A 137,763-nucleotide genomic window follows, 5' to 3' on the forward strand; every position below is an offset into this window, starting at 1 on the left:
CCTGTCCCTTTCCCTCCAGCAGGCTCGTCCTGGCTTATTCACATGGCAGAGGCAAATTCCAAGACAGATAGAGAGAGAGAGAGGAAGCCTGCAAGGCTTCTTGAGGCCTGATGGCAGAACAGACATAGCCTCACTCGTGCTGCGTTTTCTTAGTCAATGCCAATCACAAGGCCTTCACAGCAGAGTGGGAAAAGCTGAGAAGTCACATTGCAAAGGGCCTGGATATGATGAAGGGAAAACTGTGGTTGTTTGTGCCATCTACCACAAGGATGGACCGGTTGTCCCTTCAATGTTCCTATAGGTTTGAAAGTTTTCAACATAAAAAGTTGGAGAGAGGGACGGAACATAGCACAAGAAGCCAGACACCAAGAGAATATCCTGTAAAACTAAATTTATATTAATTGTCTAAGTCAATTCAAATGTATGGTGATGGAAGTCAGAATACTGGTAACATGTGGGCTTCTGGGGTGCTGGTGTTATACTGTTTCTTGATCTGAACAGTAAAAATTCCAGGGAGCTACATACACTTAGGATATGCACCCTTTTCTGTATGTATGTCATACTTTCATTTTTTAAACTTTATTTTGGAAAATAGAAAGAGCAATGGCCTTGGAGCTGGGAAACCTGATGCTGCCACCAAGTCCCTCTGCAATACTGAAAGTGTCGATTTAATTCCCTGGGCCTCAGTTTCCCCATCTGTAAAAGGAAGCTGGATGAACTCTCGTTGGCCCCTTCCATCCTCTAGACTCTGAGACTCAACTCTGACTGAATAGTTTGCTCTCTTTTTGCCTGGAAATTATTTGTCAGGATATATAACATCATAATTATACAAATTATATATTTTCTCCTCCAGCTATAACATGTCCCTGAGATTTTATTTTGCTTTCCAGAATTTGCGCAGAAATAATTATAGCAAAGCAGAAGTATTAAAGGGGTCTCTTTTAAGTACAAATGAGAGCTACAAGGGCTAGCTATTTGCAGAAGAAGTCAGTGGACAGGCAGGACATCACATTATAATATCACGCTGGAAATGCAGTAAAGGACCCTGCCACATAAGGAAGAACCATCATGAACCCTTTCAAAAAGCAACCCTGTTTTGCCACCACTCCTGCCCGTGCCTGGGAAGGACAGCCCTCACCCGGGAATGCAGCTTCTCCACCTCCTAGGTCATACACTCAGGGGAGTCATGGGTCCTTTGTAAATAGGGGCTCTTATGATGAAGTGAAGAGAGACACAAGCATCCCCTTGGTTCTCACATGTTGTGTGTGTGTGTGCGTGTGTGTGTGTTAGAGCCTTAGAAATTGGAACGATGCTGGAGGTCCAGGTGTCCCACCAGCCTAGCTGTTGCTTTAGCGGGTAGAGTCCCCAGGAGCACCTCTGAGCCTCTGAGGGTGGTGATTTTCTCACTTGTGAGCACTGTGACCCCTGCACAGTTCAAAGGACTCTAATGGAACATTTTGGAGTTTTTGTTTGTGTTTCCTCTGGGGCTTAGAGTTTACCTCTTGGGCTCCTTACAGCTACATTTTTCAGCAGTTTTCTAAAAGTTGCCTCCATGGAACAAATATTTATGAAGTGATGTGACTTCAGAAGTGAATGAGACAGACCAGCTCCCTGCCCTCATGTCCTTCATCTATTGGACAGAGAGACCTGGAACCACTCATCTTGTCCTCTGTGGGAGTGGTAGTGGAAGTTCACAACAGCCCTAGAGGAGGCATTCTTAGCTCCAATTTACAGATGAGGAAACTGAGACTCAGAGAGCTAAAATAACTTTCCTGAGACATTACACGGCTAGTAAGCAGAATCCATTCAACCCCATTTTGCTACAATTCCTCCATGTATGGCCCCTGAGACGAGGTGGTAAAGCACGCCCATCTCTTAGAACAGGCACTGGCGAACTAAGTCATGTGGTCCAGCTGTCTGTTTGTGTACACAGAGTCTTATTAAAACGCAGCCACACACACTCGTTCACACATTTTCTTTGACTGCTTTCCCACTGCAGCAGCAGAGCTGAGTAGCGGCAACAGAGACCTGACCGCCCACAAAGACAAAAGTATTTGCTATCTGGCCCTCCAAAGGAAAGATTTGTCACCCCTCCTTCACAGAACGTATTAGTCAGGGCAATGTAAGCACCTGGAGCAAACCCTCCAATTTTAGTGGCTTAACATATTTTTCTAAAAGTTTATTTCTCCTTAAAAAACTAAAAATAGAGTTGCCATATTATCCCGCAGTCCCATTCCTAGGCATATATCTGGAGAAAACTCTAATTCGAAAGGATACATGCACCCCAATGTTCATAGCAGCACTATTCATAATAGCCAAGACATGGAAGCAACCTAAATGTCCATCAACAGTTGAATGGAAAAAGAAGATGTGGTACATATATACAATGGAATACTTCTCAGCCATAAAAAAGAAAGAAAGAATGCCATTTGCAGCAACATGGTTGGACCTAGAGATTATCAAATTTAGCAAAGTAAGTCAGAAAGAGAAAGACAAATACTATATTATACCACTTACATGTAGAATCTAAACTGTGATACAAATGAACTTATTTACAAAACAGAAACAGACTCACAGACATAGAAAACAAACTTATGATTACCAAAGGGGAAAGGGGGTAGGGGAGAGGAGTTTGGGATTAGCAGATACAAACTACTATATATAAAATAGATAACCAACAAGGTCCTACCGTATAGAAAAGGGAACTATATCCAATATCCTGTAATAAACCATAATGGAAAAGAATATGAAAAAGAATATGTATATATGTATAACTGAATCCTTTGCTGTACACCAGAAACTAACACAACATTGTAAATCAACTATACTTCAGTTTTTTTAAAAAAAAAAAAAAGCGTATTTCTAATCACAAAATAGCCTAGATAGGGTGTTCTGGGCAGAGTTGGAATGGGATGCCTGTTCCAACTAATCATTCCTCTCAGGTCATCCCGGACAGAAACATCCAGCCGGCAGACAAGGGAAAAAAGAGAGGCTCACACACAGGAGATTTTTATGGGCTAGATATGAAAGTGGCATCCATCACTTCCACCCACATCCTATTGGCCTGAACCCAGTCACATGGCTGTATCTAACTGCAGAGGATATTGGGCAATGTAGTCTACTGTTAGGGCGAGGAAGAAGAGGAAACAGGTTTTGGTGAACACCTAGCAGCCTCCACAACAATCCCTAAATGCTAATTGTTCTTACACCCAGAAAAAGTCTCTTGTTTTGACTTTGTAAATCTGTTTTACACCTCACATAGAGTATGCATGTGTTTAACGTTTTTTTGATTCAGTCCTTATCTTTTTGGGATACATACTGAAATATGTACCAGTGAAATGATATGATGTCATGGATGTGCTTCAAAATAATCTGAGAATAGAGGGTGAGAATACAAATGAGACAAGAATGGTCATGAGTTCTGTTGAAGCTGGGTTATTTATTATATTCTCTTTAGTTTTGTATATATTTTTTAAATTTTCCATAATAAAAAGGTTTTTTTTAAAAGAGTACACTAAAACTACTCTTTGCTGTCTTCCAACAGTTTTTAGAAAAAAATACATAGTAAAAACAATAAAATCCTGACCATAATAGACTACAAGATTGTCTTCAATGACATTTACTATAGGTACACTGGCTTATTAATTTCTCTTGCTTTACCCAACTATTCCAGTAAAATAAGCTTGTCTGCAAAAGAAATGGACCGATAATAAAAGATAACGTCTGTGAGATAATAGTATAATCAAGACAGAAGAGTTAATATTCCTAGGTCAGCTACTTATAGTAGGAACAGTTTAAGAAGAGTTAATTTACTGGGTAGGGTCTGTATAAAAACCACATTTGTTACATTCATTAAATAAACATGAATTTAGCATCTACTCCATGCAAGGCACTGTGCTCAGCACTAGAAATATAATGATGAGGAGGCAGCCGTCCCTGTCTTGAGGATTGTACTTGTCAGGACGGGTTGAACTAGCTGCATAGCAAACATCCCCAAATCACAGTGGCCTTGAACAACAAAGCGTATTTCTCACTGTGCAAGGTTAAATGCAGGTATTCCTGGTAGCTCTCGTTTGAGCAGTAACACAGAGATTTGGGCTCCCTCCGCCTCAGAGTCCTCTGCCGTGTAGAAAGCAAAGAGAGAGTGTGATAGATGATCACTCGGGTTGTTTTATGGCCAGACCTGAAAGTGACAGAGCTCTCCACAGTCCCATCTAGACCCAGTGTTGCTGGAAAATGTCCTCTAGCTGTGAACACAGGAAGAAGAAAACTGGATACTGGGGTAAGGGGGATGCACTCTGGAATGTTCTACCATAAAGATGACACAGGTTTAGTGAAAACGCAAACATGCAAACAGACCCATTCTACTAGGGCATAGTAAGATCAATAATAAAGATATGAATAAGGTGCTGTGGGAACTCTGTAGAAGGAGGTAGGATTTTAAAAACTTGTATCAGCTATTGGTATATGATTTCCTAAATGTGCTTGAAACTTAATTTGCTTGGGCTACTAAATTTGTAATTCTTTTTTCCCAAAAATTACAATCCAGTTTTCCCTAACTCCTCAAGAGTAGAGCACTGCTGGTAGCCTGTTTGGCAACGGTAGTCACAGAGCATGGAGGTTTATCAATACTAGTTATGTGTACTTACTAGAACATAAACTCACCTGGAATCTGGATCTCACAGCATGTAAGAATTTTAATAGCATTCATTCATACATTTGTTCAACATTTTATAAAGACTTCTGTCCCCAAAATTCAATTTACAATTTTTACAACGTTTTACAAAGACTTTGATCTCCAACCCTCCTTTTATAAATTTACAAGAATTTACACTCACTGCAAAGATTTCTCTCCAAGGTTTTTTTAAAAGTTATTTTTCCTTGGGATAGAAAAATGTTAATTTTAGATGAGAGTAGAGGTCGTTGAGGCTCACATGTGGGGACTGTGTGTGATGGAAATGCAGGATAACAGCAGTAGCACCTGGATTCTAGTTTAGACCAGCCTGCCTCAGGCAACAGGAAAGTCATTTGTCCCTGTGTGCCCACATCACAGTCTGGCACAACTGGGGGTGAGAGCCAGCATTAAACTCTCTCTGCATACAGGATTCTAGTTTGCCATCTTAATTTATATATTCCATCCATGTGCTGATTATCCTGCACTCCCCCACCCTTTTCTAAGTGATTCTAATTAGAAAACACGCAGGAGGAACCTTGTGGGATCGCAAAACCGCTGCGATCTCCTCTTTGATCTGCCATCTGAACCAGGGACCGCGTATTGTTTCCAATTCTTCCCCAGCGCTGCAGTTGACAATTATTGGCATCTTAGAGCCTGGGGATTGCAGTAAGATGCCTGACAGGACCGGCTGCCTAAACATTTAAAGCACTCACTCCCTCCAAACATCTCCCCCTTCCCAACGTCCCCCACAAAAAAAAAAAAAAAATTACTGAAAAGGAAAGAAATCGAATGCTTTAAAAAGCTGTCCATTTCTTAATAAGATGCTAGGGTTGGTTGGGGTTTTAAAGATGCTCACAACGCATCTCTAGAGTAGCAACTAGCCCTTCTTGACCCTGACACAAATAAAACCAACCAGCATACCATACCTTAACCACTGCCACGGTGGCCCGAGGAACTTTCGGAATGATGAAAGTGTATTTTTGTCTTAATTTGGGTAAGACTTGGGTGAGGTGCCTTGCGTAAAGACGTGAACTCGGAAGGTAGTTGACTTAAGAACCTTACTTCAGTTTGTAGGGATGGGGGCGGGGGGAGGGGGCGTGCCGGGGAGAAAGGTTTGTTTATTTATTTAATTTCAGTCCCCAAGGGAGAATGGAGAGGATCCATTCCGGGGACACTGGATTCCAGAATGCGAATTGGGCTTGGAAATTTGCGAAATTTGTGAATGCCTAGGCTGAAGGCTCCGCTCACGGGGAGGAAAGGACTGGGCGGGCACAGGGGAGGAGGGAAGGAGGAGGGGGAGGCGGAGGAACAGCAGTATAAAAGGCCCCAGCCAGAGCGAGCGCCAGCCACTCCGAGCCTCCTGGAGAAGGCGGGAGCCCGAGCAGGACGCGCCGGTGCCGCTGCGGTGATCTGAGCCCGGCACTGGACCCGGTTCTCTCTTGCATCCGAGGAGAGGACCCCTTGCCCTCTGCTCGACCCTCGAGCCCTTCCACTCGCCGGCTGCCCCCTGCAAGGCATGAGCTGCGCTCGGGAGCCCGAGGCTTCAGCGCGGTCATGAGGCGCTGGCCCGGGAGCGGCGGCTGTGCGACGGCAGCCCCCAGGTCCCCTCCGGGCGCGGCGCCTCCGGGATGAGACCCCCGACACGCGACTGCCTGAGCTGAGATTTACCCCCAGTGCCCCACCTCCGTTCTGCGCGCCTGAGCCCGCGGGCACTCGGCCCCTGCAGCTTCCCGCCGAGACACCTGCGCCCTGGACCAGACGGACGCCCAGCGAATCGGACTCGCCTGCCTTCCCAGGCTCTACCCCGCGCCGCGGGCGCCTGAGCAGAGGTGCTCAGAGAGCGGGCGGCCCACCGTGCGGGAGCGAGTGTCAAGACCTTTCTGGAACGAAACTCTATCTTCTCCCTCATACATACGCACGCCAGCTTGAGGGAGGGGCGCACAGTCGCAGACAGACACCTGGCTGGTCCGGCACCCTCTCCGTCTCCAACACCACAACTCCCAACTCCACCTTGTCAATAAAGGTTTCTAAACTCGCCCAGGCACCCCCCCTCCGCCCCGCTACCCACAGCCCCGAGGCGCAGTGCGCACAGGGCTCGGCCCTCGCCGCCCACAGCGACCTCGGCAGCGGTGGCGCACAGCCCAGCAGGCGGACGCGGACTCTGGAGGGGCGCGCAGGTCACCTCCAGACAGTGACAGCCCCCGGGTGCCGGAGCCCCCATCCAGAGCCGGCTCACCCTAAGACTCGGCGGCGGGGCGGCGCGGCCCGCGGCCCGAAGGAGCGCAGGGAGGAGGGGAGGTGGTTCGTCGGGTGAGTGGCTCCGGGCGGCAAGGGCGGGGGAGCCCAGCGTGGAGGTAACTCTGGGCCGCCACTGAAGCCCTCCTCCTCCTCCTTCTCCTCCTCCTCCTTCTCCTCCTCCTCCTCCTCCCCGCGCTCCTCTGGCGGCCGCTCCCGCTCCAGCTGCGGCGCCGCGGCCACATCTGGGGCGCCCATGTGCGCTCGGGGGCTCGGCTGCGCCCGCCCCGCCGTCGCCCCCGCTGCCCCCTGCCCGCAGGGTGGTCCCCGGCCCGGCCCGGGCCCCTGGCGGCCCGTCGTCCCCACCGCCGCCGCCGCCGCCGCCGCCGCCGCCGGGGAGCGCCGGGGTTTGCTCCGCAGCCAGCTTGGACGCCCCCGGCCCCGCCGTGGCTCCGCCGTGGTGCGGCGGCGGCGGCGGCTCCTGCTCCCCCGGCCCGGCGCGCCCCGGCGCGCCCAGGGCCAGCCCCTCGGGCTCGGGGAGCGGGGCCCCGGCGGGGGCCGAGGCGGGAGCCGCGCCGCCGGGCTCCCGGGCTCCGACTCCTCCTCCCCCGCCGCCGCCGCCCGCCGCGCCGGGTCCTAAAGCCGCGCGCCTCAGGAGGATGGTACGCCTGGCGGCTGAGCTGCTGCTGCTGCTGGGGCTGCTGCTGCTCACGCTGCACATCACGGTGCTGCGCGGTTCGGGAGCCGCCGACGGGCCGACCGCGGCCAACGCCAGCCGGACGCAGCTGCAGGTGAGTGCGCTGCTGGAGAGGGGCGCGCGTGGCAGCGGGGAGCCGGGTGGCGGGGAGCTGACCTAGCTAGCACCTGATGGTAGCGAGGAGGCGGGTCCCCGCCCCACCGAAGAGCATCTGTTTTGGCAGCAGTTTTGCCGGGGCCACAGATCTCCGGCTGAGGCGGAGCGGGGTACGTGCCTGGAGGCTGGACCGCTTTGGAGGTCTGGCAGGCACGCTCCTCCAGGTCGTCTGTCACCAGGTACCTGAGGGTGCTAGCTTGAGATGGGCGGAGGAAGTGTGGAGTATGTCTGTGTTTGCTTTGGGGTGCTGCCACTCTTTGGTTACCCTTTAGAGACTGAGTAACGTTACTCTGGGAGGAGGGGGAAGCGGAAGGAGACTTTAGGATAAATCCCCAAACTGGGTTTGGGAGGAAGAACCCCCAGTGAATCTGCCCCCTCACAAAGCTACGCAAAGGTCAGCAAATAATTTCCCCGAAGAGAATGGCCAGACATCCCCTGTTCGCCCACGTGGTCCCCATGCCTCCCTTATACCTCCCCAGCCAGGCGGAGGGCGTGGAGTCAAGCCACCGGTTGTACTTTGGCCCGGCGTTACCTGGGGCTTTTAAACTTACAGCAAAGACTTCTTCCAGCGTTCTGCCCCTGTTGAAGGTCTCCTTAGGAATGGAATTCTGATGGTCTGTGCAGCTCCAAGGCAGGGGAGGGGGTCGCAACTGGGGAGCGGGTAGTGGGCGTCAGACACAAGAGGAATTCTCTGGTTTCCAAATAAAGGATTGTCCAGGTAGGGATTTCCTGCCGTTGTCTTGGGAAGAAGCGCCTTTCCTTGGCTCTGTCAGACGTGTGACAACTGTCAACTTGGGGCATGGGTAGAAGTCAGCAGGGATTTTCCCAGGAAGCAGCGGGAATTCTCTCCTAAAATCTCCTCCTCAAACAACCCCTCTAAAACTCTTTATGTCTAGATAAGCATTATTCATTGTTCCCAAAGGGCTTTAAGACCATTGCCCCTATTAGTTCATTTCTCACATCTTTATGTAATTTGTTGCCTGAAAACCCTACTGTTGTAGAGAGAAGGAATTCACTTAAACACTTCCACAGTGCTTACCATGTGCTAGTTTTAAGTGCTTTACAGAACTTAACCGATTTAATGATGTACTATGCTGTTAATATCCTCCCCTGATAGATGCAAAAACTGAGGTACAGAGGTTAAGAAACTTGCAAGGTTTACACATTCCAAACTCTTGATTAGTTACACCATGTTTTCTCTCTGCCAGGATGTTATATAGACTAAAGCAAGGTGATCCTTACACACAAATGCAAAACCAGGAATGAAAAAGTATGCACCCCAGAGCCTAAAGTTCTTTTAAATTGGGAACATTTCCGAAAATATCCTAACTTTATGAGGCCCTCTTCTCTTCTCCTGTGGGCAAACAGGTACAGTGACAGCCTGACGGGATTCCTTTGGGGAAATTGAAGACACCCCATTCTGTAGATGGTGGTACACCGACACACTCTAACACTGTAAGAACAATTCCTAATATCTTCGAGATTTCTGGAAGTCACATTTTATACATGATGCTTTCTTTTCTCGTGGACTCATGAAAAGCTGTAAAAATGATGTTCTATGGAAAAGTAAATTCGGCAGATTCCTTTATGAGGTGTTTGCTATCATTAGAATAACCTAGGCTTGGCCTTTTCTGTTTGACTGGTAAGGTGATGAGAGAAGCAGCTGGTGGATGTGGCAACTGCAAAGGGGAAGTGGATTAAATTCTCAAAAGAGCGTGTGGCTGAAGAACTGTCCCAAGAGGGCAGAAGAAATGGGGGATTTAGAAAGAGTAACGCTCCTAGGAGTATCTTGGGTCCCAAGTAGCTGCTAATCCATCAGCTTTCAGCTTCTTTTGTAATTGTGTTTGGTTATTCTGTCCACTCAATGAACTTATTCAGGCAGAATGATGAGTTTAACAGTTTAGTTCATAATTTTACTCTCTTTTGTAATTTGTTATTATAAAAGTTTTATATTCTTCCTGACTGAAGTTATTTCTTTGGCCCTCTGACGCTCCAAAGGTATTATGATTCAAATGGAGAGAATATATTCCTTCAAGTGAGGAGGTCTGCAAAAGACATTTATTAGTTTATCGTTTTCAGGGCCCAGGATGTTAATTAGCTAGTAGCAGGTGTATTTGAAAACAAAACTGTGGATGCCATATTCTTTCTGTTTACCGGTCATGTTTAACCTATCTTTTTTTTTTTTTTTCCGCTTCATTGGGTCTTTGTTGCGGTGCGCAGGCTGCTCATTGTGGTGGCTTCTCTTGTGGAGCATGGGCTCTAGGCACATGGGCTTCAGTAGTTGTGGTGCTCAGGCTCAGTAGTTGTGGCCCACGGGCTCGAGAGCACAGGCTCAGTAGTTGTGGCACCCGGGCTTAGTTGCTCCGTGACATGTGGGATTTTCCCGGACCAGGGATTGAACCCGTGTCCCCTGCATTGGCAGGTGGATTCTTAACCACTGCGCCACCAGGGAAGTCATAACTTATCTTAACTAACTACATTTAAACTTAAGTTTGCTGCCTCTGGGTTATCTTAAGCTGCTAAAATCATTCTTTGTAACCGGAAAGTTCATCAATTCTTACATTACATTATTTGTGTTGTTATCTCTGTTTAAAATATTCTAAAATATGAGGTTGGAGTCAGAAATACACAATGGTAGCTTTCTTTTCCCAAATTGTAGTATATTTGGGAACATTTAAAAGAGAATGCACCTTTATTAGAGATCTGGCATATCAAGGGCACCCAACAGTAAGAATAACAATAGTAGCTAAGATTTGTCAAGTGCCTTTTATGTGTCAGACACTGTTCTTAGCACTTTTCATATATTTTCTTTTTAAATCCTCACAAAAATCTCGTGAATTAGGCATTATCGTTATCCCTGTTTCAAATGAAAAAACTGAGGTTGGGTAACTTGCCCACAGCTGCAGAGCCAGAAGCTGCTTAATTTGTTGTTGTTATTTTATAAGTTTAAAAATCTTTGAAGAATATTTGTATTCCAAGTTCTTGAGAAAGTCATCCTGCTGGCTACAAAAGAGAAAAAGTCTTTTAAGAATTTACATTTTCTTTCTTTCTTTTTTTTTTTCAGGGCTTAGGTTTTGGGGGTTTATTTATTTATTTATTTATTTATTTTTATTTTTGGCTGTATTCGGTCTTTGTTGCTGTACTCGGGCTTTCTCTAGTTGCGGCGAGCGGGGGCTTCTCATTCGTGGCGGCTTCTCTTGTTGTGGTGCACGAGCTCTAGGTGAGCGGACTTTAGTAGTTGTGGCTCGCAGGCTCGAGAACGCAGCCTCAGTAGTTGTGGCGCCCGGGCTTAGTTTCTGGGTGGCATGTGGGATCTTCCCGGACAGGCCTCAAACTCGTGTCCCCTGTGTTGGCAGGCGGATTCTAACCACTGCACCACCAGGGAAGTCCCTAACAATTTACATTTTCAAACACATCTTGACAGTCTTATTGTGTCAAATATGAGCATATCTATCTATCTAAATTATATATACATACATAAACACACATATATAAACATGATCTAACATGATTTTTTTGGTAGTTTCAACATAGTAGGAGATATGTTTTTTGACTCTGTAAGTGACTGTCTCTGTACTCTTAGGTATACTGTTATGAGGTGGTAGTAAAATGCTTTGAACACACTATTTCTAGTGGTTATGTGGCTCATAAAAATAATAAATAATGATGTTAGTCTTTGTACTGTTTTCAGTATTTTAAAACATCTAATAAGAAATTTTACAGTGGTCAGCAACAGCTGTATACAAATGCACAGAAAAATCAACTTTTTTCACTTTTGAATGAAATCTTACCTCCTCTGGTGTCATGTTGATCAGATACTCAGCTTAGTTCTTTCATATGTCTTTAATTGATAATAGTAAGAAAACAAATATATATATATTAAAAAAGCAGTCTGGAAGACAGAATATCCCAAAATATAGAACCACAGGCAATGATAAGAATAATGATAATAATAGTATCCCTTTTACTTGAAATTCAAATGAGTGTCTCTCTACTAAATCTCAGATTCAGAAGCATGAATTTCTACAGATTTTACATAGTAAAGCTAGAACTCATTAAAACAATGAGATTTAAGGAAGTGTTAGAAATCATCACATTGATCATTTTTACAATAACATTAAAGCAAACCAAACTCTGAAATGTAACTAAATGTCTTTGTTCTCTAATTCCTAACTACCATCTTTATCAGTACATTCCTCCGTCATCCCTCTACTTGCCTTCAACAAAACTGCTCAGCATCTTGTACTCACTGCTTCAGACTCACAAGTTGATCTGAGCTATGTTAATAACAGTAAAAGCAAAAGCAACATTTATTTGTACTTAATGCTACTGAGTTTCCTTACAATGACCCTATGAGATAGATAGTATTTATATACCCATTTCACAGATGATGAAATTGAGACCTGGAGAGATTTGAGTAACTTGCCCAAGGCCACACAACCAAGGTTGGCAGGGCCAGGATTCAGACCCAGCGAGGCAGGAATTCTTGTTCCAGTTCATCAACAAGATGCCTCCAGCTCTGATACAAGTCAACAGCCATTGTGTTTCTCGTTTCATGACTTGCCTTGCCCATTTTCCAGGCAGGCTGTCTGCTTTTATCTCAGGTATTCTTTATAAATTATGAATAACTGTCCCACTTAGCTATTGCTATATAACAAACCATCCCAAAGCACAGTGTCTTAAAACAATCACATTTTATTTGCTCATGACTTTGTGTGTTAGCAGTTTACCCTGAGCTCAGCTGGGTGGTTCTTCTGCTGACCTTGCTTAGGATTATTCATGTGGCTATAGCTTTCTGTTGGCTTGACGTAGGCTAGATGGTCTAAAAGGGCCTCACTCCAGACACTATAAAACTCTTAGAGGAAAACATAGGCAGAACACTCTATGACATAAGTCACAGCAAGATCCTTTTTGAACCACCTCCTAGAGAAATGGAAATAAAAACAAAAATACACAAATGGGACCTAATGAAACTTAAAAGCTTTTGCACAGCAAAGGAAACTGTAAACAAGATGAAAAGACAATCCTCAGAATGGGAGAAAGTATTTGCAAATGAAGCAACTGACAAAGGATTAATTTCCAAAATTTACAAGCAGCTCATGCAGCTCAATATCAAAAAAAAAACAAACAACCCAATCCAAAAATGGGCAGAAGACCTAAATAGACATTTCTCCAAAGAAGACATACAGATTGCCAACAAACACATGAAAGGATGCTCAACACCACTAATCATTAGAGAAATGTAAATCAAAACTACAATGAGGTATCACCTCACACCAGTCAGAATGGCCATCATCAAAAAATCTACAAACAATAAATGCTAGAGAGAGTGTGGAGAAAACGGAATCCTCATGCACTGTTGGTGGGAATGTAAATTGACACAGCCACTATGGAGAACAGGATGGAGGTTCCTTAAAAAACTAAAAATAGAACTAACATATGACCCAGCAAACCCACTACTGGGCATATACTCTGAGAAAACCATAACTCAAAAAGAGATATGTACCACAATGTTCATTGCAGCACTATTTACAATAGCCAGGACATGGAAGCAACCTAAGTGTCCATCGACAGATGAATGGATAAAGAAGATGTGGCACATATATACAATGGAATATTACTCAGCCATAAAAAGGAATGAACTTGAGTTATTTGTAGTAAAGTGGATGGACCTAGAGTCTGTCCTACAGAGTGAAGTAAGTCAGAAAGAGAAAAACAAATACCTTATGCTAACACATATATATGGATCTAAAAAAAAATGGTTCTGACAAACCTAGGGGCAGGACAGGAATAAAGACACAGACATAGAGAATGCACTTGAGGACAAGGGGAGGGGGAAGGGTAAGCTGGGACGAAGTGAGAGTGGCATGGACATATATACACTACCAAATGTAAAATAGATAGCTAGTGGGAAGCAGCCACATAACACAGGGAGATCAGCTCAGTGCTTTGTGACCACCTAGAAGGGTGGGATAGGGAGGGGAGTGGGAGATGCAAGAGGAAGGAGATATGGGGATATATGTATATGTATAGCTGATTCACTTTGTTATAAAGCAGAAACTAACACACCATTGTAAAGCAATTATACTCCAATAAAGATGTTAAAAAAATAAAATAAAAGGGCCTCACTCATATGTTTGATGGTTGGTGCTGGCTGTCACCTATGCTCTCTCTTCATCCTCAAGGAAGTTATTCCACATGTCTTTACATGGTGGACTCAGAGCAGCAAGAGAGTAAATCAGAAATTGCAAGGTCTCTTGATGAACTTGGACAACTTCAGCCACATTCTACTGGCCAAACATACCACTTGGTCATCTCACGTTCTAGGGGACCAGAAATAGACTCCTCTTGATGGGAGGACCAGCAAAATAACATTGCAAAAGAGTGTGTATTCAGTGATGGGAGGAGTCATTGTGGCTGTCTTTGCGAAATAGCTACCATATTGACCTTTTATCTCATATACTTTGCAAATGTTGAACCAATCTTTCACTCATTTTTTAACATTGTTTATGCTACTTTTGGCCATGCACAAACTTTCCACTCTAAATATAATCAAATCTGAATCATTTCCATTACGACTTTTTGTTTTCTTGCCTTACTTGAGAAAGGGTTACTCAAATAAGGATTGTCAAAATCTTTAAATATATTTTGTTCTAACAGTTTTATAGTGTTTTTGTTGTTGTTGTTGTTTAGAACTACAATCTACTTTGAAGTTATTAGTGGGTTTTAGGTTTAAGATAAAGATATAACTTTGTTTTTTGTCCAAGTGAGTAGCCACTTCTATCATATTTGGTAAATACTCCATTCTATATTTGTTGGTACAAAATATCAGTTTTATCACATGTTAAACAAATTTTCACATATATGTTAGTCTATTTCTTTACCTTCATTTTTCTATTCATGTACAAACACCACACTTTTATTTCATGTAGCTTCACAGTATTTTTTAATAGGACAAATGCCCTGTCATTAACATTCTTTTTCTTTTTTTTTTTTAAGTATTAAAAAACATGTATTCTTGAACAGAAACTTTTTTATTTTTTTTTTTAGGATAACAAAGCTATTTTAGTATTATTTAAAATAAGAACAACCTTTAAACCGTATGAAGTGGGCAATAGGGGAGAAGCACGCCTTCCTGAGAAGGGTTCTCCGAAAAGGGTCTTCTCAGGGGCAAAGGCAGCAAGGGTGGGTGGGCAGGAGGGAGTGCAGGCCTGGACATCAGCAGTGCTTCCTCGGGGTGGGCTCTGCAGCTAAGAGAGGTGGCTCTGGGGCTTGGCAGCTCCTGGCTGGAGTGGAGGGAGCTGGCCTGGCGGTCTGTGCCAATGACTCAGGCAGGGGTAGGGCAGGAGTCAGCTGGGTAAAAGAAATGTGGGTTTGAGTGTCAGGAGGAGGTGGCCTTGGCTCTCAGGACTCAAGGGGGACGTCAGGCTGCAGGAGGCCTAGGCCCAGGAGTGCTGATCCGCCCCCATCTCTCCAGCGAGGCTATGTGACTGTGCCCTGGGCGGGTGGGGGGTGGGGGGCCTCACAGCAGGGTGGGCGGCAGACAGGCAAGGCTCAGGCCAGGGCTCAGTGTCCTCTTCTCGGAGGCGCTTGCACCCGGGGCAGATGCTTCTTCTCAGAGGCCCCGGCCTGGGCACAAAGACAGGGACCACTCCATTCCTCATCACGGGCCGGAAGGCCGACAGCCTGGGCTCGGGGCTCTCAGACCTGAGAGGCCCGTCGAGCCGCCTTTGTCCTTCCTCGCATCGGCTGAGGGCCCTCAGGGCGGTCTCCTTGGCACAGGGGTCCGGGGACTCCTGGCTGGGCGGACACGTGGACAAGCTGCTTAGGCTTTCAACGGGGGCGGTATGGATGTCCACCAGGCTCTGCGTGTGGCAGAAGAGGCGGGCGTTCCACTGGGACCTCATCGTGAAACCGTTGCTACATGGCCGGAAAACCCCAGCCCCGAGGAGGTGCGGAGGGGCGGCCCGCTGGGAAGGCGCCTCCAGCCTTGGGGCACCGAGGACCCGCGGACCTGGTAGTACTTCCAGCTGCGCAGGGCGGCGGGGAGCGGCCGCCTGCTGCGGAACCAGAGCCCGTGATCCTGGTGGCGGCGGCGGTAGCACAGGATTTGGCACCCGTCCCGGCCCATCGGGAGGCAGGTGCTGCGGGCGGGCCCGATCCATGGGAACCATGCGGACCAGCGCTTCCGGGCGTGGGCTGGCTACATGGCCTTGGCCGTGCCCAGGTACATGCTCAAGTAGCTGCCCATGCTCGCGGGTGAGCGGGGTCGGACCTTCGACGGGCTTTGGCTTCTGGGCGGCCCCGAAGTCTGTAGACGCGAAGCTTACGGCGCTGAGGCGACCGTTGGCATCGGGGTGTGGGACGGTTCGTGGGGCGTCGGAACCTCTGGGCACGAGGTCCTGCGCGCGCTAGGCCGGGGCCTCACGGACTCATTTGGGGCCTCGCGGACCCACCCGGGGCCTCGCGGACCCGGGGCCTCCCGGACCCGGGGCCTCGCGGGGCGCCCCTGTGTTCTGAGCACAGGGGATCCTTCAGCTCCCACTGCTGGCCCAGGCGCTTGGCTCTGGGTGGCGGGGGAGCCCTCCACATTTTGCCCTTGACATTTAAAGGGAGAAAATATAATAATTTGTACCAGGTTCCGAAAATTGACTGAAGGGCACTCTCTTTCATTACTGTAAAAATAAACAAAATGCACTTGAATGCTCCTTTAAGGAAAAAGAGCGAATTTACTTGTATTTCTACAAAGGCTGTGTGCTTCTTCTAGAATGGTTGCTAATGTCACTTTTTGTAATTTTATTCTTTTTTTTTTAACATCTTTATTGGGGTATAATTGCTTTACAATGGTGTGTTAGTTTCTGCTTTATAACAAAGTGAATCAGTTATACATATACATATGTTCCCATATCTCTTCCCTCTTGCGTCTCCCTCCCCCCCACCCTCCCTATCCCACCCCTCCAGGCGGTCACAAAGCACCGAGCCGATATCCCTGTGCCATGCGGCTGCTTCCCACTAGCTATCTACTTTATGTTTGTTAGTGTATATATGTCCATGCCTCTCTCTCGCCCTGTCACAGCTCACCCTTCCCCCTCCCCATATCCTCAAGTCCATCCTCTAGCAGGTCTGTGTCTTTATTCCTGTCTTACTCCTAGGTTCTTCATGACATTTTTTTTTCTTAAATTCCATACATATGTGTTAGCATACGGTATTTGTCTTTCTCTTTCTGACTTACTTCACTCTGTATGACAGACTCTAGGTCTATCCAGCTCATTACAAATAGCTCAATTTCGTTTCTTTTTATGGCTGAGTAATATTCCATTGTATATATGTGCCACATCTTCTTTATCCATTCATCCGATGATGGGCACTTAGGTTGTTTCCATCTCCGGGCTATTGTAAATAGAGCTGCAATGAATATTTTGGTACATGACTCTTTTTGAATTTTGATTTACTCAGGGTATATGCCCAGTAGTGGGATTGCTGGCTCATATGGTAGTTCTATTTGTAGTTTTTTAAGGAACCTGCATACTGTTCTCCATAGTGGCTGAACCAATTCACATTCCCACCAGCAGTGCAAGAGTGTTCCCTTTTCTCCACACCCTCTCCAGCATTTATTGTTTCTAGATTTTTTTTTTATTTTATTTGTTTGTTTTTTTTGTTTGTTTGTTTTGCGGTATGTGGGCCTCTCACTGTTATGGCCTCTCCCGTTGCGGAGCACAGGCTCCGGACAAGCAGGCTCAGTGGCCATGGCTCACGGGACCAGCCACTCCGCGGCATGTGGGATCCTCCCGGACCGGGACACGAACCAGTGTCCCCTGCATCGGCAGGCGGACTCTCAACCACTGCGCCACCAGGGAAGCCCTGTTTCTAGATTTTTTGATGATGGCCATTCTGACTGGTGTGATGATATCTCATTGTAGTTTTGATTTGCATTTCTCTAATGATTAATGATGTTGAGCATTCTTTCATGTGTTTGTTGGCAGTCTGTATATCTTCTTTGGAGAATTGTCCATTTAGGTCTTCTTCCCATTTTTGGATTGGGTTGTTTGTTTCTTTGTTATTGAGCTGCATGAGCTGCTTGTAAATTTTGGAAATTAATCCTTTGTCAGTTGCTTCATTTGCAAATACTTTCTCCCATTCTGAGGGTTGTCTTTTCGTCTTGTTTACGGTTTCCTTTGCTGTGCAAAAGCTTTGAAGTTTCATTAGGTCCCATTTGTTTATTTTTGTTTTTATTTCCATTTGTCTAGGAGGTGGGTCAAAAAGGACCTTGATGTGATTTATGTCATAGAGTGTTCTGCCTATGTTTTCCTCTAAGAGTTTGATAGTTTCTGGCCTTACATTTAGGTCTTTAATCCATTTTGAGCTTATTTTTGTGTATGGTGTTAGGGAGTGATCTAATCTCATACTTTTATGTGTACCTGTCCAGTTTTCCCAGCACCACTTATTGAAGAGGCTGTCCTTTCTCCACTGTACATTCCTGCCACCTTTATCAAAGATAAGGTGTCCATATGTGCGTGGGTTTATCTCTGGGCTTTGTATCCTGTTCCATTGTTCTGTCTTTCTGTTTTTGTGCCAGTACCATACTGTCTTGTTACTGTAGCTTTGTAGTATAGTCTGAAGTCAGGGAGCCTGATTCCTCCAGCTCCGTTTTTCATTCTCAAGATTGCTTTGGCTATTCAGGGTCTTTTGTGTTTCCATACAAATTGTGAAAATTTTTTGTTCTAGTTCTGTGAAAAATGCCAATGGTAGTTTCATAGGGATTGCATTGAATCTATAGGTTGCTTTGGGTAGTAGAGTCATTTTCACAATGTTGATTCTTCCAATCCAAGAACATGGTATATCTCTCCATCTATTTGTATCATCTTTAATTTCTTTCATCAGTGTCTTATAATTTTCTGCACACAGGTCTTTTGTCTCCTTAGGTAGGTTTATTCCTAGATATTTTATTCTTTTTGTTGCAATGGTAAATGGGAGTGTTTTCTTGACTTCACTTTCAAATTTTTCATCATTAGTATACAGGAATGCCAGAGATTTCTGTGCATTAATTTTGTATCCTGCTACTTTACCAAATTCATTGATTAGCTCTAGTAGTTTTCTGGTAGCATCTTTAGGATTCTCTACGTATAGTATCATGTCATCTGCAAACAGTGACAGCTTTACTTCTTCTTTTCCGATTTGGATTCCTTTTATTTCCTTTTCTTCTCTGATTGCTGTGGCTAAAACTTCCAAAACTATGTGGAATAAGAGTGGGGAGAGTGGGCAGCCTTGTCTTGTTCCTGATCTTAGTGGAAATGCTTTCAGTTTTTCACCATTGAGGATGATGTTGGCTGTGGGCTTGTCATATATGGCCTTTATTATGTTGAGGAAAGTTCCCTCTATGCCTACTTTCTGCAGGGTTTTTATCATAAATGGGTGTTGAATTTTGTCAAAAGCTTTCTCTGCATCTGTTGAGATGATCATATGGTTTTTCTCCTTCAAGTTGTTAATATGGTTTATCACATTGATAGATTTGCGTATATTGAAGAATCCTTGCACTCCTGGAATAAATCCCACTTGATCATGGTGTATGATCCTTTTAATGTGCTATTGGATTCTGTTTGCTAGTATTTTGTTGAGGACTTTTGCATCTATGTTCATCAGTGATATTGGCCTGTAGTTTTTCTTTGTGACATCCTTGTCTGGTTTTGGTATCAAGGTGATGCTGGCCTTGTAGAAGGAATTTGGGAGTGTTCCTCCCTCTGCTATATTTTGGAAGAGTTTGAGAAGGATAGGTGTTAGCTCTTCTCTAAATGTTTGATAGAATTCACCTGTGAAGCCAGCTGGTCCTGGGCTTTTGTTTGTTGGAGGATTTTTAGTCACAGTTTCAATTTCAGTGCTTGTGATTGGTCTGTTCATATTTTCTATTTCTTCCTGATTCAGTCTTGGCAGGTTGTGCATTTCTAAGAATTTGTCCATTTCTTCCAGATTGTCCATTTTATTGGCATAGAATTGCTTGTAGTATTCTCTCATGATCTTTTTTATTTCTGCAGTGTCAGTTGTTACTTCTCCTTTTTCGTTTCTAATTCTATTGATTTGAGTCTTCTCCCTTTTTTTCTTGATGAGTCTGGCTAATGGTTTATCTATTTTGTTTATCTTCTCAAAGAACCATCTTTTAGTTTTATTGATCTTTGCTATTGTTTCCTTCATTTCTTTTTCATTTATTTCTGATCTGATTTTTATGATTTCTTTCCTTCTGCTAACTTTGGGGTTTTTTTGTTCTTCTTTCTCTAATTGCTTGAGGTGCAAGGTTAGGTTGTTTATTCGAGATGTTTCCTGCTTCTTAAGGTGAGCTTGTATTGCTATAAACTTCCCTCTTAGAACTGCTTTTGCTGCATCCATAGGTTTTGGGTCGTTGTGTCTCCATTGTCATTTGTTTCTAGGTATTTTTTAATTTCCTCTTTGATTTCTTCAGTGATCACTTCGTTATTAAGTAGTGTATTGTTTAGCCTCCATGTGTTTGTATTTTTTACAGATCTTTTCCTGTAATTGATATCTAGACTCATGGCGTTGTGGTCGGAAAAGATACTTGATACAATTTCAATTTTCTTAAATTTACCAAGGCTTGATTTGTGATCCAAGTTATGATCTATCCTGGAGAATGTTCCATGAACACTAGAGAAAAATGTGTCGTCTGTTGTTTTTGGATGGAGTGTCCTATAAATATCAATTAAGTCCATCTTGTTTAATGTATCATTTAAAGCTTGTGTTTCCTTATTTACTTTCATTTTGGATGATCTGTCCATTGGTGAAAGTGGGGTGTTAAAGTCCCCTACTATGAATGTGTTACTGTCGATTTCCCCTTTTATGGCTGTTCATTTTTGCCTTATGTATTGAGGTGCTCCTATGTTGAGTGCATAAATATTTACAATTGTTATATCTTCTTCTTGGATCGATCCCTTGATCATTATGCAGTGTCCTTCTTTGTCTCTTCTAATAGTCTTTATTTTAAAGTCTATTTTGTCTGATATGAGAATTGCTACTCCAGCTTTCTTTTGGTTTCCATTTGCATGGAATATCTTTTTCCATCCCCTCACTTTCAGTCTGTATGTGTCTCTAGGTCTGAAGTGGGTCTCTTGTAGACAGCATATATATGGGTCTTGTTTTTGTATCCATTCAGCCAATCTGTGTCTTTTGGTGGGAGCATTTAATCCATTTACATTTAAGGTAATTATCGATATGTATGTTCCTATTCCCATTTTCTAAATTGTTTTGGGTTCGTTATTATAGGTCTTTTCCTTCTCTTGTGTTTCTTGTCTAGAGAAGTTCCTTTAGCATTTGTTGTAAAGCTGGTTTGGTGGTGCTGAACTCTCTCAGCTTTTGCTTGTCTGTAAAGCTTTAAATTTCTCCATCAAATCTGAATGAGATCCTTGCTGGGTAGAGTAATCTTGGTTGCAGGTTTTTCTCCTTCATCACTTTCAGTATGTCCTGCCATTCCCTTCTGGCTTGCAGAGTTTCTGCTGAAAGATCAGCTGTTAACCTTATGGGGATTCCCTTGTGTATTATTTGTTGTTTTTCCCTTGCTGCTTTTAATATGCTTTCTTTGTATTTAATTTTTGACAGTTTGATTAATATGTGTCTTGGCTTATTTCTCCTTGTATTTATCCTGTATGGGACTCTCTGTGCTTCCTGGCCTTGATTAACTATTACCTTTCCCATATTAGGGAAGTTTTCAACTGTAATCTCTTCAAATATTTTCTCAGTCCCTTTCTTTTTCTCTTCTTCTTCTGGAACCCCTATAATTCGAATGGTGGTGCGTTTAATGTTGTCCCAGAGGTCTCTGAGACTGTCCTCAGTTCTTTTCATTCTTTTTTCTTTAGTCTGCTCTGCAGTAGTTATTTCCACTATTTTATCTTCCAGGTCACTTATCCGTTCTCTGCCTCAGTTATTCTGCTATTGATCCCATCTAGAGTATTTTTAATTTCATTTATTGTGTTGTTCATCATTGCTTGTTTCATCTTTATTTCTTCTAGGTCCTTGTTAAATGTTTCTTGCATTTTGTCCATTCTATTTCCCAGATTTTGGATCATCTTTACTATCATTATTCTGAATTCTTTTTCAGGTAGACTGCCTATTTCCTCTTCATTTGTTTGGTCTGGTGCATTTTTATCTTGCTCCTTCATCTGCTGTGTTTTTTTCTGTCTTCTCATTTTGCTTATCTTACTGTGTTTGGGGTCTCCTTTTTGCAGGCTTCAGGTTCCTAGTTCCTGTTGTTTTTGGTGTCTGTCTCCAGTGGCTAAGGTTGGTTCAGTGGGTTGTGTAGGCTTCCTGGTGGAGGGGACTAGTGCCTGTGTTGTGGTGGATGAGGCTGGATCTTGTCTTTCTAGTGGGCAGGTCCATGTCTGGTGGTGTGTTTTGGGGTGTCTGTGGACTTATTATGATTTTAGGCAGCCTCTCTGCTAATGGGTGGGGTTGTGTTCCTGTTTTGCTAGTTGTTTGGCATAGGCTGTCCAGCACTGTAGCTTGCTGGTCGTTGAGTGAAGCTGGGTGCTGGTGTTAAGATGGAGGTCTCTAGGAGATTTTCCCCGTTTGATATTATGTGGAGCTGGGAGGTCTCTTGTTGACCAGTGTCCTGAAGTTGGCTCTCCCACCTCAGAGGCAGAGCCCTGACTCCTGGCTGGAGCACCAAGAGCCTTTCATTCACACGGCTCAGAATAAAAGGGAGAAAAAGTAGAGAGAATTAGTAGAAGTAGGAAGAAAGAAAGAAAGGAGGGAAGGAAGGAAGGAAGAAAGAAAGAAAGAAAGAAAGAAAGAAAGAAAGAAAGAAAGAAAGAAAGAAAGAAAGAAAGAAAGAAGAAAAGAAGGAAAGAAAGGAGGGAGGGAGGAAGGAAGGAAGGAAGGAGGGAAGGAAGGAAAAAAGACAGAAAGAAAGAAGATACGGTAAAATAAAATAAAGTTATTGAATTAAAAAATAATTATTTAGAAAAAAAAAAGGGACGGATAGAACCTTAGGACAAATGGTGGAAGCAAAGCTATACAGACAAAATCTTACACAGAAGCATACACATACACCCTCACAAAAAGAGGTAAAGGGGAAAAAACTATAAATCTTGCTCTCAAAGTCCACCTCCTCAATTTGGGATGATTCGTTGTTTAAAGGAGGGAAGGGAGGAAGGAAGGAAGGAAGGAAGGAAGGAAGGAAGGAAGGAAGGAAGGAAGGAAGGAAGGAAGGAGAAAGAACGTAAAGTATAATAAAGTTATTAAAATTAATTATTAAGAAAAAAATTTAAAAAAAAAACAACAATGGACGGATAGAACCCCAGGACAAATGGTGGAAGCAAAGCTATACAGACAAGATCTCACACAGAAGTATACACATACACATTCACAAAAAGAGGAAAAGGGGAAAAAATCATAGATCTCGCTCTCGAAGTCCACCTCCTCAATTTGGGATGATTGGTTGTCTATTCATGTATTCCACAGATGCAGGGTACATCAAGTTGATTGTGGAGCTTTAATCCGCTGCTTCTGAGGCTGCTGGGAGAGATTTCCCTTTCTCTTCTTTGTTCTCACAGTTCCCAGGGGCTCAGCTTTGGATTTGGCCCTGCCTGTGCGTGTAGGTCGCTGGAGGGCGTCTGTTTTTTGCTCAGACAGGACGGGGTTAAAGGAGCCACTGATTCGGGGGCTCTGGCGCACTCAGGCCGGGGGGAGGGAGGGGTACGGTGTGCGGGGCGAGCCTGCGGTGGCAGAGGCCGGCGTGACGTTGCACCAGCCTGAGGCCCGACGTGCGTTCTCCCGGGAAGTTGTCCCTGGATCCCGGGAACCTGGCAGTGGCGGGCTGCACAGGCTCCCCAGCAGGGAGGTATGGAGAGTGACCTGTGCTCGCACACAGGCCCCTTGGTGGCAGCAGCAGCCTTAGCGTCTCCCGCCCGTCTCTGGGGTTCGCGCTTTTAGCCGCGGCTCGCGCCCGTCTCTGGAGTTCCTTTAAGCAGCGCTCTTAAACCCCTCTCCTCGCGCACCAGGAAACAAAGAGGGCAGAAAAAGTCTCTTGCCTCTTCGGCGGGTGCAGACTTTTCCCTGGACTCCCTCCCGGCTAGCCGTGGTGCACTAACCCCTTCAGGCTGTGTTTAAGCCGCCAACCCCAGTCCTCTCCCTGAGCTCCGACTGAAGCCCAAGGCTCAGCTTGCAGCCCCGCCCGCACCGGCGGGTGAGCAGACAAGCCTCTCGGGCTGGTGAGTGCTGGTCAGCACCGATCCTCTGTGCGGGAATCTCCCCGCTTTGCCCTCCGCACCCCTGTTGCTGTGCTCTCCTCCGCGGCCTCGAAGCTCCCCCCTCCGCCTCCCGCAGTCTCCGCCCGCGAAGGGGCTTCCTAGTGTGTGGAAACCTTTCCTCCTTCACTGCTCCCTCCCGCTGGTGCAGGTACCGCCCCTATCCTTTTGTCTCTGTTTATTCTTTTTTCTTTTGCCCTACCCAGGTACGTGGGGAGTTTCTTGCCTTTTGGGAGGTCTGAGGTCTTCTGCCAGCATTCAGTAGGTGTTCTGTAGGAGTTGTTCCACGTGTAGATGTATTTCTGGTGTATCTGTGGGGAGGAAGATGATCTCCGCGTCTTATTCTTCCACCATCTTCCCAGCACCCCTCAACATTCTTTTTCTTGGAAATTTTTATAAAATGTTTTCTTTCAAACAGACTTTAGAATTATTTTGTTTAAAAATTCATTGAGCTTTTATTAGGAATTGCTATATATATTGGGGGGGTAAGTTTAGAAGAATTGAGAATTTTATAATATTTAATCCTCTCATTAAGGACATGGTTAAGGTATCTATTTCTTGAGTAAAGTTTTAGATTTTCTTCATCTTTTCACATTTCTTTTGACAAGCTCTTTTCTAGGTTTGATTGCTATTGTGAATTTTCTGTTTTATTTTCTGTTATATTCCCCAATTTGTTAGTTCCAGAATCTAGGAAAGCTATACTTAGCAGTATATGCTTACATTTTTCTTGGTGTGTACATGAGAACTAACAATATCCATTTCAGTAGTGATATCATTATAGTTCCACGGCATTAATTGAAAACCCTTCTTTTTCCACTTTTGCACTTTAAATAATAAGAATTATCTGTTTCTTATAAAATTGTTAGAATTCACTCATTTTAGCTGTCTTGGGCTTGGTACCTCTTTGGTTGAGACCTCTGATTAATGTTCCATGTTATTCCATGGTCAGTAGCCTATTCAGATACTATAACTTTTCTCTAGTCATTTTTGATAATTTATATCTTCTCAGAAAATCATACATTCTACTGGAGTTTTACTTTATCAGTATAAAGTTTGTATGTAATACAAGCATATTTTAAAACTATTTCATGACTGCATATTGTTTATGATGTACTGTCTTAAATCTCTTTATAATACCTGTCAGATCAAGATGGTTAATTATATTATGAAAACCCTTCAAATCTTGATTTATTTATTGTTTACTTAATCTGCTGATTCCTCAAAAACCTTAATTGCATTCTGACACTACCATTGTGGGTTTGTTTGTTTCTCCTTATTATCCCCTTAATTTTCACTTTACTTGTTTAGAATCCATGGTGTTAGGACATAAAATGTCTTTTTTTTTGATGGTTATATTTTTATCAAGGTGAAATTCCTTTATATATATCTTTTTATTGACATTTGTCTTGAACACATTTTTTTGTTTGATAGTAATTTTGCATCTCCTGCTTATTTTTTTTCTCTTGCCATTAATTATGTGTCTTTTTCCAACCTTTATTTTCAACTTTTCTCTGCCTTTTTTGTTTGAATATCTCTCTTATTAATAACCAATAGCCAAATTTTCTTTTGCCATGAATATAACCCATTTATATTTATTGATTACTAATAGATTTGAAGGTGTATTTTCAATTTTATTTGGTGTTTTCAAATTTCCAATTTTCTTCATTTTACCTCCCACCTTCCAATTTATTATCTCGTACTTTGACAAGAGAGTTAGCCTATGTCTAAACTTCCTCATCTGTAAAATAGGTATACAAAGACTATTTCCCAGTGTTATTGTAAGGATTAAAACACTGAATGCATGTAAGTGCTCTGTTAGAACTTGGCACTTAAACATTTAATAAGTATTTAAATATTATTTACTTTGCTCATAACCCCTCAAGTTTGGAAATTGTTCTATTTCTCTAACTCTTAACATTTTAACAAACAGATTTAAACTTACACTTTTCTATCAATGCTGAGAGCCAGTCAGTATTTATAACGTAAACCTCCCCAAAACAAAATTCCAACATGCTTTTTCTTTCTCTTATCTCTATCTCTCAAATTTTAATCACATTATCTGAACATTTAGTGCTAGATCATTCCTTCTTCTTTGTTTCTTTTTTTCTTCCTTTTTTCTTTCATTCTTTTTCATTATATCTATCTTAGGAACAATTTCTTAGCAGTAGTATATTCTCCCAATAATTACTTAGACTTAACTATAAGATTTATTTATTTATTTATTTATTTATTTATCTGCTGCTGCTTCTGGAATCTCATATTCTCATTTTTATTTTGCTGGAATACATTCTCAATAAGTTCTCTCAGAAAGGTTTTATCACAGGATAAGCTCTCTGAGATCCTAAATTTTTAAGCACATCTTTATTTACTTCTCACATTTAAATGCTAATTTGGCAGTTGGCTATGTTCTATCTTGTTTCCCCTTAGAATTTTGAAGATATAATGCATTTTTTTTTACACCGTCTCATGTTTCAGTGAAAAGTCTGATGATGTTTCTTTGCAGGTGATTTTTTTTTAAGTGGAAGACTTTAGGATTTTTCTCTTTATTCACAATGTTCGGAAATTTTATCTGTTTGTGTTTAGATTTAAGGCTTTAGTTGTTAGTTCTGTTCAGCACTTGGTGGACCCTTTCAATCTGAATCCTCAAGGTTGTCTTCAGCTTATGAATATTTCTTCAGTAATTTCTTTGCTTATTTCCAATATCCTTGTCCTCTCCTTCTGGAACTCCTGTTAGACTTTGAAACTAATATTGGGATTTCAAGATCTATCAGTCTTCCATGTCTCAATTTTTTTCTCTTGTAGTTTTATCTCTTTGCATTTTTCTAGTGTGTTTTATGTCTTACCTTAATCTTCCAGCTTTTGCCACCCTAGTGCTAGCTTTTTCACTCTTTATCAGTTTCCTGTCCTCATCCTTTTCACCCAGCTTCTATAGCTTCTTCTCTTTTCTTCCCTTCTTTTCTCTTCCTTCACCCCTCCCCCTCCTCTCCTCCTCTTCTTTTTTCTCTCTTTACATTTTTTAAAGTTTTTTAATTATGAATAATTTACATACAATAAAATGAATGCATCTTAAAGATTCAGTTCCAGTTTTTCACAATTATATATACCTATGTAGCACCATCAAAATTAGAATATAGAACATCTCTATCATCCCAGAAAGTCTTCTAGTGCACCTTTGTATGCAATTTACTCCTCCCACAGGCAACCAGTCTCTGACTCCTATCACCATGGATTAGTTTGCCTCTTCTAAATCTTCATGTAGATGGAATCATACTGTGTGCATTTGTGTGTGTGTGTGTGTGTGTGTGTGCGTGTGTGTGTCTGGGCTTCTTTTTCTTAATGTAGTATTTTTGACATTCATTCACATTGCTGTGTACATCAGCAGATTTCTCTTCTTTATTGTTGAGTGGTATTCCATGGTATGAGTATGCCACAATTTATTTATCCATTTCCCCATTGATGGACATTTGGATTGTTTCTAATGGTTTGGATATTATAAATAAGATCATGTTAACTTTCTTGTACAAGCCTTTCTGTGGACATAGGTTTTTATTTCTTGTGAGTAAATACCTGCTAGTGAAACTGACACAGGCTCAGTTCTTTATATTATTATGGGAATTCCTCTAAAGAAACTCATGTTTTTGGTGATCTTTCTCTCACTTTCTCAGCTCTGTAATGTTTCACTTTCAATTGGTTACCGTTGGTTTCATATCTACCAGAAATCATTCCTTCTTCTGTAGATGTTCCCCTCTCAGCTTTCCACTTCTGTTGGGGATTTATTTTCATATTTCATCTCCTTTTTCAGCAGAATTTGGAGAAAGAAAAGAAGTAAACAAAAATGCTTAGTCTGCCACCTTGAACAGAAACACTATAATTTTATTCCTTCCTTTTATTTTCCTGTATACAAACCAGAAGAAATTTCTATTATTTGTGCAGCTGCTTCATTCATTCTTTTCCAGCCATGTTCTAAAAGGCATTGCTTTTTGAGGCCTGGGGACACCCTCAGAAGTCATGAGAACTGTCCATTCAGTAAAGAAGAATCTATTGTGGTTTTAAACCCTCCAAAGGAAGAATCCCACTTGTATTGATTTGGCCAAAAAATTCATTCGGGATTTCGGAAAAACCCGAGCAAACTTTTTGGCCAAGCCAGTACCTGTACAAGTACTTTTTAACAACCTTCAATGACAGAACATTTTTTTCTCTGATGTGTCCTTTAAATCTTTTATGATACATCTTAATGTCATGTTTGCTTTTTTTCTTCCCACTATTCATTCACTTTTCAAGAAACATCTCATGCAGGACTTGAAGATTATTATTTAATAGTTCCTCTGTCTTCTCCAGATTTAATTATCTCAGTTTTTTAATTTGTCTTCACTGATCTTATTTTACAACGTTTTAATGGTTTCTGTGGTCCTCTTATTTCTCTCTCATCTGAGAACATCTTTCTTCTGCAATCCTTGGCTCAAGATTTTATGATTTATAAAGAAAAGGATGGTGATGAAGCCCCTTTCTTCAGTGACAGCTAAGGGTGTCCCTTTGTCTATACTCATCCCCCCAAAGACAGAAGATTATTTAGGGAGTGGGAATGAGGTTGTCCATTTAATTCCTGGGATAGTATGCAACGATGTTAAAGAAATAGCAAGGGAGTGTGTTACTGAAAAAGTCTCATTCTGCATTTTACTTAAACTTTGTCTGTACTCCTCTTCCATAAGAACTTCATAAGAAGCCCTGAACATAAAAGATATAAAGCCTAATTTCTTTCTTTCTGTGGTGTATCAGTGCAAAGGTTGGATGGGGCACAATGCTAATAAAATGAAGTCAACATGCTAGTGCCCGGTGTTCCCCTTGGGATTAAGCACTCACGGCCCACTCTAGTCACAGACTTGATAACATAAACTTATGGCTCTTTACCTTCCCTACCCTCTTTCCCTTTCTCCTACCAGAGCTTCCTGGGGGCATCTCCCAAGTATACCACTTCCTCTTTGTCCCAGGGTTTGATTCTGGGGGAACCCAAACGAAAAAAAGCACTACTCAAACATTTGCCGTGGGAACATGGCCATTTCTCTAGGTAGTGATGACATAGGAAAGGTACAGGGTGGAGTTTCCATGAGACACCTGCTGCTTCTTGTCGCTGTTAACAAAGCTGAAGTCTGTTAGCCTCAGAAACGGATGTGCTGCAGCAGCAACAGAATCAGGTTATGCCATCTTCTCCCAGAGCAGCTGGGAAGAGAGGAATTCCAAAATTTTAGGAATGGGAAAGTTCAGGCCTAGGGAAAGCCTACGAATCGCTGGTGTTTAGAGAGATGACTGTTGTTTGTCTCCTGAGAGCCTCGTCCGTCCCGTGCTTGTTTGCTATTTTAAGTGGGAGGATGAGCGACGATGGGAAGTCATCAGCGGTGTGTGGGACTGTCTTCTAATGCCTAGAAAAGGCAGAGGCTAGGGTGCTTTGATAAATGTAGCTTTGCATCAACTCCCCAGGCACAGACCAGCATGTGTCACTGGAAAGTTGTTTCTGTAAACTGAGTAGAAGTAAAAACAGTAGGTTAACTATCCCTTCTTCCTGTTGACCTGACCCATGCACATTTTAGTAAACCAAGTCATCTCACAGAGAGCATTGTCTATAGCTGACATACCTCCTTAGAGAGCAACACCCCTGGGCCCCCTGAAAGGAACAGTGCTGCAGGGCCAATGGAATAGGAGAATTCCAGCTTCGAGTATGGGGCTCTGGGCTGCCAGACTCACAGTTTGGGACACCCTGATCCCCAGATGTGCACCAGAAGTGACCTGGAAAAAGGAAGGTCAACTGTGAATTCAAGAGGCTACTTCCTACTGGATACCTCATCTCTATTTTTAAAAATAACAAGGTGTGGCTAGAATCCATATGAAGGAAACAGGGAGGCTAGAAATGATGTCATAGGCCACCCAGATGTTACCTTACTCCCACCATCATCCAGAGAGAGTATTCGTGCCAAAGCCAATGAAACAAATAAAACACATGCCTTGGCTCCCAGCCACCTCTTAGAGATAGCGATGGGGAGACAATGAGGGGAAAATGGCAGTTGTGTTATTATTTTTTAAAATACAGCTTTACTGAGGTGTAATTGATATACAATGAACTGTGCATATTTAAAGTGAATAGTCTGAGGAGTTGACACCTGTGAAACCATCACCACCATCAAGATGATGAATAAATCTACCATCTCCAAAAGCTTCCCTGTGCTCCTTGGGGATTTCTCCTTCATTTCCCATAAATCTCTACCACTGATCTGCCTTCTGTCATTATAGATCGGTTTTTGCATTTCCTAGAGTTTTATATAAGTAGACTCACACAGAATGTACAGTACAGTGAGCTCCTTTGCTCACCATAATGGCTTTGGGATTCATCCATGTTGTTCGGTGCGTAAGAGTTTGATCCTTTTATTGCCAGTTATTGTTGCATTGTATGCACATACAATATACTTTTCCATTCACCCAATGAGGCACATTTAGGTTGTTTCCAACTTGGGCCTATTAAAACAAAGATGCTACCAACGTTCGGGTATAAGTCCATGCATGAATATATGCTTTCATTTCTTTTGTGTGAATACTTAGGAGGAGAATGGCTGGTTGTATGTTTACCTTATTAAAAATTGTGGCAATCTTTTAAAGGTACTCACGTAGCATGTTTAGGATCTACGACAACCAACGACACTGTTAGAAAACTTAAGAGAATTTGGAAGTTGAGCCTCAGGATGATATCTTCCTACAGCTAATACATAGGTGTATAATCTATAATATATTATGAAACGCTGAAGGAAGCGGGGAGAAGATACTGTTTCCTTGGGAAGAATTCTCCTATCTTTTCAGGATTCTCCAAGTACAAAACTCTCATGGGGCTCAATTCTCCAGGTGATCGTGGTGCTGGTGGTGGTGATGGTGATGGTGGAAAGAAACATAGTTGCTGGACTATGTTTGGAACCAGCTGGAAAAGTCTCCCAGCAGAAGACTTGGCTTCCTCCGTAAGCTGCTGTCTGATGTCCCAAGCCCTGCCTGACTGGAAATTAAGAAAACCAGAAATAGATTTTGTATCTCTCCTGCCTAGAGACTCAATTACATTGTGACCTGGAAATCTGGTATTGGTTATGAGCCCAAAATTAATTGGAAGCCAGGTTTATTGCTGGGAACCTTCAAATTCCAGGAGGGGCAAAAATTACAAAGGGGAGACCTCATTAGGTGTTCCTAATCCTTAGTCCATGAAACAGGCTGCAGAAATGTTAACATGAGCTGACCCCCTGACCACACTAGATATGAGGAGAGTGATGATTATTAGAAACCCACAGAGGATTCTCACTGGAGGGCAAGAACTGTCCTTCCCTTACACTTAAGGTGGCTCATCCACTGCCCCGAGTTCACCAGGTGCAGTCGTGACCCACAGGTACAGATGAGAAGCTCGGGGTGACTTCTCCGCACTTGCACCCACGGTGTGGTCCATAGAGTAGCAGCGGCAGCATCTCCTGGGAACTTGTTAGAAAATAAGAATCTCAGGCCCCACCCAGAATGACTGAATCAGGATCTGCAATTTAATCAGGGTCCCAGATGAAACATATACACAGGTTAAGAAGCACTGGTTGAGATGCATGCTTTTCTTGCAAGTTACAAGTCCCAGAAAGCACTCAGTACAGATCAGGTATTATTTAGCTATTATCCAATTATGCTTCACAACAAACTATCCCAAAACTCAGTGGCCTGTAACAATAAACACATATTCTCATGCTGGTGGGTCTATGGGTGGCTGGGGTTCAGTAGATCTAGGCGGGCTGGGTTCCAGGCTGAGGTTTGGGTCTGGGTTTCTTCCGTGCATCTCCCAGATTACTGCAGCCAGCAGGCTACCTGTCCTGCATTTCTCTCACGGTGATGAAAAATCACAGAAAGGCAGAGTCAAGCCCGATGGACAAGCACACCCCAGCCTTTGCTTGGGTCACACCTATTAGCATCCCATCAGCCCAAACTAGTCACAAGGCCCAATAAAGTGGCCAAAGGCATGGGCTTTGGATTTGTTTCAACTCAACGTCTGCTTCTTACGTGTGTGCCCTTAGGCAAAAGTCTCACACTTCTCTGGGCTTCTGTGTCCTATTCAGAAAAATGAGATAATGAAAGTTATGTCCCTGAGAGTTTATAATGTTGTAAGGACCATTCTTGGTGCATAGGAATGGTTTAACTCATGGATGCTGGTATTACAGAGCAGTAAAACCTTGGACAAGTCACTTCAACTCTTTGCATTTCATTTTCCTTATCTGAAAATAGACATCCTAAAAAAATAAAATTAAAAGAGACATCCTAATGGGATAATTCTACTGATTTTTGAACTTCACCTTCAAACCTGGTGATAATGATGGTGATGGTGATACAAAAGCTAACGTTGAGCATTTGTTCTGTGCCAAGCACTGCTGTAAGAACTTTAAATGTATTTGCACCTTTAATTCTCATTATAGCCCAATGAAGATTCTCTTCATTTTGCAGTTGAAGAAACTGAGGCAGAGCAATGTCAGGAAATCAAGGTTTAATGTCTGATTGTTCTGAGCACCTCCTATGCGGGGAAACATATCACAGAAGGGATGCAGTCCAGGCTGGCTCCATGTGCTGACACACATTGTGCCTCATGCCAATCAGCAATGCTTCTAAAAAGGTTATTCCTGGCTTCTTCTCTCATGTGGGAGAAGGAAAGGAAAGAGCAGGGACAGCTAAGGAGAAGAGACTGGGAAAGAGCTGGCCTCCTGGTTAAACAGCCCCTCTTCCCACCCCACCCACCATGTGGCCACGTCCAAGTCCACGTCCCGGGAAGCGGATGCCGGATGGACATGTGAACATCTCCAGTGGGAGCCAACCATTGCCCAAGGCTGTGTTGTGGAGCTGCTTAGCCTGACTCTGGGCTGGAGTCGAGCTGAGGGGAAGGGTGGGGCCCAAAGGACCCTGCCTCTGAGAAATCAGACCCAGAAAGGCCATGGGTTGCTCTGTCAGCACTGGATTCCACCAAAGGTTGTTTCTGAGTCAAGATACACACGTCGGGCTTCCCTGGTGGGGCAGTGGTTGAGAGTCCGCCTGCCGATGCAGGGTACAGGGGTTCGTGCCCCGGTCTGGGAAGATCCCACATGCCGCAGAGCGGCTGGGCCCGTGAGTCATGGCCGCTGAGCCTGTGCGTCCGGAGCCTGTGCTCTGGCAACGGGAGAGGCCACAACAGTGAGAGGCCCACGTACCGCAAAAACAAACAAAACAAACAAAAAAGATACACACGTCCCTCTCTTTCCATCTTCCTTCTGAATGGTTTCTCTTGTGCAGTGTTACTGCTTAAAAATCGTGTGTTCCATGGTAGGGATGGAACCGTGGCCACAAATATGTTATTCATCACCCACTGAGCTTTAACAGTCGAAGCCTGCAACCACTTTCCCTGACGAAGGGGCACCCTTTCCTACCTTCCTTTCCCAGACATAACAAGAGAAACAGGACATGCCTGGGGACAGGAGTTTCACAAGCTCTCTGAGCTGTATATTCTGCTTTCTAATTATGGTTGCTGGCCAGGAGAATCTCTTCCTTGTGACTAATCAGATTATCCCTTTCCTCAGTGTGTCACAAAGTCTATTTCCTCAAGGTCTTCTGAGGAACAAGTGGTCAGGGTTTTTTAAATGTTTCCCATAGTGGAGAGGAGTATCATATTTCCTTTTTTGGTTATGGCATTACATTGCTAATATCTGATCAGCTTGTAGGTGACTCTGGTTCTAGATCTTTCTCTGTCATTCTTCCCAAGTCTCTGACTGCCCTGTACCCCCAGTGAATTTTATCCTTTCTTTTGCTTTGGTTCTGACAGAACTTGTCTCATACTTTGGATATGTTCTATAACACCCTCTCTCTTCTCCCTTTGCTCCCCACATGTTGAGTTGGGACCAGTCTCATTTCAATGATCTTAATAGCTTATTAATTTTGTGATTGTCGCAGGGGTTTGAGCACTGACTGGGTAGGTCGCTAAAATAGAAAAAATAACTTTTAATACCATATGACTGATAGAAATGTGAAATCACTATATTATCCCACCAGAATGGCAAATTGAAAACAAAAACAAAAACTGAAGACACCAGATGTTGGCAAGAATGTGGAGCACCCACAGTGAATATAAACTGATATGAACACTTTAGAAAATTGTCTTTCCAGAGTAACTACTAAGACAGAATATATACATACCCTCTGACCCAGCAATCCAATCCTGGGTATATACCCAATAGAAATGTATTCATCTGTGGACTTAAAAACTGGAAAAAGAATGCTCATAACAGTGCTAGTTAAAATAGCCCCAAACTACAGACATCCAAAATGCCAATCAACAGTAGAATGGATAGTAAGGCAGTAAGTGTAAACACTGGGAAGGAGCAAACAACTGCACACAGCATGTACAACTTCACAAATGTAGCGTCGAGTGGAAGAAGCCAGCCACAAAAGAGTACATGCAGGATAATTCTGTTTATGTTGAATAACCAGGAAAAGTTAATCTACGCTATTGGAAGAGAGGACGCCGGCTTCCTTGCCAAGGAAGTAACTAGAAGGGAGTACAAGGGGGCCATCTGGGTGCTGGTAATGTTCTGTTTCTTGATCTGAGTGTTGGTTACACAGGTGTGTTCAGTTTGTGAAATCTCATTGAGCTCTATGGTTATATACGTGCATTTTTCCGTATGTATATCATACTTCAATTAAAAATACAACAAAGAATGCAGCAGGCAGGGTAGATAGTTGAGAAGAGATGGCCATTTTTCACTGAGAAAGGCACCCGGTAGCCTGGAGTTCACTCCCTGTGCTCCCTCATGTGTGCTACCCCGCAGACTGGTCTCCAAATTTTAATGAGTGTGGACTAGTTTCAGTGTTAGGGGGCATCCTCCTCTGCCTCCATAGCCCAGGGCTATTGTTATGACATCAAAGACCAACTGCTGGCTAAGATACAGTCCGTATGAAAAGAGTGACCAGCAAATTTACTGCTTGACTTCACTCCCTTTAAATGGAACTGGCCCCACGGTCCTCTTTCAAAGCTCAGTTGTGAACATATATCTTCTTTATAGGACACCGTGTACAATAAAGCGAGGCAGTAACTTAAAATTTTTTTTTAAAAGAATACCTTTGAGAGCACTGCAAGATGGGCATTCCATCACTGTGGTTACATGTGCCCAAACACTCCCGAAAGTCTAACCATTGGTCTGAGAGCCTTCTATTCAATATGGTGACTTTTTTGACTAATTGAGTTATATTTTTATGTTCCAACCCTTTCCCTAGGGTCTGCAAGGTCTTGGGAAAGTCATTCAAGAGAGGGGATCTGCCTCAAATCAGAGGGCCACCTCGCCCAACTTGGGCAAAATGGCAAAGTTCATATACCGTTACTCATTAACTTATTTGAAGTTATCCTTCATGGAGTAAACATTTTTTAAGGACTGAGGCCAGACTAAGTTCCTGGATCAGTTCTATGCAGTCCCCCAATATCTACACGGACAGCATTTCTTTATATCACCCTGGTGCGGAAATCTCAGGGAGTTGTTACCATTCACACATACTAGAACTGGGCGAGGAAGGAATGGAGCTGTTTGTATGACTCTCAGAAAATGAAGCACCTTATTCCCTAAGAGGGAAATATAGAGGGAAAATAACTCCAAGCATACAAGTAAAATGACTTATAATTTAAAGGATGTCTTTGGCTTGACTTGGAGTCTTTCTCCAGGTGGTGGAGACTGAGGCACCTGCAATCAACATTACCAGCCCAAGTGGAACCATCCAGAACGGACCTTCCAATATGCGATCACTTATTACAGCAGCGAATCCGTCCTCGGAGGTTACAGCATTTTAAAGAATGGCCAAGTCAACCTGGCTCGGAGCTTCCCCTTCTGTTTAATCCATTACTCTTGAAAAGTTCAGCACGCCACACTTGGCTGGAAAAAGGCTAATGACTGGGCAGAACCTTTGCTTTCTGCTCCCCTGGCTGGCACGTTCCGGAAGACACACCAACCATATGAATGGCTGCAATCTTCCTGCTGAGATTTTGATGGAGGCCAAATACTCAATTCCAAAGACACCTAGGAAATGAGATCAGTCTCACCTTTAAATAAGAATGAGCATCAACTGGAAGACATTGGAAGTATTTGGAGAGGCCGTGGAATCCCAAGAAAGTGACTGTGATATTGAACTTCAGGTGGGAGTGATGAGAGCCAGGCTCCCTGGAAGGCACCTGCGCAGGCAGCTTTCCTGTTCCAGGTTCTCCCCGCTGGCCTCGCCACCCCGAAGCGCCATCCAGTGTGGTCCCCAGGCCCCACAGGGCTTCTGTCACTGCGTATTCTCTGCCCCGTGCTAGGCTCTGCAATAACCCCAAAATGAACGTCAATATCCTTGGCTTTAAACTTGCTCAGAAATGGGGAAGGAGGGGAATAAGAGAAGGGAAGTGGGCCTGCTCAGACCCAGTAAACTCAATTACAGAATGATGTGGCCCCCGAGTCAGGGGAGACATGTGTGCCGCGGGGCCAGGAAGAGCATGGTTCACATCATCCTCATGTGAATGAAGGACAGGGATGTGAACACAGGGGAAACAAAGAGACAGAATCACAGCTTCAAGGAGCTACCCTCTAATTAAGGAGACGCATCTTTTCCCTGGGCCTCTGAATGGTTGCTCCAAGATTGCTCAAACCACTAACTCAATTTACTTTGCTCGGAGGGCTCCCGGGTGTGTCCATTGTTCCTTTGGGTTGGGGTTCTTCATGCCACTTAGGATGGGGTATACAAGCGCCGTGGAAACCTGCCAGTGCAGTGGGGGCTGCCTGGGTGCCGGGAGCTGCCAGAACACTACACAGACTCCCTTTAAAAGAAAAATTCGGCGCCCACAAAACCCCACGTGTTCAGCCTGGAGTGACCTCTGGGGGCCATCTGTGGGCTCCCCCTGGAGATCCAAGGAAAGCTGGATGCTGGCAGGGAATGGCTATGGCTGTGCCCCTGGAAGTTTCTGTCTTGGTCCTACAATATGACTAGGATGGCTTTTGTGTCGACAGGATATGTGGGCACATGGCAGGTGCTCGTGTATACAAGGGTCACTACACACGGCTGCGCACATGCTCAGTGCCTTGCTCCCTGGGCTGAACGGGCTCCTCTAAGTTCAACGCCAGCCCCACAACCACGGTGAGGCGCTCTGCTTAGGAGGCAGGTTGCAGACACTCACCAAATCCTAGAATTTCGTTGTTGGCAAGAAACCTGGAAAACTGAGTCCTGACATCTCTTATATACGAGGAATCAAAAACCCAGAGAAATGAAAGGACTTGCCCAAGACCATAATACTGATTCCAGGGTGACTGACCCCGTTCCTCCTTCACAAAGCTGCAAAACTCCATTTCTGAACATCTGTAAGAGTTTTCATGGTCTTTTTTTGCCAAAGGGAATTGGAGCAAATGTCCATCTCAGATGCCCAGACTCTGCCATGTTACAGCTGCTGTTTGATTGTTAAGGGTGTTGAAAGGAAATTAAATGAACATGAATTGTGTCTCTTATTTCAGAGACAACCAGGTGGCAGTCAAGTAAATGAAATAATGTACATATAAGTATAGAACACGACCCAACCATATAGTAAGCATTCCACGATTCCGTTCATTCATTCAGGACTCACATACTGAGTGCCTACTGTATGCAGGTGTTGCACCAGACACTGGAGATTAATAGAGAGCAAGCTTATGTTCCAGATGGGGAGATTGAAAAAAATTAATTCATAAATAAAGTAATTATTATAGATTGTGATAGGTGCTTATCAGGACATAAATGGGAGCAAAGATAGAAAATGCCCGGGGGTACCTACTAAAAGAGGGTGGCCAAGGAAGGACTTGGTTGAAAAGTGACACCTAAGTCCTGAGCTGGGGAAGAAGAAAGAGCCAGATCTTCAAAGAACAAGGGGGAGAGCAGGTCAGCAGGTGAAATCACAGGTACTGAAGCCTTAAGGTGGAAGGGACTTCAGCTTGACTAATGGACAGAAAAGAGACTGAAGAACACTGTGTTAGGAACTTGCAGAAGAGTGTGGGGCCTTGTAGGCCACGGTGAGGAATCTGCCTGTTCTTTTGAGATCAGCAAGAAAGGAGCCATTCAAGAGATTTTGAGTGACGGCTCTGTCTGCTTTGTGGAGAAGGGAAGGAAGGATGCAGACATGTCAGTAGGCAAGAGAGGAAGGGACATGGACCAGGGTGGAGAGGAGTCGATGGCTAACAGATGCAAGATACAGTTCTGACGCAGAGCCAGCAGGATGTGATGATGAATCGGGACTTCAGAGTCCCAGACAACTTCCAGTTTTGGGGGGGCGGGGCGTACATGTCCATGGATCTATATTGGACATATGGCATTTGAGATATTTGTGGATGTCTAAGTGAAGATGATGGTCAAATGGACCAAGGAATTGAGACTGGGACGTCATGACCAAAGTGGTAGGAGGAAAACCAAGGGTTGTGTCACAGAAACCAAGGGAGGAGACTGCCTTCAGGAAAGAGCCTTCCCTTTGAATGCTGTTGTCAGAGCAAAGAAGCTGAGGATAGAGAGGTGTCCGTGGGCAGCATGGCCATGGCTGGTGTCCTTGATGAGTGCGGTTTCAGAGGCATTATGGGACGAGATGTCAGCCTCTCCTGGGTAAAGGAGCACATGGGAAGTGAGGAAGTAAAAATAGAATCTAAAGGAAAATCTTAGGAAAGTTCTGCTATGAAGGGGAAACATATGGACATGGGATTGAAGGAGGGGGTTTTGGTTCATTTGTTTTAAGATCAGAGATACAAGGGCATCATTGATGCTGATGAAACTGAGCCAGTAGAAAGGGAGAAATTAATGATGCCAGATAGAGAGAGGAGAACTGGGGAGTAAATTCCTCAAGAAGGCAAGATCATGAGTGTGGGAATTGGCCTTTGATAGAAGCAGGGATGATCATTCCATGTAACAGCTGGGATGAGGGAGAAGGTGAGCGATGCCGCTGGGAGTGCAGACCTAGTGGCGGGAACGTGAGCATTACCATCCAATGGGTGACTCCTGTTCCTTCAATGAATATGCAGTGAGGAAGAGTAGGAAATTTGGAGACAGAAGGTACTAAGCAGCCATCTTGGATACTGGAGAAGGCGAGGTTCTGAGGAAAGGGCAGTGGACTTTGGAACAGTCCTGAGTGCTCCCTTGAGGTCTGAGAACATGAATCCAAAATGGACCGAGGTTTTCAAGTTGGGCTCTTTTATTTTTCCCATCACCCATCTACTTGCCCACTAACCTAGAGGAGTTGAATAATTGGGTTCAACCAGAACTGAAGTTTTGCTGGTGAATAGATCAGAGGGAGAGAAGGGGGCAAGGAGAGTTGAGGGCAGTTGCAAAAGAATGGTTACAATGAAAGAACATGTGTTGTATAAGCACAAGTAAGAGAAAGCTGAAGGATGGTGAGAAAATGGTAGTGGAATGAGAATCTCATTGAGTTTGAAAACCGGGGAAATGAGCTGATAGAGCCTCTGATGTCTTCTTAACCATATCAGCTCAGAAGGGACACACATCGCTTCCGCCCGCATCAATCATACTTGAGGCAAGGTGGCTGGGAAATTCATTCCCTGGGGGTTGGGGCAGGGGGCTGCCTCTACTTTGGAGCAGGAGTGCCTATGTTTGGTGGACAATTGGCCCTCTCTGCCTTATTGCTCACGGTGGCTCGTGCTTTCAGGACTTTGTATGTATACTTCTGGGTACCATACCTGGGCCTGGACTGTCATCTGTTTGCCTTCTTCCTGCCTCACCTCTCGGTTCTCTCATCACATGACCAATAACTGACCATTACCTGCCATGCAGCCCATCACTTCTCAGAAAACAAGGCCTGAGTCAAGAAAAAACCTAGTCCTTCCCCAGTGCCAAAACCCAGGGAAGAAATTAAGCATGCCCAGAATTTGAAGCCATATTCATCACCTGTAAGCATCTATTTGCACCATGAATATTAATCCAGATACTAATCAGCAAAACACAGTTTGGGTAGAACTTGTTATAACCCATTTGATAGGGAGTACAAGACTTAGAAATTCACAGTATTTCTGCAGTTAGAGTAGCAGGTGCAGTTTCCCTGAATTAGTCAGGTGTTTGAAGGAAAGATGGACTTATTTCCTCAATTATCCAGATAATAGGTTTGCTTTAGTGGAATGGAGCTCAAGGTGTTTGCAGAAGGGAATGTTTATCTGTTACCACAGCTGCAGTGGAGGCAGGGCTCATCCCACACAGGTCAGGAAGAGAGATACCCCCTTAGCCAGTTTAAAAAGGTAACACTTATGAACAAGCGCAAACAGGGTGCTTTTCTCTTTTCCTTCACTCACGGACAGGGGAGGTAAACTCAGGCAGAGAGAAAATTGACCTCAGTCTTGGACTAAATGCAAAGATCTGCTCGCCCTTTCAAAGGCTGAAAAGTCTACGTGAGCAGATGATTCAGAACAGCTCACCTCTGACTGGTTTGCAAGTGACAGTCCCTCAGCACATCTCACTGAGGTGTCAAGCTCAAGTACGGAGGCTCTGTTTTCCACTACCATGCAAAACCAGCCTTAGCTGATGAAAAGAGTGTGGTTAATTATTTGGACGTTACATATCTTTAAGTTCTACAAATTATGTGGCAAGACAGTTCTTCAATTTCTTTTACTCACAGCAAAAAATGGGTGAAAAGAATTTAACTACAACTAATTATGCTTCATATAAAAAACATAATAGAAAGGTTAGCATGGAGGTTTATCTCACAGTTCACAGGCACGATATTTTCTAAATACGTCTATAATTCAAACATAAATGAAGAGACAATGAGATTTCTTAAAAATCCCTTGGCCAAGTTTTTTTTAACTATCATTCAACTATTTTGGTGCCACTCATGCATTTCTGGAATGAGTCATTTTATATTGAAAGGATGTGTCCCCCTTTCCCAGGCCCCCCAAAACAAATACCAGTGTAAAATCAAAAGAGTGTAAGATGTGTACAAAGGAAAGGTGTGCTTCACCTACGTGTCAGCTTCAGAAGCATCTGCCTTGCCTGGTGTGTATGGCATTAATTTCCTGATGCTTTTCTATTGAATGCCCCTCTGAGTCGCTTGAAATTGAAAATCAAGTCATGTTTCTTTAATCAGCCCTAGGAAACAGTGAAAGAAAGGGGTGGTGGAGAGGTTTCTTTTTATGAAAAGTTTCTAAAATCAACAAAGTCTAGAAGAAAGAGTAGGTACAACTTTGGCCCATGAGTCTGGGATTTTAATCTCAGAGAGCATCTGTTCCTCAACATCCAGGTCAGTTAAGTATCTTCCTCCCTGTATTGGTTGTCCCTTGTTCCAATATTTAGCAGCTTAAAAAACAGACACTTAGAATTTCTGTGGATTGGGGCACAACTTAGCTGGTCACCCCCAGTCCAGGGCCTCTCCCAGGCTGACCCAGTGTATCAGATGGGGCTGCAGTCATGTCCAGGTGTGGCTGGTGGAAGACTGGCTTCCGAGCTCACTCGTTGGGTGAGGACTCCGTTTTCTCCATTTTCTTGAGGGCTGTTAGCCAGAGGGTACCCTCAGCTCCTTGCCATGTGGGCCTCTCCATGGGGCAGCCCAACTATGGCAGCTGGCTTCATCAGAGCCAGAGAGTACTAGCAAGATGAAATCCATGGATTTCTGCTGCCTAATCTCAGTGACCTCCAATCACTTTTGCCTCGTTCTGTTTGTTAGAAGCAAGTCACTTGCTCCATCCCACACTCAAAGGGAGTGAACTGCACAAAGGTGTGAATTCCAGGAGATGGAATCATACTCGCCTCCAAACAGACATCGGTCCCTACCCATTTCTGTTGTCCCGATAGTGACAATTCCCCTTCGCTTTCTGGCGTGGCGACCTGTGTCTTTACTTTCTCTGATCTCCTTTTCAATTCCAGTGTCTCTCTTCTCATACTCATCAAAATATAATAAATACTCAGCTTCATCTTCTTAAAAGTTGTTGTCCTTCCTGCTTAAGAAGTCCAGTGTTTCCCCCCACCCCATTTCTTGCCTGAAAACATGTACTGAGGAGCTGCGTATCTGGAATTAATCAACTTTTCTTGCCCTTTGCTTTATAGGCCGTATTTGCAGCCAAATTAGACTCTTACTAGACTTTGTGCCCTCCCCATGCTCTGTTGCCTCTCTGCTCAAGCTACAACTAACTTCTCCCTCTTTCCAGCTGCAAAAATTCTGGACAAGCCACAGAAACTTTCCTGTGGACTGTCGATGTAGAAATGGCTCATTTCTGAACACTTACAGCATTGTACATCCATTAAGCAAGGGTTCCATTCCTCCTTATATACAGTTATCTATCTATCTATCTAAATCTATACAATGCAATCATAGATATATGTGTATATATAGTTGTATATATACATACATATATACATATGTATATATACATATATATGTGTATATAAAAAAGATACAAAACATCCCTACTCCCCACTCTGCCTTCCAAAATGGAGTAAGGCAACAGGATGGTAACTTACTTCTCTCTTTCATACCCCACGGCATATACTGTAGCCCCTGGCATATAGCACCTCTTTGGTAAAATCAGATATGTCACTTAGTGTTGTGCTTTCCAAAATGCCTTCCCCACATTTGGGGAGTGGATATTGGTATTTTCATTTTATACATGAAGAAACTGAGACCTGGAAGGTTTACCTATTTGCTAACAGCAGACAGCGGCAAAGCCCTGATTAAATTCCCGAGTTCCAAGGTATCGCCCAATCTCCCAGTGGCCTGGCCTATAAGCAGGAAGTGACTGGTTTGGGCTTCTCTGTTCATATTTGTTTTTTTCTTCTAAATGTAAAACCATCTAACTTGACCTGATTTTTTAATGGAACAATTCAGTCACTCAGCAACCCCTGCACTGTAATGAATATGCTACTCTTTGATTTTTTCACCATTCCAGGGCAAAGGTGGAGTAGAACAGAGATCTTTTTTCAATAAATAAATAAAAGACCATCAGGGCAGGAGGAGGGCCTGGATCTGCGATTCTTGTTCCTCTGTGAATTAACCATTTCAACTTACCCAGAAAAGCAATGTCAGGAAACATCATGTTTTAAAATGTCATTTTGTATGTCTCTTGCTGTCCCCTGATTCACTTCTGACCATGAGATGAAGTAAGGTGTCATGCAGCTCGTAGCCTGCACAGGTCAGGAACGTTCTAGTGACTTAGGATCCCTTTGCCAGATGCCTTGGCAGGAACCACAGGCATTTTTGTCAGGAACGTGGTGTGTGTGTGTGTCTGTCTGTCTGTCTGTTGGTGTGTGTGTGTCTGTATGTGTCTGTTGATGTGTGTGTGTGTGTGTGTGTGTGTGTGTGTGTGCACGCATGTGCATGCATGTTCACAGGAGGAAGAATAATTTAAAAGGGGGACTAATGCATGAGGGATAATTATTTCTTTTTTTTTTTTTTTTTTTTGCGGTACACGGGCCTCTCACTGTTGTGGCCTCTCCCGTTGCGGAGCACAGGCTCCGGATGCTCAGGCTCAGCGGCCATGGCTCACAGGCCCAGCCGCTCCGCGGCATGTGGGATCTTCCCGGACCGGGGCATGAACCCATGTCCCCTGCATCGGCAGGCGGACTCCCAACCACTGCGCCACCAGGGAAGCCCAGGGATAACTATTTCTTAAACCCCACTGTCCAGACTCTGTGGGCAACATTCTGAATTCAAAATGACTTTCAGTCAAGTCATCTTTGCACCTGGGAACTGTGAAAAGGATTGAAAGCTTCTAGAGGAAATGAAACTTGACCACGACAGGAAGTGACTTACAGCCCCAGAGGCTCAGATGTATTGACATAAGGTAGTGAAGTAGGAAAGAATTATGGTTTTCAAAAAGAAGTCGCTCTTGGCCTTTCTTTTATTGCAGTATGATGTGTGTGTCCTAGAATAAAACCCTGTAACCACAGTGCAAAGTTGACATTCATGCAGCAGGCGTGGTTTGAATTCCTTGCTTTTGTGCATCTGACACTGAGGAAAGTCAGAATTTCCTCTACGACTTTTTCATCCTGTGTCAGTATTGTGGTTTCCAAACACTGTGTGAATCTGATTTTCCAAGTTGCAGGTGGGCGATGTGTTGCTTATGGCAGTGGCTGAAAGTGCTGAAGGAATTATCTCGAGTCGCTGGGTTACTCGGAGACTGAGGCTGTGGCTGCCCAGTCCATATTAGAATCTTTTTTTGTACATGAATCGTCAGAAACCTTTATTCCCTAACATTTCTTCACTCCATTCTCCTTCAAGAACATTTCTTATTGCTCCACTTGAATTAGGGGCCTGATGTCCAGTAGCAGGTGATTATCCAAAAAGCTGAGCATGAACTGTGTAGCTGGTATATGAACTGACTCAGAGTGGCCATGGCCAATTGGCAAATTAGATATAATTTTGACAAGTGGGTGTATCATTCATCTTAGCAGTGAGACATCTACACGCCATAGGAAGCTATTTTTATGTTACCTCTTGCCTGACATACTGCTGAGGTCTGTTTCAGGAGGATCTCAGGTTTAGCGAAAGTATGCTCCATCATTTCCTGGCAGGTGACTTCATGATACACGACACCGTTGAACTTCACCTCTTGAGCCATGTCCCGTAACCCTAATAATTTCTACCACTGTTCTTCTCATGCTCCCTGGGTGAACTGCACTGATTCTGTTTCCCCTTTCAGCCCACTTCTTTCCCCCTCCTTCACCCAATCCCAGTGCTAGAGGAAAAACTTCTGATATCCTAAAGGGATGTCACATGATGACTTTTGATGCCATCCCTTAGATCCCACAAGATGTTTTCCTGTTCTGCATTACCAGCTGTTTGGAAGGAAAAGAAAAAAAAAAACTGTGGAATAAATATATTTTCATCTACAAAGCATAGCACTGGCTTTGAATTTGACATGAAGATGCAAATGGAAGGCAGGTTAAAAGTAGATGATGTAAGGGAGAGGGTTGATAAACATGAAAATGGTAGCAAACCTTGTTATTTCTTAATCTGCTTGTATATGAGAGAAAGCTATTTATATTTGGATGAGATTGGCTTAACACCATGGGCCAAACTCTGGTCCCAAGTACGTGTGGCAAGCCCATGAGCGCTGGAAAAAAGCTGGCTTTGCCTTTATCCAAATATTAGTCATTTCTGGGTGGATGTTTTTAGGATGATCTTTTTGGAAAAGAGCAATAAAATAAGGATGCAAAGACCTGGAAGAAAAGCCAAGTCTCACGGGGAACAGGGCTCCTAAGACTCTTCCACTCTCCCCACCACTGAGAGGGATGGGAACAGGCCTGAGTGGGAGCCAGTGGTGAACCAGCCCATTTCACAGATGGACCAGAACTTGGGAGTGGGTGCAGCCGGTCGAGGCGCAGCACCTCCTGCTTCCCCGTCCCAGGTTCTGTCCCCTAGACTGCTGCCACCAGACCAGACGTGAAGCAAGAGCGGGCCTGCTTGAACCCCTCCATGCCCCGAGTGGGTGGACATGGAGGGACCACACAGAGTCCATTCTTCCCCAGCAAAGCAGTGATGTGTTCCAGGCAAAAACCCAATCTGGGATGTTTTGGCCCAAAGGAAACATTTACAACCAAATCATACACCTCAGAAAATAAATGAGCTTTCATTTTGGAAGGAAATCCGGCCAGGCTCTTTATTATTTGCACCACAATCATAAAGTTGGTTTTAATCTCTATAGCGGAATGCTGCTGAGTTAGCCAACTGGCAGCTCTGGTGGCTTGAGTGGAGACCACTTCACCCTTAAGAAGGCGCGATGGGAAGCAGGGGGACGTCCTTCTCCTAAAACATTTTTCTCAAGATCCATATTTGTTTTGTTTTGTTTTATTTTGTTTTCTCGTGTGGTCATTGCAACTTCAAAGCAGACTCCTCTTTTCTTTCTTTTTTCCTTTATTCTCATTTTTGAAAATTCCTGGGGACTTCCAGAAAAAAAAAAAAAAGACTTATTGTAACATTTCCTTTCTAAATTGATGAAAATCCAGGAGTAGGTCCAAGAAAGTCTATAATGGATTTCCATTGGTCACTTGAAGGATATCAAAGCTCAGAGAGAACGGAAGGCAGAGGCTTAAGAAGCAAGTTCTCTTTTTCAAACTTAACAAAGAAATCATGTGATTTAAGCCTGCTGGGAGTCTGCTCCCAGGATTCATACCATGAAACGACCTTGTCAATACAGCAACCAGGGGACTTAGGGCTTCTGGGATGGCCTGGGTTTCAAATATTTTATACCATGATCAGATCAGCTGCAGGGTAATGTGTCCTGATTTGGGGTTTGGATTAAGGAAGTTTCCCTACCAGCGTGTAAGGATGTGGCTAGTCCTTTTAGTTAGGAAACTCCCTAGGAAGAGCTCAGAGAGGATCGAGCTTACAGAGAATTTTGCCCTTGCACTAAAGATGTTAGGATGCAGTCTTTGCGGCACATGTCATTTCACAGAGATGAGGAGGAGCTGCCGTGGGCCAGGCTTCCTTGCTCACCGATCAGGCCAATCATGTCGACACAGTTAAAACTCCTATGTTGTACCCAAACTTTGCTGCACATTGGAATCCCCTAGGGATCTTTTAAAAGTGCTAGTACCTGGATCCTTTCCAGACACCTTAATTTAAATAGCGTGGGGTGTGACCTGGACATCAGGAGGTGAGCAAAGTTTAAGAACTGCCACTGGAGACTATAAACCCCATGAGGGCAAGGACTGTCCCTGTCTCCCCTCTGTTGTATTCCCAGCACTTGGAACAGAGCAATTGGCTCTCAGTAATTATATGTTGCATGAATAAGTGAGTAAGTGAATAAGGTTTCTGATGCTCATCTGCCCACACACCATCAAAATAAATCCCAGCTAATTAGATGATTTCAGCACGTAAATATTTGACGTGGTTGAGGGTGGAGTGTGGCAGAAGTTCAAGGTCTTCCTTGCCTCCATCTATTTCACCCTCTGCTTCTTCCTACTTATAGCATCCTGAGAATGATTGTATAACCTCTTCATGGACCACTTTTAATTTTTGCGATCTCATAACTTAGGACCATTGATGGCTTTGTGTTTTTCATAGGTCAGGAATTTATACCTGAGCTACCCGGCTCCTTGAATTTCCCTGTCTCTCCCTGTAATCCTTTAACTCTCAGGGATGGATCCACGCAGGTCTTTGGCAGCCACACCATGGGGGCATCCTTCACCCAGCAGCTGGACGTTCAGCACTTGTTCTCTTGTTCTGATGCTCAGGTCCCCCTCCCACAGACACCGAATGCTGGCAGTGGATAAGTCGGCTTTTACTGTAACAATGTTTATGGAGACTGTCAGTTCTTAACCTTAAAACTGAACCATGCTGTTTTTATTTTTCCAAGTGATGGAGAGTGTGAAGGACTAATGAGAACGGAGCGTGAAGAGATCAAACGTGTGCCGGGGAATCTTTCTTCAAGACCCGGAATGAGCGAAATTCTGCTTGGGGCAGGGGGTGAGGATTCCGAGGACAGGAATCTTCTATTCCTGGGGCTTCAGGCCTGAGATCATGATCCGGCAGAGAGAGAACAAGGTGTGAGGGAGGGAGAGAACCAGGACCGGGCAAAAGATGCTTCCTTTCTCTTTGGAAAAGCTAGAAACTATTTCCTTTGGTCAGAGAGGGAACAGATCCACTTGTAACAAACTGTCTCCTGACCTTCTGGAGGCTGCTTTCAAAATCAGGATTTTGAAAGAAGCCATTCATAAGTTCATGAAATGGGCCACGGTGGAGAACTTTCTGCCGACAGCGTGCCTTTTCTGTAGGCCCTGGGGAGGGTGTTTGGAGCTTTTAGTGACTGAATACCCAGGGCTCTGGTTAAAAATGGGTTTGGCTCTATCTAAAACCAGTGCTTCTGTGTGCAGACGTGGAGAGTGAATAGGAAAGATTTGGAGTTCAAGCAGACACATGGCGTTGTCAATGAACGAGGGATAAATTTGCTAGCGGAGAGCAAAGCTCTGGTCGCTACATGAGCCTTTCCAGTTGGGGCCTGTGTGGCTTGTTTGAAGAGACCATTTTGTAGGGGTGGATTCCTGGCAGGAGTGGACACTTCCCACGGGGACTTCAGACCCCCAGGGTGAAGGCGTCCATCAGGCTTCTGTTTGCCGGAAGATCACCCTGAAGGACCAGGAACAGGTGTGCAAGTTGGTGAATGAACACTCTCCCTTCAAGAAGGAACCTTTGGCTTAGACGGTGACTGATGTGGATGTGTTGGGGACAGATAGATTTTGCTTCTTCAACTTCACACGAGTCTTTGCTTAAATCTCCCAGAAAACTGCAAGTTAGGAGTTGGATGGACTCTGATTGATCCTTGCCAATGGGTTTGCGGGTGGAAGGGCTTGATGGGCACCACGGAGCTCTCAGGTGAAAAAGGAGTCATCTGCAAACCATGGGAACAGGCACGTGGCATCGGGGCACCTGGAGAAGCTCTTTGTCCGACTCTCTATCTCCCACCATCTCTCTTCCACATGTCTCATAAACTGATGGATAACTTCTCTCTCTTAGGCCTGCCTGAAGGCCCACTTCCAGGCCTTGTTTAATCCTCTGCCAGCCCCCTGAGCTAGAAAAGTTTATCCAGTTGCCGATCAGGACACAAGCCTGTCCTTCCCCACGGACCCATGCGGCTTGTTCGGAGACAGACACACAGTGAGGGAGAAATCAGCCAGAAACTCTCTGCTGCCCCATGGGGGGCGCTTGCTACCCAAGCGAGCGTGATGAGACAGGAAGGCACGGATGCCGGGGAAGGCGGGAAGCCAGTCGAGTTGTGTGGTTCACCCTCCATCTTCGGGGCTTGGTCTCTTCACCTTGTGTGTTGGTGTCGAATGTCACTTGACTCAGGGACCCTGGAGGGCGAGGGGCTCTGCCCTTCCCCTCACAGTGTCCTCTTCGTGGGGGGATCCCTGACTGCTCAGAGGGTCTCCCCAGGCTAGACTTGGTGCTTGGGGCTCATTTGCTGTTTCCCTGCTTACATTTCCCCTAAAAAAAAGTACACCAACCCTTTGAAAGCCTTCGTTTTCTGGAAATCTTTCCCTTTGCCAAAGTGACCCTCAGAAGAATAGCTCTTAACTACTGCTCCGCTGCCCGTTCCTCGTCTTCCCCTGGTTTGAGCTGAGGGTCTCAGACGTTGGCCTGCGTCAGAATCACTGGGAGAACTTGTTAAAACACAGGCTACTGGGCCCTACCCCAGAGACTCTGATTCTGCAGGGTGACGGTGGGTCCTGAGAATCAGCATTTTTAACAAGTGTCCAGATGCTGCTGTTCAGAGGATGGCACTCTGAGAACCACTACGTTAAAGTGATAATTCTGCATTATTACCATAGTTTCTCTGAGCTGGGTTAGGAGAGAATGGGCTACTTGGGATATCTTTAACTTAAAAATTAAAATTAAAGCACACCTATCCATATGTGTATGTATAAATATGTGTGTATATTTATACACATATACGTACTTATATACATGGTTATATACACAAATAGATATTTATGTACACATAAGAATGTGCATTTATAAATAAATACATATATAGATATACATCTGTATAAAGTCTTTGAATTATTTGATATTGAAGAGAAGCAAGTAGATTCAGAGAATGTTCAGGGTCAGAAATGAGTTCCAAAGAGCAAAATACCTGGGTCCCTGTGCTTTGTCTCCTTCAGAGTCTCCTTTTGTCCCCTGCTTCCCAATCTCACTGTCCCCTGACCTCCACCAGGGCTGCTCCTTGCTGCACTGGCTGGGTGTTGAGCGGTGAATTGGTCCCACCCAGGCATCTGTCACCATTGGTACCCCCAGCGCAGTCTCCACATTCTCTCTCTGGGCAAAGGGAGGCACCAGGCATTGCTCATGACATGACTTGGGGGGGAGTGACTGTGCCAGGACTTGCAGTCACCATGCAAGTGCAGACCAAGCCAGGAACCAAGCCAGGGAGACCTTCTTCATTCCCACACCCCAGGACCCAGATGTGGTTCCAGACATGTAGGGTGAATAAAGTGTGCCTAGCCTATCAGACTTTGAAATCCTGTTTGTCCATTTATTCATCCATCCATCCATTCATTCAGAGGGCAGCAGTGAGGTCCTACTCTGTGCCGGGCTCTGGGCTAAGTGCCAAGACATGGAAGTGACAGAACAGACACAATCCCTGCTTCAAGGAGGTGACACTCTGAAGGGAGCCGACAACAAAGTAGAAAGCCTATAAATGGAAACGTTTTGGCTTGTGATAAATACTAGAAAGGAAATAAGCAGAATGATGGAAGGGAACTGTCTGGGGGGAGAGACACTACTTAGATGATTAGGGAAGCCCTCCCTCTCTGGAGGTGATATTTAAGCTGAGATTTGAAAGACAGAGGAGAAAGTGATGATGGTAGCCTGGACTAGGGCGATGGCAGAAGACTTTCAGAAATAGACAAAACACTCTTTGTGCTGTCAGCAGGGATGAATGGACTTGAAGAAGCTAACATGGCTAATATAATTTACCCCTTGTGCAGCTGAGTTTGCAGTTCAGTCACTTTTTGTATGCCTTTATTAGCCAGAAACTGGACAAAAATGAAAAAATTCTAATAACGTATAAAAATACAATTTAAAAAAAGTATGTATAAGGTATGGGAAGTAATGCAGAGCAAGGAGAGACTAATTCTGCTGAAGCTCAGAGAAGCTTCACAAAGAAGGCAATATCTAAACAGGGTTTTTAAGGATGCGTAGGAGTTTTCTATGTAGCCAAGGGAAAGAAAGTCTTTGCAGCTAGAGGAGACAGAGAGGTTTGACCCAAAGGCATCTATGAGCACCTCTTAGCCTCTATATGAGTTACACAGCAAAGCACTCTGTCTGGGCAGACAGCACCCCTTCCACCAGTCTCAATTTCAACCCCTACTTGCCCCCAACCAGACTCTTTTCTTCCATGCACAGATTACACCACTTGCATGGTGGCCCTGAATGAAACCACAGGGAGTCAGCTGTGCCCACACCCATTAGGCTTTGAAATTCTGTTTTTTCATCCAACCATGGATGGATATCCATCCATCCATTCACTCAGAGAGCATTTAGTGAGGTCCAGATTTTTTGGTGTGACTGCAATTCTAAAGGGAAAGGCTAACGTTTTGTAATTCAATCTTGGGAAAGCGTGGAGGGCAATGGGACAGCCGGAGCAGCCAGTTCAATAGGAAGAGCACCAGGCTGGGAGGCAGGAACCCTGTATCCCGGGGCCAGGCCAGATACCCTCTCATGTGCCGCCCCTGCCCAACGAACCCCTGCACCATGTTCTGTAAAGATGGGGCATTGAATCCTGGGACCCACCTTGTGTCCTGCTCCTGCCTGGCAGGTCTGGTGTAACTATTCTCAGGACTAGCTATATTTTAATATGGATTGTAGAGATGAAAATGGCTTTAAAATTCAAAAGACTAATGCACCAGCCTCCCCATCCTTCCTGAAGTCGGGCCTCTTTGGAGAGAGGCCAGCGTCTAGGTCCTCCCTCTGTATCCTGGCCACTCTTGACACTGGGGTGGTTGAAAGAGGTATCGACATTCTTTCCCGTGGCTTCAGCCAACACAGGCTGCTTTCCCTTTTCTCCACTGGTCCAGCATGAACCCCATCAGCACCTGCCTGTTGGCCAGATTTCACAGTCATGGTCAGTCCCCACTGGACCCTTTAGGAGCTGGTGACTTTGGTAACATACTCAGCTTTGGTTTTCTCATCTGTACAATGGGGGTGAGGATAATTGTACCCATCTGGTGGGGAGCTTCGGGAGACATTGATTGAGATGATCCATAAAGAGTGTTTGGACAAGACTATGGGACAACACTGGGAAAGATGGTGGAGGTGGAGGTGCAGGTGGAGGTTTGGACTAGGGAAGGTGGGAGCTGGGCCTGAGAAGAAAACATTCAAGAGAAAAGATAACAAGGTAAGAGTGAGTCCTAGGAAAGACCAATGGGAGAGGGGATAATAAAGGGGAGAAAAGAAGTGTTTTTATTACAGAGATGCTCCTCATTTTAGAGGTGAGAACACTAGGTCATAGGGAAACAATGGGCGGAGTGGAGGCCCTCGTGTTTCAAATACCATACTTTCCTGCATCGTTTAATTGTTCAGAAGATAGCAGTAACAGAAGCTTGGTGTCTTTAAGAAATCTCTGTGACCTCGCCAACTGCCATTTCTCTATGATTCCCTTTCTATTTTATTTTCCCTTGTGTTTTTGGTAGTTATATAAGTTCCGTAGATAAGTCGTCTTCGTACAGAAAGGAGCACAAATCATATGTGTACAGCTCAACAAATTCCCCTAAGCGAACACCTCATGTAACCACCTGCCAGATCAAGAAACAGAATATGGCTACTCCTCCCAGACATCCCCCTCCCCGGGCTCCCCTCTGGTCACCAGCACCCCCAGGGTCACCACTGTCCTGACTCCTAACAACATCGGTTAGTTTTACCTGCTTCTGAACTTTATATAAATAGAATCATATCTTTTATCTGGATTGTTCAACATTTCATTTGAGAACTTCATTGATAACATTTCATTCTATAACTATTGTATGCATACACCTTCCTTATACCTTCTACTGTGGATAGCCATTTGGGTCCCTGTCACTTTCAAAGTTCACCCCAAATGCTTAGCAAATCTCAGGAGGAATGTGATGACCCCAAAAGCTAATATCCAAAGCGATAGTTTGGAGCCTGGCTCTTTGTGACCTACTTTCTCCATTCTCTGGCCCACCGAAGTAACTCCCATAATGTTTGCATGAAGTGCTATGTGCCATTTCATTCCTGTCTTCTTCCATCACGAGTTTGCTGCCATTATTGTAATTCAGCCTCGTCATACCAACCGTTTTTGTTGACCAGCACTAACTGGACCTGCGAAGTCATCAGCCTGCACAAGCCAACAGCTTTGGGCTGGACTGGTATCTAGGTAGGAGTTTTCCTAAGAAAATGTGGCCAGGACCCCCCTACCAAACAAAGTAGGGGAGCGGAGTTGAGGATTAAATCAACAGTGCACTGCAGGCCAGTGTGCCTGAACCAGGCCTCTTGGACCTGTTACCTGGGCGAGGGCTGCAGCTGGGGGAAGATGGGAACTCCAAGGGGGCTGCAGATCCTTTTACTCTAAATAACACCCCCAGGAGAGAAATTAGGGCAGCACCGTGCAGTGGAAGGAACGGGGCTGTGGTGCCTACTTGCCATCCAGGGGCCTCTGGGATTCAAGTTCCTTCTCCCTGGAACACGGGTGCTCATGTCTCCTCCAAAGGGATGTTGTGAAGATTAAACTTGCAGTGCCTGGCCTGGGTGATAGTGTGGTTCCTCGCAGACATGTCCTGTGTGCTCAGTATCTTCCATCCACCTCTCTAGATCCACCTTTCACCCTTCTCCATCCTAACTTGTGCCTCAGATGTGTGATTGGAATGTGTCCCATCAATGGGCTCCCTTGCTCTTGAGCTTCTGTTTGGACTTGGCCAATGGTAAAGGTGGCAAGAGAGGAGAGGAAGAGGAGAGGGAGGTTGCAGTATTTGGTAAGGCCTCAATGTGCGTGTGCGTGCACACACACACACAGCCACACCTCTCTCTCCCTTTGGGGAACAGTAACCTCTCCCTTTCCTTGCCTCTTCAGGCCTGGGAGTGTAAGATCTCACTGGCTTTCCTGGCCATACTGTAGCATCTTTGGTGGTTCCCAGCCTCTTTGTCCAGACATCTGTCAATTGTTCCTTCATTAAGCTCCCTTGGTCACCCATACATACCTCAGTGCCATCCATTTGCTGCCCAGATTCAGATGGATACACCCTAGTACTGTGATGTTTATCCTGGGGAGAGTAGTAACATGTAAGTACGTGCTGTATCACACCACCCCTTTCATGACCATCCCCAAAAGAAAGCCCCTGAGAAACTTGCTCTTCTCTTTCCTTGAAGCTCAGCTGAGTTCTAGTGGAAGAATGATCTTTGTTGACAAAAAAACTAGTAGGTGCTTTGTTTCTCTAAGGTCAGAGTAGGAAATTGTATGGGGGAAGGGAGGTAATAAAATGGTTGAAAGCGGGGAGGGGGGGTGTGCCCTCTGCCATCTGACACTTGGCCTTCTGCCCTCCCCAGTAAAAGGAGAACCCCACAAAAAGTCCTGCTCACAAACCGTTCTTCTCCTTACTTACTTCAGCTTGTTAGTGCATTGGACCGGTATCTATTGATAGATACGGGTCTTTTAGAGAAAATGAAAGAAGAATATGTGGTGATTGTTAAAGATTCAGTAGATGGTGAGTTGTGGAATCATAATTAGAAGTATGGATAATTTCACTTCCTGACGCTGAACTCTTTCACTCCTAGAGAATTTCCCACTTTCTACCTGGCATTTTATATGTAAGCATTTCTTAACTTCCCCACTGGAGTCTGAAGTCCTTCAAGACAAAACCTTCTCCAAATATGATTTTCATAATGTTAAAAATGTCTCATATAAAATGAATACATGTCAAAGCCTTATTTAACTAATTAGTGAGGGAACTAGGGACATGCTAATTCTAGTTCAGAGCATGTGAGGAACAGATATTTATAAAATTAGTGGGGAAAATCATGACAAAGTAAATTTGCAAGTTAGAAGCAAAACTGGTTAATGTCCTATAGGGCAATAAAACAGTAAGCTTTGAGTTATTGTTTCTTTTTCTCCCAGTTTTATTGAAATATAATTGATATATAACATTGCATAAGTTCCAGGTGTACAACATAATGATTTGATATATGATATATTTTGAATGATTAGCACAGTACGTTTAGTTAACATCCATCACCTCACATACTTTCAATTTTTTTCCCTTGTGATGAGAACTTTTAATGAGTTATTTTTTCTACCAGACCAAAAAAAAATTTTATATTTCTACAGGGTGAAAATCACCAAGTTAGCATGTAACTTTTACCCTAGGCCCTAAGCAATAGTAAATAATAAGTGAAACAAAGGTCCATTCTCCTAGAAAAGTAGGACAGTCCTGTCATACTATGTCCTGCTATGAACTAATCAACTTGCAATCATCCTTTTGCTTTATTTCCAAGTTTTGGATCATTTCTCTTAACAAGGTATATGCTGTTGACTGTCTCATCCCAGCAAGGCACCTGGCACAAAGTGTTGTGTTGGTCAAAACATCCGTTTGGTTTTTTCTATAAGATGGCTCTGGTACCGTTTAGTTGTCTTTAACTTCATTCGAAACAATTTTGTTAGACTGTATTGTGACAGCTGTCATATTAGCGTGCATTTAAAAAAAAACTTATCAAAAGTGGTGAATTTTTGTGTAGCCATTTTAATATTGAAGATGAAAAAAAAGCAACATTTTCGGCATATTATGCTTTATTCTTTCAAGAAAGGTAAAAACGCAACTGAAACACAAAAAAAGATTTGTGCAGTGTATGGAGAAGGTGCTGTGACTGATCAAACATGTCAAAAGTGGTTTGCGAAGTTTCGTGCTAGAGATTTCTCTCTGGACGAGGCTCCATGGTCGGAAGTTGGTAGAGATCAAATCGAGACATTAATTGAGAACAATCAACGTTACACCACGCGGGAGATAGCCGACATACTCCAAATATCCAATTCAAGCATTAAAAATCATTTGCACCAGCTTGGTTATGTTCATCGCTTTGATGTTTGGGTTCCACATAAGTTAAGCGAAAAAACCTTCTTGACCGTATTTCCGCATGCAATTCTCTACTGAAACATAACGAAAACGTTCCATTTTTAAAACAAATTGTGACAGGCGATGAAAAGTGGATGCTGTACAATAATGTGGAATGGAAGAGATCGTGGGGCAAGCGAAATGAACTGCCACCAACCACACCAAAGACTGGTCTTCATCCAAAGAAGATGATGTTGTGTATATGGTGGGATTGGAAGGAAGTCCTCTATTATGAGCTCCTTCCAGAAAACCAAACGATTAATTCCAACAAGTACTGCTTCCAATTAGACCAACTGAAAGCAGCACTTGATGAAAAGCGTCCGGAATTAGTCAACAGAAAACACATAATCTTCCATCAGGATAACGCAAGACCGCATGTTTCTTTGATGACCAGGCAAAAACTGTTACAGCTTGGCTGGGAAGTTCTGATTCATCCGCCATATTCACCAGACATTGCACCTTCAGTTTACATTTATTTAGGTCTTTACAAAATTCTTTTAATGGAAAAAATTTCAATTCCCTGGAAGACTGTAAAAGGCAACTGGAACAGTTCTTTGCTCAAAAAGATAAAAAGTTTTGGGAAGATGGAATTATGAAGTTGCCTGAAAAATGGCAGAAGGTAGTGGAACAAAACAGTGAATACGTTGTTCAATAATGTCCTTGGTGAAAATGAAGAACGTGTCTTTTATTTTTACTTTAAAACCGAAGGAACTTTTTGGCCAAGCCGTAGATGCCCGCAAAGTGTTTGTTGAGTGACTCTATAAACAGAGCAAAACTCCATCCATTTATAGAGAAAGATTAGCCAAGCTAAGTCCAGGGCCCACAATCACATCAGCTGCCAGCTTTCCAAGCAGGGATCAAACAGTTTCCCTGGAGGAGAACAGACAGGAGTCCAAATAAGAACAATCTGTGCGGACAGGTGGGAAAGGGAACCGGGCCTGGTGGTGTACAGCTTTCTCTTCACCCCAGGCTATAGCTGCTCTATGATGGCTCTATAATTGTTTTATAGTGTCAGTAGGGTTTCCCTAATAAATGAGCATTACTAGTTTCTGAGAGCCAACAAAGCCATACAGGTGCATCATGAAAGTGTGAGGGAGAATTGTTAAGTCTCAGCTCCGAATCTTTGAAACACTGACCTTGGAGCTGTTAACAGAGCAGCACATGTAAATGATGGAAGCAGCAGGCAGAGGGATGTTTTCCAACAGATTTGACCCAGCTTTGAGTCAGCAGGTAGAAGGATGGGAGAAAGAAGGAAACGTGCTCGACATTGAAGATAGTATTTGCACTTCATGCATTTAGAACCATCACATTTTTGTTTAATTTCCCCACTCTCATTTTGATGTTTTTAGCATTTGGTATCAGGTTTTTTCTTTAATTGTTAGAAAACACTTTCTCCAGGACAAGTGTCTCTTGAGGCTTCCAGTCCTAGGAGGTCAGAACTAGATGGATTGAGAGGTTTTCTCTAGTTCCCATCCTATGTCGCCACACCCATTTTACAGAAGAAATAACTGAGGTCCCGTTATCAGTTAGCTTTTGCTAACTGATATCAGTTAGCTTTTGCCATGTAACAAACCACTCTGAATTCATTAGCTTTTTAAAACCACCACTGTTTATCATTTCTCACGATTCCATGGGTCAGCTGGGTGGCTTTCCTAGTCTGGACCGGCTCAGCTGGGTCCAGATGGTCTAGGATGGTCTCCATTTGAGCGATTGGTCATTGGCAGGCTGTTCAGTCTGGGGTAGATCGTCTCTGTTCCACATGTCTGTCCTCATCCCACAGGCTAGCCCAGGCCTTGAGATTGCAAAGAGCAATTAAAAAAAAAAAAAGGTAAGCTCTAAGACACACTTATCTCTGCTTATCCAACAGCCAAAGTTAAGTCACATGACCAGATGCAAAGGCAGTGTAGGAGACAACTACCCAAAGCATAGATATTTACAGAAAGAGGATGTTTTTGCAAACCCTACCAATCTAGGTGCAAAGGTACAGGAACTTGCCTAAGCTTGTAAAACTAGGTAGGGGCAATGCTGAGACATAGACTGGGCCTCATACCTCCTATCCTAGGACCCTTCCTCAACAACTTGAACTCTTCTCTAGGATTCCAAGGTTAAGGTCCAGTTCCCTTTAAAATCTAGTTTAGAGGTACTTGGAGCAGAAAGATCTGTGGTAGGTTTCAGTGATGGGTCTTAACTTTGCGTGTTGAGAGAAATCCATCTTCTTAATTAAAACAATAAGCTGGGCAAGGGTCCCCAAGGCCACCAACCCCCACCCAGGCCAGTCTGAACTCTGCCAGTCTTTGCCCTTTGACTTGTCTTCCAGGTTCTGCCTCGCGACAGCGGACACCAGCCTTGCCTTGGCCTTGGGTGCCCCCCAGGCCATGTGGGGAGGCGCAGAATCACTGCAGGGGGCATTCACCGCCAGGGTCTCCTTGTCCTGTTTGACACTCTCCCTCTGGTCAAGGGAGGACTTAGATAGTTAGGCCATTTAGGCACGCTAATAATTTGGTACCTCTTCAAACTGGGCTCCAGAAAAGGATCTGGATAGCTACCACTCTGTTTACTTCCCAAATATGGAGAAAGCACAGTTTGAAAAATCCACAGTAATCCACACTCATTCAATATTTGCTCAAAGTTGGACTTAGAGGGGAGGCTGAGCTCCACGTGGCTGAAGCCCCCTGGTGGCCACCCTTCACTTGTTCTCTATAGCCCTGAGCAAGTTAGTGCCGCCCTCAAATTCAAGTAGCCCTCTCAGCAGACAAAATCTTCCCTCAGCTTACTGGGGAGCAGGTTTGTCTCACACCCCAAGAGAACTTATACACGCGTCCCTTCTAGGCAGTTCCACCATTTGCCCGGAGAAGGAGTCCGGAAAATACCATTTCTCCATCCCCCTCCGTTGGCAGAAATGGTTTAGATGATGGCTGAAGGTTTCTTTAGCCAAATTGGCTTTCCAGCCTTGGACTCTACTTCTCACATGTTTTCTTAGACTTAAAAGAATAATTTGCGTCTCGTTTCTGTTCATTCTTTAGCCTAACAGGACATAAAGGAAATGGGGCCCGCGTGGTTCTCACTCTGTTTTCTTTGCCAGCAGTGGAGAAAGTACAACTTGAAAAATCACCAATAATCCGCACATTTTCAAGATCAAAGCTGTTTACAGAAGTATCGGAGACGACGAGCTAGAGGGGCGTTGACTTCCATTTTGTCAGCCGGCCCCAAGAGACTTCGATCAAGAAGGAAACACAGGGGTGGGAGACACACACCAGCGGCCCCTTCCCCTGTGGAGCCAGCTCCCTGCCCAAGTGCAAGGAGTCGGCCATTCTTCATTCCTTCCAAAGCATCGCCTGAGATCATAAGCAAGGTCACTCCCAAGCCCTAGAGTAAACAGCCTTCTGATACATTCTGCCCCCATAACAGAAGATTCCTCAGCTATTAGTCAGACTTTCAACAGAGGGCTCCATTCCCAACCAAGATGAAACGCTCCTGCATTCTTGAAACACGACGTGCCTATGTCACTAGCTGCCAGGATTGTCTTCAGGATCCGACAGCAAAGATTGAAGCACAGTTCTGGCCACTTCCCTCTGCCAGGAATTTGTACTTTCCTGCAAAGGGGCATTGCATGTTCATGCTTGCCATAAAATAGAGCCATGGATATTTGCTCTGTTCCTGCTGCCTGAAGGGGTGTGATTACCATCACACACCCTAGAGAGAAAAGAAGGTGGCTGACCTCACCATCGGTGTGTTCAACAGTGCGAGGACCTCCCCATGGATCCTGGTTCCTGCTCTCCAGCACTGCACTGAACAAGCCTCCGCCACCTCTGCTTCCGTTCCTGTGATCACCGTCTCTCTGCCATCTTCCCAAGTCCTAAGAACGAGCGCACCCCCTGAGAAAGCAGGCTTTCCCGTCTGAAATTCACATTGTTCACTCTCCTGGTTTTCTCTTCCTGGGAGCGCTTGCTCCCTAGTCATGTGTAAAGATAATCAGAGGACCCTTTTATTCTTTCTTTCTCTCCAAACAGGGAAATTTTTGCTCTTCCCTTTGAAATACCACCCATGGCATTCTTGAACTTATTTTTAGACGTGTGGAAATATTCCAGACAAAAATCGATGCCCAACACAGATAAAGCCCCAAGTGTGTTTATCGTGGGGAGAAGAATATGGAGTGTTTTAATGTGGAAGGAGTGTGGCCATATGCCTGGGTGCAGCATGGCTGCCTTTAATCTGGAAAAAGGAAACAAGCATTGTCGATAATAATATGCAGATGTCCAGCCCCAAATGAGGACATATTGCTAATTAGCTATATTGTTAATATATTTTAAGGAGAGAGGCTGCAGTGACGTTAATTATAATCTTTGTTGTTTGTTGTTCAAAGTCTATGAGACCAAAAGCATTGCTAATAATATCTTCTTTAATATCTTCAATATAAGAGTCTTGGATTTTTTTTTTTCTTTAGAATCCCACATAAAAGCCACATTAGGGGTAATGAGGTCTGTAGCCTGAGCCTAATTAAAACAAAATCTAACTAGGCCCATGGCCATCATTATCATCAACTAGTACTTATTGGGTGCCCCCCGAGCTTGTGGAATTGGAGGGTGTGGGGTTTGAGATTGTAGATATGGCCTGTTCTTTGCCCTCCAGAAATTTGCCATCCCATCTGCCTCCAAGAAGTCTGCCTGGTTGTGTTAATCTGGGAATAGTTACCACAGCCTTAAAAAAAAAAAAAGCACTAAAACTGTCCAAGCCAGCCACAATTTGGTACTCGCTTGTGCCTCTCCTGGAGGTTCTGGAAGTGGTCACATCAGCCCGGTTTTTCATACTCCAGCCTTTGGTTGATGTTTGTGGAACAGGGTAGGTGGCTGGCTGCAGACTTGGGACAATGATGCTTAGCACGCTTCTTCCAAAGGTGGACCCATCGCCCATTTTCACACCTTGATTGTCCCCCTCGAGCTGATTGCCCTAATTTCCCCTGTGACTTGGTTCTCCAAAGAACCCCTCCCTCTCTCGCTCGCTCCTATGTCAAATGACCAGCTGGCAACTCTGTCCACTGTGGCCATGCTGACCTTGATGTGGCCGTGGTGATCCACCTTGGTCACAAGGACAGCCAAAATGAGCAAGTCCTCACCGCAGGGGCTAAGGGCGTTTGCTGGGCATCCTTGGTCTTGGGCCAGGGATGTCCTGGGGAGAAAGGACATGAATGACAAAGTGCCTGGGCTTGTTGTCTTAGAAACCGTACCTGGTCTGCCGATGAGAGGTTTTCTCTTCTCAGCACATCTTCACAGAGCTTTCCCAGGGGCATCCAGGGCCAGCCGATGAGAGCCAGGGAGGCGATCCCCACACATAAAGCTTAGCAAGACTCCAGACGACCCAGAGAATGCCAGTGGGGAAGTGGGGACCTAATGGAAAAGTCACAGTACAGTAGGATAGAAAGCTTTCAGACCGAAGGCTGGTGGGTCCAGACGTCTGGGTTTGGGCCTAGCATTTGTATTATTTACTCAGTGATCGCTTACTAAGACAGCAGACTGGCACTGAGCCTAACACCCACTCCATTCCAGCTCTGATAGCCTTTGGGCCTCTGCGCCAGGCCCTGGGAGGCCTCAGGGAGTCTGCACCCACCGTATCCTTTGCCAGGATTGCAGTGCTCCCTGGCCCATCTCCCCCTCTGCTCCGTCCTCTTCACCTGCTTCACGGGCTTCATTTTACCTGTGTTTTTCAATCTCAGTTCAAACTTTATTTCCTTAGACAAAACTCTACTTCTTTTTAATACAAATGTTCAAAGTAAGGAGTTTTATGATCCCTACCTCGAACGGGGATGATGGTTTTTCTGGCTTCCTCTCTTTTATGAGTATCATCATAGGCTCATGGAATGTCACAGATGCAATGTATGGCAGTCAACGACAACCTTTTTTGTTTTAACGCCCAAATTGTCTAATCCTGGTGCAGCGTGGGCCCTTCAGTCTGGCTCCTGTGTTCTTTCAAGAGGACACCATTAATCACTGAAGTCTTCCTGGCTTTCTGACACAGCAAAATATCCCAAACTCACCTTGACTTCCCTGCCCAAGTTCTGGGATCAGCCATTTGTCCAAGGATCTCTGGATCCTTTGAGGGCAAAGTCCTTGCACTTTAATGATAGTATTTTTGGATAAATTAAAGGAAATATTACATTACCCAGTGAGTAATAGATTTGAGAAATGTAAGGTATAGATGCTGAAATAATAGAAGATTCTATACGTATACAGAGAAGGGGGTAGAGGGCAGATTTGGAAAAGGATATTATGAAAATCAGCAGCAGAGCTGAGTACCCATAACCTGGCTGCCATTGTGAAGGTCACGGTGATGATTCACTATATGCCCTGTCGGTACTTCCTACAGCTGGGGATAGTACACAGTCTTGAGTCACTTTGCTAAACAGGGCTTTTCCCTTTTTATTGGCAGTCACGGCTCTCAAATTAGAATCGTACAGGGAACATTGCTACTAGGGCTGCAGTATTGTCAATACTACTGTCTGTATCAAGGGTACAAGAAGTTCAGAGGACATCATTCCAGGACTAGTATGAAGGCTCTGCCATGCTATCGGGGACCCCGGTTCCTCTATCTTTCCATTCAGCCACCTTTGGCGTGTATCTTCAACCTCTTGCCAGTGGCATCATTTCACTTCCACCACTACTATCCACAGTTCAGCCAGGAGAAAATGGAAGATGGAAAAGAGGCAAAAGGCAAACTGACTCTGCCTTCTGTCCAATAGTACCATCAGGCACCTTCCACTTACATCTCATTGGGTAGAACCATGTCACATGGTCATCCCTAGCTGCAGTGGATGCTAGGACATGTAGTTTTAGCCAGGCACGTTGCCACCTGAAATAAGCACTGAGTAAAAAAAAAAAAAGTGGGGAATGGATATTGGGGAGGAAACTACAATGTCTGCCACAATAATACTGCCATCTAAGGCAAAACTCCAGGCTGCTTGAGCATGGAGCCTAGTTTATAATTTTATTATTATTGTTAACACTTTACAATATTAGTACTTTATTCCTATTTTAAACAAGAGTAAGTTGTAAAACAATGGAGGGACAGGAGCTATGCCCAAAGATGGGGAGCGTTCAGCAGGAGCTGGACAATTTGGCCACCACAGGTCACCTTCCTTGGCAGTGGAACACTGCATGCGTATAAACCGCTAACTAGCTTTAGTTCTTCTCTCTCTCTTTATTAGTAGCCACAGCTCGCAGATTAGAGAGAACGTGGCTCCTGGAGCTGCAGCATTGTCACAGATTGAAAGTCAACTCAAAGACACATTGTGGGTAAAGACATATTTTCCCAAACTGAGCAGATGCCCTCATGTCACTTGAATTTCAACAAAATGAATCCTGCAGCACCTTGGAAAGAATGGTGATATTTCTTTCCTTCAATCCCTGGACTGTCCAAAGCTCACGTCTTCGGAGACTACTGTCTGCTTTTCTGAATAACATACCAACTGTTTAAATCTTCATTCTGAGATCCACCCTTCCTGAGAACCTTTACTCTGCTAGAATAATTAAGTGGATCTCTTGGTGAGTGAGCTCGGTGCATCAACCATGACCTCCAGTGGGGCCTCTACAAGGAAGCCGTACAGTGGGTCTTTGAGAAAGAATGAAGAAGAGGTGTTTTCCTGCCTTGTTAGCAGACCCTGTCTACTGTCTCCCGCCCCAGATTTAAATTCTTGATTACCAAAATAATGGTGACTCCCTGAATCTTGTCATTGATTGAATAAAGTGGAGCTTCATTTTATATGATTCACTGTAAGGCACCCTCCCCCTACCGTAGAGCTTCCAGTTTCTGAACAGTCTGGGGGCATGCCACGGTTTCGAGGGAGCCAAGATTTCCAGATAAATATGTTTTTGTAAAAATGCAAGAATAATTCAGATATTCAGAGATCGTGATTAGCATTTTTTATTATTCCCATTCTCATCTTCCAAATGTTGTTGGAGGGGTGGGAGGATGAGGATTGGGGAAAGATGGAGAAATGCCACAACTGTGTCCATAATTCAAGCCAACATGTACTTTAGCCCCCGTCTTCGCGGCAGAGGCACTTGAGGCCTGAATCGTCCAGCCCGGTTGCCCTAACTCTACATTTCTCTTTTCAAGTATAGTCACAACCCACCCTGAGTTCTCTTGACCATCCTGCTGGGACAGCATGGGATTCTCCTTATCGTCTGCTTTGTTTTACATAGAGGATTATTGAGCCACAGAGAGTTTAAGGGGTTTTCTTGGTCCCTGTCTAAGCCAGGATCACTCTGGGGTAGTGTATCTCCTCTCAGTAAAAAGTCCAGAGTCAGATCAAGAAACCCATCATAGTCAGTCCTTGTTTTTTCAGCCGTCTAAGTGAAATGCCAAATAAGCAGCACAGATACCTTTCCTATCTCTTCTTCTAAAATACAAGTTTTTCTGGAATTCCCTGGCAGTCCAGTGGTTGGGACTCTTCACTTCCACTGCAGGGGGCATGGGTTCAATCCCTGGTTGGGGAACTAAGATCCCACATGCCATGCAGTGTGGCCAAAAAACAAAAGTACCAAATATAAAATAAAATATAAGTTTTCATAGTAGAAAGAGTGCTTCATCACAGGGAAAAGTAAAAAGAGCTCCATCTTTAACACAGTTAAACAGTATGTCCCAGTTGCTATAATGAAGTGAGGGCTGGATTTGCCAGGGATCCCTCAAGCCATGGACAAGCAAATCCTGGGTCCCTTCTGAGACTTAGATTCCCAAACCCTGTGCAATAAATTCTCCATGAGAAGTCAACTGTCCTTACTAACACTGTTGAGGATCCAGGGAGAAAAACAAGGGAACAGTTGCATTCAGTTATCTTCCCCTGGGCTATGATAGAAAGGTCTTACGTTGAGGAAAGAATTAGCATGTCTCTGTCTCTGTCTCTGTCTCTCTCTATGTGCTGGATAATATAATCTCAGCATAATACATTTGGCCTCTGTTGCATTGAGCAATGCCTGGGGATGGCAGGGCAACTCCCCCTAGGAGGAAGTGTCAGGAGATGAAAACATGGCAGAAAGGTGACAGGAGAGGTGAACAAAGACACTGCCCCTGGCCACATCTCCTGAGCAGAGGAGAAGGGCAAGCAAAGACATGATGAAGAGCAGCCCACTTCCCCTGCCGTAACTGCACATGTTAAGGAAGAGACAGCAGACATGCTTCTTTCTAGCTCAGCCTCTTCTTGGCCTCTGGGAACATTCACATGGTCTCTGCACAAGTGAGTTTATTCCTCACAGCCCCATGTCTGTTCAAAGAGAGAAAAATCCATCCCCTCAGGTCAGCTCTCTAATAAGATCATTACCCACTGCATGTGTTTCATCCTCAGGCCATTCTTGGCCTTGGGTACTCAGAGTCGGGAGTGTTTTGATACCAGGTGTAACCCCTTGACTGGGTCAAAGACGCTGCTGTGAGAGGGGGCAGGGAGTGTGTGTGGAGGCAATGTGCTGGAATATTCACTCCAAAACCCCCAAACATGCCCAAGAATAACAAGAACATTAACCACTGACCCAAACACTGGTGAAATTCTATCTCCACATCTCCCTCCACCAGTAAACATGAAAATGCTATGCCTGAAGGGATGGAGGAAACATCCAACAAGAGGTCCAGGAAGAATGAGAGCAGAAGAAGGACTGCTTTGAGAAAGAAGTCCAGCAACTACTACACTCTTCAGTCACTGGAAAAAATTTCCCCTAGTGACAACTAAACACGGACATTTTTTGCTAGTTTGGAAAAACAACAGACTTGGACTTTTCTTTCTGGGATAAAGACATTCAATTTCAGAATGCCTTTTTGTCACTTTTTCTTGGCCTGTCTCCACCTCTTCATCCCCATCTTGGGTCGTTCTCCCTTCCTTCACTCCATCCCAGCCTCACTGGCCTTCTCTGTGTTTCTCAAATGAGACAAGCCATCCCTACCTCAGGACTGTCTTACTTGCTGTTCCCTCTGCTAGAATGTTCTTCCCCCAGATAATTACAGGTGTTCAGGTTTCACTTCAGATGTGACCTTCTTAGGAAGGTCTTCCCCAGCTACCTATCTAAAGTTGCCCTGACCACTCTATCTCATTTTCTTCTTCCTTTTCTTCTTAGCAATCACCATTCTCTGACCTGATCTTATTTATGTGTGTATTTATTGTTTATTCCCCCCAACTAGACATACTCTCTAAGAGAATAGGACCCGTGTCTGTCTTGTTCATGGCTTTCCTGTGCCTAGCATGTGGTTGACACTTGTTGACTGTGTGGATGGATGGACAGATAAATGGATGGAAGGATGGATGAGTAGATGAATGTAAGAACTGAAGGAAGGAGGAATAAAAGTTAAATAGGTTAGTGAGTGGATGGATGAAAAAAATGGTTGGATGGATGGATGGATGGATGGTTAGAAATAATCAATGATTTGGCTGAAGTATTTTACCCAGTTTGGTCAGATCTTCTGCTGACCCACACCAAAGAAACAAACACTGGATACTGGGGCTATAACTCAAGCCAGAGTGGTTAATCAATTGAAGCTGTGATAAGGAAACCATAATTTGATTCCAGTTCTAAATGAGCACCTAGTCTCCTTCAGATTAGCACTTTCTGTTGATATGCTTTGATGTTTGATTAATATCCAATCACACATTAGCCCTCAGAAAATTCCCAAGTAGCAGGCTAGGAAAATTTCCGGATGATTTAGCTTTTTGAAGATAGAAAAACTAAGCCATGGAAGGAAAACAAGTTGGGAATACCATCCTGGCTTAATTCCAGCCCCTGAAATTGTCCTTGTCCTGAATTTTTAAGGGTGGCATTTCTAAATCATGCTTCTCCTATTTATTTGTTCATTTGCTTGTTTGTTTGTTTTAGAATAACCTCAACATGGAAAGTGCCTCGACATCGGAAACCAGCTCTCCTCTCTCCAAAGAAACACCAGGGGAGCATTCGGACCACCAGTCTGCACACGAACCATTCCCCAGACAGCAATTCCAGCAAGAGGCTGGGCCCCCTTCATTGCAAAGAGATGGCCCCAGATCCTTTCTCCTTGATCTACCAAACTTTCCAGATCTTTCCAAAGCTGATATCAATGGGCAGAATCCAAATATCCAGGTAATGCTTAGCAACTGAAAGGTGAAAGAAAATGAAACAGCCCATGTCTTTGTTTCCTGATCTGATTCCACAGCAACTGCTGCCTTACCTCACTTTTCTCCTTGACCCCTTAATGAATCCTCCTGACAAGCATGTTATCTCTATAAGAGCAGCGTTGTATTGCATCTGTGTAACACCCTGGATTATGAGACGCATCATTATTTTATCAACCACTGAAAAAAGAAAGCAGTGCTACTTAGAGTATGACACATCAATGATTATAAGATACATCCTGATTTCAGAGCTGTTGAAATGTAAAAACAGGGACTTCCCTGCAGGTCCAGTGGTTAAGACTTCACCTTCCAAGGCAGGGGGTGTGGGTTCAATCCCTGGTCGGGGAGCTAAGATCCTACATGCCTCACAGCCAAAAAAACAAAACATAAAACAGAAGCAGTACTGTAACAAATTCAATAAAGACTTTAAAAATGGTCCACATCAAAAAAAAAAAAAAAAGAAATGTGAAAACAAAACAAAATAATATGCCCTGAAATTGATGAAATATGTTAGCTATAGGGAAAGGCCAATCAGACACATGAGTAGATGAGGCAGATCATTGTGTGATTTCTAAGAGTCTCAGGAAGACACTGTCTCTCAAATGCCTCTCTAGCTTGCCTTAGACACCAGAAATTCCTTTAGGCGCTGACAACACTTCAGTTGCTCCAAAGTGTAAATGACTGATACAAAATTTTTGATAAGAGGAAAGGAGGTGATAACAGAAGTTTCTAGGGGAGAGAGGAATACGTATCACTAAGATGAGCTGGGGTGACGCTGAAGGAAATGGGAGATTAGGAAAGAGGTACCTGGAACTGAAAATAAGAACTCTCATCTGCACTGAAATAGCACAATTTACTTTACAGAGTAAAGGTGGATCCGATTTGACTCTCCCAATGCTCTTATGGAGCCCACGTCATTCCTCCAATATTATCAATAATGCAACTGACTCTCAGGAAGTTCCCATTTGGTTTGCCCAAGGCCACATGGCTAGTAAACAGTAGTTGGGGCTCAAATCCAGTCTCTCAGGCTCCCAAGAATACTCACCCTTCCATTTCATGTTTCAAAAACAAACTCCTCATTTTGAATTTTGCTTGTGCCTCCCACTGTTTCTTCCCAGAGACGGTACCCATGGCATCCGAGGGCAGCTCATCCCCCTGGGCAGCCTGGCCCTGTGCAGCCCGAGTCCTCAGGTGCCTGCCTCCATACTTTTAAGTTTATCCTCAACTCTTTTCATTGGAGGAAGGGCAGTTTGTCCTTATTCTTTCTCTGCATCAAATTCCAATTAGCTTCCATGGCAGAAAGTTCCTGAACCTGACCTTGGAACAATTGATTCATAATTAGGTTAGTGGTCTCTCTCGCAAGACTAACGCTGTCTGTGTGACACGCTTTTAGATCAGATTTCCTTGGCCAGAGTTGTTTTGCTCCTGAACACCAGTGTTGTTATGACTACTGAATGTCCCTGAGAATGCACCTCAATGCCGTGTTAGCTTCTGGGAAGTTAAGAAATGCAAGGTGTTCTCCCTCCAGGAAATGACGTAGGTGTAACGATCCCGGCTACCACCCGAGACAGTGCCAGAAGGATTGTGGAGACAGAGGCAGAAAAAGCGCTGAGTTCCATGGAGGACAGACCTGAATAGATGGGTTATTTGGGAAGATTAGGGCAGGGCAGCGTTGAGGGTACATAAGTGAAAGATGTTTCGGAGGTCACTCTTTGACAACCCATGTGCCGAAATCACTGCATGGACCAATTAATATTTCCAATAGGTCTTGGACTGTTCTAATTGATTAATGGGGAAAACAGGCCTTTTGATCCACTGCCCTCTCTCTGGGAACTGGCCACATGGCTCTCTGATAAAGAACAAAGGATCCACTTGGGGGAGGTGCAGACTGGCAAAAAAAGGTACAGACATCTCCTTACTGTTGCTCAAAGAGGCTCCCCATCACGCCTTCATTGACAGGAAGTGATTTTTCCTTGTTGATAGATTTTACGGTTCTAGGACTAAACTACCCTTATCCCAAGGATGCTTAGATCATGCCCACAACAATTTTAGGTTTGCTGTAGCTTGCATTTTTTTTTCAGAGATGGGAAATGTCGCTGTGGGGCTTAATGCTGAGGACTGAGCTATTAATATAATCGATTTAAGAGTTACTAATATAAACTTACAAGAAAAGACCTGGATGCAGGGGACTGGAAGGCTGCAGTCCCCTCATTAGAAATTTACTAAGCGGATGGAGCTCCACCTAGAACCGAATTTCTAACAAAATTTCTCAGGATCCCCTTTCTCTCTACCAGATAAATCCATCCATCAGGAAGTCCTCAGACCCCACTTGGGCCTTTTTAAAACATTAACCTGACTGTCAGGGAAGAACAGTGGGGCAAAAGTGGTTGGGATCCTCAGATCTGGGGAACCCAAATGACTTTTCCATAAAAAGAAAAGGGCAGCCATGAAGCGATGGATTTGTGCCTGAGCTCAGTAAAACCCCCGAGCCCGCAATACATTTTTCATCAGAATAAGCTGTGTTGTCTAGCCAGACGCGAAGTGAAGAGTGCTTTGGAACAGTTCCGCTGGGCTTCCTGAGGGATGAGAGGGTGGTTGGAGTTTATGGGTGTGGAGAGAACTATAAAGTGAGACAAGGGAACAGAGGATAAGTGGAGGATGAGTTATGAGATCACCACCCTTGAGACTCTCCAACAAAGCCTCTTGGACTTTTATAAAACGCAGCTTCCCCTTGTGCCGTCACAAGGATGGCAGCGGAGATGGGACAAAAGGAAATCGTTCGTCTTTGTCCCCTCTGAGCCCACAGTCACCTGTTTGTATAGACTTCTAACAGGTGCAAAGGAATCCCCACTTTGTCTTCACTCTGTCTCAGCACCGCCCCAGCACATACAAGAAGTTTGCCTCCAGGAGCTGCTTCAGAAAGGGATGCTTCGGAGCACAAGGCGGGAAGGGGACCAGGCGACTCCTATGAGGTCCCTATATGTTTCTTGAGTTACCCTTTGGACAGAAGAAATCACTATACCTCTCAAGAGTGTAGGTTTCCCCATAGCTCCAAATATCAGGGTTTCTGGCAAAATGGACCCAAAACGAATGAGGCTTCAACCCAGATGCCATCAGAATCAAAGACCAGGCCAGTGCTGTCCTGTTGCCCGCCGGCCAGTTGGTTCATCCAATTTCTGCCTTGCACAAGCCCTGTGTCTGTTAACCTTCCGCAGGCAGTCGGCGGGGTGGGGTAGGGCAGCCTATGTTTTATTGATCTGATGATGGAACACTGAACTGCATTCCTGTCCTTTCTCTTTCTGGAAGATTATGAAAGGGGAGTGTTAGTGACTCAGAAAGATCCTCAAAGAAAGACTGACTCAGCTGCTACCCCTGGGAGCCCCAGCCCTAGGTCTGAATGTGAGTGTGTGTGAGGGCACGTACATACACACAAACTCACACACACACACACACACACACACACGCAGCACTGGCCGCTGTAGCCTCATGCCCCACTGCACTTGAGTAAACCAGCTCCCCGGTGGTCCTTTAAAAGATGAGGTGCTTTCTAAAAGGGGTGATGGTTTTCACGTTGTCAGCCCTCGCCCCTTCCTCAGAGCTCTGGTCTTTTGTTGAAATCCACTGGTTTGACACAGGGCCGATTCAGCCAAGCAGACAGTCCCACCGGTCACCCCGGGCCGTCCAAGCATTGTCTCTCCCTGGGGAGCGGACTGAAAACAGGTGAAGGCATATCAGTGGGTCGGCTTCCGCTGCCGGGGCCCCTGGCCTGGTCTCCCCCCATCCCCTGGCAACCTGCCCCTCACCCCCACATAGGCAGCCCTCACTGGAGCCGGGAGCTACCCAGGAATCTGATACCCATCTCTCTGAACCTCCCCCCAGCCCCCCTGTGTCTGCAAGCATTTCCCACGCTCCAAGGCTGGGGTCTGCTGTACCCCCCTGCCAAACCACCCACACCTTTCCAAAGTGACAATGCTGAGCTCTTGGGCCTCTTGACTTTTAGGAAGGGAAATCCTTTAAAAAGCCCAGCTTTTTAGAGCTTTTTTTTTTTTTTAAACCCCTGAAGCCAGGTGGCCTCTGTCCCAAGTGGATTGGGCTCTCCATTTTAAGACTGGCTTCAGGCTGTGGAAGTGAGTGAGGGGAAAGAAAAAAAAAAAAACAACAATGCACAAAAGAGAAAGAAATAGCCTCAAACTCCTGAACCCAATCTCCATATTAAATTTAAAACAAAACTAGAAGTTGGGGTTTTGGCAACGAATAAATAAATAAATAAATCACTCAGGAAAGAAAGTCAATCTCCCAGGAGAAGTTCAACTTGAACTTCGGTATCCTTGGCTAAGTTTCTGGCCTGCAGCTGATGGTCAGATAGCAAAGACAAAAATCTCTAAAATAAACTCATTATTAGGCGCACTGCATCAATTCATGGCCGCAGTGGCTATTCACCACCGAATAGTTCTCTTTTCTGGGTCAATCTGAGATCTGTATTCATTTCAACCAATGTATTTATTTCTTTTCTTCCATTGAGGGAGACACAAAAATAGTCATCTAAAGGCCTTTTTTTTCCCCTCGCACAGACTTATTTACACGGCCGTAGACCTCTTGATACAATCAGATGAGTTGGCCGGAGCTGCAGGTGTTGTACGTGCTTCTACTTCTGATTTCCCCTCCTCCGTTTTTCCTAAGATCCTTTTGGAATGGCAGGCCTGGCCAAGTAAGAACCAAGAAATCTCTGTGCCCAAGAGATGGGCCCACACACTCCAGGGGACAAGCCGGTATTGTTCAGATTCTTATGGGGGCCCTGCAGTCCCTGTCATGAGCGAGAGTCCACCAACCTGCCCTTGGGCTCTGGTACCACAGTTTTGTTGACCAGGCTTGGCCTCTATGGCTGCGTGCAGGTTACTCGACCTCTCTATGCCTCAGTTTCCTTGTCTGTACAATGGGAATGATAACACAACCTGTGAGTAGTACCTCTGCGGTACAATACTCTGTAGTAGTAGGGTTGTTGTGAGGATTAAATGAAATCCACGCGAAGCCCTCAGCACAGAGACAGGAATATGGGAAGATTCCCCAGACTGGTGGATGCTGGTTGGTGATGTCAGTGAGCATGAAGATGACGGAGAAAACGTATAAAATAATTAAGAATCAGGAGTTTTGAGTCCAGCTCTCCACCTTCCTTGCTGTTCACCTCAGGAACGTGAATTCTCTAGGCCAGTTTCTATGCCTGAAATGTGGGTTTAACTTGTGTAGAACAAGCAACGATATTTGAACGAGCACGCTGCAAATCTCAAAGCATTAACCACACTTACTGGAGCTGCCAGAGTTGTTTTTAGAGCATCAGTGGGTCTGAGAGGGAGGGATTATATATCTACTTAGTCCTTTGTGTTCTTTCTTTGGCAATTGTCAAGGAAGAAGGGGTGCATAATCGGGGGTCTAACCCTTGCTGGAGACTGTCGTCCTGTCCCCGGATGCTCTGTGCTTTTGAGGAATCATTTCACCTCCCAGGCCTCATTTTCCTCTCTGGGAAATAAATACGAACCCAAATCTGCCTAGTCACCATAGCTCTCAAGGCTTAGAGGACCAAGTTAGAAGCTTCTAGAAGATTCTCCTGAGTTCAGAACGTCAAGGCTTCTGTATTCCCAGTGTCATTAGTTTATTATCAGTTAAACTAAGAAATGTGTTAGTTTCCCAGTGGAAAGTGCTTTTCAGAGCAAGAGTAAAGAGTTTGTTTCTAATAGATGTTTAAACTCTCAAGAGAAAGAAAGAAACAGGTAATATTACAAAGGATTTTATCCTCCTTTACTAATTTTGGATGGAATTCTCCGAATTGGCACCTATTCTAGACTCTCTTTCTTAGAGCTGACAAGATTCTGCCAGAAGTTGGAGTTGGGTCTTTTGGAAAAGTTCTCTTTCTTTTACTATCTTGATTCATGGTACAGAAAAGTCCAGAAGAAACCGATGTACTAGAGATGCTTCAATTCTGTGTATTAAGGATGCAAAAAGATGGTAAGATCTATCAGCTTGGAAATCTGCTGTGCTCACTACCACACCTTCAGCTCATCACACTTATTATTGTTCAAGACATTTCTAGGAACAGATTCTTTGATGCTAAAGAACATGTAAATATAATAAGAGCAACAGGAAACATAAAACTAATCCGCACCATTCGAGAAGTCATGATCGTGCTCATTAAGTCTTTTTAATTGGATGCCTATGAAATTTCAGGCTCAAGATTACATTTCTTCATTTGATGTCTGTATGAGGTTTCCATGTTCTTAACTGCAGGGAAGGGTGGATCCTAAGGTTTGTGTGTTTTTTATTTTGCGTGTGTGTGTGTGTGTGTTTTATTTTTTAATTCAGTTGGAGCAGTGGCTAAAAATGAAAGGGGAAAAAGAAACCTCTAAACTGATGAGATTTAGTCATCAATATAGTTTTTGGAGTAAATTCATATTTTGCTACTCATTACCTGGCCAAGGCAACAAATCTATTTTGTTTGGATCTGAGCAGTAGTTTGCGGGGGGAAAAAAATCATATTGACGGTAATAGCTTAAAACATGAAATTGTTTTGATTCCCAGCTTGGAGAAATTGCAGGGCACGTTTTGTTTAGGCAATCCCTTTGACTCCAGTCTGGATACAAATGGAATACCAAAACTGTCCAGCCCATTCCCCCTTATCTCCTACCCAGAGTCTGATTTCATTACCATAATTGCAGGCTTGCCTGACTCTTGGCGGCTTCTGCCCTCCAAAACCCTTAATAGCCTCGCAGACGATTGTTGCGGCTCAGTTGTTCTGTCTGCAGGCACAGGGGGCCTGGACTGCAGAGGAGAAAGGTTGTCGTCAAAGGCTCGGCATCACCGTGTCACTGCCCAGCTCAGGTCTGCACAGCCCAGCTGTGTATTTCTTCCGCGTTGCCCTTACAGCGTTGCGTGTGGGTCCAGGTCCCTGTCCCTTTCCAACAACCATCCCTTCAGCAAACAGCAGTGATACAAGGCAAATGCTGTAATTCTTTCTTTTCTTTTTTCCTTTTCGGGGATTACTAAACGTCCCATAATTATTTACAAATACGCAAGGAATGCTTATGAGACTGGGGTGATGGTGGTGGCATGGAAGCAAGCCAGTGGTGCCCTTCTAGGCATCCCACACCAGAGGAAGAGATGCACTCGGCCTGCCACAGCCCAAGTGTAATCTGGGATGGAAGGCCACACCCTTAACTTTGTGTCTGGACCACACAAGGCCACAGCCCAGGCCCACCATGAGCTGGGCAACTTCTTTAAAATGTCAAAGCAAGTAGAATTCAAACCTTCCAATTCCTAAGACAAAAGGAAGGGTCTGTTTGTCTCAGGGATTGGCACGACCTGGTGCAATGTGGCAGAGTATGTCAGCAAATCTCTCAGATGTCCAGTTAGGGCAAAACTGGAAAAGCATCTGCCCAGTACATCTTGCGCTGATTACTTGGAGCGCATGTTTCTGATTCATTTGCACATAACTCATCCAGGGGGTGTTGCAAGAGCTATGCGATGGCCAAAGGAACCCAAGGAGTCTTTTATTATGTTTTTTAAACAAGTTTCTCTATGTTGATTGTCTCTCGAAGCCAAGAAGCTGCATTCCTTCAGCCCTGTGACTTCCAAACTAGGCTCCATAAATCCAAGAGCAAGTTCTGACCTTGACTCTGGAACTATCTGCTCTGACCCTGAGGGTCGGTTAAGGAGTGTGTGCTGGGTCTGGACTAGGGATGAGTGAAACTCAAGCTGTGACATCCTGGACCTTGAGGACCTTGTGCTCACATCTCTACATGACTTGTGGCATCCAGCCCCCACCAGCATCAGTGGCCTCTTTGCTCACTTGGTCACAGGAGGGGACACTACCTCGGTGACTGACTTTTTGAGAGGCAGTACGGCAAAGTCGGTAGGAGCGTGGGCTCTGGAGCTAGACTACCCATGGCTGCCAGTTACTAGCTCTGTGACCTTAGACAAGTTGTTAACTTCTCTGTGTGCCAGTTTCCCTGTCTATAAAAAGCTGTTTAGCAACCATCCCAAAACTTAATAGCTTAAAGCAACCACCACTGGATTGCTCACGGTCCCGTGGGTCAGGAGTTTGGGCAGGGCTCAGCCAGGAGAGCTCATCTCTTTTCCACGTGGTATCAGCTAGCGTGACCCAACTGGGCCTGGAGGATCCAAAATGACCCCACACACAAGACCGGGGCCTCAGAGCTGGCCAGTGACCGAGAGGACTCTTCGTCCTCCTCTATGTGCCCTGCCTCTTCACAGGGTGGCTCTGTGAGCAGCGGTCTAGGCTGGGCTTCTGTACATAATGGTAGGAACATGCCAAGAGAATGAAAATGAAAATTGCAAGACCTCGTAAGGCTTGTCACATTGTCACACCTAACACATTCTACTGGATACAGTGAGTCACAAGGCCAGCCCAGACTGAAAGGGAGGGGAAACAAACTCCACCTCTTGATGAGAGGTGTGGCACACACATACCAGAATGGGAGGAATTGCCGGGGACATCTTTGGAGATCAGCAGCCACAAGGGCCAATCAATAGAACCAACCTTATAAGGCTGTTCTGAGGATTAAATAAACTAATATATGTAGAGCCTTTAAAGCAGTCCCTGGTGCAGAGTTAATACTCAGTAAGTGTTCAGTTTTATTATAATTATTCTTGTGCCACTTCAAGAACATACACGGTACATGTTTACTCCTTGAATTAAAGGCTTCCCAGCAACACAGTCGTCCGTAAATCAGGGACCCTAGGGATGCATTGCTTCCTCCCGACCCGAGGCCCGTGTGCATCCGTTCCTTTGGGCATCCCTGGAGGTCTTCCATTCTGTGTCACCGTGCGGCCTCAGCTTTCCTTTGTGAGGGACGCACATTTCCCTCCGTTCTCTCAGACTGTCTTCCAAGGGTCACCCGGCTTAGAGGCTGTTGACTCCTCATTGACCCTGGCCTGTTCTGAATTCTTCAGGTCACCATAGAGGTGGTGGACGGTCCTGACTCTGAAGCAGATAAAGATCAGCATCCGGAGAATAAGCCCAGCTGGTCAGTCCCATCCCCCGACTGGCGGGCCTGGTGGCAGAGGTCCTTGTCCTTGGCAAGGGCCAACGGCGGGGACCAGGACTACAAGTACGACAGTACCTCAGACGACAGCAACTTCCTCAACCCCCCTGGGGGGTGGGACCGTCCGGCCCCAGGCCACCGGACTTTTGAATCCAAAGAACAGCCAGAATATGGTGAGTCTACCACCCAGTAATATAAAATTGGTGCGGAGAATAAATGAGACGATGAGGCCCAGCGGACGTGGAGCCAAACAAAACCCCGCTTACAGTGTGTGGCTTTGGGTCTTCAATGAGGCAGACCTCATACAGACTCTGTCCGCTCTGTCCACAGAAGCCCCAAGAGGCCCCCAAAGCCACATTTTTCTGGAAAGACTATAATTTTAAAATAATACCAATTATCCTAGGAGAGAATTTTTTTTTTCAGTTAGGGGTCTTAGAGGTTCTGCCTCCTTTTTCCCAAAAATTTTCTTTTCTTTTTTTCCAAAATGACAGAATCACCAAGTTCACTTCCTCATATGTTTGACTGTAAAAATTCATACTAAAAATCAACTTAGTAAAAGAGATGTACCCCGCTGTCTCCTTTGACCAGGCAACTGTGTTATGTTTACCGTAGGCAGTGGAGTGGCCCTTGGAAACCCTCATGGACATGTATGTCACGAGTTGTCAAAGCGAGGCCTCCCCACCAATAAATCTCAAGACCCCAAATTGGGACTTATAGTTTCCCCTGCTTTTAGAGTAGGATAGTTGAGATAACAAGCAATTTCTAAGTTCAATGACTTAAAATCATGAAAGTTCTTTTCTCACTTAAGCTGGGATGGGAGACAGGGTCGGGGGAATTCTGCTCCACTCAGTCATTCAGGGACCCAGGCTCCTTCCATCTTGAAGCTCCACCAACTGTGAGGGCTTGCAAATTATCCACTGGATGCGCTGCATCTGGCTGGAAGACAGTAGAGAGATAGAGCCTAGAAAAGGCACACACGCTCTTAACCCCCTCAGCCTGGAGATGACACACATCACATCTGCTCAAATTCTATCAGCAAGACCTCATCATATGGCCCCACGTAGATGCAAGGGAGGCTGGGAAATGGTTTTTGTGTGTCCTAGATGAAGAGGAAACAGATTCAGAAAGCATATGGCCAGGCTTCAGGAGGAATCAGGCAGTGTACCTTGTGTTATAATGAGAGTGTTTGCTATCTTACAAATGCATCCACCATCGTGATGTTCTTGTGGTTCAGCCTCAGCAGACTTAAGCGAACACTCTATGAGGATGACTTGTGTAGCACCATTTGCATTCTCACCCTTACCCCCATTTTTCAGCAGAAAGACCAGTTGTATATTGGAGAGTCGTTTCTACCTGCTAATAGATGATCCTAGGCAACTTCCAAAAGAGTAAGACCATTTTTTTCCCAGCCACATCATTTAGTTGTTCAACTGACATTGAACACGTCTTATGCCCATCGCTGTGCTAGGTTCTGGGAATCCAAAAATGATTAAGACACAGTCCTTCCCTAAAGAACATCTCATCTATCTATGGACAAAAGGAGAAAAGTTAACTGGTAGAGCAAAGGGTGCCACAGCAGAGATATACATCAAATGCTAGGGGAGCAGAAAGAGAGCTCCCAGACCCCACCCAATCAGGAGGCTCATTAAAACCTTCTCCTTTCCCAGAAGTCCAATTTATTTTCCAAGACAAAGGATTGGGAACAGTAGCCAACCTTTCTACAGCACCTGCCTTTCACAGTTCCTCTTCATAGCAGCTCTCACAGATTAGCTCATTTAATCAGCTCACTGAGGCAGGGACCCATTTTACAGATGGGGAAACTGAAGCCTGGAGAAGTTAAACAACTTTGACCTCAAGGGTCAAGACCTAGGATCCATCTCAGACAGTCTGGGTCCAGAGTCTGTCCTCTTAACTACTATGTTATTCTGCCTCTCTGGAAAAATAAATAAATAGCACATCTTTTAGGACAGTAAAGTGTATTTAGAAATGGGACAGTTAGATTGGAAGATAGGAATGGGAGGAAAAGGTCAGGGTGGAACTGAACCTGGGCTCAGGACTAAAGCTGAACCTGTCTGCCCAAACCACATGGAACAAGGTCTCTCTAACTGGGGCTCAGACCCTGGACCTCAGAATCCCTCCTTTGCCTGTTAAAATTTAACACCCATCCTGGGCCCCAGCCCAGGACCCAATGGTTTTCCAGGTGTGGCTCCCAAGCCAGTTGATCAGCATCACCCAAGACCATGATAGAAATGCAAATTTTCAGACCCCACTCCAGGCCTGCTGAATCAGACTCTCTGGGGTGGGTCTCCAAAATCTGTTTGAACAAGCCCTCCAGCAGGCTCTGATCTGGAACAGTGGGGTCCAAAGCACCAGTGTTTCTTAGTATGGTTGCTCATACGCACCTAAGCAATTTTTTAAAAATCCCGATGGCTGGACTTCTCTCTAGATCAATTGACTTGGGATCTCTGGGGGTGGGGCCCAAGCATCAGTGTTTTTTAAAGCTCTGTGGGTGACTCCAATGTGCAGTCCAGGTCAAGGGTCACTGCTGTCCTTCTACTGAACCAGAATATGCAGGAGTGAGACCTGGGGTCTTTCTTGGCTTCTTTGTTTATTTCTTTTTTCAACCAAGGTCACCAGGTGACTCTCATACTTACTAAAGTTTGGAGACCACTACTTAGAAACAACTTTTTCATCTAAAGCTTTTACAGATTATATTCTGCCAAATGTATGAACATTAAGAATACTCCCTCCATTTCAGTCTTGAGGGTAGAATTTGCTTCTGCTGGGGCAGTTACTGTGGCTACCAGAGCCACCTTCACCCCAGCTTTCTAGATCTACAATACCTGGGCAGTGAGTGCCCTGCATCTGGATCTTACAGCATCCCTGGGTCATGGGGAAACTCCCATCTTTGATGATTTTAGAGTCTCTTTTAGTAACGTCACCGTCATTAGACTAGACATCAGGATGGCTACTTTATAAAGAAAATCTTGTCCCTTATCATACCTCTAAAGCAGTGCTTCTCAGACGTTTATGTGCACACAACTCAGCTGGGGCTCTTGGTAAAGGCAGCTTCTGAAGCCGTAGATGCCAGAAAGGGCCGGGAGCCCTGGTGAAGCTGACACTGCTGGCCCTCGGACCACACTTTTAGAAGCGAGACCATAGGTGTGTAGCTTACACGCTACAGTAACTCAGTAGCATTTGCAACATGGATGAATAATTACTGCTTGTCAGTCTGACTCACAGGGAACATGGGATTTCCAGAATTCTTTACAGCATCAGATGAGCTAAGTCCTCTTTTATTTCAATCAACAAGAAAGTATAGAGCAATTTCTAAGTATTTATCCCTGTGTCGGGTGCTGTGGAGGTTACAAGGAGAGAATATACAGCCCAGGAAGGTGAGGTCCATGCAGTGGCAAAGCAGGGCGCGTCACTGAACCTGAGGACTTGCTGCCTCGTCTGAGACCACGTACAATTGCCACAGGAACTGGGCTTAGTGGAAGATGTCTATCTCAAATATTTGAAGGTAGGATTTTTAATAAGAATGTAAATGTCTGTGGCCAAAGAGTATTTCCAAAAATCCTAGATGAATAAGTAGAACATAACAGCATCTGTAGAATAAATTATAAAATACACAACACAAGATAGTTAGACCGAATTTGTGATTGAGTCTGCTCAACTTTGGACCGTATGTGTTTGAGATACTTAAGGTATCATCCAGGGCAAAGAAAGAGTCCAAATAAATATTTTTCTTTCAAATAGTAGTATACCATTCCCCAGATTGCTCTGAATAACCTGCATCATGAAATCAGATGGACACGGCTTAGTGTGGGCTGGGACTCAGTCCTTTGCAATTCTCTGATGGGTCATGGTCTTATTTTAAAAGATCCCACAGTGATTTTTTGCAAGGGTTTTTCTTTGTAACGTTAAATTATGGCCACATAAGTGAGTATCTTAAGGAAGGGCTGCTGGGGCCGGAATCAAAGTTGCTGGAATATCAGGATATAGAACAGGATATGACCAGAGTGGGCAGATCTCAGATCTACTCCCAGCTCTGCCAAGTTTGAGCTGTGTGACCTTAATCAAGTACCTTAACCTCTCTGAGCCTCAGTTTCCTTATCCATAAAAGGAGAGTGTTTCTACCTACCTTGCAGGATTGTTATAGGAGTTCAATCAGGGTGTGTTGACAGAGGAGCTGGTTAAGGACAGGCCCTCAATAACTGGCAGCCACTATCATCTAGGATTAGGGTAGAGGCTTTCCAGTGGCCGAGCCAAGACCCAAGTCACTTCAGTTGCCCAAACACTATAACTGGCCCACAGAACTGTAGTGCCCTGAAAGTATATAATGACCACTTTAAAATTTCAAACATCCCTGTAACCCGGCCCTCAGCCCACTGCCCTGTGGGTTGTTCTCTGCCCTCACAAAGCTCTTTGATGTCACAGATAGGGTCTGTCTAAGCACCACGGAAATGTTCACAGGGACTGTTTTCTGCTGTCTTTGTTGTCATCTTTGTAAGTACTGCTGCTCAAGTTCATCTTCTGCTCTGAGTGATGCCCTGGTAGGTGAGCCAATGAGAACAGGCTTATTTTATTATAGCAGAAAGGAATATTGCCCTCAAAGCTTTGTCCCCCAGTCAGAAATTCCCTTTCTCTCCCGCAAACACATTAAACAAATAGAAATTCCCACGAGGAGGGGCTTGGATGGGGTGTTTGTCGGGGGCTGTATGCCACAGACACTTCCAGAGAAAGGGCTGACGTGCCCACTTTTCCCCAAGAGGTTGTTTCACTTCGTTGCTAGCCCAATAGAAATGATCAGCCGTGTGGCTGTATACATGTTCTGTGCCTAACTTTGGGGGACCAGTATTTTAAAATGTTTGGAAAATAAATGACTTTGTGAGCATTTAAAATAAAGACATGGCCTTGGTGTGGTCTTTTCCATGTTTCTTGTGCTAGGGGTTTGTTGCATTTCTTGGATCTGTAGGTCTACAGTTTCCATTATATTGGGGAAATTTGGGGCCATTATTTCTTCAAATATTTTTTCTATTACCCCCACTTCCACCCCTGCCCTCCCACTTTGGGGACTATAATTACATGTGTATTCGATGTTTTAGGTTCTTCCACAATTCAGCAATGCTCTGTTCATTTTAATCCTTCTCCCCATTTCATTTTGGATAGTTTCTATCGTTATGTCTTAAAGTTTACCAATCTTTTTTTTTTTTTTGGCCGTGTTGAATCTGCCATTAATCCTATCCATTAAAAAAAATAATAAACCTCAGGTTTAGTCGTTTTTAATCTCATTAAATGCGATTTGGATCTTTAAAAAGAAAAAAAAAATTAATAAATAAATAAAGACATGGAGACAGCCACTTAGTGAAGTAATAAATCTGTCATGGTTCCAGGGTCTGCTAGCCATCCAGAGAGCATAGCATAGGGAGGGTGGTTATAGTGTATTTGTGACAGTTAGCTTTTGCCGCTTTAGAAACCGCCCCTAAAATTTAGTGGCTTGAAAGAACAAATGTCTTCTCTCTCAAGAGTCTGCAGATTTTCTGGACCTGCTGTTCTGCCCAGGGCTGGCTTCGCTGGGGCTGTGCGGTTTAGCATGGCTTCGTTCACAATGATGGGGTCCCAGCTGGACAGCAGCGGGTGCTGGGATGATATCTGGGCCTCTCTCCTTCTGGTCCCTCACCCTCCAGGACACGAGTCCAGGCTAGCGTGGAAGACTGAGGTTTTGGTCTCACTTCTCTACAGTGAGAAGGCAAGCCCTAATGCACAAGCACTTTTCTAGCCTCTGTTTGCATTATATTTGCTATTTTCTCATTGGCCAGAGCAAGTCACATGGCCTAGACTGGGGTTGGTGTGAAAAGGTAGTAACCAAGGGGGTGGATACAGGGAGAAGAATTACGCAAGTCATTTTTCACATCATCAGACACAGTATTAGCATTCAGTAATTCAGATCCAAGAAACCAAAACAAGACATTACCTCCGGCAGAGATTCCAAAATGGTGTGTTTAATGCTAAAATCTCAAAGTTCAGGGACGATATTTCCCAAAATTATTGCACCGGGGGGAAAGGTCGCCAGAAATTTCTAGATAATTGAGGCCCCGTTGCTTCTACTGAGCCAAGCAGGACACCTCTTGGCATCATTGGATCATGTCTTAGGCCGGTACCCACCCCACAGGTGACAGGGACTCTACCTGTGTGATTTAATCAGCTTTTTCCGACTGACCCACTGCCCCCTTCTTATGAGTCTAAGAACAGTACCATCTTTATGGTGACTTTTTGGTGTGGTGGTTGTTCCCTTTAACAAAATCTGGTACGGGTGATTCACACAGGAGGCTCTGAGTGTGTTCACGTGTGCGTATAACCCGCTACACATGGCTACACTGGCTGACAGGAGTGCTATCCTGTGACTGTTCCAGGCACATCCCTCGTGTTCTCGGAGAGTTTACCAAGAGGTCTGGGAGGGAGTAGCCACGGCCCCCTCCTCAGCGGTCTGTCCAGTTCCACTGCGTTGATGCCCAGGAGGAGATGGGAGAGACGGAGGCAGCTGATGGGGAGAAGCAGGCCCACTTCCCTCACACGAGGCAGTAGTTTCAAACATCTGCTTGTCCCTGTGGTTGGAAAACCATGTCTTAGAAAGAAATCAAAGTTTGGAAAACTCCCTTTTGGGAAGTGGGGAGAAACGGATGGGGCCCCTGGGAGCAGGTGAGGTGTGAGCAGACTCTTGGCTCTGGGTTAGGAAAGAGGACCAGGAATCCCCCCACCAACTTTGCATGATGGGCTGAGACTTGGTGGCCCTGGGTTTGCCTGAGCCGCGTTCAGAGTGATCACCCTGTAAACGACGGGCTGGGAGCCTGGCACGGGGCCCAAGTTTCAGGTAGAAGCATGTGTGGACTACATTCTTGCCAGACCTAAGTAATAACGATCACCACGACCTGTTCTGAGCAGAGCGGACCCCTTCCCTGCGATGCACATGTCTGGGGCTCTGTGCTTGGCCCTGGCAGAGGCCCCAAGTCTGAAGATTTGGAAAAAGCAGGAAAAAGTAGTTCAGAGGGGAGTTGCTGCAGAAAAGGTCAAGCTTTAGAGATGAAGGATTTAGCACCAGGGCCCAAGCTTTCCTTCCTCTTACCCTTATGGCCTTGAATGGGTCACCCAAGCACTCCAGGACTTAGTTTCCTTACTTTTAAAAAGAGGAAGTTAGTCTAGATAACATACCAACCTCTCTCACGGCTCTCACATTCCCAGGCCCCCCTAGTCTGGTCCACTTCTCCTTTTTCCATACCACTCATCGATTTCTGATATATTGTATAATTTACTCATTTTTTTGTGTTTATTGATTATTGTCTGAATCTTCTCACAAAAATATTAGTACCACAGGGCAGAGATCTTTGAAAGCTTTATTTAATGATATATTTCACATACCCTGATTTGTGTCTGGCACATAATAGGGGCTCAGTATTTGTTGAATGGATGTTGAGTGATGATCTCAAGGACCATTTCTAGCTTTACCATTATGTATCAGTTATCTACTGCTGCATAACAAACCATTCCAAAATTTGGTGACTAAAACATCAGCAGTGTATTATTTCTCATGATTCTGTGGCTTAGGAGTTCAGGTGGGACCCCACTGGGCATCTCTTCTACTGCCAATGGCATCAGCTGTCCACTGAGAAGTGCCTGGAAGGTCCAGGAAGGCTTCATTCCCATGTGTAGTGTTTTGGGGGCCCTTTGTGTGACTCCTCACTTTGTGTGTGAAGGAACTGATGGTGGTCATTTTGGAAAATCCCTACCATATTATTCCATGGCTCCATACTCTGTGAATGTACACATTCTCAACAAGCACTTACTGGGCACCTTCTAGGGGGCAGGCCCTGGCCATGTGCCCAAAACCTCAGACAGAGTCCCTGCCATTACTAAGCTAATCCCTAAAATGAACCCTGGAGCCATAGGCTTTTGACTCCAGCTGGCATCTGGCCCCCTCTAACAGTGGGAACGTCAGAAATGGACAGTTGGCTGGCAGTTCAATGGGGGAGATTTGGGGACTCTTTGGCGAAGGCTGGTGACCACCTCCCTGCTTCCGTTCCAGATTCCACAGACGGTGAGGGAGACTGGAGTCTCTGGTCTGTTTGCAGCGTCACCTGTGGGAACGGCAACCAGAAACGGACCAGGTCTTGTGGCTATGCGTGCACTGCAACCGAATCTAGGACGTGTGACCGTCCAAACTGCCCAGGTGGGTTTATGCAGGGGTGTGGCTCCACATTAAAGGGCAGCTTTTTTTTATTTTATTGTTTTATCTTTTAATACAATTTTTAAGGGTTACACTCCATTTACAGTTATTATAAAATATTAGCTATATTCCGCATGTTGTATACAATATATCCCTGTAGCTTAGCTTATACCCAATAGTTTGTACCTACCACCCCTCAACCCCTATATTGCCCCCCCCACTGGTAACCACTAATTTGTTCTCTATATCTGTGAGTCTGGGGAAGCTTTTAGTTTATATTTTAAAACTTATAGAAATTGACTTCCTACAGGGCAACTATTTTCCTAAGAATTCTGACTGGACTGGGACAAGAGACGAGTAATGAGCTTAGTGGATGAAAAGATGGATTTTCTGAGCCTTATACACAATTGCAGTAACTGTGACTTAGAAGACAATGCCACCATGTACTTAATTTAAAGGAGGGATTCTGGTTAATTTGAGCCTTTGATGTGGGGTGGGTTGTACCTTGAAGAGACACATGAAGACAGGTGTTCATGGTCTAATAAGGAAGCCAGGACCAGAGGCTTAATGGCCGTCTACAGAAAAACCATGTGTTAGCCTGAGAGTTGCTGAAGGCTCCAGAGGGAGCAAATTGGGGCAACTTGGCAGTTAAGTATCACTTTAAACTGCATTGTCAGTGTTTTGAAAACTTAACTAATTACAAACTTGGTGAGAGGCCATATTGGGGTGAAAAATAATTGTGTCTATAGCAGTAGTTATCAAACCACGGCCCATGTCAGTATGGCCCACACATTTTTAAAGGGTTATGAAGAAGGAAGAAGAGGAAGAAGAGAGAGAAGAGGAGGAAGAATATGCAACCAAGACCGTATGTGAAATGAACTTATTTACAAAACAAAAATAGACTCGGAGACATAGAAAGCAAACTTACAGTTACCAACAGGGAGGGATAAATTAGGAATTTGGCATTAACAGATACAAACTACTATATATAAATAGATAAACAACAAGGACCTACTGTATAGCACAGGGAATTATATTCAATATCTTGTAATAACCTATAATGGAAAATTATATGTATATATATACCTGTATATATATATCTGAATCACTTTGCTATGCATCTGAAATTAACACAACATTGTGAATCAACTATACTTCAATAACAAAAGACCATATGTGAACCACAAAGCCTAAAATAATTACTTTCTGACCCTTTACGTAAAAGTTTACCAACTCCTTGGTCTACAGTTTTCCATCTACCATGTGTTCCCCATGGTCAGGTAGAAAACCAGCCTAAAATACTATCTCGGGCTCATCCAAGAAATCACACGCTCCAAATGGCTTCCTCCAAAAGAAATTTCAGAGGCAGAACATTTGAACCCCACACCCCAGACTTCCTTTTTCTACCCCTAGAAACTCTGCTCTAAATCTCTCAGGCTGAGATTTAGAACAAAAAAGTGAAAGAGCAAAGGGATTTCTGCGGAGAGAGAAGATCAGATTGGCGATGTGTGTGATAGCAAAGGGGTGTGTGCAGAAAACAGGGCTGATGGTATGAAAAGAGGCATTTCTAGCCCCCGTCAGCCATGCAGGTGGATTTCCAAAAGTGGAACAACCATCAAGATGTTTGTCCTGATCTTTCCCGTGTTCATCATAATGAAGCTGAGTTAGAAGTCTGGTGGAATGGGATTTGGATGGGTAGAAATCAATAAATAATAATAATATGAGAAGGGAGAAGAGGAGGAAGGCAGGAAGAAATGAAGAAGAGAAGGAGGAGGAGAAGAAGAAGATGATGATGAAGATAAGATGAAACCAAAGAAAGTGAAGATAAAGATGAAGATTGGGAAGATGAAGACGGGAAAAAGATGATAACGAGGTTCATGAAGAGGAGGACCTTTTGAGTATTTAAGTATCAAGCAAATTTCTAAGGTCTTTGCATGTGTTACTTCATCTAATCCTCACAATAACCTCATGAACTAGCTATTGATGATGGTACTCATTTGGCAGCTGTGGAAACTGGGACACACAGGCTAACTTGCCTAGTCACACAGGCAGCAAGTGGTCCAGCTGGGATTCGAATCCAGGCAGTCTGATTCCAGAATCCATGTTCTTAACCATTAGACTCTTACACCTCTGTCAAGGGGAAGGGTATCGGGCTCAGCCACACGTGAATACAGACAGCATTTAATGTCAGGGCTTGAGCGGGCTTGTTGCTGCTTTCTCTCCCAGAGCTGGCACCCAGACCTAAAGCAGTAGACCTAGATATCTTGATAGCGGGTATCTTCCCTGCTGCCATTTTGAATGTTTCCTTCTCGTTTTCTCTCACTACTGAGAGCAGCGTGGCCAGCAGCCCTGTTCATACATTTTCTTCTCATCTGAAATTGCCCTCCTTCCATCCTTTCTGCCTTTCTGCTCTTGACTCTTCCGGCTTTTCAGGGCTCCCTTGAACATGAAGGATCTCCTTTTGCAGGATCTCTTTCCTTTTTTGGTGTCTTGATTCTCAGCTCTACTGGAAAAACTCATGGGACAGGCCATCTCCCTGGCCTGGCAGTGATTACACTGTAAAAGTTTGTCCCTTAGGCTGACCACACAAGTTCTAAGGGCCTCACATAAAACCAAAGAGAGCCCCTTATAGGAAATCAACCCATGCTTAGCAAGACAGTCAAGGTTCTTCAACAAATAGCACGTTCCACTGCTCCTCTCTCTCCTGACTGGCCCCATCTGCAGGAGATTCCTGTTTGCAAAGGAAGCCTGGGTGGGGGTGGTCATTTGAGGAAGGGAGAGAGCCAGGAAGTTTGAGGCAAGCTAGGTTCAGTTGCTCAGAGCAAGTAATAACAAGCCCAGGTTATTCTTTTTCTTTTCAACGTTGAATTTGGGTTTTTTTAAAAAATTTATTTCATTCAAGTATAGTTGATTTACAATGTTGTGTTAACTTCTGCTGTACAGCAAAGTGACTCAGTTATACATATATATACATTCTTTTTCATATTCTTTTCCATTATGGTTTATCACAGGATATTGAATATAGCTCCCTGTGCTACACAGTAAGACCTTGCTGTTTATCCATTCTATATATAATAGTTTGCATTTGCTAATCCCAATTCATCGCTCCCCCAGCTTATTCTTTTTGAAACATCATCAGCAATGCTAAAAGTCCCAGCATATGAGAGATCTGGTCTTTAGCTATGGACTGCTGTATCCTCAAAATGAACTAGACAAATGTTCAAGGGGAAAATGTCAGCCAACACTTACCACTTGGTACTCTATGTGCTTTCTTCACACATAACTCATTTAATTCATTCAGCACTATGAGGTGGGTCATTGGTCCTCCCCATTTACGGATGTGAAAACTGAGTCACACAGATGTTCCAGGGCTTGCCCAAGGTCACACAGCTAGTAATGATTTGGACCCAGTGAATCAGTCCTTAAGACTGGTGTTGACCACGAGACAAGTTGTTAACCACTACGCTCTACAGTCTCTAGTTTAGTTTGTCATCCTGACACCTCTAGATAGACAGCCATCCTGACGCGTATCCCGCACCGCCCAAAATCCCATTCCTAGGCCCAAGGAATGAGTTCCTTAGGCACATTCAGGCACTTTTGGATTGGATTTCATGCTGCAAATGGTATCTGGAGTTTTAATATATTTTACGCTCTATACCTACTTTTTACTGTTTCCTCTGTTGGCAAGTTTCTGCCCATGAGTAGTAATGGATACAAAAAAGGCTTTATTCAAGTGTATTTGTTTTTTTTATTTGCCAGTGGGGCGGGGGTGGGGTGGGGTGGAGGGCTGACTTTTTCCATATAACTAGGGAAAATGAGCTCCTGTCTGTGTTTAGGTATCGAAGACACCTTCAGGACAGCTGCCACTGAAGTGAGTCTGCTTGCGGGAAGTGAAGAGTTTAATGCCACCAAACTGTTCGAAGTTGGTAAGGAAAGGTGTTTTTGTTTTTTTTTTTTTTTGCTTTTCTATCCAAATATTGATCTAGCATTTTGGAGATTCCTTCTGCCTTTGCCGTGTCATCCTTGGATTCATTTAAATGTTTCGTTTTCCTCTTATGGGGTCCAATTTTCTCAGCATACTTCTTGCTCGCTGAGTATACACCAAGCAAGAGAGAGCAGCCGCCCCATTCCTCCTGCACCAGATGGAGCCCAGCAGCCCTGCTGTAGCTGCCACGCCAGCCACACAGCCTCCATAGCACGTGGGTGGGGCGTCCTGCCCCTAGCTCGGGATCCATCCACACTCGGGCCTCGAGCCTCAGGGCATCTCTTCTCCCAACTCTCACCCAGTGTCCCCAGTAAAATCAAGAAATGGTGATGTCAGTTTTCCAGCAGAAGGATGGGGGGAGGAAGGAAGAGAACGGGAACTTTCTCGACATTATGCCTCCCCCATCTCACTCCCCGCCATGGGAATCTTTCGTAACCCTTTGGTACACCCTGCTACTCATCTGCTCGAAAATGCTAGCTCAAGTACACTGAACGTGGACCCAACAAAATTGAAAGTGTCTGTTCAGCAAGGGGGAAGCTTGATGAATAAAAATAGCTCCACGTGCTTCTGGATGTAATTCTATATTACAGAACAATAAGACTCCTTCTGCCCCATTTCTTTTTGCCACCCCCACAAAGCCCTTTCCTCACCTCTTCACTCTGCCCTCCTCGGCCACACTGGAGTCAGTTTGGAAATTCTGTTGCCCGGGGTTTCCATCACAGTCCTTCACATGCAACCAAAACGTTAGTAGAAGCCTTCTGCACACACAATGCGTTTGACCAAAAAAAAAAAAAAAAAATTAAAGACTACATGTGGGAATTTTGCATAAAATGATAAAACAACAAGATGGGCTTTTGGGGAAGAGAGTGTCTCAGACCTCCCCATATCTCACCCCACAGGCAGGCAGCTATTTGCCCTTTCACAGGGAATGGGACCAGCTGCACCCAATGGGCAGCTGAGAACACACAGGGATGAGGGGGGATGGTGGATCAGGCAGGTTCTGGGCAGGAACAGACAAGGCTCACACGCAGATCAGGTAATAGAGGAGCATTTGATGAGGGCCTTTTGGCAAAGGTGTGAGCAGGTAGATGGAAACCAAGAAGGGCTTGTACAGAACCCTGGGGCTGGCAAGCGTGGGGAGCCCTTACCTCCCACTGGCCTGAAGGGACCAGGGGAAGGATTGGTTCCCAGAGCCACTGTGTAGAGAGGGCTGCCTGACAGCACTTCCAGCTCCCAGAAGGAAGTAGCTAACTTGTAACAGTGAGGGAGGAGCCTTGGGAACAATACCTTGACTTCGCTCCTCCCTCCCTCTGGTCCCTCACCCGGTCCTCCCATTGGCTCACCCCAATTAGAAACCAGGGCTCAGGGAGCCCACAGATCTGGTGCATACAGGGCAGCCTTCCATGGCAAGGAAAAATGTGGAATAAGGATGTAGAAGGACAAACGGAAGATGCCCAGCAGAGATGAGAAAAGCTTGACTAGCACAAGGTCAAGTTTCTTAACCTACTTCTGCCTCAGTTTTCTGATCTGTAAAATGGTCTAAGGTAATGGTGCCTACCTCCTAGACCTATTTTAGAGTGAAATGAGTTAATACTTGTAAAACACTGAGAACATTCACACTGAATACTCCATGTAAATTTGATAAAATATAAGTCGAAGGACCTATGTCCTGTACATGAATTATGATGACCTTCTACTCTGGAGGAAAAATACAAAGCTATTTTCTGGGACCTCGCTGAATTTTGTTTCTGAAAACCCTGCCCTCTGAGGGAGACCCCCACTGGCTTTGCAGACACATACTTCCCAGGATGGACCCTCCAATCTCTATGCAACTGCTCAGTCAGGGACTCTCAGGGGTGGAATCACAGCACTCAGCCCACCCCCGCAGGCAGCATCCTCAACCCCGTTCTGTGTACTCCCTGCTTTCCCTCTGGTTTAATCCTCATTGCACTTTTTGAGATCGGTGTAATTTTTATACCCAGTTTAGAGATGAGAAAACTGAAGCACAGTGAGGTAGAATACCTTGCTCAGGGTCACAGAGCCACTAAATACTTGAGTTGGGATTCGATCCCAGGCAGTCTGGCACAAGAGCCCAGGTGTTTCATCTTAGACCAGGCCTTTCCAAGCTCCTGGGAGGTGCCCCAGCTCTCCCTTTCTCATATCCCTCAAGAGAAACCTGAGCACCCCTGCAAGCTGCCCCGCGAGCCCGATCGTTTGATTTTCACTCATGACACCACCAGCCTCCCAGGCACCTGGGTCAGAGCTGGAGAGTCACTTCTGATCCCTTCGTCCCTTCCCCCCAAGCCCACCAAGGCCTGGCAGCCCTACCTCCCCGACTACTCTTGATCTCACCAGCTGTTCTCTCCCAGAGTGTCTCACCTGGACTCTTAAAACTGGCATCAGCACTGAATCTTTCTTCCTACTGCATAGCTCAGTGAAGAGCTCACTGTCACTCAGAAAGCTTCAGTGGTTCCCTAGTGCCCTCTGAAACGAGCCTGAGCCACGCTGAAGACCCCATGACCTGACACTAACAACCGTCCTTCCCTATATCCTCTGCTCCAGGGAAACTGAACATGCACCCTGCCCCCAGACTTCTTCTGCTTAACTGTGGTTTGCACAGTTAATACCAACCTGGATGGCCTTCCCCTCGCCCGGCCCCATCTCTGCTCTTGTATGTAGTCTGAGTCAGGTCCAGCCTTCTGAGATGGGATTGGACATTCAAGAGATTCACTGGGGAAGCGCCCGGGAAGGATAGAGGGGAAGCAGCAGAAGTAGGCAGGAAAGGCTTTCAGACCAAGATGCAGGCCTGACCCCTGCAAAGGGAGGGAGGGAAGGAAGGAGGACTGGGAAGCAAGGGCCTCAAAGCAGCTTGAGAAAGTCTCGACCATGCCAATGGGCACCCCCCAGCAAAGGCTGCCTGACAAAGGGGTCCCCCGTCGGGCAGCACCCACACCAGGCTCAGTCATCGACTGAGAGCAGCCCCGGGGGAGCACAGCCTGGATGTGGAAACCACAGCAGTTCCACAGCCGCTACAGCTGGAGGCCACCAGGCAGCAAAGTGCCCCCAGCAGGCTTCCTTGCAGGAGCTCTGAGCAGGACACTTGTGGCCACCATGCAGACCTGAAGAGCCACAGGGCCAGCCCAGTGTCACACACTCCTTGAAGAACCCCCTGACTTGCACTGATAGAAATGACACTTTTTAGCACTGGTGGGACTTTTTGCTTTGGCCCCCTTAACGCACCCCACATTCCACCATGGTGGGCAGCCTTAGGTATTGGCTCATCTTACCCGCTGCAGCTTCCTGAGCCACAAGCGATGGGAAACCTGCCACTGCCCACACCACGTCCCTACACCCCAGCAGCCCCTGTGGTTCTTTGCCTGACGGCGTGCTCTGGCCCCCAGAGCCACCAGCCCATGAATCCACGGTCATCCAGAAGTCCAGGAGCAGCCCCCTACCAGTGATTGATGGGAACTGGTGGATAATACCCAGATCCCGCCAAATAAAAAAACAACATCTCTCTTCAAAGACTGTATTCAAAGGATCATTGCAAAAGGGAAAGGGCCGATTTGCAATAGAGAAAACACTGTGTCTATAGGCCTGCAAGCCTCTCAAGGGTTAGGCAAAAGGGTTTTCTTTTACAGAGGAGTAAATAAGGCTAGAAGAACGCCACGTGAGGCAGTGGGATTGAAGGCTGATGAGATCAGATAGGGCATCAGAGAATGTTCTGCCCTGAGACCAGCCTATTTTCGGTAGGGACCCCTAAGGATAGCCTATATGCTGGCCCAGGCAGAGGGTAGGTCAAAGTTCAGGGGCTTGAGAAATATAATATGATATCGCTTATATGTGGAATCTAAAAAGAAATGATACAAATGAACGTATTTACAAAACAGAAACGGACTCACAGACTTATAGAATGAACTTATGGTTACAGGGACGGAAGGGTGGAGGAAAGGGATAGTTAGGGAGCTTGGGGTTGACATGTACACACTGCTATATCTAAAAAGGGCAACGAACAAGGACCTTCTGTATAGCACAGGGAACTCTGTTCAATGTTATGTGGCAGCCTGGATGGGAGGGGAGTCTGGGGGAGAATGGATACATGTATATGTATGGCTGAGTCACTTTGCTGTGCACCTGAAACTGTCACAACATTGTTAATTGGCTATACTTCAATACAAAATAAAAAGTTAAAAAAAAAGTTCAGAGGCTTGAAAGAAGGGGAGAATATTAACTAAAGTTTAGTTGGGATGCATTTTGTTCTGATTGGGGATGAGCAGTTTAGCTAATCGTTTATGAGACCAAGAAAGGGAATCTGGAGGGTCTGTGTCTGGTTTTGTCATAGGTAAACAAGGCAGCAGCTGTGAGTCTTATCAAGTCCTGTGGGGAAGAGGGTTCTTACAGTAAGTGGTTTTCCAGAATGCACAAGGGCGGGGGAAAGTCTTAACCTTGGCTGTTTCCCAGAATCACGGGGCTTGGGTAAAGTTCCACCCTGTCACTGGGTGGGTTTCCGAGGTCCAAGGGGAAGATGCTGCAGTTTCTACAGTGGTTGCTTGTTTGATCCACATCCCATATTGCCACCCTCCCTTCCCTGTCCCACCTCCATGCTCCCTGCTGGTGTTTCCCAGAATCACTTCCCAAAGAACCATTTTCACTGGCATCTTTGTCTCAGGGTCTGGGAAAATACAAACTGAGACATTCACTAAACCAGAGGTTCTGAACTCTCATGACTAAGGGACCAAGAGCAAACACCCATGAGTGACGGGATCAGGTAGAGACTGTGGGGAACTAGGGACCTCCTGTCTTGACCAAGGCGTGGTCACTGGTTACCTGTTCACAAGGCAATGCAGGACTGACGTCAACCTATCTTTGGGATTTTCAAATGAAACCAGGAATCTACATTAACAAGTGGAATCACATAATTCTTAAACGTTGGCAATTAATTCCATATTTTTTAATACTGTTAAGGCCAAACACTACACACTTCTTGGAGCAGGTTCTGGCTCAAAGTCTATAGGTCAGTGCCCTCTGGCCTAAATATTAAATTCCCTAAAAGCAGGGACCACCAGCCTCTTCCTCTTTGAGACCTCTTATCACAGGGATTTGCAAGTATCGGTTGTTAACTCTTTCCTGCCTAAGGTTAAGAAGTTAGGCCACTAGCCTAGTTTAAACCAGTCAGTGAGTGGCAGAAATAAAACTTAGTCCTACAAATAACCCTTTGAGGCATTCTCCGCCACTCATCGCTTATTTGGAGAGGAGATTCAAAATGGCCCTCTGAATTATTGTTCGTTTTGTTATGGGTGATAGTGGGGTTACGGTTATCTAGGAAAACATAGAAAATATGGTTTAATTATCCTCCTATTTTTGTAGATGCCTACTAAAACTTAGGGGTAATAATATCATATCTTTCCAAAAAAATTTTAATGAAGGAAATACAATGATTAAGTCTAGGTGATGGCATCTGGGTAGTCATTGTATACGTATATTCTCTCCACTTTTCTATGTATGTGAAAAGTTTTCATAATATAAAGTAAGGAGTTGGTGGGGCCGAGAACAAAGTTCCCAAGTTCAAGGGCCATGATCGTGTTCACCCATGGCCTGGGGGTTCCAGGGGCTGCCCGTCAGGGAAGGGAGAGGTGGACTTTAAAGTCATCAGGCAGCCGGTTTTGCATGCGATCAGAGGGTTTCTCTGGCCCGTTTCAGACACGGACAGCTGTGAGCGCTGGATGAGCTGCAAGAGCGAGTTCCTAAAGAAGTACATGCACAAGGTGATCAACGACCTGCCCAGCTGCCCCTGCTCCTACCCCACCGAGGTGGCCTACAGCACGGCCGACATCTTCGACCGCATCAAGCGCAAGGACTTCCGCTGGAAGGATGCAAGCGGGCCCAAGGAGAAGCTGGAGATCTACAAGCCCACGGCCCGGTACTGCATTCGCTCCATGCTGTCCCTGGAGAGCACCACACTGGCCGCCCAGCACTGTTGCTATGGCGACAACATGCAGCTCATCACCAGGGGCAAAGGGGCGGGGACGCCCAATCTCATCAGCACTGAGTTCTCAGCGGAGCTCCACTACAAAGTGGACATCCTGCCCTGGATTATCTGCAAGGGCGACTGGAGCAGGTATAACGAGGCCCGACCTCCCAACAACGGACAGAAGTGCACAGAGAGCCCCTCGGACGAAGATTATATCAAGCAGTTTCAAGAGGCCAGAGAGTATTAAAGAGACACCACCTCTGTTGTTCGTGACACAAACACACTGCACTGATCCGCCACCTGGCACAGAGTCCCTCTTACCCGCATACATGTATATGTACATATACCACGTGAGTATTTGTCATAAGTTACACTAGGGGTGTGCGCCAGGCCCTTGTGACTGCCATCTGAAGCCACCATTGCCTCTTCAATGTCAACGGCTTCCTTGGAACTCTTCCTAGGGGGCATGTCCTCAGGAGGATGGGGAGAAAGGAGCTGGAAGAAGAACCTGGAGGTCATAGCAGGTGGGATTCAACTCACACCCCGGATCCAGCGTTTCCGAGAGAAGCAAAGGGGCAAAGAGAAGGAAGTTGTAAATGTGATAAGCAGTTTTTATATATAACTTATTTAATATGAATGTGACTTATACGTCACCTTTTCTCTGGAGTTGTCATTGTGAAACTATTTAATCACTTCCATGAGAGTTCAGAAAGGGGCTAAGGGAGATGGAAGAGAGGGAATTTTGTAGTAATGACTTCTTTAAAAATAAAGAATTCAACAGAAAGATATCAAAACAAGAAAACACCCACCTGAAACCAAGTGTTAGTTAGCCAATGAGGTACCTTGATGAAGTCTCAGCTTCCAAATGCCCTTGCCTCAGCCTGGGTAGGGAGTGGGGGGCAAATGGGTATTTTAGGAGAAAATCTGAGGCCTGGTTTTAAGTGGACTTTAAAACAAAGGCCAGTATTAACACAATGCTATGATTCTATTAAAAGACCCCAGAATAGAATTTCTGCTCATGCCTTAATAGGTTCAGAAGGCCACAGGAAGGTCAGACATAAAAACAAGGAGTAGCACTTTTCCAAAGAAAAAATGCAAAACAAATGGGGGGAGAACATGAACTTCATCTATTTTATTTTAATACCATCGTAACAATTCTTTTCTCCACAATATATTCTCAGTAAATAAATATAAAAACAAGGAGAGGAACTCAAGTCTAAAACCCTAATTTTTTTATGTTTTAAGAAAGAAAAAAAAATACATTATTTTTGTAAAGTATTTATTGAGTCACTGAGTCTTGTGCATCAAGCAGTTGTAACATGGCCTGGTTCTGTAGGGTGGAACTTAGGACAAATAAAGAGTCGGTTCTTATGCAATCTTTACTTGCAAAACTCCAGGAAAAGAGATTACATAATAAAATCATAATAAAATGTGTTACCTACAGTAAATGTGTTCCCTGCAAATGTTTATGATACAAATTCCATAAATAGCCCTCGTAAAGCAGGACTTCAAGGCAGGGGAGAGGAAGGTTCAAACCAGGTAGAATAAAAGGCTCATTGATTGATGTGATGGTGGGTGATATAAGTCATAGCATCTTTGGCACCAAGAATATCAACCCTGCCCCGAGGAGGCTAGAGCTCACTGAAACACGTGCAACTTTTTGCCCACCCAGAGCTAAGAAAGAGCTAAGAAATCCAAGCCAGGGCAAAGGCTTAAGACAGCCCAGGTGAGTGGGACTGCTTCCAGACAAAATTCTGCAATGACAGTAATAAGTAGAACTCCTCATTGTGCAAATAATTCCATTTCGAGTTGAGGAAACCAAAGCTCAGAAAAAAATAGATCACGTTGGATCTGTCATTCATTTCCTAGTCCAGTGCTCTATCCACTATATCAGCCTACCCTTAGGTTCTCATAATAAAATCTTGTTTTAATGGAAAAGCTCTTATCAGTCATTTACACTTTAGAATGAGTTATCCATGTATTGCCCGCTCTCAGGATATTTATATTTAAGACCTATTTCTAATTATGGAATGAGAATCCTTATTCACACCTGAAGGAAGTTTAGGCAAGTGAACTGGGAAGGAGAAAATCAGTAGGTCCGTGTATCAGGGAAGCAGATTTGGTTCCTAATAATAGGAAAGCCATTTTTGCCAAGAGAATTGGTTGCAGTGGAATGCATTGCCTTTGGGATGGTGAGTACCCTGTCAGGACAGGTATTCAAGCAGAGCTGGAGATGAATCACATGAGAAGCTCATTTTAGTGAGCAGGAGAGACAAAAGTGTACAGCAATAACCCCGTCCGATAAGTGTTCTATAAAGGGTAAGTGGAAAGTACTCTGGGAAAATAGAGGCAGGAATCAGGGAAGTACCTGCTAGACCTAATGGAGGAGTGGTATTTCACAAAGCGGAGAAGTGGGGGGGGGGGCAAGTAGATGCATTTGGAGTAAGAAAACAATATGGGCAAAGGCAAGGAACTACGCAAGAGCTTGGTGTTTTCTGAAAACTGGGATGTTTACAGTGATGAGCCAGAGGGACAAGAATGGCAAGTTATGGAGTTGTGTCTAAGGTGTTTTTGTGAAGGATTTAGCGTGGAAAATTAAAGCTGTTTCCTAATACAGTGAGAATGACTGATATGAGCCATGTTTCCAATGGGCTATTTGCCTCTTTATATCAGACCTTCCTGACATAACGAACTGAGAGTTGGAAGGTAGGGTGAATTAGGAGCTGGGGAGGGCTCCTGGGCTCTTTGCCTAATGAGAACACCGCTAGTTTCCCATCCATCATCCAGATGGTGCCACCCCTCTGGAAATTTGCTGAGCTATAACCTGCCTCTATGCGGTCGTATCTCATTTACTATAGGGACCCAAGCCAGCCCCAGTGTAACCCTGGGTAATTCCTTCAAGGAAAGGGGATCATGTGAGCAAGGGCCAACTTTGCCCACCGCAGAGTAGGCTGTCTGCTCCCTCACCTGCAGCACCTGTTTATAGGACCCCTCAGCAACTGCTCTACAGACGCCTCTCATCGAATGCTTTGCTCCTTTGCTGCTCCTTGGAAAGAGATCCCTTTTTCTAATGACCCACTGGGCCTCTCATGTGCCACGTCTGAGCAAGCCAATAGTGGCAGACAGAGAAGTCAAGACCCTCTGGTGGCCGCACATGGGAAGGATGAGGGCAGGGCCCCAGAAGAGCTGGGCAACCTCCTCACCCCATTCAATTATTATCCACCATGATTAGTCTCCAAGCCTTTCCATCTTTGTAGCTCAGTGGGCAGGGGGTAGATTTCCCCGCCCTAAGACCCGGGAGCAAGGATCAAAGAATAGGTACAATACCAGCCACGCTTCCTGAGCACACACTTTGTGCCTCTGTGCTAATCACTTTACCATGGGAGGCAAGCAGGTTACATCCATTTTACAGATAAGGCAAAAGAAGCCCAACAAGTCTTCTAACCTGCCCAAGTCATAAGGCTCTGTACATGGCAAAGCTGGTTGAAGACTGTGTTCTTAACCTTAACCTCTACTCAACTGTCTTTCTAACTCTTCCCAACACACAGGATCAGGATTTTGCCTCCGACTCACTCTGCCTTTGCTCCAATTGTTCAAATCCACCAAATGTCCCTGCACCACCATTTACGTGTCTCACGTTGGTGACAGTGGATCTGGCTTTAGCTCTATATAGTCTGCTCAGTTCTCTCATATTCCATAAGAGGATTTGAATCCTGTATTTGTGCCCTTGCTCAGGTTGGCTGAGTAGCAGAGCCTAACTTTCTAGAAGATAGCCTGCTGCATGGATAAGAATGAGACTGGTCTGTTTTCCCTGCTGCACTCAAGCCCCAACTGTTGCCTGTTGGGTCGACCTGAAGGGCCGGTGCCATGTCTCATGCTTTCTACACCCCCAGCCCCTAGCTCTGTACCTGGCAGATATCATCAGGCAAGGTACAGAGGGCGGAAGAATTTGAGAGTTGAGTCAGACTACCTAGATTCCAATCCTGGCTCCCTCAGTTGCCTGCTGGGTACCACTGGATAAGTTAATCAGCCTGTGTATATTCCAGTTTCCCCATACAGTTTTTCAGAGAATAAAATAAGAGATACGAAGTTCCTAGCATAGGGCCTGTCATGTACCATGTGCGTCGGTGTTGAGTCATTGGAGAAATATTTATTGAGCATATACTAGTTGCCAGGCATTGTTCTAGATGCCGGAGATACAGCAGTGTACAAATCCAAGTTTTCCTGGTGGAGGGGAGATGGCTGATAAATAAATAAGTACATAATCTGAAATAATGGTAAGTGATATCAAGAAAAATAAATTATTTGATCACACGTGTATGTTGCATTATTTAAAGTAATGCTAGTTGCTGTAATAGATAAGCCTTAAAATCACAATGGCTTAACACAAAAACCTCTAAAGGTATGTTTCCGGTCAAGTGGCTCTCCTCTAAGTGATGACCCAAGGACCCAAACTTTCCATCTTCAAGGCTTGACTCTCTAGGGTGCCCTGCAGGTCATCTCTATTCCAGGAGGCTTAAGGAGTAAAAAGCAGGGAGGATATGGGCAATGACTTATATAGGTGGCCCAGGGAAGTACAGCTGTTTCATGCCACACTCTTCTACAAGGGAGACTAGGAAATGGAGTACAGTCGGGGGCCCAGGAAGCAGAGGTCGGCTGTGTGAGCACCCGATCAGTCTCTGCCACATAGGTAGACCACCAACTAATTAATTACACAAGGCAAGAGAGAAAGCTAGTGAAAGGGGTTCTGGATGGGCCCAAAGTTAGTGATCAAAGGGAGTGATCCTTTTCATCTCATTTAGACCAGCTCAGCTTTCAACTGGCAGCTCCTGCAAGCCCTTACCTGATGGTTTTCTCTAACCAGGGCCCACACAGCTCGCACAGACGGGGCTGAAGTACCAGGGAGTGAACAGTGCCTCCCAGGAGGCTTAACAGGACCTTGGTGGATGAATACCCCATCTCTCTCATCCCTCGAGTGGGGCAATTCTGAAGCGTGTTTTATACCATTCCCGAGCTCCCAGTGAGACTGAGGTCCTGCCACCCTCGGTGGGGACCTGCTTGCTAACATGCCAATTACTGGCCTCATTCCCTTCCCTTCCCTGTCTTTCCTCCCCACTCCCCTACTGTCGCTCACTGGAATTGTCTCCCAAATAAGCTACTTGCCCAGATCCTTCTCTCTGGATCTGCTTCTGAGTGGTCCCAAACCAACACATCACTTCGTGCTTTAATATTCAAATATAAGTTCGTTATTCAAATATAAGTGTATCATAATATTATTGCCATCGAGCTCATGTGAGACGAGGTCTTGTGTTGCTGACAGCTCTTCCAAAAAAGAAAACTCACTCTCATCCTGGCCAGAGATAGAAACTCTATCAGATTTCAATTCCATTTAGTTTTTACAAAATGAAGATAAACCCCCAGTTTTTATGGTTAGGTCCAACAGGGAGAAAAGGATTCCACCAAATACCTCTAAACATTTATGAACGTCTTTTCTTAATTTTTGACTTCATCTCCTTGCTGACTAAAGACCAGTCCTGCTCTAAGGACCACACTTTGAGTAGCACTGTTCTAATTACCTGTGCGACAGTGATCAACACCCCAATGAGCATTGAGTTGATTCTGACCTGATGGACAGAGTCATGAAAAATCTTCCCAGGAAGGGGGCGGGGGAGGCCTGGGTTCCTTCATTGTCATCCATTTACAATTTCCAATGGAAAAATGTGTGGGTTGTCACCATTATGCCTGCACGGCTTCAGACAAATTAAAGGCTTGCCTCAGTAATTACTGGGTGGGTATATACAGAAACATACATCCATGTCTACAGATCCTGAATACAGTAGTGTAAATGAAGGCAAAAAGCTTACAGCCAGTTGATTTTCTGAGGTTTAGCATTGGTTTACTCTATGGGATTAGAAGAAGAGGGACATTTTCTGGGACCAGAAGGTAAGACTTTTCAGGAACAAATTTATGGGACCAGAAACTTTTTGTTGAACCAGAACAGACTCTTTTTTTTTTCCAGACCTTCATGTAGAGATTTAGAAAGCCAACATACAAAGACCAGTGCCTTGCCTGTAATGGCAAAAATAACATCATCCTTAACCATTTCAGTGGCAGGGGAATTGGTGGGAGACTGGATTGAGACACAGCTGCAATAGCAAAGCTGGGTAAAAAGTTTATGACTTTGCTAATTTTCTATCTGTTCTGGGAGTCATAAATGTGCCCTTATAGATATTCATGATTGCCCTTAAAATAAAAAAAAAAAAACAAACAACTTTTAAATGGCACAGAAAAGCCTTTCATTCCCGAGGCATGTAATTCATGGATGATTTTCAAAATGTCATGTTTGAATTGGGAAGGTAACATTTCTTGAACTAATCAGCCAATTGCTTCAAGAATATGACTCAAAGGATATAAAAATTTCAAGGCTGACTTTTAAAAAAGAAAGAGGAATTCTCTTTTCTATGCAAGTTCCTAAGTTATTTTTTCACAAAGGTCATGGCTAAATGTTAGGTTTATTTGCCATGGAAGAGAACAGTCTAAGTGAAGTAAACTTTTAATTCTTTAGTGACAGGGAATGGTAGCAGATCTTGAAAAGCACCATCTTAAAATTTTACACCATTAGCCAGGGAGTTTCTATTAGCTGTAACCCCCTTTAGACCCCACTTGGCTGTGTTTTTGGTTTGTTTGGGGGGTTGGGTGTTTTGTTTTTTTTTTAATCTTTGGAGAGCTGAACAAATGGAGAAGGAGAAAGGCAAGAGAAAAGAAAAGAAAAGCAAAACCCAGGATCTCCCAGGATGAAAGTCTCTTTGGAACCTCTAGAATAACTGTCCCTGTTATTAACGTAACAAAGGTGGGATCTTCACAAACAGTAGATTGGAGAGACCCACACCATTGATGCTCCTGACCCCACAGAGCCTTCCAATCCCCCCTCAGGGATGGCTGGGTCCTGCCCAGACAAGACCAGGAAGAGATTTCCAAAGACCTCATGACTTAAAGTCACATGACCAGGACTCTTCCAGTCAAAAGAGAGCAAGGTGTCCTATGCTGATTGGCTGTGGAGGGTAGAATTTTCTGAGAGGAACATTTCAAGTCCCCTTTCCTGGGGACTCTGAGTCAGGAAGAAGCCTGCCTCTGAGCCACTGTTGAGTGCTCCCTCCTACTATTACAGTATATTATAAAGAGAAAAAAAAAGGAGGGCAGTGATCCAGTGCTAGAAATATAAAGCCTGGTTCACCACTCACCAGCAGCAAAGGTAAGAAGCTAAAGCTTGAGATAAAACTGCAGACTCACTGTTTCCTTTTCACTGCTTTTTCTACACTGCACAGCCAAGTCACCTTCCTGACTGCTCCTCTCCCATCCCTTCTGCCACCCAGTTGGCCATCTTGCAGCCAATTGCCATTTTTGTAGCCAATCTTTTGTTAAAGATGCTTTTCGTACACAATTACAATTAAGCATGCATTCAGAAAAAAATGCACACATATCATAAGTGCACAGCTCAGTGAATTTTCACAAAGTGAACAACCACGTGTAACCAACACCCATGAAAAAAGTCAAGAAATGGAGCATAAGGCTCATGAGAGGCTTTCGGGGATGATAGAAATGTTCTAAGTGTTGACTATGGTGATGGCTACACAACCGTATGCATTTGTCAAAACTCACTGAATTGTGCACTAAAGAAAATTGAATTTCATTGTATGTAAATATTACCCCAATATAAAGTAAATAAATAAAACATTACCAGCACTCTGTCCCCTTCCAGTCAGTACCCACTTCCCACCAAAAGTAATAAGTATCACAACTTCTGCACTAGATTAATTTTGCCTAATTTTGAACTTCAAGTCAGTGGAATCACACAGCATGTGCTCCTTGAGATCTGTCACCTTTTGCTCCACATCATATCGTGAGATTTTCCCACGTTGCTCCTTACAGCTATAGGTCCTGCCTGCCCATCGCTGCCAAGTATGGCCCATGTCTATTTAACCGTTCTACCATGGATGGGCATGTGGGCAGTTGCTGGCTTGGAGCTTTTACAAATAGTGCTGCTATGAACAGTCCAGGGTGTGTCTTTGGGGCTCATACACACAACATTTCTATTGGAAGTGAAATTGGTAGGTCAGAGGACATGCTCAGTCTAGCAGATACTGCCCCCAGCGTTTTCCAAAGTGGTTACATTGGTTGACACTCTATCCAGGAGTGTTTGAAGGTTCTGATTCTTGGATCAATCCTGGTTCTACCCCTTTCACTAAGTCTTCCCTGACTGTTCTGTTCTTTGATCTTTTTATTCTTATATTTAAGTCAACACATGTGTACTGAACACTAAGTAAGTGTGTGCCAGTCATTATTTACATGCTGGGTACCTACTGGATATACAAAAAAAAGGTGGACAGGAACCCTGTCCCGTGGGGGTAACTAACTCAGATGACTATAATACATTGTAAGAGGTGCTATGGGAACAGATGAGGACATGATTAACCAGGGCAATTGTAACTAACAAGCCTGAGTTGCCACATTTTATTTAGGAAAACAAGTCTGATAATACTAAGTGTTGGCAAGAGGGTGTGAAAACAGAAACTCTTTATCACCTCTGCTTGTGGTGATGTAAACTGGAGAATAATTTGACTATACCTAGTAGAGTTGAAGCTGAAATGTAGCAAAATTCACTAATTTCCCTCCTGAGGGTCTTTTTTCTATTATCAAAAATAAGAGGGACTTCCCTGGTGGCACAGTGGTTAAGAATCCGCCTGCCAATGCAGGGGACATGGGTTCGAGCCCTGGTCCAGGAAGATCCCACATGCTGTGGTGCAACTAAGCCTGTGTGCCACAACTACTGAGCCTACGCTCTAGAGCCCAGGAACCACAACTACTGAGACCGTGTGCCACAACTACTGAAGCCCACATGCCTAGAGCCCATGCTCTGCAACAAGAGAAGCCACAGCAATGAGAAGCCCATGCACCGCAATGAAGAGTAGCCCCCACTCACCACAACTAGCGAAAGCCCTCATGCAGCACCGAAGACCCAATGCAACCAAAAATAATAATACATTTTTTTAAAAATTAGAAATAAGTAAAATTGTTCACCAACAGAGGAATGAACAAACACACCATGTTACATTCATAGGATAGAATACCATCCAGCTATTAAATGATCTAGAGCTAGGCATAGGCTCACAGATGTGTCACAAAAATATAATGTGTATAAAAGAAAATTGCAAATGGATATGAAAGTATTATACAGTCTTCAACCATTTAAAAATTCACAAAACAATACTGTATTATGACTGGACACTGACATAGGGAATTAAAGTTTTAATTATGCATGGGAGGATTAACAGCCAACCTCAAGATAACAGTTACCTCTGGGTATGGCTGACAGTGAGTGGGTGGGGAAGCAGAGAAACTTTACAGATAATATTTTATTTCTTTTTTTAAAAAGAGACCTAATATAAAACTATATATATAACATAAAACTTGTATATGTACATATGGCAAAATGTTAATATTGGTTAAATCTGAGTATTGGGTAAAGTTCAACTGTTACATTATTTTCTGTATATGTGACATATTTAAAACTAATTACCGAGATTGGTTCAAGACGGCGGAGTAGAAGGACGTGCTCTCACTCCCTCTTACGAGAGCACCGGAATCACAACTAACTACTGAACAATCATCGACAGGAAGACACTGGAACTCACCAAAAAAGATACCCCACATCCAAAGACAAAGGAGAAGCCACAATGAGACGATGGGGGGGGGGCACAATCACAATAAAATCAAATCCCATAACTGCTGTGTGGGTGACTCACAAACTGGACAAAACTTATACCACAGAAGTCCACCCACTGGAGTGAAGGTTCTGAGTGCCACATCAGGCTTCCCAACCTGGGGGTCTGGCAATGGGAGGAGGAATTCCTAGAATATCAGACTTCGAAGACTAGCGGGATTTGATTGCAGGACTTTGACAGGACAGAGAGAAACAAAGACTCCACTCCTGCAGGACACACACAAAGTAGTGTGTGCCTCGGGATCCAGGGGAAGGAGCAGTGACCCCATAGGAGACTGAAGCAGACCTACCTGCTAGTGTTGGAGGGTATCCTGCAGAGCTGGGGGTGGCTGTGTCTCATGGTGAGGACAAGGACACAGGCAGCAGAAGTTCTGGGAAGTACTCCTTGGCATGAGCCCTCCCAGAGTCTGCCATTAGCCCCACCAAAGAGCCCATGTAGGGTCCAGCATTGGGTTGCCTCAGGCCAAACACCAACAGGAAGGGAACCCAACCACACACATCAGCAGACAAGTGGATTAAAGTTTACTGAGCTTTGCCCACAAGAGCAACAGCCAGCTCTACCCACCACCAGTCCCTCCCATCAGGAAAATTTCACAAGCCTCTTAGATAGCCACATCTACCAGAGGCAGACAGCAGAAGCAAGAAGAACTACAATCCTGCAGCCTGTGGAACAAAAAACACATTCACAGAAAGACAGACAAAATGAAAGGCAGAGGACTCTGTACCAGATGAAGGAAAAAGATAAAACCCCAGAAAAACAACTAAATGAAGTGGAGATAGGCAACCTTCCAGAAAAAGAATTCAGAATAATGATACTGAAGATGATCCAGGACCTCGGAAAAAGAATGGAGGCAAAGATCGAGAAGATGCAAGAAATGTTTAACAAAGATCTAGAAGAATTAAAGAACAAACAAACAGAGATGAACAATACAATAACTGAAATGAAAACTACACTAGAAGGAATCAATAGCAGAATAACTGAGGTAGAAGAACGGATAAGTGACCTGGAAGACAGAATGGTAGACTTCACTGCTGCGAAACAGAATAAAGAAAAAAGAATGAAAAGAAATGAAGACAGCCTAAGAGGCCTCTGGGACAACATGAAACGCAACAACATTCGCATTATCGGGGTCCCAGAAGGAGAAGAGAGAGAGAAAGGACCTGAGAAAATATTCAAAGAGATTATAGTTGAAAACTTCCCTAACATGGGAAAGGAAATAGTTATCCAAGTCCAGGAAGCGCAGAGAGTCCCATATAGGATAAACCAAAGAAAAAACATAACGAGGCACATAGTAATCAAAATGGAAAAAATTACAGACAAAGAAAAATTATTGAAAGCAACAAGGGAAAAACGACAAATAACATACAATGAAACTCCCATAACGTTAACAGCTGATTTATCAGAAAAAGCTCTACAAGCCAGAAGGGAGAGGCATGACATATTTAAAATGATGAAAGGGAAGAACGTACAATCAAGATTACTCTAACTGGCAAGGATCTCATTCAGATTCAATGGAGAAATCAAAAGCTTTACAGACAAGCAAAAGCAAAGAGAATTCAGCACCACCAAACCAGCTCCACAACAAATGCTAAAGGAACTTCTCTAAGTGGGAAACACAAGAGAAGAAAAAGACTTACAAAAACAAACCCAAAACAATTAAGAAAATGGTCATAGGAACATACATATAGATAATTACCTTAAACATGAATGGATTAAATGCTCCAAAAAAACCATACAGGCTCACAGAATGGATACAAAAATAAGACCCCTATATATGCTGACAACAAGAGAACCACTTTAGACCTAGGGACACCTACAGACTGAAAGTGAGGGGATGGAAAAAGATATTCCATGCAAATGGAAATCAAAAGAAAGCTGGAGGAGCAATACTCATATCAGATAAAATAAGCTTTAAAATAAAGAATGTTACAAGAGACAAGGAAGGAAACTACATAATGATCAAGGGATCAATCCAATAAGAAGATATAACAATTATAAATATATATGCACCCAACATAGGAGCACCTCAATACATATGGCAACTGCTAACAGCTATAAAAGAGGAAATTGACAGCAACACGATCCTAGTGGGGGACTTTCACACCTCACTTACACCAATGGACACATCATCCAAACAGAAAATTAATAAGGAAACGGAAGTTTTAAATGACACAATAGACCAGATACATTTACTTGATATTTATAGGACATTCCATCCAAAAACAGCAGATTACACTTTCTTCTCAAGTGCGCACAAAACATTCTCCAGGATAGATCACATCTTGGGTCACAAATCAAACATCAGCATATTTAAGAAAATTGAAATCATATCAAGCATCTTTTCTGACCACAACGCTATGAGACCAGAAATGAATTACAGGGAAAAAAACGTAAAAAACACAAATAGATGGAGGCTAAACAATACGTTACTAAATAAACAAGAGATCACTGAAGAAATCAAAGAGGAAATCAAAAAATACCTAGAGACAAATGAAAATGAAAACACGACAATCCAAAACCTATGGGATGCAGCAAAAGCAGTTATAAGGGGGAAGTTTATAGTAATACAAGCCTACCTCAAGAAACAAGAAAAATCTCAAATAAACAATCTAACCTTACATGTAACAGAACCTGAGAAAGAAGAACAAACAAACCCCAAAGTTAGTAGAAGGAAACAAATCATAAAGATCAGAGCAGAAATAAATGAAATAGAAACAAAGAAAACAGTTGTAAAGGTCAATAAAACTAAAAGCTGGTTCCCTGAGAAGACAAACAAAATGGATAAACCTTTAGCCAGCCTCATCAAGAAAAAGAGGGAAAGGATTCAAATCAATAAAATTACAAATGAAAAAGAAGTTACGATGGACACCGCAGAAGCACAAAGCATAATAAGAGACTACTACGAGGAATTCTATGCCAATAAAATGGACAACCTGGAAGAAATGGACAAATTCTTAGAAAGGTATGACCTTCCAAGACTGAACCAGGAAGAAATCGAAAATATGAACAGACCAATCACAAGTAATGAAATTGAAACAGTGATTAAAAACTTCCAACAAACAAAAGTCCAGGACCAGATGGCTTCACAGGTGAATTCTATCAAACATTTAGAGAAGAGCTAACACCCATCCTTCTCAAACTCTTCCAAAAATTGCAGAGGAAGGAACACTCCCAAACTCATTCAATGAGGCCACCGTCACCCTGACACGAAAACCAGACAAAGATACTACAAAAAAAGAAAACCACAGACCAATATCACTGATGAATATAGATGGAAAAATCCTCAACAAAATACTAGCAAACAGAATCCAGCAACACATTAAAAGGATCATAGACCATGATCGGGTGGGATTTATCCCAGGGATGCAAGGATTCTTCAATATATGCAAATCAATCAATGTGATACATCATATTAACAAGTTGAAGAAGAAAAAACATATGATCATCTCAATAGATGCAGAAAAAGATTTTGACAAAATTCAACATCCATTTATGATAAAAAAAACTCTTCAGAAAGGGGGCATAGAGGGAACTTACCTCAACATAACAAAGGCCATATATGACACACCCAGAGCAAACATCATTCTCAATGGTGAAAAACTGGAACCATTTCCTCTAAGACCAGGACCAAGACAAGGATGTCCACTCTTGCCACTATTATTCAACCTAGTGTTGGAAGTCCTATCCATGGCAATCAGAGAAGAAAAAGAAATAAAAGGAATACAAACTGGAAAAGAAGTAAAACTGTCATTGTTTGCAGATGACATGATACTATACATAGAGAATCCTAAAGATGCCACTAGAAAACTACTAGAACTAATCAATGAATTTGGTAAAGTTGCAAGATACAAAATTAATGCACAGAAATCTCTTGCATTCTTATGCACTAAGATGAAAAATCTGGATACAAAATTAATGCACAGAAATCTCTTACATTCTTATGCACTAATGATGAAAAATCTGAAAGAGAAATTAAGGAAACACTCCCATTTACCATTGAAACAAAAAGAATAAAATACCTAGAAATAAACCTACCTAAGGAGACAAAAGACCTGTATGCAGAAAGCTATACGACACTAATGAAAGAAATTAAAGATGCATAAACAGATGGAGAGATATGCCATGTACTTGGACTGGAAGAATCAATATTGTGAAAATGACTATACTATCTAAAGGAATCTACAGATTCAATGCAATCCCTATGAAATCACCAATGGCATTTTTTACAGAACTAGAACAAAAAAATCTTAAAATTTGTATGGAGACACAAAAGACCCCGAATAGCCAAAGCAGTCTTGAGGGGAAAAACCAGAGCTGGAGGAATCAGACTCCCTGACTTCAGACTATACTATAAAGCTACAGTAATCAAGACAATATGGAACTGGCACAAAAACGGAAATATAGATCAATGGAACAAGATGGAAAGCCCAGAGATAAACGCACGCACCTATGGTCAACTAATCTATGACAAAGGAGGCAAGGATATACAATGGAGAAAAGACAGTCTCTTCAATAAGTGGTGCTGGGAAAACTGGAAAAGCTACATGTAAAAGAATGAAATTAGAATACTCCCTAACACCATACACAAAAATAAACTCAAAATGGATTAGAGACCTAAATGTAAGACCAGACACTGTAAAACTCTTAGAGGAAAACATAGGAAGCACACTCTTTGACATAAATCACAGCAAGATCTTTTTTGATCCACCTACTAGAGTAATGCAAATCAAAACAAAAATAAACAAATGGGACCTAATGAAACTTAAAAGTTTTTGCACAGCAAAGGAAACTACAAACAAGTCGAGAAGCCAACCCTCAGAATGGGAGAAAATATTTGCAAACGAATCAACAGACAAAGGATTAATCTCCAAAATATATAAACAGCTCATGCAGCTCAATATTAAAGAAACAAACAACCCAGTCCAAAAGTGGGCAGAAGACCTAAATAGACATTTCTCCAAAGAAGACATACAGATGGCCAAGAAGCACATGAAAAGCTGTTCAACATCACTGATTATTAGGGAAATGCAAATCAAAACTACAATGAGGTATCACCTCACACCAGTTAGAATGGACATCATCAGAAAATCTACAAACAACAAATGCTGGAGAGGGTGTGGAGAAAAGGGAACCCTCTTGCACTGTTGGTGGGAATGTAAATTGATACAGCCACTATAGAGAACAGCATGGAGGTTCCTTAAAAAACTAAAAATAGAATTACCATATGACCCAGAAATCCTACTACTGGACATATACCCACAGAAAATCATAATTCCAAAAGACACATGCACCCCAATGTTCACTTCAGCGCTATTTACAATAGCCAAGTCATGGAAGCAACCTAAATGCCCACTGACAGATGAATGGATAAAGAAGATGTGGCACATATATACAATGGAATATTACTCAGCCATAAAAAGAAATGAAATTGGGTCATTTGCAGAGATGCGGATGGATCTAGAGACTGTCATACAGAGTGAAGTAAGTCAGAAAGAGAAAAACAAATATCGTATACTAATGCATATATGTGGAACCTAGAAAAATGATACAGATGAACCGGTTTGCAGGGCAGAAATTGAGACACAGATGTAGAGGACAAACCTATGGACACCAAGGGGGAAAAGTGGCGGGGTGGTGCTGGTGGGATGAATTGGGAGATTGGGATTGACATATATACACTAATATGTATAAAATGGATAACTAATAAGAACCTGCTGTATAAAAACATAATAAAATAAAATTCAAAGAAAAAAAATTACTAAAGAGGAGCAAAAACCTGAGAAGGAAAACTAAATGAAGTGGTGAGGTTAGAAGACTTCCTACAAGTTCATGACTCTAACATCCCTTGGCATCTGTGGTGTACACACGTAGCAGGAGGTGGCCAGCTGTGCGGGTTGACGGCAATGATGCTGAGGCTGGGACGCTGCATTCACCTGCTCTCACTTTCCTTCCTCTGCCGACTTTTCCCTTCTTCTCTCACCCGTGCGTTCTGGGGTAAACAGAGCCCTGCACTGGGAACCTGGTCCCAAATCCAGCATTTTCTGGATGGAGGCCTCGAGCCTGTCCCGCCTTGTTGAGCCCCCTTTCCACTCCCCCTGCTGTCCTGCTCCAGGAGGAGCCTGGAGACAATAAAATCGCCAACGCTGGAGCCATGGGCTCCCACCTGAGCCTGAAATGCCTGGTTACTGAGCATCTCTTTCGTGTTGGATACCGGAGTGGGAAATCACCTCCACCACCTTTTACAAATGTCACAGATGAGGATCCTAAGGACCCTGGAGAGATGCACCCTCAATCTCACACGTAGATCCATATTTAAACCTAGGTGTGTGGCTCCAAAGCCATCTTTCTTCTCACCATTTGGGCTTCAGACTTGGAGATGGTATCTCTGCCCCATCCTGCCTGCACCAGACAAACCTCTGGCTGGAGTGTGAGCCAGTGAGATTTGATTCTCATTGGAGCAACTTTCAAGTTCAAGCAGAGGCCCCTGGCCCCCATGGTCCTTCCTGCCGCCCATCCCACAGGTCACCGTGGCCTCAGCACTCAAGTCTGCCCACAGATTTCTCCCACAGGCTGCTCCCCTGAAAATCAAACTGCAGAAAGGCAAACAGGGTAAGAACTAGACTATGGGCACCTTCTGGCTTCTGCTGGGTGAACCAGACATGAGCCCCGCACGGCAGGTGTTCCTGCTTCTAGTCAGAAACTGGAAGTTATAGGAATACCAGGCACTGCCAGTCCACATCATGTCGGGGTCTCCCAGAGGCCAAGGGCTGAGGACTGAGCCTCACTTAATCCTAACAGGGAACAGTCCCTCGGAGAGTGGGAGAGGAGAAATGGACAAGGCACAGAGTAGAGAAGAGAGAACTAAAGGGGAAAAAAAGTTGAAACATGCCTTGAAAAAAACATCCCACATTCTAGCTCATCTATTTGTCAAAGAAAAAAAAAAAAAAAGAGGGATGGTTTTCAGAGTTCTAAGCCTGCCATAGTGCCTGAAGATATGAAGGGGTTAAGTGTTATCTACAGGAAACCGATCACCACAAGTTAACCCCCTCCCTACCACACACGTGCACGTGTGCACGTGCTCACACACACACAGGTGTGAGAGAGGCCCACAAGGGCATCAAGGCCTGTGGTCCCCTGGCCTGTGGCCTCAGCAGGGCGCCTGGCACAGGCCTGGCTGGAGTCGGCTGAGAGGAAGGGGCTCTCTGACCAGCATTGTTCACATGGAGGTGGTTCAGGGCTCTTCCAGTGAAAGCACTGGCTGTTCTAAAAACCCCACCTAAGGATTGGGGGCTAGAAAATCTGCCCAGCCTGCTGTGAGGAGGTGACCCAAGTCCCCAAAGTCAGAGGCTGGTGGGGTAGCAGTAGGTGGCGCTGCAGGGAAAGGGCCCAGGGCTCCCCTTCCCGTGGGAAGTGACCCATACTTGGACCACTAGCCCCACTAATCCGGTCCTGCAGTGAGAGCCCTCACCCCACTCACCCACACCACTGCTGAGGGGCTCAGGGGCCCTTGAAAGCACAGTTGTCTTTTTTCTAGGAGCGAAGACAAATCCTTGGAAAGGATGATAGAGCAAAACTACTTTCCAAATTCCCAAGAGAGTTCAGACTTCACTAGCAGAGTTGTGTGTGGTACACTGGCTTTGTGTTTAAGGAGGTGTTTTAACCCTAAAAGCATTGGCATCATCCTGTGTCTGCAAACCCTAAGGCAGAACTTAGAGACAGATGGTACCAGTCGGGGCTCAAGGCTGAAAACGAGAACTTAACTCTGTTAATTTAAACAGAATGAAAGCATATTGGACAGATACTACGTAGCTTTAGAAAGATTCAAATGAATAAAATCACATCACATGTTAATGAAGAGGGAAGCTATATCATTCAGGATTAGGTTTAGCTCATTAGGTTAGAGAGAAACAAGGTAATCATGGCTTAAATAAGATAGAATTTTATTCCTCTCTTGTGAAAAACACATCTGGAGGAAAATAGTCCCAGGTAGGTGTGGGGCCCAGGGTCCCTCAATCTCACTGTTTTACATTTCTATGCCAGCAGTCTCACTTCATGGTCTAAGATGATGCCCCAAGCTCCAGCCATCACGTCCATATTCCTGTCAGCAAAAAAGAGGAAGAAGTAAAACAGGACTTCCCGGAAGTTGCAGACACCATTTCTCTTTGCATCCCATTGACCAGAACTTAGTCATCCAGCCACACCTACTTGCCAGAGACAATGGGGAATAAATACCACCTTCATGTGTGGCAGCCATGTGCCCCAGCTAATGCACAGGGATTCTATGATGAATAAAGAAGATGCTGAAGAGAAAATTAGCAGTTTCTGCCACAGGGGCATTAACCATATGAACCCTGAAGGTGACAATTGTAGGTAAAGGGTCCCTCTGCTGCACACCACCAGGAACTGGGCTTCTCTCTGGGGAAGTGATGATGGCTGCTTGCAAGGAGAGAAACGCTCTGTTCCAGGAAGTTCCAGAACCCTGGCCCACAGCACCTAAAGCCCTCAGTAATGTTGCAGCGTAAACGTGATGCTTGTCTCTTGGCCCAGACCTGGTGTCTTGAAGCCTAAGTTAAACACAGGGACCTACCACGTTCCAGTCCCCATTCAAACCCCAACACCGAGCCCGGGGCCTGGTTGGCTCTCAAAGAAATGTTTGTGAAGCTGATGAATAAATCGCTACATTCAACTGCCTCCCACATAAAAATGTGACTATTTTTCATATGTATGTAAATATTTTAAAATATTCTTGAATTCATAAATTCATAACTTTTTTACCCATGTGTGTTTTCTTAGTGAATTTCTAAGTGTGTGTGTGTTGGGGGGTAGGGGGGTGTGAGCAGGCAGCAGAGTCAGATTCTTGGACCTGACTGCCTGAGTTTGAATCCTTAATCTGCTGCCCCACTATCTGTCTGACTTTGAGTAAGGTATTTAACTTCTCTGTGCCTTAGTTTCCCAGTTTATCAAATATGATTAGCAAATGGAACTGTTGGCAAATGCTAATAGCAAATGCTCATTGGGTTGCCATGAAGGTTTAATGAGTTAATATTTATATTATGTAAACTGTGTGTGTGTGTGTGTGTGTGTGTGTGTGTGTGTGTATGTGTGTCACTTAAAACAGTGATCAGCACAGATGGTTAAGTAAAATAAAATAGTAAAAGTGCAAATCCTCTTGTGCAAAGTCTCATTTTTTAATGTCATAAAGAGATTCTCCTCTGAACAAAGCTAAAAAGCTGTGATCCAGCCTAGAAGATTTTCAACCTGGTAGGTTTTAGGTTCAAGCATTTCTTAAAATTGCCCGACTCCTAAGAACAATTTACTTCATCATCATCAAAGATGGTTTCTGTTGCCTCTCCTGGGTGACCAGCTCTAGGTTAAAGAGTCACAGATGGGCCTCCCTGGTGGCACAGTGGTTGGGAGTCCGCCTGCCGATGCAGGGGACACGGGTTCATGCCCGGTCCGGGAAGATCCCACACGCCGCGGAGCGGCTGGGCCCGTGAGCCATGGCCGCTGAGCATGCGCATCCGGAGCCTGTGCTCCGCAACGGGAGAGGCCGCAACGGTGAGAGGCCCGCATACCGCAAAAAAAAGAGTCACAGAGAAGACACTCACCTCCACACCCCTCACAGCCTGTTGTCTCGGCTGATGAACCCAGTGCAGGGACTGATGGTATTTCTCTCTCCAAACCCTCCACCTGCCAACTCACTCTCTCCACAGCATCCCAGCAGCTGACCATGTTGCACACAGAGACCAATTCCCTTTGATGCCCAGGACCAGACGAGGTCCATATGAGGCTCTCGAATAAAGCTTTTGCTTTGTTTCTAGACAACTTAAGAGGAATTAAAGGAGAAGAAGTGCTCTATTTTCTCAGCCTCCTTTTCGTGCTCAAACAGAAAGAAAAACCCAAGACCCAGGAAGGAACCCACTGAGACAGAGAGAGACATACTTTGAGAAAGAGACAGGAGCCCAGGACAAGGAATGGCTTCAGAGCTTAGATTACTGCCTAAAAGATGATGGGGGTGGGGCTGGAGACGTGATCTTTATCTAATCAGACAGTCTACCCAGGAAGTCCCTGAGATCAAAGCCAGGGGGCTTTTTATTTAGCCCTGTGTCAACTTAAAAACAGTTCTGGCAAAGCCACAGATCTGGACAAGCTCACACCTCGCCCTACCCCCATCGCCCTGACCTGTCTCTCCACATCTGAACCCTCTTAACATTCCACTTGGAATAAAACCCTGGGATGAAAAGAGTCCCAGGGATTACTGTAGGAAGAGACAACATTTGATAAAGCCAGGGCAGAAAGACGCTTAGCGAAGCCACAGTCCTTCCTGGCTCCTCGGAACAACTAGGTGTACACTCTGGGAAAAGGCGGCACCATTTCATTTCTCTGCATAGATTCCCTGCCACCCACCATCAAAGTCCTCAAAGGTACATGGCTACTTGTCACAAGCATTTTCCCCCACCTGCCAGACGTTGTGTCAGGACAACTCTGAGGAAAAGCAGGCACTAAGGGGGAGCAATTGGACTGTGACATGGGAAGCACAGCTATGGTCCCCAAATCTTCCTTGGTCAAAAGGAGGAGGGGATGGGCATGGTCGAGGGGAGGTGTATTCACATAAAGCAGGAGACACACTAAGACTTGCCTGCTGAAAAGGTAGGTGCTGAGGAGAATGGGGACTGGTCCAAAGGGAATGGGGTCACTTCTCAGAAATACAGTGGCTCAAACAGGACAGGAAAGTTGGAATCACACTACAAAGGTAGAAAGAGCTTATTATTCTTATACACGCTGTGGACTGCTCCTAAAGTTGATTATTAAAATAAATATTTTAGAGGAGAATTTAACATTCATCTTGAGAGAAAACCTTGTTCTTCAACCACAGTAGCGTGAAATGGAGGCTTCCTCATAAAAGAGTGGAAAAAGCTTTTTCTGTCCCCTCCTCTGGACAAAATTTATTTTTTAATAGCCAACTTGATGAGAAATGCATTATTTCTTGTGAGCCTTTCTGGGTTTCTATGTGGTCAGCTCATCACTTTTAGGATGAGTTTTTCTCTAAGCAATGTCTTCTGTTTCTTCCTTCTAATAAGGACCACAATTTGCACTGAAGAGGAATTATCGTTTTAAGCTAAGAAACATGTGAAGTAATTGACTGATGTTCTGTAGGAAAACAGTGCAACTTTCAAGCACCATCTCTAGGATCTGGCTGTGAAATCAGCTTTAAAATCACTCCCAAAGCTTGTGTAACACTTTACAAAGCATGTACCCATGGGCCATCTCTGACTTCCACGGCCCCAACTCACAGGTAAGGAGATGAAAGGTGAGAGCGATTAAGTGACTGGATTAAAAATACACTGGGCATTGTAGGGATCAATTGCCTCGCTCTCTGTGAAATGTAAGTAAATGTGAGGTATGTTTGTAAAATATAACTTCTAACTTCAGGACTGATGAAGACTTAAAATGATGGGCAGGACCCAAAGTTGTGAAAAGAGGGTCTTGTCTACATTTTTTGCAGGAGCATAGTATTTAGACTCACATCCTCAGTTCTCTCTGAAGACTAGTGTGTTTTCATCATGACTGGATGAGAGCCTTTTGGAAGAAAGTAAACTAAGTTTCAATTGGCTTTAGTTATGTATTTCAAATCATCAGAAAGTGTGAGCTGCCACAAATAGAAAGGGCTGGATGTTGGAGGTCAAAGAGATATCTACAAGATGTCTTTCCATTTTCTTCAATTTTCCAGGCACTGATCTCTTGGCTGGTGCCAAGTCAGGTGGCGGAAATGGCATCCAACACCTCTGCAGAAGACACCTCCTAAACACATATATACATATGTTAGTTAATAGATAATTTAAAGCCAGAAGCACCCTTAGAAATCACCTAGTTTAAATTTCCTATTTTCCAGATGAGAAAACTAAAGTACAAGGGCAGGGGGTGGCCAAGAGTCCTGCTCATGGAGCTGAAGAAAACGCAAGGACTCCTAGCTCTGATGATCAGAGTTAACACCATTTGGTCAGATGATACTTTGTTTTTTTCCACTGCTTCTTCTCTTGGTGGTCAGCTATTTCTTTCTTGCTACTCCAAAGAAATAAATCGGAATGTTTCTCTTTGTTTTATACCAGGGTTCCAGCCTGAGAGCGGCTAGAGGCGAGGAAGAGAGAGACACTCCATCCAAGTGACCACCAGGGGGTGCACACAGGACAGCCCCGCCACTTGGGGGGTGACCCTAGAGAGTCTCCCTTCTCATGGGAAACACATGTGATACCACAACTGAGACTATTATCTTTTGTTCTTAGCGAGGGGTTAGAGGTCTCAGGTCCCTTCTGAAAAGCAAGGTTGCACATCTGTACTGGGAACACAAATCTGCAACATATGTAAACCTTGTGCTTGAGGTTTAGAGCTCTTGTTTGCTTGCTTGCTCTTCTGATATCTGTCTCCATAAATAAAATGGGGAGAAGCCTGTCACTTTGTTTCCAAAACAAGGCAGAAGAGAGCTGTGATTAGATGCCATAAGAGGGCTCACAGGTCTGCTATGGGAAAAGGGATGGGATGGGAGGGCTCCAATGGAACTCACCACTCCCCAAGCTGTTTCCTGAAGTAGTCATCTTGTTGTCCCCAGAGACATGTCAGTGGACAAAACCCCTCTGCTGCCATCAAAGGACAAAACTCCCTCCAGGAGAAGCCAGATCCAAAATAATCAGCCCTTCAATGAATCCCACCTGCATCAAAACACTGAAATGTGGTGAATATGTATTTATTCATAATTCATTTGATGAACTGGGAATTTGGGCATGTTTTTTCTCCTACCTGCCATGAGCTATTCATATAGCTGTTTATTAAAAGAAGTTTTTAAAAGACAAATATTTAACACTCACCTTCAAAGAAAACCCAGAAGTTTGAAATGGAGGCTTCTTTATGGATAAAAAAGTTTCATCAACCCCACAAAAACTCTCTTACTACCTGTTGTGGTCACTTCCTCCACCCCCACCCTACCAGCCCCTGGCAACAACTGATCACTATAGTTTTGTCTTTTTGAAGTGTCTTGTAAATAGAAACACAAAGCATGTTGCCATTTGCAACTGGCTTCTTTCATTGGTCGTAATGCTTTGAGATTCCTCCAAGTGGTTTTGTGTGTGTGTGAGCGTGTCATTCGCTTCTATTGTTGAGTAGTATTCCACTGCATGAATATTTCACAGTTTATCCATCACCCATTAAAGGACATTTAAGTTATTTTCAGTTCTTGGAAATTATGAAAAAAAACTGCTATAAACAATTATGTAAAGTTTTTTGTGGACACATAAGATTTCATTTCTTGACACCCTCTGGCGAGAGCACCAGAACCACAACTAACTGCTGGACAATCATCAACAGGAAGACACTGGAGCTCACCAAAAAAGATACCCCACATCCAAAGACAAAGGAGACGCCACAATGAGATGATGGGGGGGGCACAATCACAATAAAATCAACTCCCATAACTGCTAGGTAGATGACTCACAAGCTGGAGAACATGTATACCCCAGAAGTCCGCCCACTGGAGTAAAGGTTCTTAGCCCCACATCAGGCTTCCCAACCTGGGGGTCCAGCAATGAGAGTAGGAATTCCTAGAGAATCAGATTTTGAAATCTAGTGGGATTTGATTGCAGGACTTTGACAGGGCAAAGAGAAACAGAGACTCCACTCCTGGAGGGCACACACAAAGTAGTGTGAGCATCGGGACCCAGGGGAAGGAGCAGTGACCCCATAGGAGACGGAAGCAGACCTACCCGCTAGTGTTGGAGGGTCTCCTGCAGAGGTGGGGGGCAGCTGTGGCTCACCATGGGGACAAGGACACTAGTGGCAGAAGTTCTGGGAAGTACTCCTTGGGGTGATCACTCTCAAGGTCCACCATTAGCCCCACCAAAGAGCCAGATAGGATCCAGTGTTGGGTTGCCTCGGGCCAAACAACCAGCAGGGAGGGAACCCAGCCTCACCAATGACCAGACAAGTGGATTAAAGTTTAACTGAACTCTGCCCACCAGAGTAACAGCCAGCTCTACCCACCACCAGTCCCTCCCATCAAGAAGCTTGCACAAGCCTCTTAGATAAACTAATCCACCAGAGAGCAGACAGCAGAAGCAAGAAGAACTACAATTCTGCAGCCTGTGGAAGGAAAACCACATTCACAGAAAGATAGACAAAATGAAAAGGCAGAGGACTCTATACCACATGAAGGAAAAAGATAAAACCCCAGAAAAACAACTAAATGAAGTGGAGATAGGCAACCTTCCAGAAAAAGAATGCAGAATAATGATCGTGAAGACGATCCAGGACCGCAGAAAAAGAATGGAGGCAAAGATTGAGAAGATACAAGAAATGTTTAACAAAGACCTAGAAGAATTAAAGAACAAACACACAGACATAAACAATACAATCACTGAAATGAAAAATACACTAGAAGGAATCAATAGCAGAATAACTGAGGCAGAAGAACGGATAAGTGACCTGGAAGACAAAATGATGGAATTCACTGCTGCGGAACAGAATAAAGAAAAAAGAATGAAAAGAAATGAAGACAGCCTAAGAGACCTCTGGCACAACATGAAACACGACAACATTCGCATTATAGGGGTCCCAGAAGGAAAAGAGAGAGAGAAAGGACCTGAGAACATATTTGAAGAGATTATAGTTGAAAACTTCCCTAACATGGGAAAGGAAATAGCCATCCAAGTCCAGGAAGTGCAGACAGTTCCATACAGAATAAACCCGAGGAGAAACACACCGAGACACAAAGCAATCAAATTGGCAAAAATTAAAGACAAAGAAAAATTATTGAAAGCAGCAAGGGAAAAATGACAAATAACACACAAGGGAACTCCCATAAGGTTAATAGCTGATTTCTCAGCAGAAACTCTACAAGCCAGAAGGGAGTGGCATGACATATTTAAAGTGATGAAAGGGAAGAACGTACAACCAAGATTACTCTACCCAGCAAGGATCTCATTCAGATTCAATGGAGAAATCAAAAGCTTTACAGACAAGCAAAAGCTAAGAGAATTCAGCACCACCAAACCAGCTCTACAACAAATCCTAAAGGAACTTCTGTAAGTGGGAAACAGAAGAGAAGGAAAGGACCTACAAAAACAAACCCAAAACAATTAAGAAAATGATCACAGGAACATACATATCAATAATTACCTTAAATGTGAATGGATTAAATACTCCAACCAAAAGACACAGGCTCCCTGAATGGATACAAAAACAAGACCCATATATATGCTGTCTACAAGAGACCCACTTCAGACCTAGGGACACATACAGACTGAAAGTGAAGGCATGGAAAAAGATATTCCATGCAAATGGAAATCAAAAGAAAGCTGGAGGAGAAATAGTCATATCAGATAAAATTGACTTTAAAATAAAGAATGTTACAAAAGACAGGGAATACATAATTATCAAGGTATCAATCCAAGAAGAAGATATAATAATTATAAATATATATGCACCCAACATAGGAGCACCACAATACATAAGGCAACTGCTAACAGCTAAAAAGAGGAAATCGACAGTAACACAATCATAGTGGGGGACTTTAACACCTCACTTACACCAATGGACACATCATCCAAACAGAAAATTAATAAGGAAACACAAGCTTTAAAAGGCACAATAGACCAGATACATTTACTTGATATTTATAGGACATTCCATCCAAAAACAGCAGATTACACTTTCTTCTCAAGTGCGCACAAAACATTCTCCAGGATAGATCACATCTTGGGTCACAAATCAAGCCTCGGTAAATTTAAGAAAATTGAAATCATATCAAGCATCCTTTTCTGACCACAACACTATGAGATTAGAAATCAATTACAGGGAAAAAAACGTAAAATAAACACAAACACATGGAGGCTAAGCAATACATTACTAAATAACCAAGAGATCATTGAAGATATCAAAGAGGACATCAAAAAATACCTAGAGACAAATGACAATGAAAACACGATGATCCAAAAGCTATGGGATGCAGCAAAAGCATTTCTAAGAGGGAAGCTTATAGTAATACAAGCCTACCTCAAGGAACAAGAAAAATTTCAAATAAACAATCTAACCTTACACCTAAAGGAACTAGACAAAGAAGAACAAACAAAATCAAAAGTTAGCAGAAGGAAAGAAATCAAAAAATCAGAGCAGAAATAACTGAAATAGAAACAAAGAAAACAATAACAAAGATCAATAAAACAAAAACCTGGTTCTTTGAGAAGATAAACAAAATTGATAAACCATTAGCCAGACTCATCAAGAAAAAGAGGGAGAGTATTCAAATCAATAAAATTAGAAATGAGAAAGGAGAAGTTACAACAGACACAGCAGAAATACAGTGCATCCTAAGAGACTACTACAAGCAACTCTATGCTAATAAAATGGGCAACCTGGAAGAAATGGACAAATTCTTAGAAAGGTATAACCTTCAAGACTGAACCAGGAAGAAATAGAAAATATGAAAAGACCAATCACAAGTAATGAAATTGAAACTGTGATTAAAAATCTTCCAGCAAACAGAAGTCCAGGACCAGATGGCATCACAGGTGAATTCTATCAAACTTTTAGAGAAGAGCTAACACCCATCCTTCTCAAACTTTTCCAAAAAATTACAGAGGAAGGAACACTCCCAAAATCATTCTATTAGGCCAGCGTCACCCTGATACCAAAACCAGACAAAGATACTACAAAAAAGGAACATTACAGACCAGTATCACTGTATGTATATTGATGAATATAGATGCAAAAACTGCAGCAAAATACTAGCAAACAGAATGCAACAACACATTAAAAGGATCATGGACCATGATCAAGTGGGGTTTATCCCAGGGATGCAAGGATTCTTCAATATATGCAAATCAATCAATGTGATACACCATATTAACAAATTGAAGAAGAAAAACCATGTGACCATCTCAATAGATGCAGAAAAAGCTTTTGACAAAATTCAACACCATTTATGATAAAAACTCTCCAGAAAGTGGGCATAGAGGGAACCTACTTCCACATAATAGAGGCCATATATGACAAACCCACAGCAAACGTCATTCTCAATGGTGAAAAACCGAAAGCTATTTCTCTAAGATCAGGAACAAGACAAGGATGTCCACTCTTACCACTATCATTCAACATAGTTTTGGAAGTCCTAGCCATGGCAATCAGAGAAGAAAAAGAAATAAAAGGCATACAAATTGGAAAAGAAGAAGTAAAACCGTCACTGTTTGCAGATGATATGATACTATACATAAAGAATCCTAAAGATGCCACCAGAAAGCTACTAGAGCTAAGCAATGAGTTTGGTAAAGTTGCAGGATACAAAATTAATGCACAGAAATCTCTTGCATTCCTATACACTAATGATGAAAAATCTGAAAGAGAAATTAAGGAAATACTCCCATTTACCATTGTAACAAAAAGAATAAAATACCTAGAAATAAACCTACCTAAGGAGACAAAAGACCTGTATGCAGAAAACTATAAGACACTGATGAAAGAAATCAAAGATGACACAAACAGATGGAGAGATATACCATGTTCTTGGATTGGAAGAATCAATAGTGTGATAATGACTATACTACCCAAAGCAATGTACAGATTCAAGGCAATCCCTATCAAACTACCAATGGCACTTTTCACAGAACTAGAACAAAATATCTTAAAATTTGTATGGAGACACAAAAGACCCCAAATAGCCACAGGAGTCTTGAGGGAAAAAAACGGGGCTTGAGGAATCAGACTCCCTGACTTCAGGGTATACTACAAAGCTACAGTAATCAAGACGATATGGTACTGGCACTAAAAGAGAAATATAGATCAATGGAACAAGATAGAAAGCCCAGAAATAAACCCACGCACCTGTGGTCAGCTAATCTATGACAAAGGAGGCAAGGATATACAATGGAGAAAAGGCAGTCTCTTCAATAAGTGGTGCTGGGAAAACTGGAAAAGCTACATGTAAAAGAATGAAATTAGAATACTCCCTAACACCATACACAAAAATAAACTCAAAATGGATTAGAGACCTAAATGTAAGACCAGACACTATAAAACTCTTAGAGGAAGGAAGCACACTCTTTGACATAAATCTCACTCTTTGACATAAATCACAGCAAGATATTTTTTGATCTACCTCATAGAGTAATGGAAATAAAAACAAAATAAACAAATGGGACCTAATGAAACTTAAAAGCTTTTGCACAGCAGAGGAAATCATAAATAAGACGAAAGGGCAACCCTTAGAATGGGAGATATATTTGCAAATGAATTAATGGACAAAGGATTAATATCCAAGATATATAAACAGCTCATGCAGCTCAATATTAAAAAAACAAACAACCCAATCCAAAAATGGGCAGAAGACCTAAATAGACATTTCTCCAAAGAAGACATACAGATGGCTAAGAAGCACATGAAAAGTTGCTCAACATCACTAATTATTAGAGAAATGCAAATCAAAACTGCAATGAGGTATCACCTCACACCAGTTAAAATGGGCATCATCAGAAAATCTACAAACAAGAAATGCTGGAGAGGGTGTGGAGAAAAGGGAACCCTCTTGCACTGTTGGTGGGAATGTAAATTGATACAGCCACTATGGAGAACAGTATGGAGGTTCCTTAAGAAACTAAAAACAGAATTACCATATGACCCAGCAATCCCACTACTGGGCATATACCCAGAGAAAACCGTAGTTCAAAAAGACACATGCACCCCAGTGTTCATTGCAGCACTATTTACAATAGCCAGGTCATGGAAGCACCCTAAATGCCCATCGACAGACGAATGGATAAAGAAGGTGTGGCACATATATACAATGGAATATTACTCAGCCATAAAAAGGAATGAAATTGGGTCATTTGTAGAGACGTGGATGGATCTAAAGACTGTCATACAGAGTGAAGTAAGTCAGAAAGAGAAAAACAAATATCGTATATTAACACATACATGTGGAACCTAGAAAAATGGTACAGATGAACCTGTTTGCAGGGCAGAAATAGAGACACAGATGTAGAGAGCAAACTTATGGACACCAAGGGGGGAAGTGGCAGGGGTTGGGTGGTGTGATGAACTGGGAGATTGGGATTGACATGTATACACTAATATGTATAAAATGGATAACTAATAAGAACCTGCTGTATAAAAAAATAAAATAAATTTCAAAAACATAAAAAGATTTCATGTCTCTAGGGTAAATATCTAGTAGTTGGATAGTTGGGTTATACGGGAGTCTGTTTGACTTTTTAGAAACAAACAAATGATTTTCTAGACTGGCTGTACCATTTTGCATCCCCACCAGCAATATATGAGCGTTCCCCTTGCCATCCATCCTTGTCAGTGCTTGATGTTGTCAGTAGTTTTTATTTTAGCCATTTTAATAGGTATATGGTAGTACCTCATTATGTTCTTAGTTTGAATTTCCTTAATAGTTAATGATGTTGAACATATTTTCATGTGTTTATTTGCCTCCCATATGTCTTCTTTAATGGAATGTCTTTGCAAGTCTTTTGCCCATGTTTAAATAGGGTTTTATGTTTCTGTTGAATTTTGAGAGTTCTTAATATACTCTGGATACAAGTTGTTTGTCAGATGTGTGATTTTCACATATTTTCTCTCAGAATGTAGTTTTTCTTCTCATTTTCTTAAGAGTGTATTTTGCAAAGCAAAAGTTATTAATTTTGACAAATTCTAATTTGTCAATTATTTTTTAATCTATTGAGGTTTTTGTGTCATGTCTAATATGTCTTTGTCAAAACCCAGGTCAGGAAGATTTTCTCTTTTGTTTTCTTTAACATTTTTATATGGTTTTACATTTTATATTTAGAGCTATGATTCATTTTGAGTCAACTTTTTTATAAAGTGTAAGTTTTAGATTAAGGCTCCCATTTTTGCATAGGATGTTCAATTATTCCAACATCATTTGTTGAAAAAACTATCCTTTCTCCCTTTAATTATCTTTACACCTTTGTCAAAAATCAGTGGATTTTACTCGTGTGGGTTATTTTCCAAGTGCTCTATTCTGCTTTGTTGACCTTATAGATCAATACGGTCTTGATTACTGTAGCTTTAAGATAAATCATTAAATCAGGTTAAGTTCACCAACTTTATTCATTTTCTCAGAATTTTTTTTGGCTATTCTAATTCCTCTAGTTTTCCATATAAATTGTAGAATCAGCTTGTCCTTATCTACAAAAAAACCCTGGTGGCATCTTGATTAAAATTGCATTAAATCTATAGGTAAATTTGGGTAGAGGTGACATTTTACTATGTTTAATCTTGCAATCCATGAACATGATATGTCTCTCCATTTATTTAGGACATGTTTGATTTCTTTCATAATATTTTGAAGTCTTAAGCTTACAGATTCTGCACATTTTTTTAGGTTTATAAGTTAAGCATTTCTTTTTTTTTTTTTTTTTTTTTGAGCTACTGTTTTGAGTAATTGTTATGGGCTGAATTTTGTCTCCCCAACATTCGTGTGTTCAAGTCCCAACTCACAGTAACTCAGAATGTGACTGTATTTAGAGATAGAGTCTTTAAAGAGGTAATTAAGTTAACATGAGGTGTTTAGGGTGGGCCCTAATCCAATAGGACTGGAGATTAGAACACAAACACACACAGAGAACATCATGTGAAATACACAAGGAGAAGATGACCATCTACAAGCCAAGTGAAAAGCCTCAGAAGAAGCCAACACCTTCAAAACCTTGGCCTCAGCCTCCACAATTGTGAGAAAATAAATTTCTGTTGTTTAAGCCACCCGGTCTATGGTACTTTGTATGGCAGCCACGGCAAACTAATACAACCCTTTTTTTTTTTCAAAGTTCAGTTTCAGTTGTTCATTGCTAGTATATAGAAAAATGGTTGTGTTTACCGTATATTCCATAACCTTGTTAAGCTCACTTCTTAGTCCTATGAGCTTTTTCTTAGAGATACATTGAGATTTTCTACGTAGACAATCATGTCCTCTCAAATAGAGACAGTTTTATTTTTTCCTTTCCAATTTGAATGCCCCTTATTTCTCATTCTTGCTATTGCAATGGCTGGGACTTCCAGGATAATGTAGAAGAGGAATAATATGAGTATATATCTTTGCCTTTTTCCTAATTTTATAGGAAAAATGTTCAGTCTTTTTTTATCCATTAGATATGATGTTAGCTGTAGGATTTTGTAAAATATCACTCTCAAGTTGGAGATGTTCGTTTTATTCCTTGTTTAAGACTGTTTACCATGAATGAATAATAATTTTTGTCAGATGCTTTTTCTGTATCTATTGATATGATCATGTGGTTTTTCTTCTTTCAACTGTTAAAACATTGGATTACATTGATTAATTTTAAATATTGAATCAGCTTTGCATTTGCTAGAAAGCCCCAATTAGTTATATACATTGTTAAATGTGATTTTCTAATATTTTTGTAGATTGTTGCATCTGTATTCATTAGTGATATTGGTCTGTAGTTTTCATTTCTTCAAATGTCTTTGATTTTGGTATCAGAATAATAATGGCTTCATAAAATGAGGTTAGAAGTGTTGCCTCTTCCTTTGTTTTCTGGAGGAAATTTTAGAGAATTAGGATTATGTCTTAAAATAACTAGTAGACTATGCCAGTGAGAAAAATCCAGCCTGGAATTTTCTTTAGTGGAAGCTTTTAAACTATGGATTCAGTTGATTTACTAGTTATAGGACTATTCAGGCATCTCTGTTATCTTGGGTGAGTTTGGTTGTTTGTGGGTTTTGAGAAATTTCTTCATTTCATGTAGACTGTAGAATTTAAGTGCATTGAGTTGCTTATAGTATTCCCTTATTACCTTTTTCATGTTTGTGGGGCCTGTATTAACCTTTTTTAGTCCTGACATAGGTCATTTCTGTCTTCTCTTTCTTTTCCTTTAACAGTCTTGCTAGAGTTGCTTTGTTCTATTGATCTTCTCAAAGAACCAGCTTTTGGTTTAAGGAATTTTCTCTCTTGCTTCTCTGTTTTCAATGTCATTGATTTCTGCTCAGATCGATATGATTTCCTTACTTTGGCTGCTTTGAGTTTGTTTTCCTCGCCCTCGTTTCTACTTTTTCTTAACCTTGAAGCTTGGATTGATTTGAGGCCTCCCTTATTTCCTAGTATAAGCATTTAATGCTTTAAACTTCCCTCTAAGAACTGCTTTATTTGCTTTCCACGATTTTGATATGTTGTATTTTCATTTTTGTTATGTTTTACATACCTACTAATTTTCTGTTTGTCTCTTCTGTTTCCTTATTCCTCTGTTTCCTTAATCCTCTTTTTCTACTCTCCTGCCTTCTTTAGACTGAACCTTTTCAGTGTTCCAAGACATTTTACCCACACCTCAGACAGACATTCCCAACAAGCCAGTGTCCTCCCGACTCAAAACCCAGCCCAAAATAACAAGAACATTCAGAAGTTTCCTGCTTTATGAGAAGCCACCATGCCCACATTTTAAAGCGCATATTTCCATAGAAACAGGAGTGATTATTTACATTATCAAAAAATTTATTTAAAGGATCTGTAGTGGAACATCCTGTCCCCCGTTCTGATAAAATTGACTCCGTTTTCTGTTGGAGAATGACTCATGCCTGCTCATAGTTCATGTGACTTGGGTTGTACGAACCTACACTTTTTAATTTTTTTTTTTTTTTTTTTTTTTTTTTTTTTTTTGCGGTACGCGGGCCTCTCATTGCTGTGGCCTCTCCCGTTGTGGAGCACAGGCTCCGGATGCGCAGGCCCAGCGGCCATGGCTCACGGGCCCAGCCGCTCCACGGCATGTGGGATCTTCCCGGACCGGGGCACGAACCCGTGTCCCCTGCATTGGCAGGCGGACTCTCAACCGCTGCGCCACCAGGGAAGCCCTACACTTTTTAATTTTTGCTTAAGCCAGTTTGAGGTGAGGGTTTTTTTTTTTTTCTTTTCTTTTGGTCACTTGCAAAGAGAGAGTCCTGATGATGAATACAAATTCCTGTACATAGGAAACTCCACTGTGCTTTCAAGTTTTTGTTTTTTTTACTTTACTCTCACTTTTTTATTTGTTACATTCCATGACACTGGTCTGTGAATTCCACAAGGACCAGGACTGTGACTCTCTTGTTCACCATACAATGGTTTATGACCAGCACATATTTGTGGAATGAATGAAGGGCCACTGGTCTTCAACCGGAGTTAGTTGGTGTCAGGGTGCAAATGGTTGGTGGTCTCCCTGAAGGTAATGAGGCTGGGACACGTTTCCTGACCATGAGTGGGCTGATCTGAGTATAAAGGTAATTCCCCACATTACTTCCTCCCTTGGGCCATGGCCATAACTGTACACTCATTCACTGTGTCCCTAGAGATCACAAAAAATGTTATCCCATCCTGGGCAACTTCTGACAGTATTCTTTGTCGTTCTTGAGATAGAGCTCACTTACTTCAAAATTGCATTAGCCTATGATTTTGTGGGTCCGAGTCCATACTTAGACGCAGGGCTGACTATGTAATTTGGGGAGCCCGGTGCAAAATGAAAATGTGGGGTCCTTGTTCAAAAAGCAGGAAAAAAGTGTCATTAAAGCTACTAAGCTATAAAGTGTTTCCCTCTCTTCCACAATAATTCTTGACTTGTCATGGTGTTTTTTATTTGCTGTTTAATGTTATTCAAAGTAAAGAAAAATTAAATTGAAATTTTAAGTCATTAGCATGAATTTCACCATTCGTCCTTACATTGTGCACCACCAGTTTTAAGTACAAATATAAGAGCATTTAACCTGTGTGAAGAATCACCAAAATCACACATTTTGCATTTCATAACTCATACATGTGTATATATTTCATTCTTATCAGAACAGTGGAAATGCTGCAAAAACTAACTCAAACGTTTTAATTTCACTTCTTCATATACTCACATTCTACCTACAGTCTCTGTTTGGGGCTTACTGATGAGTTAGGAAGGACAAGAGGAAAAGGAGCTATACATTGTCCAACCTTTCCCTTCCCTTTCATGTCACTTTCAGCATACACAGTTGGCTAATAGAGGATGTGATAAGATTTCTTGATCATGCATGTTTCTTACAATGCCATTTTCTTCTTTATGCATTCTAAGAAGCTTCTGGTTTGAATGGCAAGTGTAGCCTCCCACAATGTCGGTGCTCTGACTTGCTTTGATGTTGTAGACATGCATGCTTCCAGTCTAGCTGAACTCCCATGCATCACAGGCCCACCAGAGTTCTGTGCTCACGGGCCATCACAAAAACTCTATGGGAATGAACAGGAGACCCACATGTTGTACACACCTCTTCTGCTCACGTACGTTCCATTACCCTGCCAGACTTCATTTACACAGGTTAAAAGATAAAATTATTAAGAATGTCAAGATAGCAACAGCAGAGCATTCAACCAAGCGTGGGGTCCTTTGGAGCCCAGACCCATGCAGCTGCCCGAGTCACACACCCATGAAGCTAGCCTGGCATGGGTGTTGTAGAAATCACCAATAAGATGATTCTGCATCTTTTACTTATTTTATTGCTTTACTCACACTTGACCTCCTGGGAAATCTGCAGAATCCAGTGTGACATTTTGAGATCATTAACCGCCTGACAGGGGAGGAGAGAGAAATTTAAAGCAAATGTGTCAGGAGTCACACCTAATCAAAGATCAATCCAAAACCAAGATAAAAGCACCTTGGAAATTACAACATGAGTCAATAGCAAGATAGGGTTTGATCTCAAACATTTTGGGGACAGGTCAGGTCTGTCAAGGAGCACATAGCCGCTCTCCAAAACATCTTGAAATGAAAATATTCACATTTTTTTCCACCTGCTACAACCCCTTTACCCTGCCTCCTTTCAAAAAGACACAGTTGATGTTCCATATGTAAGCTATAACGTTCAAACTTAAACAGCTTGGTGATATAACTGGATTGTAGACCACGTGGAAAACAGTACCTCATTGTTCTATCAACAAGAAATAAATCTTACGATATATTAAAGGTAATATACATTTTATACATTACACAAATATATTTCTTGTGTCATTTTTATTTTTGAAATCTTTTAAAAGAGTGTTCAGATTCTATTTGACCTTTCCTAGAGGACTAAGGATTGTCATGTCAAACATCAGTTATCATACTTTCAATTGGATTCAAAAAATATTTATTCAGGAGCATTTATAGGCAAGGCATTATGCCAAGACTAATGGCTGTCTTAGTCAGTCTGGGATGCTCTAACAAATATACCATAGACTGGGTGACTTATAAACAACAGAAATTTATTTCTCACAGTTCTGGAGGCTGGAAGTCCGAGGGTGCCAGTGGGTTTTGGTGAGGTTTTTGGTGAGGGCCTTCTTCCTGGTTTGCAGAGAGTCAACTTCTCCTTGTATCTTCACATGGTGGAAAGAGGACGAGCTAGCTCTCCAGCCTCTTCTTACAAGGGCACTGACCCCATTGACGAGCGCGCCACCTTCATGGCATCATTACTTCTCAAAGGCCCCACCTCCAAATATCATCACATTGGGGTTAGAGTTTCAACCTATAAAATTTGGGGGGATACAGTCAATTCATTGCAATGGCCCTGCTATTTGGTTTTTATGACCCAATTGGAGAGGTAAGGCAGATGCTTAAGTTCAAAATTCCTCTCAAAACACAGCAAGTGCTATTACATAAATCTAAACAAGTACCATGGGGACACAGGAGGAAAGGGAGAGAACATTATGGGATTCAAAAGTGTCTTGTAGGATGACTTGTGATAGCAAGAAAGGGTGTGCCATACAGGAATTTCACAGGTAGGAAATGGAAATTCCCAGGTGTGAAATAGAGCAAGGTGTTTTGTTGGAACCTCGGGTCATATGTTTGGCAATATATGAAACAGTGAGAGAATATTAAACATATCTACATATAATGGGGAGCCACAGAAGGATTTGTCATAGAAGGATGGCCTCAGGGTTACACTTTAGTGCAGCTATGCCTTTTGAAATGTGTAAGACTGTTTGTACTTATAAAAACTGTTGTACTATGTGTTATTTTAACTTGTTATTATAAGTTTTCTGTCACTTTTTGGTCTGCCAGCTATTCTCGATACTATCAGGATATATGACTGATAGTACATTCAGGTCTAACTTTCTATTATAATTCTGTTTCTAGTCTACTAAAAGCTAAATAGCCAAGATTATTAGAACTGTATTTAAATAAGCATAAACAGGTTATGAGAAATTGGCTGAAATTAACTATTTCTCTAGATTGTTTATTATTTCACTTGGTAAACAGCAAGGATGCACCTTTTAATGCATGGGTTTCAATTCCAACAAAGCTTAAGATTTCTAAAGGAAACATTTGATTGAAAATAGTGGAATAGAAAATGATTAGCTTTTCTTCCTACCCAAATCTTATTAAAATGACAGCCAAGGAATTTTAAAAAACAAATTACTCAACAAGGTTAAAAAGAAGGAGAGACAATTTGCTATAAATGCTTTCAACAAATTTTTGGAAGGTGAGAAATGGATGGAGGAATGGTAATTACCTTGGCAGAAAGAAGAAAGGAGAAAGGAGAAAGCCAATTGCTTGCAGACAAGTGGGAACAGAGCTGCTTCACCCTGAAGAAACTCTGAGTGGCTCAGTGTTTATAAGCAGCGAAAATTCTAAAAGGAAGGCGAGAGTAAAGCCCAATGTGGAAAAGGGCATTTGTTGGACGTCTGCCCATAGCGTGGTTGAGCCCATAAGGTCTCCTCTCCCATCATGTGCATCCATGCAGCTATGCTTTCTTTGCTTCGGGGCAGAAAGTTGGAGATTTATTCTTCAAAGTAGCTGGACTTGGCCAGCAGGCCCCGAGAAATGCAGAGATGAAGTAAGGGTAAAGTAAAAGTCTGTGTGGCATACTGTGGATGCCCCAACCCCCCTTCCCCACCTGGCTTCCAGAACACCTTTTACCCATTCAGGCACACGCACAGACACACAGACACACAGACACACACACACACACACACACACATGCAGGAGATCCAGGTTACCCTCTAATCAGCCCAGAGAAATGACCTATATAGATGATGATATTTGGGAATTCTTCAATGAACCAGTGATTCACATCCTGATCACCCTATGGTAAACTTTACCATATGGTAGAGTTTACCCTATGGGTAAAGTTTTCCCATCCATGGTCTCAGTGTCACCAATCATCGTGCCTCACTTCTGAATGCAGACTGAGCAGTTTTCTTCCTCCTGACACCAAATACATGGTGTCTTTTCCAACACCATTTCTCCAACTCTCTGACATCGACTGGCTGTCCAATAACTCAATTCAGTTCTGGCACCATCTACCTGGAGTTAAGGTCCAATCCCACAAGTTAAAAGGTTCAGTCCCACAAGATTGCCCCACTGTAGATGCCAATCACATGTCTCAGGCCACCCATACTTCTGACTGACCAGCTATAAATTGGGTGTTCTCACAATCACCTCCTCTGGTTTGATAATTTGCTGGATTAACTCACAAAACACAGGACAGCACTTTACTTACTATTAGTGCTTTACTATAGAGGATACAACTCAGCACGGTCAAATGGAAGAGATGCTCAGGGTAAGGTATGGGGAGAAGGTCACAGAGTTCCCATGCCCTCTGTGGGCACACCACCCTCCCAGCACCTTCATGTGTTCACCTACTCAGAAGCTCTCTGAACCCTGTGGTTTAGGGTTTTACAGAATTTTCATCACATAGACATGATTGATTAAATCACTGGCCATTGGTGATTGAACTTGATCTCCAGCCCCTCTCCCTTCCCCAGAGACCAGAGGGTGAAGCTAAGAGTCCAAACCCTCTAACCACGGCTTGATCCTCCTGGGGACCAGCTACTATTCTGAAGCTACCTAAGATACCTCATTTCAAAGAGAAAAAGAAATGGAACAGAATTAATGTAGGAATGAATAAAAAATTGAAAATATTAATATTCTCAAATAGAAAAGAAAAGAAAAATTTCATCCAAAAAGAGCAGGTTGCTATGAAACATAAAAAAATTAAAGCAAAAAAAAAAAGCCCTTGAAAATAAAAAAAAAGGTCGCAGACATTTTTTAAACTTCATAAAAAGTTGACAACGTTGAGGAAAATTCCCAGAGAGAAGAGGCAAAAGTCAAGGAAATAGAAACTAAGAAAAGAAAGGAAAGCAAATTAGAGGATTAACCCAACATCCACCAATAGGAGTTGCAAAAAGAATGGAAGAAAAGAGAGAAGAGAAAATTATCAAAAAAAAACAATACAAGTTCCCAAAACAGAAAGACATAGGTTTCCACTGAAAGCATTCTCTGAAGACTCTAGACAACAAGAGATGAAAATTTTACACCAAGGTGCACAAGTGAAAAATGTCTGAATAGTAGGGTGAAAAGCTTCCAGGAACTAAAAACAGATGATATAGAAAAGAATGGCAATCAAACAGTCATTAGGTAAGAAGAGTCCAGATGGACATTGAGTTATGTCATGGCTTTTGCAATCCTGAGAGAGAATGAGTTTCAACCAGGACCGGCTTCGCATATGAGCTACCCGGGAAGTCGCACAGGGCTCTGGACTCAGAAGGGCACCTCACACTGGGGTTTAATGCTGTGGTCACCACTTTTTAGATCTTAATAATTTTATCTTTGAATTTGTCTTTTCTGAGTCTGATAGGACAGTGGTGCGTGTCTCCTGGCACCTCCTCACTTCCCTGAAGTGGGTTCCTTGCTATCTGTTCCCTGACCCCTGCCGAGAGATTACTTCACTCACCCCACAAGTATCCTCATGCCTGAGGGAGTGTGACTTTAAAACAGCAAAGAAAAAACTCCATGAGAGGTTGAGAGAAAAAGGCCACAAAAGAAAGGAAAAACCTTTTTTCTTGCTTTTTTGGAGAAAACAAAAGGGCCTCACATTTTCATTTTGTACTGGGCCCCATGAATTTTGTAGCTGGCCCTGGTTTCAATTTAGAGACTGCTTGAGAAGCAAGACTTTTTTTGTACCTCAAAAGCTCAACTGTGAATATCACCAAAAGATAAAAAGAGCAGGTACTCCTAACATTGGTTGACTTTATAACGATGTCATGATGGTTCCAATGTGGACCGGCATCCTATGTTTGGAAATTCCTGGTATCAATGTGTCATTCCTGACTACAGAATTAGGGTGCTGACACTGGGTATTTGATTCACAGTAGGACAATTTCTGACCAAAAAAAAAAAAAAAAGAAAGTTTCAGAACTAGATTCTCCCAAGGGAATCTGTGAGTGAATTTGGGGGGTTAGCGGAGATTTTGCCATACAAATACAGGCACCTGTATTTGGGGAGTACCTTGGGGTCTTCGAAATTCAAGTTAAGGCAAAACCATCTCAAGAAGGATGAGACTCTGAAAATGGCCACCAAGAATGAAAAGGAATTCCTGGTCTGGGGAGTTTTAAGAGGAAAAAAGGTTCCTGCTCATCTGGACAGGCATAGTTGGTGTCAGAAGCAAAGGGTGGAGGGGGTGGGAAACTCAGACAGACCCTCTAGGGCCTCCCACCTCCTGAGTCTTCGATTTTCATTTTCTTAGACACCAAGGTCACTGCCAGCTGTGAGAACAGCCAAGTCAGACCTTGCTTTTGAAGTCTGTACTGCTACTTGCTTCACGAAGATCCACATTCCTGAGGTGCTGAATTCTCCCCCCATCTTTCCCCTGGCTGCCACCCCTGTAGCCTCAGGCCTCACCGGATTTGGTGACCTGACAACTGCCCTTTACACAGGGATTCGTATCATAAATTGCCACGAAGAGGCCTCTGATACACGTCTTCGTCTTCCTCACAAATTTCTGCTGTTGTGATTTCCAGGCAGACACTGGCGTCTACACATGTGGCAGGCTTGGGCCTCATCAGACAGGTTCTATTACTTGGTCGCCAGGTGGTAACCATATTATTTCATGCTTCTCGGGAACTTTTGTGCAACACAATTACCTTTGACAGTTCTTGAGTGGGACAGCAATTTTCAGCAAGTGTTCTCAGTAACCAGAGGCCAGAAGGAAAGGAAACGTGAGGGCTTCAGTTAAGCTCTGAGTGTGGCTCTGACAGCTCTTCAGCGCCTCTGCGGTGTTAGAAATCGGAATTCTCTGGAAATTCGGGCACATGGAATTTGATGGAAGGTGGCTGAGCAGGGCCAATGGTTCCCACTGTATTTAAGAAAAACTTTGTCCTTACACAGGATAAGAAGTTCTACCTGGCGGAAGTTCTTCTGAGCTGCAGGATACAGTAGAGTTTTCTTTCACTGGGGTTTCATGCTAGAGATATCTTGTCCTCCTTCATGCTAATTCCACACTGCAAAGACAGTGACATTCACTTCTTGAACTTGCCTGAATTTATAACACCCTCAGCATTCCTCAAGTTATCCAAGAAGATGCAGGTCAATTCACCCTCCACATATTAGTTTCTAGTTTCAGGAAAAAGATATTAAGTCATCACAGGTGGGTTGTTCAAAATCTGGCCTTACAGAGTGAGAATATGAAAGTCAGTTGCTTCTCCTCACTCCCCCACCCCCTCCAGCATTACCAACACACACACACACACACACACACACACACACACACACACACACACGTCACTTACTAGGATAATACAAAACAAAGTACCTGCAGTCTCTAGTCACACATCATAGAAAATGAAAAGAACCGACCGGTCCCCAAATCATCAAGTATTAAAAGGGCTGATTACACATAATTGATAACTGCAGAATTCAAGGCTGGTGGGGTTGAACATGAGGTCACATGGCCACGACCACATCCCAGAGGACGGAGTCCCACTCACATCCCGCTGGCCCGGTGCAGAGCAAAACTTCCCTTTGACACACCCAAGGGAAGAGCCTACCCTTTGCTCCAATTTCATTAGCAGTGTTTTATAGACAAGCTTTCTTTTGATCTCCAATGACGAGACACACGATATCATCAGCTCTAAATCAAGCCACATTTTCCCCCTCTCCCTAACACTGGTCTCATGGGCAAGGAAAACACCAGCTAATCTGTAACATGCTGCAGGTTGCAACATCCCCGGGTGCCATCATTTGTCACCTTCTTTTCTTGCTTACCAGCCACTTTGTCAATAACACTTATTCACGGAACCAACTTTGATTATAAACTTTTCCTGCATACCTCATCCCGACCAGAGTTTAACATTTGGCCATTATGGCTTCTGAACTTGTTTCCATGTGTCTCTGAACTTTGTTCTTTCCTTATATGTGACCTTTGGAGCATATAAGAGAACAACAAGTCCAAAAAGAGATCTGCAGAGGGTGTAATAGCAAATAACTCAATTAGACATGGTCCTTGTTTCCCAAAGTCACAAGTGGTGGTTTGTCAACATTTTACAAGAGTTGAACATGAATCTTCTGCTTGGTTTGCAAGATAAGAGGAGACACCACAGCCAGGCGCTATGTGTGTAATCAAGCCCTTCCCACATCATGCCCAATAGGAAAACAGTAGGTTGAGGTCTCTTATTTGATTACTTTTAGAATAATAGCCCTGGGCTTCCCTGGTGGTGCAGTGGTTGAGAGTCCGCCTGCCGATGCAGGGGACACGGGTTCGTGCCCCGATCCGGGAAGATCCCACATGCCGCGGAGCGGCTGGGCCCGTGAGTCATGGCCGCTGAGCCTGCGCGTCCGGAGCCTGTGCTCCGCAACGGGAGAGGTCACAGCAGTGAGAGGCCCGCGTACCGCAAAATAATAATAATAATAATAATAGCCCTAAGCAGTTTCTTTCTTGTTATAAAAACATGAAATGTGTCTGTTTACCTAAATATCAGGAAGTACAAAGGAGCAAAAAGTTTTTTAAGAAAAGGAAATACTCAAATTTCTCTTGTGGGATCACTGTCGGTTTGTTAGGCCAATACTTTCTCACTTGGATGCCTCTACGGCAGAGTCTAAAGAAGATAAATATTACCCAGCCTCCTTTGCAACTTAGGTGGTCATATGTCACATTTCTAGCCAATGAGACCTAAAGAGAAAAAAAAAAAACCTCCTAAGGGAATTTCTGGGAAAACTGGATTCTCCCATCTTCTTCCCTTGATTGGAGCTGCAGCATCTATCTTGGGACCCTGAGACAGTCAGCATGAGGATGAAACCCATATGCGAAGGGCAACAAAGTGGGCACCTGGGCATCATTAAGCAACTAAACCAATGTCAGCAACCTCCCACCACCAGAGTCCTTATCAAGTGGGAAAATAACTGTCAATTTATTTAAGCCACTGCTAATTGCATTTTCTGCTACATGCAGTGCTCCTAAATATACCCAATCACCTAGAAAAAGTTTCATTTTATCAGCATACACTGTTCTAAGGGCTTTAGTTTTGAAAGAGATTAAAATACATGTCTTTTTGTTTAACCCAAAACTTTTCAAATTTGCCATTTAAATCAACATCAGTAATAACTTTACTTGTGTAATAATAAAAATAATAACAACTGATGTTCTTATGGCAACTTAGCTTTCATTATCTCATTACTCTTACCCCCATTTTGTTTTGTTTTGTTTTTTTGGCCGTGCCCCGTGGCTTGCAGGATCTTAGTTCCCCGACCAGGGACCAAATCCCAGGCCCACGGCAGTGAAAGCGCTGAGTCCTAACCACTGGACCGCCAAGGAAGTCCCCTCTTATCCCCATTTTGAAAGTAAGAAAACTGTGACTATAGTTAACAATACTGTATTCTATATTTGAAAGCTGCTAAGAGAGTAGCTCTTAAAAGTTTTCATCACGAGAAAAAAAAATTTTTAACGATGTGAGGTGATGGATGTTAACTAAACTTAATTGTAGTGATCATTTTGCAAATACATAAATCATGCTATTCACTGTAAACCAATACAGTATTATATGTCTATTATGTCTCAATGAATCTAGAAAAAAGAAAGGAAAGAAAACTGAAGTGCAGAAGAGATTGAAGTTGTCCAGGAAGTAGCTGGGACTTAAATTCAAGTATTGTGGCTGCAAATACTTCCCTCTTTCAGTCATATGATGTGCTGAGTCTTCTCCAGGGAGTTCCAGAAAATACTCAAACGTACTGCTTGGAGATAGAGTAAACAAGAGCTTGCCCAAGGTCAATTCTAAAAGCCAGCTGAGATGTCAACCGTGTTCAGAGCAAGGTTCATTTCCTAAGCAGGTCACCCAGACAGAGCCTGGTGGCCCCATGGCCCACCATTGTGTGAGGTAGGACTTGTTTCCTGCAATGGAGTGACTGTCTGTTCTCACCAAAATTCATATGTTGAAACCCTAATCCCAATGTGATGGTATTTGGAGGTCTGGCCTGTGGGAGGTTATTAGGGTGGAGCCTTGGTGGGGAATTAATTATAAGAAGAAGCCAGGGGGGCTAGTGAGCTTTCTTTTCTGCCATATGAGGATACAACAAGAAGATAGCCATCTGCAAACCAGGAAGAGGGCCGTCACCAAGAACTCAAGCATGCTGACACTCCGATCTCAGACTTTCAACCTCCAGAACTGTGAGAAATAAATGCTTATTGTTTAAGTCATCCAGTTTAGGGTATATTTTTATAGCAGCCTGATCTGACTAAGGCACTTCCCAAAATGTCATCACAAACCAGAGAATAAGCATGCTAACTCTTCCTAATCCCCTAGAAATAGGATGCCTTCATCTTTCCTTTTCCAATACCTTTCATTTGCTTGGGTGAGCACACCTCAAATTTGGTTTTTAAATACAAGAACCAATTTTCTACAGCACCATAATTAAGAAACTAGACTTTGTATTCACACAGCCGAATTCCATTCTGGCTCCACTACTTACTAGGTGTGACTTTGGACAAGTTAACTTCCTGGGAATTCAGTCCTCTTGCTATAACAAAGGGATAATATATTCACAATATTTCAAGAGAGTTTTGAGATTTAAATGAGATAATGTGACCTTGAGAATGTGAAGCTCATATATAAGGTGCTTTATGCATATTTTTGATGATCTCTGGTCTCTTCCAATTCTATAACTCAGTAACAGGAAAAAGGAAATGGGAATGGGTACTAATATAAACATATCTCTTTCAACTCTTTACTTTCTACCAAAACTGCATCAAACGCACCTCTCTTCT

The 137,763-nt window shown here is 43.7% G+C and overlaps 1 protein-coding gene across 1 annotated transcript; it reads left to right on the forward strand.

Annotated features, from left to right (window-relative positions):
* Nucleotides 1-7,569: 7,569 nt before the first annotated feature.
* On the forward strand, nucleotides 7,570-94,315 carry ISM1 (isthmin 1). Its single transcript, XM_060032898.1, has 6 exons — nucleotides 7,570-7,701; nucleotides 66,457-66,696; nucleotides 75,690-75,954; nucleotides 83,865-84,008; nucleotides 87,842-87,931; nucleotides 93,691-94,315. The coding sequence occupies exons 1-6, from the start codon at nucleotides 7,570-7,572 to the stop codon at nucleotides 94,206-94,208; spliced, it is 1,389 nt and encodes a 462-aa protein (XP_059888881.1). The 3' UTR covers nucleotides 94,209-94,315.
* The last annotated feature ends 43,448 nt before the right edge of the window (nucleotides 94,316-137,763 follow it).

This window comes from Delphinus delphis, chromosome 15, assembly GCF_949987515.2.
Source record: "Delphinus delphis chromosome 15, mDelDel1.2, whole genome shotgun sequence".
Taxonomy (NCBI): domain Eukaryota; kingdom Metazoa; phylum Chordata; class Mammalia; order Artiodactyla; family Delphinidae; genus Delphinus; species Delphinus delphis.

Bases quoted from the DNA above. Each gene is read 5' to 3' on its own strand.
- ISM1 (XM_060032898.1), top strand. From the start codon at position 7,570: ATGGTACGCCTGGCGGCTGAGCTGCTGCTGCTGCTGGGGCTGCTGCTG. The intron at 75,955-83,864 runs GTGAGTCTACCA...CTTCCGTTCCAG, and splicing joins CAAAGAACAGCCAGAATATG to ATTCCACAGACGGTGAGGGA. The intron at 87,932-93,690 runs GTAAGGAAAGGT...GGCCCGTTTCAG, and splicing joins CACCAAACTGTTCGAAGTTG to ACACGGACAGCTGTGAGCGC.